We start from the raw sequence: 128,383 nt of genomic DNA on the forward strand, positions 1-128,383 counted from the left end.
TGGTGGCGACCTGCAGGTAGAGGCATTGACAATAGGGAGTCATCTTAAGCAAGCTTAGCTTGCTTTTTCAGCAGTTTCTTGGCCTATACAGTAAAGAATGTGGGTCTTTACGTGGGTCGCTAATAAAGAATAAGACAATTAATAATGATTACATATTAAATATAACCCCAACGTGCACACTTCCAGTTTTAGAGTGTGCATAGATTTAAGCATTTGATATTCAAATAAATACATATAAATACATATAATAAATATATTATAATAAAAATATCATATTGTTATAAGAATTGTGTTGATATTTCTACGCAACTGTTTTATTTTTATGTTAACGCTTTACATTTATACATATTTTTTTTACAATCTGGTCCTACTAAATACTAAATGACAAGAAAGAAATACTGTGTTAATGAACTAAATAAGTGCAAATACTGTGCAAAAGTTCAGTCCCCTGTTATAATTAGTATGAAAAGTTGCTTCTCTGGGCAGTAAGTATTCATTCGCTCAGTAAAAGACTAATATTAGAAATAGAAATACATTAAAAAGTGGAGGTGGTGGTTCTCCATCACTGGGTTCATCATTAGAACATCTCCAAAGTTCTCCTCTCATGGAGTCTAGTATTATTTAGAGTTCTCCTCAGATCAACACCTGGTTTGGTGGTAAATCAGGGCTTAATGATGGTAAATCAGGTGAGCTGCTGCTGCTGCTGCTGATGGAGTTGAACACATCCTCCACGCTGTGCTGGCTGGACTGGGGGCGTCCAGGAGAAACCTGGAGAAACCGAGTGAGCTCTGTTCTTCAGACTAGCTTACCGACAAGATCTCACTACTTTCTTTCTTCAAAATGAGAAGCTCTTGTTTCTCCTTTATGTTCACCTGCTTTATCAGTTCTGATGAGATCTGGAGCTTCTACAGTAAAAACTATGACTTATAATAACGGGATTAGGGGACTGAAACCTCTGTAGGGCTGAAGGTGTGTCTGTACACAGAAGAAAGTCAGTGTGAGGTGTCTCTCACTCCTCGGCTGTCCAGCAGTGAGTATAGAACGTGGTCTTCCCAGTATCTTCTGACTACACCAGAATATCACAGCGTCAGAGGGCATTAAGGTTTGCATTACTAAGGTTAATGAACTGTTCCTGAGCACCGCCGCTCTGTGCTAAAGCAATGTCCCACAAATCTGGAACAGCTTGTTTAGTTTGGGTTGTTCTGATCTGCTCTGCTTCTCCTTAAATTGCACCAAAGGGAGTCTCACACAGTATTACAAACAGGGCCATTTCTGAACACCTACAGGGCCTCAAACGATGTACTACTTAGGGGCACCCGTACATCCCGGCCATATTAATCTGCATGCAAAGCTGAGTTAATTCTTTATTAATTTGATGCATATTTCCAGTGCTAATACTGCAGTCTTTCAGTGAAACGATGCCAAAAAAGTTTTTTTTTTGGAGTGATGCCATATGGGAACCAATTTTTGGTGGGTTCCTTTAAGAACCACTTTTATAAATTAACATATTTGGTTGAAAGAGACTTAATATAAAAAGCTCTTAAAGTTAAGTTAGAATTAAATTATATTTATTGTTATTAAATGTATAAAGTACAACAAAGTTCAAATCAAAAATCTAATTTAATTAAATGTTTGTATTACAGTTAAACAGGATACAGCTAGAAATGCTTTGAGAACATAGTAAATGATAAGACAGAGGGGTAAAAACTAAAATGTAAATTAAGTTTATAAAAAATAATTATATATATTTATATAAAAATATTTTACATTTATTTACATTTTTATATACAAATAATTTCAATTTATATATATATATATATGCTACATATATACATATAGCAGTGGTGCTCAACGATTAGAGCTCCAGGCTATTGATGACAGGGTTGTGGGTTCAATACCCGGGCTCGGCAAGCTCCCACTGTTGGACCCTTGAGCAAAGCCCTTCACCCTATGATCCACCATTACCTTATTGGACTTTGTGGGTCATGATCCACCATTACCTTATTGGACTTTGTGGGTCACAGCAACCACATACTTCAGTGTTCTGGCTCATCAGTGGCAGGTTAGCAGACTTAGGTATTGAACCCACAACCATATGTTCTAACCACTGAGCCACCACCGCCTCATCAGACTCCAGACAGAGCTTGTTTCAGACTCTGCTCTGCAGACCTCAGTGTTTCAACTCATTACACACACCTAATTCCACTCATTAGCTAATTAGTACGGCCTTTGCGAGTTTAATTTGCTAATCTCTGCAGAGCTGAGGACGCAGTTTGACATGTCTTAAATACAGGCTTTTTTTCCTAGAACTGGTCAACCAGTATCACACCAGTACCAGAAAAGTATACTCCAGTGTAAGTCATGATTTAAATACTGGTATAGTGGTCAACCAGTACCAGACCAGTATACTCCAGTGTGTGTCGTGTTTTAAACACTGGTATAGTGGTCAACCAGTACCACACCAGTATACTCCAGTGTGTGTGTCATGTTTTAAACACTGGTATAATGGTCAACCAGTACCAGACCAGCGCTGGACCAGTATACTCCTTTGTTTGTTGTGTTTGAACACTGGTATAATGGTCAAACCCTAGAACTGGACATCCAAGAATTTCTATTCCTAGAAATGAGGAATTCACAAACCTGTATTTATAAGAGTGGACGACACCAGCAAGCAACAGGTCTGTGTGTTCTGTGCAGTGGGCTTGTGTGATGGAGAGGGCGTTTGTGACTGTGGATAGTTGATGGCTCGTCCTACAGACCCTTCACTGTCCCTCTCCCACCATCTGCGTGCGAGCGGGAGAGAATGCCGGAAAAGCTAAGCGTGCTGGGATGAGTCAGTTCGCAGCTACTTCTCTCTGAACAGGACTGGCAACTAGCCTGGAGTCTGCCTCCTCCAAACCACCTCCCCTTACCGAAATCACACACTGTTCTGAGCTGTGATTAGGCCTCGCACCTCCAACAGCAGAGGAGTGGGGGCTTAGCGGGATATTAGCATCAGGACCCAACTGAGTGGGAATGGCAATGGCTCAAGAAACGAAGACACAGAGAGAGGGTGAGAGAGAGAGGGAGAGAGAGAGTGAGAAAAGGACATCTCTTCTAATGACTCACTCTGTCTCTGAGTGCTCTTAAATACATGCTTTTGTTTGCTGCGCTAGCTGAGCATTTGTTCTGTGGAGGTGTGATGTGTCTACGTTGGCCATTAGCACAGTAGGCTACGCATAGCAAAGCCATGAGGTTAATTAGTTGTAAGAGCAGCATGTATTATATGATATGCTTTATTGTGAAGACTTGGTGCAATGGTTTTCCTCCACCTTCATTTTCTCCTGTTGCTGAAATGCAAAGCGTGTCTGGAGAGTAACGAGCCACACAAATGACCTCCATAGACTTTCTAATACAACTACTGTACGCCTGCTGCGGAAACTATGACCAGTGAGTCATTTATTCTGAACACCAGACCAGTATAACCCAACATTTGTTGACCAGTATACTCCAGTGTCTGTTGTATTTGAACACTGGTATAATGGTCAACCAGTACCAGACCAGTATACTCCAGTGTTTGTTGTGTTTTAAACACTGGTATAGTGGTCAACCAGTACCACACCAGTACCAGACCAGTATACTCCAGTGTCTGTTGTATTTGAACACTGGTATAATGGTCAACCAGTACCAGACCAGTATACTCCAGTGTTTGTTGGGTTCTTAACACTGGTATAATGGTCAGCCAGTACCACACCAGTACCAGACCAGTATACTCCAGAGTTTGTTGGGTTCTTAACACTGGTATAATGGTCAAGCAGTACCAGACCAGTATACTCCAGTGTTTGTTGTGTTTTAAACACTGGTATAGTGGTCAGACAGTATCACACCAGTACCAGACCAGTATACTCCAGAGTTTGTTGGGTTCTTAACACTGGTATAATGGTCAGCCAGTACCACACCAGCACCACCCAGTATAATCCAGTGTTTGCTGGGTTTTAAACACTGGTATAATTGTCAACCAGTATCACAGCAATACCAGTCCAGTATACTCCAGTGTTTGTTGTGCTTGAACACTGGTATAATGGTCAGCCAGTATCACACCAATACCAGTCCAGTATACTCCAGAGTTTGTTGGGTTCTTAACACTGGTATAATGGTCAGCCAGTATCACACCAGTACCAGATTAGTATACTCCAGTGTGTGTTGGGTTTTAAACTCTGGTATAGTTGTCAACCAGTAACACACCGGCACCTGACCAGTATAATCCAGTTGGGTTTTAAACACTGGTATAATAGTCAACCAGTACCACACCAGCACCTGACCAGTATAATCCAGTTGGGTTTTAAACACTGGCATAATAGTCAACCAGTGCCAGACCAGCACCTGACCAGTATAATCCAGTTGGGTTTTAAACACTGGTATAATAGTTAACCAGTGCCAGACCAGCACCTGACCAGTATAATCCAGTTGGGTTTTAAACACTGGTATAATAGTCAACCAGTGCCAGACCAGCACCAGACCAGTATAATCCAGTATGAAGCAGAATTTGTTGTGTTTTGAACACAATGTTGGTCAACCAGACCAGTACAAACCAGCATTAAGCAAACGAACAGTGATTCATGTACATTAAATGTACAATAATAATAACAACTAATAATAATAATCATCATCATCATCATCACCATCACCACCACCATCATCATCATCAGCAGCAGCTGTTCTCATTAGCATTTCCCATTAGAAAGAGTGTGTGTTAATCTAAGACCCTGTAGATTTCATCATCTCTGTGCAGGCTGTAGCCACTTCAGCATGGTTAGGTGGGGCTGTAGTGCACTCTAGTGAGGCGGTTCAGTAACAGTAGGGACGGGAAGCATTAGGCCACAATCTGCCTAGATGAGTCTATGGTTTAAATCCAAGGGCATAATGAGATTAATCATCACAGAGAAAGCAGAGAAAAAGAGAATGGCTAATGAATATTAATTCACACCTAATTAGCAACATTCAAATAAACACAATTCCCAAAAATTTCATATGCATTTCTAAAATATCCTTCACGAGCAGTTTCATGTGTTTATTGGACGTAGAATTCTGTCGCTCTCACGCAAAATAACACAAGTTGAATCTGGGAGTTGCTCTTTACATTGTGTCAGAATTCCATCATGAATGGACCAATAGAAACACTCCAAACTGACCTGGAATCCAATCTTTTACACTGACCTCCATTAAAGGTTAAGAAGGATTTTCTGTCTCCTGTAAAGTTCTGGAGATACAAGTTTTGTAAGATAGCAATCATGTATTCTATTGATGAATTATGAGACACTGTCATACTGGTCAAACAGTACCACCCCAGCACCACACCAGTATAAACCAGCATCTGTTGTATTTGAATACTGGTATACTGGTTTTGTAAACACTGGTGCACTGGTCAACAAGCACCACCCCAGTATAAACCAGCATCTGTTGTATTTGAATACTGGTATACTGGTTTTGTAAACACTGGTGCACTGGTCAACAAGCACCACACCAGCACCACACCAGTATAAACCAGCATCTGTTGTATTTGAATACTGGTATACTGGTTTTGTAAACACTGGTGCACTGGTCAACAAACACCACCCAAGCACCACACCAGTATAAACCAGCATCTGTTGTATTTGAATACTGGTATACTGGTTTTGTAAACACTGGTGCACTGGACAACAAGCATCACACCAGTATAAACCAGCATCTGTTGTATTTGAATACTGGTATACTGGTTTTGTAAACACTGGTGCACTGGTCAACAAGCACCACACCAGCACCACACCAGTATAAACCAGCAACTGTTGTATTTGAATACTGGTATACTGGTTTTGTAAACACTGGTGCACTGGTCAACAAGCACCACACCAGGACCACACCAGTATAAACCAGCATCTGTTGTATTTGAATACTGGTATACTGGTTTTGTAAACACTGGTGCACTGGTCAACAAGCACCACACCAGCACCAAACCAGTATAAACCAGCATCTGTTGTATTTGAATACTGGTATACTGGTTTTGTAAACACTGGTGCACTGGTCAACAAACACCACCCAAGCACCACACCAGTATAAACCAGCATCTGTTGTATTTGAATACTGGTATACTGGTTTTGTAAACACTGGTGCACTGGTCAACAAGCACCACACCAGCACCACACCAGTATAAACCAGCAACTGTTGTATTTGAATACTGGTATACTGGTTTTGTAAACACTGGTGCACTGGTCAACAAGCACCACACCAGGACCACACCAGTATAAACCAGCATCTGTTGTATTTGAATACTGGTATACTGGTTTTGTAAACACTGGTGCACTGGTCAACAAGCACCACACCAGCACCAAACCAGTATAAACCAGCATCTGTTGTATTTGAATACTGGTATACTGGTTTTGTAAACACTGGTGCACTGGTCAACAAACACCACCCAAGCACCACACCAGTATAAACCAGCATCTGTTGTATTTGAATACTGGTATACTGGTTTTGTAAACACTGGTGCACTGGTCAACAAGCACCACACCAGTATAAACCAGCATCTGTTGTATTTGAATACTGGTATACTGGTTTTGTAAACACTGGTGCACTGGTCAACAAGCACCACACCAGCACCACCCCAGTATAAACCAGCATCTGTTGTATTTGAATACTGGTATACTGGTTTTGTAAACACTGGTGCACTGGTCAACAAGCACCACACCAGTATATACCAGCATCTGTTGTATTTGAATACTGGTATACTGGTATACTGGTAAACCAGCATCTGTTGTATTTGAATACTGGTATACTGGTTTTGTAAACACTGGTGCACTGGTCAACAAGCACCACACAAGCACCACACCAGTATAAACCAGCATCTGTTGTATTTGAATACTGGTATACTGGGTTTGTAAACACTGGTGCACTGGTCAACAAGCACCACACCAGCACCACACCAGTATAAACCAGCATCTGTTGTATTTGAATACTGGTATACTGGTTTTGTAAACACTGGTGCACTGGTCAACAAGCACCACACCAGCACCACCCCAGTATAAACCAGCATCTGTTGTATTTGAATACTGGTATACTGGTTTTGTAAACACTGGTGCACTGGTCAACAAGCACCACACCAGTATAAACCAGCATCTGTCGTATTTGAATACTGGTATACTGGTTTTGTAAACACTGGTGCACTGGTCAACAAGCACCACACCAGTATAAACCAGCATCTGTTGAATTTGAATACTGGTATACTGGTTTTGTAAACACTGGTGCACTGGTCAACAAGCACCACACCAGCACCACCCCAGTATAAACCAGCAACTGTTGTATTTGAATACTGGTATACTGGTTTTGTAAACACTGGTGCACTGGTCAACAAGCACCACACCAGTATAAACCAGCATCTGTCGTATTTGAATACTGGTATACTGGTTTTGTAAACACTGGTGCACTGGTCAACAAGCATCACACCAGTATAAACCAGCATCTGTTGTATTTGAATACTGGTATACTGGTTTTGTAAACACTGGTGCACTGGTCAACAAGCACCACACCAGTATAAACCAGCATCTGTTGAATTTGAATAGCATTTAACCCATCTGGTAGTGAACACACACTCACACACACACACACACGTGTTAGGGGCAGTGAGTACACACACACACCCAGAGCGGTGGGCAGCCGACTCCAGCGCCCGGGGAGCAGAGAGGGTAAAGGGCCTTGCTCAAGGACCCAACAGTGGCAGCTTGCCGAGCCCGGGAATCGAACCCACAACCCTGTTATCGATATCCCGGCGCTCTAACCGCTGAGCCACCACTGCCCCCGCTGAGCCACCAAGCTGCAGTTCTAAAGGTACGTAGCAACCTGGGGTTCGGACACCCAGGGGAAGTTCGTTCCACCACTTCGGTGCAGGACAGTAAAAAGTCTGGACGCTCGTCTTCCGTGGATCTTAAAGGATGGCGGGTCGAGCCGAGCCGTACTTGAAGCTGGAAGGGCTCTTGGTGCAGATCAGCTTTTGACCATCGCCATCAAGTACGGAGGGGCTGTCTGGTCCAGTCTTGGCTTTGTAGGCCAGAGTCAGGGGTCTGAATCTGATGACCTGGGCAGCAGCTACAGGAAGCCAGTGAGGAGAGAATGCAGCAGAGGAGGAGCTGAACATGGCTGAAGTTAGAAACATTGAAGACGACTCGACCCGTGCTGCTGCATTCTGGATCAGTTGCAGGGGCCTGATGGTGAGCAGAGGAAGACCAACCAGAAGAGAGCTGCAGTGGTCAAGTTTTGAAGTGAGGAGAGACTGAACAAACACCTGGGCGACTCTCTAGAGAGGAAGGGTCGAATTCTCTGGATGTTGTACAGGAGAAATCTGCATGACTGAGCTGAGAACTATAACTGGTCATCCACAACTACACCAAGGCTTCACACTTCTGCAGATGGAGTGTCACTGTTCCTTTAAGCCCACTCCTTCAGAGGGAACTCAGTCGTGATATTTAACATTTCGAAAGAAAACTTTTTTCAAGTGTTCGATGCTGCTTCTTTATTCCCCATTTTTCATTTGCAGTGGGTGAACCAATGAGAAGCTCCAATGCTGACAGATGCTGGATGTGCTCAGAAGTTGCACTGCAGTTGTACGAGTTACTATTCAATTCAATTTAGCTCAAGTTGTTTCACACAGCACTTTCCCACCAGTCGATGGCTTTCCAGAGACTCAGGTCCGAACCTCCTTCGAGCAAGCCAGCGCCGACAAAGGGGCAGGAAACCCAAAAACTCCCTCAGTCCCAAAATAAGCAATCTTGAGAGGAACCAAAACTCAAAAAGGGGAACCTTGTGTTTGAGCTGCTACCTGATGACCTGATGTTTGGAGGAAGGGAACTCCTACTTCTTCCTGAGAGACTATTCATTTCACCATAGCTAAGCACCAGTATCCATGCTCTACCACCCAAACACTTGCTGTTGCTTGACCACAGTAGACCCCTATCAGGCATAACATTAAAACCACTCTGACCGCTGTATACCAGGTTCTGGAGATGTTCTGACCCAGTCATTGTCTAGAACATCACGGTTTGGGTCTTGTCGAACTGTCTCAGATTCTTATAAACAGACTCCATTCTGACTCCCTATTGGTTTATAAGAGATCATCACACCTGCACACGTCTGTCACTCTTCAGCAAGCTCACAGCAGACGTCTGTAGTCTAGTATGAAGACTGTGTCCGTGGCAGAGACTCAAGAGAGCTGCAGTGAAACGTCCCGACTGAGCCCCACATTTACATTCCAATAAAGCTTATTGATCACACGCCTCTGAAGTCTGACTTTCTGCAGCTTTACAGAACTTCTAGACGACGACTCCTCATATTTTCCTCCATGAAGCTCATGTTGATGCTCAGTAGAGCACAGAGACGCTCCTTTAATAGAGCTGATATTACTGAAATGCTTCATTTTCAATGGGCAGATCTGCAGCTGAAACAGGAGCCTAGTGCAGCCCAACATTTTTAACATCAACATTTTAATAGAACATTCTCCTCATTATGGCTTTTAGAGAAATAGGTTTTTGGGGAGGGGGGGTAGTGCACTATAGACCCCTGTGGAGCGGCCTATGCTTTCGGCCTTTGTTTTCCTTCCATTACTTTTACTTTTCTACTTGAAGTCGTTCTGAAACCAGTACTTTTACACTTTTACTGGAGTAAAAAGCTTCAGTTGATACTTCAGCTTCTATAGAAGTCTTTTAACCCCTCGTATCTCCACTCACTTCTACCTGAGTGATGAATGGGAATACTTCACATTCAGGTTCAGGAAAATCCTCAGTATAATTGTATTCACTTCTGTTTACCTGTGAGTGGTTTTAATGTTATGGCTAGTGTTTTTACATCTCTTTAAATTAATATCTTATTTTTAATCTTTTTAGGATCATGTGATACCTGCAAAGGTGGCACACCAGATGGCAGTGTGGCTCAAAGATAGGTTCAGTACAGTGCCCTGTCCAGTTCATTGGATTCTATGGAGATTTGATGGTATTTAGTCATTTTTGTAATATGATTTTATTATTTTTCTCTCTGCTCTTTCCCTTATTTACTGGTTCAGTAGTATATCAGTCAGTTATGCTACACTGCTGCTACACTATAGCTACATCCCACATAACAGGGTGGTAACACTTTTCTCTTTTCAAAAACAAACCAATAATAACAATAAATAAATCTGAGCTCTGGTTCCTACAGGGGGTCCATTTATTTAATTGAGCAGTGTTTACATCCCTCCAGGAAGTTCTGGGAAGGTGAGAGGGGGAAAAAGATCTCGTGTTTGGAGATAAAGGGTTAATCTTCTGATTACATCATCGCAGCCAACCAGAGGAGGAGCAGCCCTCTGCCATTTTCCAAGAGCAACAACTTCAGTTCCAGAGAAGTGAAAAAAAGAAGTGTCCTGCTGGGGGTTTCGGTTTCTCTCAGTCTGTCAGTCAGATGGTTCAGAAGATCAGAACCGGGACGGTCAGCCTGAACGGTAAGGGCGGTCACTTCCCTCGTCTGCTCTCTTGTTCTCTTCTGTAGATGGTAAGTTTTCAGGGCTCGAGATGGAGCTGCTGCTGCTGGAGGTGCTGGAGGTGCATCTGAGAGCGAGGCTGGATCTGTAGCTAATGTAGGAATGGACTCAGCTTGGAGTTTGGCCAGCTGCTCGACTCGCGGGTGGATGGTGTGATGCCCCTGTCAGTGATGGGGTCAGTGTTGGTGTCAGTGTTGGAGGGTCAGGGTAGGGTTATGGACATGGGACTGCTCCAGTCTGGAAGTGCAAGACCATATATATATATGCTCAATTTTTTTTCATATATTTGTTTGTTTTCAGTAGATGATTTATTCACACATTGACCAGAACATCAACTAAATTTTGGGCGTTCAGAATGTTCCATTACACTGCTATATCTTCAAACACTATATAGACAAAAGTATTGGGACACTTGCTAATTCATTGTTTCTTCTGAAATCAAGGCTATTAAAAAGAGCTGATGCTGCTTTTGTTGGAGTAACTGTCTCTACTGTCCAGAGAAGAAAAAGACTTTCTACTAGATTTTGGAGCATTTGCTGTGGATATTTGACTGGATTCAGCGACAAGAGAGTTGAGAGTGAGGTCAGGATGTTGAATGATGATCACCACCTCACCTCACCTCATCATTCCCAAATGTACTGGATGGAGCGCCACCGTCCATCCATCAATCCAGAGAACACAGTTCTTCCACTGCTCCACAGCTCCTCAATGCTGAGGGGCTTCATACCCCTCTACTAGCCCACGCCTGATTTATCTGCTCCAGAGAGTATAAAATAAATAGATAAAATATTGTCATATTGCCCAGCTTTAATATATATATATATATATATATATATATATATATATATATATATATATATATTAATTAGAGCTGGACAATATGATGATATTTTATTAGTTGGTGATTAATAAACACTGATCAGCTGCAGGTTTCATTACTAACAGTGTAATTAGACTGAAGGGTTCATTAGATGAAGAGCAGCAGATGTTGAGTAGAAATCACTGTATTCAGTACAGGAGAGGATCTGAATAGTAGTTTATTAGAATCTGTTGTTACCAATGTTTTAGTCTGTGATAAATATTGTGTAACTCATAAAAAGTCCTTAAATATCGTTATATAGTTATATATTTTAACCGTATCACCCAGCTCTAATATATATAGTATTAATTCAATATAGTTTTATTGTCATTTCAGCTCTGTACGAGTACACAGTGAACTGAAATGATGTGTGCAATACAGTACAGAATGGACTGCAGAAAATGTGACGTGCAAGACAGTACAGTAAATACAATAAATACAATAAACACGACTCATTAGGTATTAAGTATACGATGTATATATATTTAACATGCTGTGACATCATATGCAAACAGCTTATAACGCACATGAAATATGGAACACAGCAGGTACTGAGGTAGTAAAGTATAGAATATCAAAAAATATATAAGTAAATATATACTGTATACATGTTTGGAAGTATCATATATTGGGCACATATGCATAATATATGGAACATATGTTATATTTTTGATGGGTAATTAAATGCAAATGTAAATGTATGTATGTATGTATATATGTAGTAATAATATAAGTAAATATATATGCACATATTGTTCGTATACATTGTATCAGAATTTCATGATGAATGGACCAATAGAAATGCTCCAAAGTGACCTGAGATAAAATCTTAGTTCGGAAGGTTGTTTTGTTTCCTCCTCTTGTAAAGGTTATATTGTTTGATTGTATTCAGTCCACCTTTGCACTATATGTCCAAATGTTTGTGGACACCCCTTCGAAAGAACGTAATGAACGCATTCAGCTACTTTAGGTGGCACCCACTGCTGACACATATGTGCCAATGCATACACACACAGCTTGTCTAGTCCCTGTAGAGAAGTACTGCCAATAGAATAGGATTCTCTGGAGCGTATAAATCCACACATAGGCCAAGCGTGGGCTAGAGGGGTATGAAGCCCCCCAGCATTGAGCTGTAGAGCAGTGGAAGAACTGTGTTCTCTGGATTGATGGATGGACGGTGGCGCTCCATCCAGTACTTTTGGGAATGATGAGGTGAGGTGAGGTGGTGATCATCATTCAACATCCTGACCTCACTCTCAACTCTCTTGTCGATGAATCCAATTAAATATTCACAGCAATCTTCCAAATGCTCCTAAATCTAGTAGAAAGTCTTCTTCTCTGGTCAGTAGAGACAGTTACTCCAACAGAAGCAGCATCAGCTCTTTTTAATAGCCTTGATTTCAGAAGAAACAGTAATTGAGCAGGTGTCCCAATACTTTTGTCCATATAGTGTATGAACATATAGCAGTATAATGGAACATTTTGAACGCCCCTGATCAGATTTAGTTGATGTTCTGAGTGTCAATGTGTGAATAAATCATCTACTGGAAACAAACAAATATATGAAAAAATCTATTTGTGAATTTGAGCAAATTGAAGGAAAGATTTTCTGATTTAGGGAGCCATTACTTTTGCACACAATTTTTTTTGAGATATGTTAAATTCAGTAAATAAGCAGCAGTGAAGCTGAAATCCGTGTACAAGCGAGTGTCTTATTTACGCTGTGTGTGTGTGTGTGTACGGGGAATCTATCAGAGGAAGACAGTGTGTGATTTTCCCACCCAGGTTGTCAAAGCTTGCGTTGCTGTGATCGACTTAATTGAATTTTCATGGTTCATTTGAAAGTCTTTGTGCAGTAATAATCTTGTTAAACACACGCACACATGCACACACACACACACACACACTCCCCTGATGGGAGTTTCTGTTTGAGAGTATAGTGAAGCGCTCACTGCGACCTCTGTGACCTGCCTGGAGAATTACACACACTCTGTAATAGCTGTCAGTGATAATGTCAGTAATCCTGTTGTTCTGGGATTTTTAAGGTAAACTAAAGCTGTCAGGAGATACTGGTCCTATAATACCTGCATTAATGCATTGCACAGCTGTACCAGTGGACCAGTGTTACTACAGGCCATGTTTACCTGTTGTTGTTTTTAACAGTCTTGAGTTTAGTGCAATACGATGACAGTACCAGGCACAGATAGCTGGTGTAGCAGTGAATCCTGTGACAGTAATAGGTTTATTGTAAATACATTATGAATATGCCATTACAGTGAAGGGATGTTCAGTTTTCACAATATAGACTTCCAATGAAAACTGACAGATTTTGTTTAACTGCAACAATTTTCAAAGTCAAAGTATCCTTTATTATCCCAAAAATGGGAAATTAGTTTGGTCAAAGTGCAGCACATTTAAGACACATATAGACATAGACATATAAGTAGGCACCCCCTCCCCCCAATATAAACAATAAGATAGATAAATAAATATATTAAACAATAAAAAAGGAAAAACAATATTGCAAAAATGAACAATACAATTCAATTCATTATCTTGACCTGTGTTTTTCATTATAAAGTCTAATAGCAGAAAGAAGAAATTATAAACGTATACTTTTGGTTTTAATTGACCTTTGCAGCAACCTACTGTTGCCGTAGTTGCTGAATTGAAAGCTGCTGTATAAAGGATGGCTAGGATCCCGATGTGTCTGCTAGGGATGCACCGATCCGGCCTTTTCAGTTCCAATACCCATACAGATACATAAACTTTGCATATCAGTCGATACCCGATACCGATCAAATAGCATTGTTGAATTAATAAACCGTATACCTCACCATGTGGGAGAGACTTAAGGAATCAGGATGGACTTAAACATTACTTTACTCACTTTGTAAAACAGAATATGACAAATGAACTCATAGATATAAATGTACTGAATTGCTATTTTCTTTGTCACTAAATTAAACACTTGTGCAGGACCTTGACACAGCATTCAAAATCAAAATATAAAAGGAGTCAAACTTCTTAAAATACATTAAAATACATAAAATGTATCAGCCAAAACTGAAAATAAGTAGCTTCACTTTGTAAAACACACAAGCAGTAATCAATCTTATTTAAATATTTAGCATAATTCAAAATAAGCAGCTGAACCTGAGAATAAATCAGTAACTTGGTCAAACATTCAAGCAGTAATCAAACACTGTAAACATGTAAACATTTAGTGCAGTCTTACACCAACAAATTAAAGTGGAAGGATTGGTTCCATCGATCGGCCTAATTCTCCAGTACCAGATCCAGCAATTTCCGATCTTAACATCGGATCAGTGCATCTGTAGTATCTGCTCAGCTTTGTTCACAATAAGATCTGACCAAAGCTGAGTGACTGACGTCTGACTGCATCCGATAATTTTGCTGGCTGTGTTTACCAGACGCTGTCATTTATTGTGCTCGTTTGCTCATATTTCTGAATATGCAGACTAAAGAACTGATGGACTGTTTTGTAAAACGATTTATAACAAATAAAATAATAAAATCCACCTGAAAAAAGTTAAGCTCTTATGAAAAAAACATCTGTTGTAATTGTTGTAGTGCATATCTCAAATCTGAGTTGGTTATCAATTTCAGTACTATTTGGTATTTGTAGCAATTAACTCCCTCAATTGATGTGTCATTAATAATGCTAGGGATTAGCGATCAGAGATTAGAGATTAGGGATCTCTTTTGTCATTTTGTCAAATATATGTGTTATACATGAAATATATATTTCCAGAACTGTATATATATATATACAGCTCTGGGAAGAAATTAAGCTTCTCTTCATCTTAACAGAGCTGAGTTAGCTGAATCTGCAGACTATGAACGGCATTAGGTCCCAACAGCAATGTAAAAGACTAGTGGAGAGCTGGCCGAGACATGAGAGCTGTGATTGGTCAGTCGAGGTTATTTCAGCATAGTGATTTCTGAATGCTCTCAGAGTTCAGATATTAGCACTGTGTTTAAATCTGAATAATAACTTCTTTACATTATAATTATTATAATCATTTATTTGCATTATTTGAGCAGCTGATTTTGAGCAGTGTCATTTCTGCAAATAAATAAATGCTCTAAATAATAATATTTTTATTTGGAATTCAGGGAAAATGTTGTCCATGGTTTATGAAATACAACGTTACTATTAATTTTACTTTTATTAAAACACACTGCCTATAAATTATAAAAACAGAGAAACTGATCATGTAGGATAGTATCTTTGTTTTTTTCCTGGAGCTATATATATATATATATATATATATATATATATATATATATATATATATATATATATTGGCTATTGTGCTGCTAACTGAATGAAATATATATTTCCCATATTACATACATTATAGCATATAACATATATGTCACATATGCATAAGAATGTCCCAAACAAGGATTTTTACCCCCCGATCCGATTTGAGTCCCTTAATGCTGAAAATGGGCCAATCCGATGTTTCTCTAAATAATACTACAGCCCCACTTCTTAGGTAAGCTCCATATACAACAGTGAACAGCAGTACAATCACTATTTTAGAGGCAGTTTCTAAAATCAGACTCAATTCTAATCTGAACTTCTTTGTTTGGAGCAGCTTTTTAAACTTGGTTTTAAACTCTATTGTGTTTAATATCTAATATCTTTAAACTAGGGATGCCCCGATCCAATCCGAGGCTCTTAATGCTCTTGGCCGATACTGATACTGATCAGATCTGATCCAATCTTTGTATTTTAACTTAAGTAAGATCTGCTAATCCACACAACAGCAGTAAGATCACTATTTTAGGAGCAGTTCCTAAAATCAGACTCAATTCTAATCTGATCAACGACTGTTTTAAACTCTATAGTGTTTAATATCTTAGTTTCATATTAGTCTAGTCTGATTGACCCACCTGACCATTCAGCTCCCAGCTCCTTTACAAGTCTCCAGTCTGATCACCTAGCATGTGAGCATTAGCATTAGCATTAGCCTCCTCCTTGGTTCTGAATGTGCAGTTCAGAGCTGGTTTCGAACCGAAGAAAGGAGTGTGGTTCTTTCACTGGTAGATCAGAACATCTCCACTCTGGTTTGACCACTATTCTCTAACCAGGTGGAATTTAAGAGTAAAGAGTATCGGTCAGTACACTGGACATCCTACTGCTACCTCCTGCTCAATATTGCACAGCATTGGGTTGCACACGTACACTTTCTACCTCAGCTTCACGTCGTACCTTCATCCTCATCTTCAACACTGCACACTTAGAACCTCTATTTCTATATGGACAAAAGTATTGGGACACCTGCTGTATAAATACTGTCTCTTAAAAAAAAAAATACGAATACGAATACGAAATACGACGAATACGTGACGAATACGTGCACCTCTTCTGAAATCAAGAGCATTAAGAAGAGCTGATCCTGCTTTTGTCAGCTGTCCAGGGAAGAAGGCTGGGCTTTCTACTAGATTTTGGAGGAGCATTGCTGTGAGGATTTGATTGCATTCAGCGACAAGAGTGTTAGTGAGGTCAGGATGTTGGATGATAATGATCACCACCCCACCTCATCATCCCCAACTCCCCAACTCATCCCAAAACTACTGGATGATGGAGCTCCACCACCATCATTCCAGAGAACACAGTTCTTCCACTGCTCCACAGCTCCTCAATGCTGGGGGGCTTTATCCCCCTCTAGCCCATGCCTGGCATTAGGCAGCATGGTGCCAATAGGTTCATGATGAAAAGAATAGAGAGTCCTATTCTATTGGCATAGCTGTGTGCGTGTGTGTGTGCATGCATTTGCACATTAGTGTCAGCAATAGGTGCAACCTAAAGTAGCTGAATGCATTCATTAGAAGAAAGGGTGTCCACAAACTTTACTTTTGTCCGTATTGTGTAGGAGCGTAGGTGTGAAAGCACCTCTAAAAATTGTAGTGGCCACATGTGAAACACTGTAGCCAGGGGCCATAGGAAATGCACATCCCTCTATAGTACCCTGCGATCACTGACCACCTTGGACTACACAGGCCTTTCATTCTTCTCCAGCTACTGCTGCTGCTGCTGCTCGCAAGTTTTACTGCGCTGTTCTGGTGCTCTGTCCGGCCGGCCAGGTTGAGGTGTGGGACTAAATGGAGCGAGTGTTAAGAGTAATGTTCAGGAGGAGCTGTATATCTTCTGTCTGTTTATCTGAGGTGGTTTCAGTTTGTCTGCTTAGCATCGCTTGTCAGTGGGATTTCACCAAATGCATTGCTGCGCCTGTTTGTTTAGCGAAGATACATGGAAGCTTCCACCGCCCGTCCGGCCTCCACGTCTGCGGAGTTCTGGCGCTGATATCCCGGCCTGCGGGTTTTTCCGTGTTTCTGAAGTGTCTCCAAAGTTTAACAGCATTAATAAAAGGCCCTGTCAGGCCCAGAGTTCCCTTCATGTGATCTGTGAGCTTTGTAGTAAATATTAAGGCGTGTCCCGTTTCTCAAACATGCTAAATTACAGGGTGCAAGACCACACTAAATACATCCTTTGCCGCATACCTCATCAAGGTGCTACTAGGCTAAGCGTACATCCCACAGTTCACGTGTTGGTGCCATCCCGGCGCAGCAGACATTCTCGGAAAAAAGTGCCGGGTCCCCATCTCCACCATGCTAGAACATATGTATAGTTCTTTACTACACTAATACACTAATGGACATAAGTATTGGGACACCTGCTTATTCACTCAGTCTCTTCCGATATCAAGGGTATTAAAAAGAGCTGATCCTGCTTTTGTTGGAGTAACTGTCTCTACTGTCCAGAGAAGAAGACTTTATGCTATATTTTGGAGGAGCACTGCTGTGAGGATTTGATTGCATTCAGCGACAAGAGTGTTAGTGAGGTCAGGATGTTGGATGATGATCACCACCCCACCTCATCATCCCCAAGTACCAGACTCGTCCCAAAAGTATTGGATGGAGCTCCACACTCCATCATTCTAGAGAACACAGTACTGTCAATTAGCTCCCACTAGCAATGCTCCTGACACCAGGAGGGTAAGGACTCATGCAAACTGCCGTCAATGTGGCATTGCCAGGCAGCCGGCATGCTCGGAAAGTGCCGGGTCCCCAGCTCCACCACGCTTGCAGATGTGCTAACAGATGCCCTTGCCAGTCAACAAAAGTGATGAAGAGATGGTTCGAGTCCCGGGTCGTGCTGCTTGCCATCAGCAGCCGGAGTCATAGAGAGCACAATTGGCCCTGCTCTCTAAGGGGTGGGTTGATGGCACTTCCTCCCCACATCACCCTTAGTGGGATGTTGGTCAGCAGCACAGGGGTCGGTTAGCTGTGGGAGCCATGCTTTCCTCAGAGCGCTCTGGCTACCTAGCGATGTTCTAAAGGAGCCAGTGGCTGGCTTCATATGTGTTGGAGGAGACATGGTGATGTTATGTTGCTAGTGATGGGGGAGTTCACTTGTACCGGGATTGGGTGATTGGCCTTCCAAATTGAGCATAAAATGGAGTAAAATAGAAATAAAATTAAAAAAAAAAGATTGATGAGGGGAGAGACAACCTCTCTCCTGAACTGCTGTGTAACACTGCAGAACCCATAGAGTCATATTAGTGTAAAATCCTGTAGTATTACTCTGCTGCCTCAGCCCACATGCTTCTCTACCTTCAGATCAAGCTTCTGGAGCTCTCAGCTTGTCCAGAAATGCATGTGTCCAGGCACAGCTGTCCATGAGGGCTGTACAAACCCAACATGACTTGTATTTACTGCAGTGGGGTAAAAGTGAATGAACTCCCCAACTGTAGGGGAAGCCCAGGAGAAACAAGACAGTTTGAGGCAAGTGTGATTAATGGTTCCTGATTGAGGAATGCTGTTTACACTGTGCTAATTGTTTGGGATTAGTTTCAGTTATCTGTTAGCAACATTAGTCCCATTGTTCTAAATGACAGAAGCACTTAAATATGCCTCAGGTGAACAAGTCTTGCTTAAAGTAACACTATAACCTTAATAGCAGCTTCACACTCATGCTGATGCTCCATTGACCTGTATTAGGGATAATAGTACCGCTAGTGCTGCTACTTCGGGCTCATATTTGTGTAAATTCCTGCATCCTTACTTTTCAGGTGCTGCTTCTGTAGCTATCAGCTTGTCCAGAAATGCATGTGTACAGTTGTCCATTAGTGATATACATATCTAAGTATCATTTGGATTTAGTGCAGTGGAGTAAAAGTGAATTAGACTCCGCAACTGAAGGGGGCGCCCAGGAGAAACAAAGCAAAGTCTTGCTTTAAAGGAACACTTAAAAAATCCTAAAGAGCAGCTTCACAATCATGCTGATGCTCCACTGACCTGTATTAGGGATACTAGTGTTGCTATGGTTGTGTAAATTCCTGCATCCTCACCTTTCAGAAGCTGCTTCTGTATCTTTCAGCTTGTCCAGAAAGGCATGTGAAAAGCACGAATTCCACTTCCTGACTATAGGGGGAGCCTAAGAGCAAGAAACGCCACGTTTTGCATGATGCTGCTTTAAGCTGCATGTGTTTTATTTACTATGCTATAAAGAAACAAGCATGTGTGCTGCAGATGCTCAGGAAGAGCCCTCGATGACACACTCCAAATGTAGGCCTACCCCACCACAAGGGTCATCAATCCCAGGTTTCCTCGCCCTAGCCTGGGGCAGAGTACACACACAGTCACATTCAGCTCTCCACAAATCACCGACTGGCCTAGAAGGATGTCTGATTAGGACTGCTCCCTTCCTGTGAATCAGGGCATGATTGAGGGAAATGGCGTTCTGATTTTGTCTCCCATCGGCCGGTTCACAGCCAAGCGTCCCCCGGGTTGGAGTTCTAAGCGAGGGGCATAGGCCACAGCTGTGCTCTGAGAGAGAGAGGGGGGGGGGTTCTGGAGGTCCCGGTATTTATAGCCAGTGTAAAAGCATGTGGAGTCCCTGGTGGTCTGGACTTTGTTTTCTCAGCCTGCTGTGTTGCCTGTTTGACGTGAAGTCAGAGGCTGGGAGGCTGTTATTGTTACCTGTTACTGTGCGGGTAAACGCCGAGCGCTGATCTTCCGTGGTTGGGCTGTAGCGCGTTCAAAACTCTCCTTTCTGGACGAGAACGTGAACAAAACAAGCCGGGTATGTTTTTCTATGATCATTAATGCGATGATGTCACCACATAAACATTCTCCCGCGTTCATTCTCGGAGCTTCAAGTGAAACGTCTGGCTCGAATATCAGACAAGCGACTTGTTCTCGTTCCTCGCACCTCCGACATCAACATTCTTTTGAGATTTTCAGAGCTGGGTCTCACACGCCCTGACTCGGCTGGACCAGAATCATCTTCCCTCTCCAGAAGTCGGTCAGATCAAAGGAAACACAGGGATAAGTAATGAGGGACTGAGGCCAGCCAAGATCTTTCAGCGTGTCTCAGGCAGGGTGGTGCTGTACAACGTAGCTTGTATATAGTCCCTCACCTTGCCTTGAAGGGCCACTTCAGGAGAAGAGTTGGTTCTGGATTGATCTGATTGGCTAAGCCATGTAGGAAGCTGATTGGCTAAGCCATGTAAACATTGGAGATGTCGCAATACATCAATGCATTGTGAACCGTCGGTTCTTGAAGTTCCCCCTTGCTTTAAAGGAACACTATGCAGCATTGTACCTTAAAATCCTAAATAGCAGCTTCACAGTCATGCTGATGCTCCATTGACTTGTATTAGGGATAATAGTGCTGTTATCATTGCTACGCCGGGCTCCTGAGTCATATTTGTGTAAATTCCTGCATCCTCATCTTTCAGAAGCTGCTTCTGTATCTTTCAGCTTGTCCAGAAAGTCATGTGAAAAGCACAAATTCCACTTCCTGACTATAGGGGGAGCCTAGGAGCAAGAAAGCACACCAATTTTTGCATGATGCTGCTTTAAGCTGTATGTGTTTTATTTACTATGCTATAAAGAAACAAGCATGTGTGCCACAGATGGATGATGGCTCAGGAAGAGCCCTCGATGATACACGTGTAAGAAGCTGATTGGCTAAGCCATGTAAACAAATGTATGTCGCAATACTTCAGTGCATTGTGAACAGTCGGTTCCTGAAGTTATTGTGTTGGAAACAGTGAAACTGGACAGGCGCAAGAATCTGAGACACTTCGGCTAGATTCACACAGCAGGTAAAGAGGCCCAAATCTGATTTTCTCACCAAATCCGTGAGTATCCAATTTTGGTAATTTTTCGGGTTTTAAAATAATAAGGCAGGAGGAGATTGTACGGAAGCTACAGGGATTGACATAGTATTCTTATCGTTGTAAAAACATCATGCTGTTCATTGGAATAGTCTTGGACCATCATGTTGCGCGGCAGCCATGGCCTACTGTTAGCAAACTCCACTGAAAGAAGGTGGACGTCAAAAAGTCAAGGCAACTTGATGCATTAGGATTTTAGCTCTTTTCTCAACAGCTGCTTCTGTAGTCATCTTAACCTTTAATTTTGGTGTATTTGCTTAACCAACTTGGATTAGTTGATTCATACAGTGCTGAGCTGCTAAGATGTCAAATCTGGCATTTCTTATATAGTTGGTATTTGACAGACATTCCTATGCTAAGTATCATTTCTCTGACTTAAAAGAAAAATAATAAGTGCTCACCAATCCAGACAACTCCATTCAGACAGAATCCACACTGTACATGTGAGTAATCCCACTGTGTCTGTTCTAATTCACTGTGAAACTGCTTAGAATCCACAGATTTCCCAGAGTGGGCCGCTAAGGAGTAGCACTTCCAGCATGGCTGTTGTAGGCATGCGTCTTATAGCGCCTTATTGCGACACTTTATTGTTGTTGTTGTTGTTGTTGTTGTTGATCTGACCCTTTAAGGAATGAAACCTGTATTTTTTTGGTTGAACAAAAGCTTTACAGCTTATTAGTGGAAGTAAATATAAAATGTGTAATTATTTTATTTTAAATGTGTAATAATTTTTCATCATGGCTTGATCTGCTGATTATTTTCTCTGTTAATCGACTGATTTTTTATTTTATTTTAACCTAATGAAAGTTATACAGTAGTGTGAAAAAGTGTTTGCCCCCTTCCTGATATCTTTTTTTTTTTGCATGTTTGTCGCACTTAAATGTTTCAGATCATCAAATCAACAAATTTAAATATTACACAAGTCATTAAAGCTAACACAAGTAAACACAAAATACAGTTTTTAAATTTTGGCTTTTATTATTAAGAGGAAAAGAAAATCCAAACCTACATGGACCTGTGTGAAAAAGTGATTGCCCCCTAAACCTAATAACTGGTTGGGCCACCCTTAGCAGCAACTACTGCAATCAAGCGCTTTTACAGCGCAGTGGAGGAACTTTGGCCCAATCATCTTTGCAGAATTCTTGTAATTCGGCCACATTGGAGGGTTTTATTTAAGGTCATGCCACAGCATCTCAATCGGATTCAGGTCAGGACTTTGACTAGGCCACTCCAAAGTTTTCATTTTGTGTTTCTTAAGCCATTCAGAGGTGGACTTGCTGGTGTGTTTTGGATCATTGTCCTGCTGCAGAACCCAAGTCCGCTTCAGCTTAAGGTCTCGAAAAGATGGCCGGACATTCTCCTTTAGGATTTTTTGGTAGACACAGAATCAATGGTTCCATTTACCACAACAAGTCTTTCAGGACCTGAAGCAGCAAAACAGCCCCAGACAATCATACTACCACCACCATGTTTTACTTTTGGTATGATGTCCCTTTTCTAAAATGCTGTGTTACTTTTAAGGCAGATGTAACGGGACATGTGCCTTCCAAAAAGTTCAGCTTTTGTCTCGTCAGTATTTCCCCAAAAGTCTTCAAGATCATCAAGATGTTTTCTGGCAAAACTGAGATGAACTTTTTCGGTCTTTTTGCTCAGTATTGGTTTCCGTCTTGGAACCATGCAGGCCATTTTTGCCCAATCTTTTACTTATGGTGGAGGCATGAACGCTGACCTTAACTAAGGCAGGTGAGGCCTGACGTTCTTTGGATGTTGTTGTGGGGTCTTTAGTGACCCCACAGTCGTCGCTGCACTCTAGGGGGAAATTTGGCCGGGCTGCCACTCTTGGGAAGGTTCACCACTATTCCATGTTTTCATCATTTGTGGATAATGGCTCTCACTTAGGCCTGCCGCGATAATTACATTATCGACTTATCGTACGATAAATGGACATGTCCACGATAAGTTTAGCAGACGGCGATAATAGCCAATTGGTTTTCGCGCGAGTTTGTTTACATTAGAAAAAAACACAGCCAGATTTCTGCAGGGTGCGCGGTGCTGCTCTCTCGCCGGCTCCCTGTCTAAGGCGATGACATGTCTGGGCCAGACAGCGCCATCTATCGGTTAGGAAACGCGTGCGTTGCACACAGAGGAGGCAGACGCAGGTGGAGGCGTGTTGGCTGGCGAACATATTCGAGGCTAATAGGATCCAGAAAGAGAAGTTTGGAGAAGTAATTCAAGATGGACTTGGTTTCAAAGCCACATTGCACTGCTCCAGTGTGGGATCACTTTGGCTTTAAGACAAATGAGCGCGGAGAGCCCATCAGCTTTAACGAGGCGGTATGTCATCTTTGTCTAAAAACAGTGGCAACAAAAGGTGGTAATACAACTAACCTAAGAGCCCATTTAAAGCACAACCATCCAGTTCAATTTACCGAGCTGGAAACAAAGAACCTGCTTGGAGAGGGGGCGTCCAAGCAGGTGACCATCACGGATACCTTTGCTCGACAGTGTAAATATAAACGTGATGGCGTGAAACGGCGCACGATTACAAACAGTGTAACTCACTATATAGCCAAAGAGATGCTGCCGTTAAATACGGTGGAAAAAACAGCATTCAAAAACATGCTGAAAACGTAGGCAGTACGAATTGCCAAAGAAAACATACATCTCTCAAACTGCCATTCCAGCTTTATATAATGAAGTGAAAGACGGCATTCTGAAGGAGATAAAAGACATCGCATTTTACTCTGCATGTTACAATATTATCGTTTATCGCGATAATTAGGAGACGATTAATCGTCCAGGAAATTTTGTTATCGTGACAGGCCTACTCTCACTGTTGTTCGCTGGAGTCCCAAAGCTTTAAAAATGACTTTATAATCTTTTCCAGACAGATAGATCTACTTTGTATCTCATTTGTTCCTGAATTTATTTGGATCGCACCATGATTTCTAGCTTTTAAGGAATTTTTGGTCTACTTCACTTTGTTAGGCAGGTCCTGATTTGTTGATTGAGAACAGGTGTGGCAGTAATCAGGCCTGGGTGTGGCTAGAGAAATTATACTCAGCTTTCCAAAGATGTGATAAACCACAGTTCATCTAAGTTTTAACATGGGGGGCAATCACTTTTTCACACAGGGCCATGTAGGTTTGGATTTTACCCCAAACCTAGTTTTTAAATTAAAAACAGCAGTTTGTATTTGCTTGTGTTATGTTTGTGTATTTTTTTAATTTGTTTGTTGATTGTTTGATTGAAACACTACCACTGTAAATTAAGTTCAAAAAGTTCAAATAATAATAAATAGAGTTTGTTAGTCTTTAATATTTACAGGAAAGGCTTTACTAGTTATAAAACCTTATTTAGACAATATTCTAAATTGCTGCACCACCACTGTAGAAAAGTATAAACCAAGATTATAGATTGTTTATAGACCTAAGTATATCATACCTAAACTATACTATACTGACAAAAGTATTGGGACACTTGCTCATTTTTTGTATTTTCTGAAATCAAGGGTATTAAAAAGAGACTACTAGATTTTGGAGGAGCATTGCTGTGAGGATTTGATTGCATTCAGTGAAAAGATCGTTAGTGAGGTCAAGATTCCCCATCCCTGACTCATCCCTAAATTACTGGATGAAGCTCCACCACCATCATTCCAGAAAACACAGTTCTTCCACTGCTCTACAGCTCAATACCCCTCTAGCCCACGCCTGGCATTAGGCAGCATGGTGCCGATAGGGTCAATATGTTAGTCCTATTCTATGGGCAGTGCCTCTCCACAGGGACTAGACATCTATGGGAGCAACCTAAAGTAGCATGAATGCATTTGATAGAAGAGGTGTCCACAAACTTTTTTGGATGCATAGTGTATTTTCTACAAAAGGCATCTGAAGGGTTAGGTGTCATAGTTCTATGTTGAACCGTTGAGCCTTTATCAAAGACCCCTTTAACCCTATAATCAGACGTTAAGATGGTTGTTGAGATGTATAACACATGAGATGTGTGTGTGTTTGCGAGCTGGCTATAAACAGGACTAGATCACTGTTTACAAGACTGTTTGTCTCTGATTTTGCTGGAAACACGTCATCATGAGCCGTGCTGATTGCCTGCAGATTTCTAGTAATAAGGAACTGAAGGAAGTCATCGGGAATGCTGTCTGCACACGTAGTTCCTGCGCATGAAGGGACAAACTGTTGACATTGTGAAAGCGCTGTTGATGCTCCTCTCGGGGCAGAACGTCCGTCTTATGAATCACTACTACATCACTCTGAAGGCTCGGGGAAGGCTCCATCGGACTGCGGTGGGATTCTTTCTCTTCCAAAACTCACATCCAACTGTTCGGACTTCCCGAGGACAGGCGGGAGGCTATTTCAGGCTGTGGCCTGGCCCCCATCGTGAGCAACCCCCCACTGATATCTGCCCACCAGACCAGCCAGGGGGGAAGTGGGCGGGGCAGAGGCCATGTGTGCACCCGGGCCCTGCGACACCCCCTGGGGAGTTAGCTGGCTTTCTGGGAAAGTTGTTTCAAAATGTGAGATCAGTTTTGGGAACGGTTGAAGAATTCCCCCCCACCTCCCCTCTTCTCCCCTCCCCCTCCCTCGCCGTCTCTCAAGCCACTCAAGCGAGTCTCACACTGTTGTCTTTGTGCTGACTCTCAATCTCTCTGCGTTTCCTATACACACACACACACACACACACACACACACACACACACACACACAGAAAGGGATTTTTTTGTATTTTCCAGCTGTTATTCTGGCTCGTCTCTGGGATATATTTAGCCTCCCAGCTGACCCCCCGCTGCTCTACAGAGGGTGAGTCAGTCGAATGTTTGTTGTGGGGTGAGTTTCATAGCCAGTAGTGGTGCTGTAATGCAGCCACTCCATGTTCTGGCCAAACACTCTTCCCATCCGTGCCCTCTGCAGGACTGATGTTTATTAGGGGGGGTTATGTTTTCCAATACTGGATCAATTCTCAAAAAAAAAGATTTTTAGAATAGGTGTGTCACGAGTGTAAATAACCCCAAACAGTATCTGAAAGGAATTTGTATCATTTATTTAGTTTATTTAGTATATTTTGTTTGTTATATTTACAGTTTAATATTTAGGAGACCTCTATTATTAATGTGACGTATGGACTTACAGGTTGTTTTGGTTTTGACCGCAAAAAGGACTTGGATTCTTAGATTCGTCAGAAAGCTTTATACATTTCTTAGCTCCCATTTGAAGAGGCAAAAAGTTGGTAATTAAAGTGTAATAGTATTATGTAGCATGTTTACGCTGTTTTAGCATTTTTTCAGTGTGATGCGAATTTGCGTTAAATTTGCGACGAAGTTAGTTATATACAGTAATGGAAAAAGTAACGTCTATTTCTATTGAATGTAAAGTAAATAGTTTATAAAGGGGTTTAAACATTTGCTTGTATGTAAGAGAACCTATGGGATGTAATTGTAAGGTTATGAAAATGGTCATTGATTTAATTAAGAGCTGTCTGTCAGAGTTGGTAACGGTATCGGCAGATACTTGAATACCCATACCCATACCCATAATTCACCCAAACACACTGACCAGTGTGTCCACTCTGTCCAGTTTAACCATGCTCAACTCCAGCTGAAATTTTAATGTGGTGACCAATATAACAAGGGGTAATCCGAAGGGCTGAACTGTTTCAGCAAGGTTTGGTTAAAACCCTTAAGCAATAGAGCCCTCAGTGCCGGGTAAGATCCCTCAGTGCCGGGTCACACCCTTCAGTGCCGGGTCAGACCCCTCAGGACCGGGTAAGACCTCTCAATGCCGGGTCAGATCCCTCAATGCCGGGTCAGACCCCTCAGTGTTGGGTAAAGGTAAAGGTGCACATATTTGTCACTGTACACTGTACAGCGAAATGTGTCCATTTAACCCATCTGGTAGTGAACACACACTCACACGTGTTAGGGGCAGTGAGTACACACACACCCAGAGCGGTGGGCAGCCAACTCCAGCGCCCGGGGAGCAGAGAGGGTAAAGGGCCTTGCTCAAAGGCCCAACAGTGGCCTCTGACCCCTCTGACCCCTCAGTGTCTGGTCAGATCCCTTAGCGCCCGGGTCAGAGCCTTCAGTGCCGGGTCAGAGCCCCCAGCGCCGGGTCTTGGTCAGTAGTTTAATGCAGACATACGATGCTGTGTCTCTTTACTAGCTGTGGTGTTGCAGGCGCTGGCTAATGTTGTTAATGTTTACATGGACTCAGCTTGTTAAACTAGCTAGCCTTTCTGTCTGTTGTGAGGAGTGTTGTGTGCTGCAAAAATGTTTGCGTATAAAACCTGATTCTGATGCCAGTTCTCGTCATAACCATCATCCTTCATCTGACTCTTCTTGGTCTCCTCAGGGAAGTGGGCACAGTTAACACTGAGCACTTGACCTTCCTGTTCTAGGTGGAGCCCGGATGCATCTTTCACCAGCTTGCCAGAACAAGCTGAGGTGCAGCAGGGCCTCCACTCTCGGTCCAGCCTGAGCTTAGACTGCTGGTGATGAGACTGCAGATAGTTCTGGACTAACAACAATACGATCTTGTTGAAATTTGAGGTCGAGAAATGACGCTTCAGGAAGACCAAGCCCCAGTACACTCTTTCTTCTTTGAGTGATGCCATAGAAGAACCGCTTTTGGTTCCATAAAGAACCATTTTTGTTCTTTAAACGGTTCTTTACACTCTTTTCTATAGAAACAAAGATATATTATTGGTATTAGTATTGGGTATATATATACAGTCATGCCCGAAAGTATTCATACCCCTGTCAAAGTTTGACTTAAATTTACTTTTATTTAACCAGAAATTATATTTTTGCCTGGAAATGACCCAGGCATCTCCCAGGAGATAACACAATGATGTACAAGAGGCATCATTGTGGGAAAAAATATTTCTCAGCTTTTATACACATTTGAACAAAAAGTGGCATGTCCAAAATTATTCATACCCTTCTCAATAATTAATAGAAAAGCCTTTATTGGCTATTACAGCAATCAAACGCTTCCTGTAATTGCTGACCAGCTTTTTGCATGTCTCCACTGGTATTTTTGCCCATTCATCTTTAGTGATGAGCTCCAACTCTTTGAGGTTCGAGGGTCTCCTTGCCATCACCCTGATCTTTAGCTCCCTCCACAGATTCTCAATTGGATTCAAGTCAGGACTCTGGCTGGGCCACTGCAAAACATTAATGTTTTTGTCTGCTAACCATTTCTTTACCACTTTGGCTGTGTGTTTTGGGTCGTTGTCGTGCTGAAATGTCCACCGGTTCCCAAGGCCAAGTTTCTCTGCAGACTGCCTGATGTTGTTGTTGAGAATCTTGATGTATTGCTCTTTTTTCATGGTGCCATTTACTGCGATCAAGTTCCCTGGTCCATTGGCTGAAAAACACCCCCAAAACATTAGGTTCCCACCACCATGTTTGACAGTGGGGATGGTGTTCTTAGGGTTGAAGGCTTCTCCTTTTTTACGCCAAATGGTGCACACATCATTGTGGCCAAACAATTCAATTTTTGTTTCATCTGACCATAAAACAGAACACCAGAAGTCTTCTTCTTTGTCCAGATGAGCATTTGCAAAGGTCAAGCGGGCTTTTGTGTGCCTTTTCTGGAGAAGTGGTGTCCTCCTTGGCCTGCGTCCGTGGAACCCAGCAGTGTGCAGTGTCCGTTGAACTGTCTGCCTTGAGATGTCGCCACCAGCAGAGTCCAGATTCACCAGGATGGCCTTGGTGGTGATCCTTGGATTTTTCTTCACCTCTCTCACTATTCTCCTGGCCAGCACAGGTGTCACTTTTGGCTTCCGACCACATCTTCTGAGATTTTCCACAGTGCGGAACTTCTTGTATTTTTTAATATTACTTTGCACTGTAGCCACTGGAACTTGAAAACATTTTGATATGGCTTTATAGCCCTTTCCTGACTTGTGAGCGGCCACAATGCACAGCCGCAGGTCCTTAGTGAGCTCCTTTGTCTTAGCCATGACTGTCCACAAACCAACTGCAGAGAGCTGCTGTTTTTCTCCTGTTGAGTTGATTAAAACAGCTGTTCCCAATGAATCAGGGTAATTAGGATGCTTTAAAACAGCTTGGACTATTTGGAATGGTATAGAACTTTGGATTTTCCCATATACTGTGACAGTTTTCAAAGGGTATGAATAATTTTGGACATGCCACTTTTTGTTCAAATGTGTATAAAAGCTGAGAAATACTTTTTCCCACAATGATGCCTCTTGTACATCATCGTGTTATCTCCTGGGAGATGCCTGTGTCGTTTCAAGGCAAAAATATAACTTCTGGTTAAATAAAAGTAAATTTAAGTCAAACTTTGCCAGGGGTATGAATACTTTCGGGCATGACTGTATATATATATATATATATATATATATATATATATATATATATTTGGTATTTTTTGGTAAAATTGTGTTCCTGGATCCTATTTTAGCAACTTTCCCCTTTTTTTTCAGTTGACCCATTCAGGAAGTGGATACGCAAATCAACCAGCCAGTTGACTTGCCCAGTTAGGGTAATTCTAGACAATAGAACTAGAGTATAATCAAGTTTACTGTGCTAAATAAAACATGGACAAATATGCTCATCCATTCAATTAGAGCCTCGTTTACATGTTACAGTAAAATGCAATGTTAGCTACCCATCGAGATAGCTGTAGCTAAAGCTATTCAATACATACACTAGCTCATATCTTAATATGTAAGAAGTAATCTAGCAATCTGAAGGTTACACTTGCAACTCAGCCTAGCTAGGAAATTGGTAATATGAAAATTCAGACAATTGGGTGAAAATTTAAGAAGTAGAAGTAAAAAGTTGGCGAAAAAATAATTACTCCATTTCTACTTAAGTAATATAACGAAGTATTTGCACTTCATTACTTCACACCTCTGAGTTTGCTGGTCTGCTGGACTGCTCAGGGGCTACGTAGTCGCATAGAGTGAGTAGCTGATATAAGCTGATGTAGAGGACCTGACAGCATTAGCAGAATAATAGTGTGCAAGTGTCCTTTAATGAATATTTAAGCCTGCCTTTGTGAGAAGGTTGTGTCTAAGTGAGGACCGGAGCATGAAGGATACTCTCTGATAGTGCAGGGGAGGGCTTCCATGAGCTTGTTTTCCATATCTGTAAATGGGCTCTTCAATGGAGAGGCCCTCATCCATAAATATCTGTCCCACTATTGTTTAGCCCAACTTATCAGTACATAACCAGATTACAGTCGCCATGGCAACTGCGTTTGATTAGAGACAAACAACTCTTCTATGTTGCGACCCTGTTTAGATGCTAATTTGTTTAGTGAGCAAAGGGGGAGGGGGCGCTTTCAGAGCGCCACAGTTGAAGGAAGCTGTAGGTGAGGTTCGGAGGTTTGGTCATTGCCGTGGCTGTAAATATAGAAGCTGGACTGTTGTTGACGTGAATGGGTCAATGCGGTTCTTAATTTTAGTGGGTGGGGAAAACTTCCTTCACTGTTTAACTCTGAAGCCTTTTACCCTGAGGCCCTGGTAAACGGTAGACATGGTAATTATACTACACTCCACTCCGCAGTTTGGCGCAGTTGGTAAAATGCGTCCAGAATTGCGCTGAATTCTCTATCATTCAAACTCCTGCCGGTCTGACGGCTGTGAATCAGCTCTTAGGGTTCCTACATTTTGAGCATTTACAGCATTTTCTGAAGCAAATCAAGTTGAGAGTCTTGCCCAAGGACTCTTGTTGATGTAGAGTATTGCATTTACATTTACATTTATGGCATTTAGCAGACGCTCTTACCCAGAGAGACTTACAAAAGTGCTTTGCTATTTACTTAAGAATAACCTCAGCTAGTTAGAATAGGCTGAAAAGATACCTCTAAGCTTAGACCATTGCTTAGACCATTGCCATCAAGTACGGAGGGGCTGGCTGGTCCAGTCTTGGCTTTGTAGGCCAGCATCAGGGTTTTGAATCTGATGACCTGGGCAGCAGCTACAGGAAGCCAGTGAAGAGAACACAGCAGTGGAGTGACATGGCTGAATTTAGAAACGTTGAAGATGACCCATGCCGCTGTGTTCTGGATCAGCTGCAGGGGTCTGATGGTGCCCAGAGGGAGACCAGCCAGAAGAGAGCTGCAGTGGTCAAGTCTTGAAGTAACAAGATTGAACGAGCACCTGGGCGACTCTCTAGAGAGGAAGGGTCGAATTCTCTGGATGTTGTACAGGAGAAATCTGCATGACCGAGTTACATTTGCAACATGACTTGAGAACGATAACTGATCATCCATGACGTACCAAGGCTTCGAGCTTCTGTAGATGGAGTGACCAGTAAGTTCTCAACGGAGATGGCAAGATCTTGCCATCTCCAGCTTGTCCAGTCTGGAAATCAAACCCTGTCTGGTGTCTGTCTACCACAGGGAAGGTGGGATCGTTACCCACCTCACTACACCAGTCGTGACATTACTACATGGCTGGTGTTCCTCCTCGCTCTCACCTCAATTGTGGGTGTTCTAACTCACCTGTTTTCAATCGCACATTCGACGTCTTAGCTTGTTGTTTCCTCTGTCAGCGTTTTTAAAGCGTTATCTCCTGTGTTATGTCCTGGTTGTGGTTTACGGCTTTCTTCCTGTATCACGGCTCAGAGTCTTGGTTTCAGTCTCTGGCTTTGGTTGTTGTTGGACTGAATCTACTGTAAGCTGCAATAAACCTGCATCTGGATCCCAAACCCCCTGGTCTTGTGTGACAGCTGGTAGTTAGTAAAGCTGAGCAAAACATGTATGAAAAGGGTCTGTTGTTTATTATATTGATCTTAAAGTAGAAATATGAAACAGACATTCTTTCTTGATTGGTTTTCATGTAATTAAAAAATATAAATGTAGTTAAAAAATCATAAGTGGTTAAAATGTCTTGTTTTACTGTGGTGTAAAAGCAGTGAGATGTGCAGGCCAATCATCCTTTAATATGATACACAAATAAAATTAGCCAGATGTTTTTTGTGACCTTCATAAATGAAGTCTGACTTCTAAGAAAAGTGTGTAAATTAGGGATGTCCCGATCTGATCCTGAGTATTAGTGATTTGGGCTGATCCAGGGATATTTTAATGGATAGACTATTGGCTATTTTAAGCCTTATCCAGCTCAGGTCCTTTTTTTTACCACTGTGTTCTGGATTGGGACCACTAGATCTCTAGTGTTTGTGTCAATGCTTTAAAACTCAGTGTACTTTGTGGAAATGCATTTGTCACATTGAAAAAGCTTTTTAGTTGCGAGTAAACGGGTTGAAATGACAAATATCAGATCAAAATATTGTCCTGGATGCTAATCGGAGAATCCCTGCTCTTTAGTTGTTACTCCTTATTCAGTAATATAAGACAAAGTGGTGTTATATTGGTGAAATTTAGTTTTTTAGTTTTTGTCTGTACTGTATTGTTTTTGTTCTCGTTATGTTCCATGTTCTGGAAAAAACATAATTTAATTTCACTGTATACAGAGCTGAAATGACAATAAAAGTCACTTGACTTGACTTGTAGTACTGAATAAACAAATAAATAAATTATTCATTCATTAATAACTGAATAATTAAATTATCAAAATAAATAAATGAATAATAAAATAAATCAAATTCAAAAAGTCGCTAAACTTTGATAGACTTATTTAGACATGTTAGACTTATGTTAGACTACTTACATTAAACATGATGGACTTATTTCTCAACAAACTAGGGGTGTAACGGTACGCAAAAGTCAAAAAGGTTTGGTTCATAAACCAGTATGGAACTCACGGTTAGGTACGAGTTTGTTACTACAGGAAGAAAAAACAAAAAAATAAAGACTAACCAGGTTTCTTTTCATGTCATTTAAACAGACAGTCATGCAAGTTACAGTTTGTTCCGTCTAGTGCTGTATAGCGCCCCCCCCCCCAGTTAGTTAATACAGCCTGTAGTGGGTTAATTAAGCAGTACAGTGTAAACATTAGCATGTTCAATGTGTTTCTGCACAAAAACACTGTGATTTCATGAGTAAAAATAAGATGCTAAGGCCGGAATTTGAGTGAAATACTTGTTTATTTGAAAACAGAGAGAGATAACGAATACAGAGAGGTAAAAACAGCACCTGGGTCTGAGAGAGAGAAGGAGGAGGGTTAGGAGGGGCAAACAAGACTACAGCTACCATAGCAAGACTCCTAATCCCCTACAGTTCCCACAGTACCATGCAAAACCAACAATTTACAGCTTTTGGTTTCTGAGTGGCACTTACACGTGTAAAATGACTGTATTTACCCTAATGACGTGTACTGTGTATTCTCAGCGCAAATACGTGTTCCGTGACACCCCTACAACACAGATCATCTTTAATAGTCTTATGTGCATATCAGGGTGGCTGTTTTTAGAGCAACTGTGCACACTGAACTAGAGAAGAGGGCTGTATGCTACAACATGTGCTACTGTGGCTACCATCGTACTCAGCCGTTCCATCAGAACCCTGTAGTTGGTCGTTCTATCTCACAGAACACTGAGAAAAGGCACTAAAATGAGGAAATAGGACATATGAAGAGATGAAATACAGTGAAACTAGACTTTGTAAACTTTATTTAAATCCATTTATACATACGGCATCTTTCCCCCAGTGTGAAGGATACGAGCTGTACAGGGCTAGCATGGTAGCTGTTGGGACTATGGGCCTTATTTTAGGAATCTAAAATACACTGTGCAGCTTGATTTAGAGCATGTTGGTGTATCTTTGCTATTGTAACGCCAGGTTACCATAGCAAAGGTTTGCCTTGCAATGCTCAAAACATGTAAACGTCATGTTGTCAATCATGGGTGTGTTTGTTTTGGGCGTAACATGCAGTAATAAACCAATCAGCGTGTCTCTCGCCGCTCCCTTTTAAGAGCCGGGTGCGTTCAGTCTGACCTTGGCGGGTTGCTATTTCAGTGGTGTAAAGCGTGGGGGCAGAGGGGTGGGGTGGTGTATGAGTGTCGGGCTGCACATGCCTATGTTGACAATTCACTGCCAAGATAGCAACAAACGAACGGTGGAAACTAGCATGTGGCTGCCATTCTCTGTGTACATTTTAGGTCACACGTGTGCAGGCCTCCATTACAAAGAATTTTTTGGACGCGACGCGGTATGGTGCGTCTGGTCTGCAACGGCTTTCCATTGCGATTTTCCGTTGTTTTCACCTATAAAACCTCTCTAACTTAACGCTAGCTAGTTAGCTAGTCATCCACTTTCCTCCCTTCTCTCCTCTCCCTGACTCTATATCTCCCTCCCACGTCCTGTATCCATATTCCCAAATTAAAAGTCCTCTGAAGAATTCTGAAGTTGTAGGCAGTAATTTTTCCGCCACGAATCGTCCCTACAATCCTAAATATATGCTGCTGCTTTTAATTAACATCTCTTATCTTCATCTGTTTCAGACTCACAATGACCCTAGTGAGCTTCCACAGCATCGAACAGCAGGATCTCCCTCTATGCTGCTTCTGAAACAGGTAATATTGCAACCTGTTTTTATGGACTTCACACACTCCAGGTCATGGGGATTAAGAACCCCGTAACCCTGTTCTTAAGTATTTGAGGGTCTGTGCTGTGTTAGAGGACAGGGGCTTGTAAATATCACTCCAGCTATGACAAGCACTGAATTATGGGCTGCATGAGAACTATCCTGATGTTCTTAGTCCAATAGAGGGTTACGACGCCATCTACTGGTCATAATCACAGTCAGAAGGTTTTTCAGAACATCTTTTAGGTCCGTTTTGCTAGTTCGGACCAGGCCTTCGGCTTCTGATGATTTGGGAGAAGGCTGTAGGAGAAGAGACAGAACTCTGAGGACTTTGGGCTGGCTGGAGTTCAGGTGGCTTCTGCATTGTGGTGGAAAGCCAGTCCCCCCTCTGCTAAGTGGAGCCAGGAATGATAGATGACGGGGTTAAAGAGAGGTGACGGGGTGGCGGAGGGTTGCGGAGACTTTGTTGTAGACACGTGAACAAGGTAGGGATGGAATTCGGAGGACGTACGATTTGGGAGGAGGGGCTTCAGGCATAAACGTGGCTGTCCGATGATTATGCTGCTTCTCCACAGCTAGCACAGCAGCATCCAATGCAGAGTCAGATACTCCCACACTGCTACGCTACGGGTGGACCCTCTAGCACTGTGTTAGCCACTCTTAGGCAGCTGTGGGCTGCGTAGCTTCAAAGGGCCATGGCCTACAGGGTTCTGCCTCTGCACCCTCCCCGCTTTCCCACCCTCCGCCCAGCGAAGAATGAGGCCCCAGAGAGACGTTAATGAAGCGGAGGAGGAGGTTGGTGTTATTTGGGATACCCCAGCGTGAAAGGGAGAAATAGCGCAGTGTTATTAAGTAGGCATTCGATGACTTGTTTTTCCTAAAAAAAAAAAACAGGTCTGTAAGAAACTCGGAGAGCTGAGCAGCTGATGAATTCTAAACCTAGGCGGCTGTCGAATTTGCTGTTTTATTTAGAAGACACCATTTCAGTGTTGAATCTCATGACTTGTCGTTTTTCACTTTTCGGCATAATGTGAATCTGGCCGCTGTTCTTTACGTTGGCTCAGAATTTCATGATGAACGGACCAATAGAAATGCTCCAAAATGACACTGAACTAAATCTGTTTACATAGACTTCCATTGAAAGTTAAGAAGGTTTTTCCCTTTTCCTGTAAAGTTGCCATTTCTGAGTTTTTCCCTTATTCCCAATAAGGGGAAATTATTCCCTTATTCCCAATCTCTCACATCAGTCCAGTTTTATGGATTGGGACTGGATGATGGATTGGCTGACGCCACAAAAAGCAACGCATTTGAAGTATTCACTGTTCTACCAAGGCCGACATAGATCTTGGTCAGAGCCGGATAAGCACGGTTCTGCTTGTGCCAGAGCCCAGTAACTTCAGCTGTCTTCAGCTTGGCAGGAATGACCGCTCCAGCCAAACACAGGCTCAGTTCTGACAGGAACAAACTACTCCAACCTAGCTCCAACTCCCACCGGCAAGTCTGTCTCATCCTGTCAGAAGGCCTCTTTGATTTCCACCCTTTTAATCCCTCCAGGTGAGAAGCGGCTTCTGTTTCACAGCAGACGTCAGGCTGCATGTCTTCCTCATCTGAGTTCAGTTACACCATAAGCCGAGGTGGCCAGAGAAGGCCAACTTGAATTGCACCCTCTGAGTAGAAATGCAGTCTGGGAACCTCATCCAGTTTGGGTACTTAGCGAGTGGTTTTGGGGCTGTTGTTGCTGGCAGGCTGAGGAATTCGTCTTGCTGCTTCGGAGAGCTGGGAGATTGACTGTATCAATTAGTTGGTTGAGATCTGAAACCTCATCATTTTGTGCTCTGTGTGAAGCAGGGTTTGAGTGTTACTATAGTAACACATCTGCTGCTTTGATCCATGTAGTTTGTGTGTATATAATGTAAATATACATTGTGTCTTTGTGTGTAGTTTAGAGTTCTGTACTTATGTACTCTTGTGTAGTACATTTACTTCTGTATATGAACATATTTATAAATATTTAGTATATTTAGAACGATACTAAATACTATATATACAGATATATTTTCCTATTTGTATTATATTTAGTTCTGTATATTTAGTAGATTTCTGTATATTTAGTTTCCTTCTGTTTATTTAGTATATTCTGTATATCTATATACTATTTATATATCTATTTATTTATATATTTTATAAATATTCCTCTATATAATTCCTCTATTCAGTATATTTCGTTTTTATATTTAATATATTTTCTTATATTTATTATGAGTTCTGTATATTTTGTAGATTTCTGCAGATTTAGTTTATTTCTGTTTATTTAGTATATAATAATGGATATTTTCCCCTATTTAGTATATTTAGTACTTTATATGTATCATGTTTTCCTATATTCTGTATACTTAGTTATTTATATTTAATATATTTTCCTATATTTTGTATATTTAGTTTTTTATATTTAATATATATATTTCCTATATTTATTATAATTAGTTCTATATATTTAGTAGATTTCTGTTAATTTAGTTTATTTCTGTTTATTTAGTATATTCTGTATATTTAGCATATTTTCCTATGTTCAGTATATTTAGTTCCGTGCCTAAAAAACCCTGATCAACTGCATGTTTAATTAAAAAACAGTGTAATTAGACTGGATTAAATAAAGAAAGTGCAGCTCATTCTGAATATAAATCCCTGTATTAAGTATATGAGAGTTTTTGAATAGAATCTACTGATGCATTTTGTCTGCTATTATATGTATATAAATATTATGTATCGTGAAAACGTCTTTAAATATTGTGATAGAATATGTTTACCAAATTGCCAAGCCCTATTTATTTCTGTATATGTAGTATATAATGTAGTATATAATTATTTATATACTTATATACTATATTTATATATTTATTATATTTCCCTATATTTAGGGCATGTATATTTAGTTCCTTCAGTATACGAAGTATATTTCTATATATTTAGCACATGCTACCATATTTATTATATTTAGTTCTATGTATTTGGTATATTTTTGTATATTTTTGTACATTTCCATTTATTTGGTGTATTTGGGTCTGTATACATAGTATATTTTTATATATTTAATAGATTTCTGTATATTTACTTAGTATATTTCTATGGTACATTTATGTAGTGTATTTCAGTATACTTAGTATTTTTACTTACATTTAGTATATTTTACTCTATATATTTTAGTATTTCATTTCTATAGTACATTTATGTAGTGTATTTCAGTATACTTAGTATTTTTTACTTACATTTAGTTTATTTTACTCTATATATTTTAGTGTTTTATTTCTATAGTACATTTATGTTGTTTATTTCAGTATATTTAGTATTTTACTTACATTTAGTATATTTTACTCTATATATTTTAGTATTTCATTTTTATAGTACATTTATGTTGTGTTTTTCAGTATGCTTAGTATGTTTACTTATATTTAGTATATTTCCCTTTATATATTTCAGTATTTTTACTATGTATGTTGTGTATTGTATAGTAATATATAGAATATACAGTAATTGCTATCCAGCTGTAGAGTTTCTCCACAAGCGTATCAATGCTGAATCTTCAGATATGTCGTGCAAATGACAAATAAACCTTGACTGGACTGGAATGAATCAGGGATTATGAATGTGTCGGTTGAGGCTTTTGGAAAACTGCAGAAGGGTTGTTGTTGATATTTTTCATAAGCTGAGCTCAGTGATCATAAATTCATAAAATAATTCCGCTGAAAGGATGCAGTTGAGTGTTGTGCTGAATGACTAATGTTTAGTTTCTTTTCAAATTGAAATTTCCTGGCACGCCGCGATCCGACCGAGGCTAACGTTAAAGGTTTGATGAGCGAATGTGAATTTGAAACTTCCTTTAAAGCAACTCGAAGCCAGTGGAAAGCACTATTTGTTTCCTTGGTCGAAGCAAAGTTCAATACATCACTGCAACTTTGCAACAACTAATTAACTCCGGTCATTCCAGCCACGCTGGAATGATGAGGAGCTTTTCTTTGTGTTTGAGCACTAAACTGTTACTGTGAGGCATTTCCTATTACAGAATTCATTGGTAGAATTCCCACCGGTGTGTGAAGTGAACTGGGATTTGAATTTATAGCTTTTGCACAGCAGTGCAGCAGTATATTGGTGTGGCACAACAGATAACACCACTACCTGGCACTGAGCTACCACACTGTGTGGGAGACTGGGGTTCAATTTCCGGCCTGGGTGACTTCGCTGCACTACACCAATAAGAGTCCTTGGGCCAGACTCCTAACACTGCATTGGCCCACCTGTGTAATACAAGTAACCCTGTAAGTCGCTCTGGATAAGAGCGTCAGCTAAATGCCGTAAATGTAAATGTATGTAGCATCTGCATTTAACCCATCTGTGCAGGTAATCATAACCCCGGATCAGAGGGGAACCACCTCAGAACAGTGGGGAACCTGGGGAACAGTTGGGGGGTTAGTTACCATGCTCAAGGGCACCTCATCCATGCATATGTAATGAAGTACAAATACTTCATTATCTTACTACAGTAGAAATGTTGGTTATCTAAACTTTACTGGAGTAATTCTTTATTTTTCAGAATTTCACTTTTACTTCTTACATTTTAAAAACAGCCTTGACATTAAATCTTCACTTATTAAAATATTTAGAATTAACTCCACCCACTCTATCAGCACCACCTCCCATACAGGAGCGCTGTGTAGTTCTGTAGCTCCATCTCACCCTATTCTTTAATGCTCAGGACCCCATCAGACAGACCACCACAGATCAGACTGTAGTATTTGGGTGGTGGGTCAGTCATTCTCAGCACTGCAGTGACCCTGACTGACCTGGTGGTGTTGGTGGTGTGAGTATGGTAGTAGTGTGTGTTGGGCTGGTGGTACGAGTAGTGGATCAGACATAGCAGTGCTGCTGGACTGAGAACAGTCCACCAACCAGAAATATACCCAGCCAGCAGCGTCCTGTGGGCAGCCGCGTATCTGACTGCACATCTACAAGCTGGACCAGCTAGGTAGGAGTGTCTGATAGAGAGTGGACAGTGATCAGACAGACACAGTGTTTAAGCACTCCAGCAGCACTGCTGTGTCTGATCCACTACTCGTACCACCAGCAGCAGCGCAACACATACTACTAACACACTCAACACCACCACCATGGTCACTGCAGTGCTGAGAATGACTGACCCACCACCCAAATAATACTACAGTCTGATCTGTGGTGGTCCGTCCTGTGGGGTCCTGAGCATTGAGGCTGATAACAGAGTCTGCAGAGAAACAGATGGAGACAGTCTGGAGTTACAGAACTACACAGTGCTCATGTGTGGAAGGTGGAGCTGATAGAATGACCTGGGCCAATTGTCTGAACTGCCTGTATGCAAATGTTATGATATTCCAATATTCCATATTTTACTATGTCTTCTGCCACTACCTTCAGTACACACAGATAGCGAGTGGGTGGAGTCGTTTGGTCACTGTTTGCAGACTTTCCTTTTTTATTGCCACATGTCCATTACTTCTCTATTCCAGATTAGATAGGCTTGTTAGTAGCACAGTCCAGAAACACCAGCATGGACCAGAACGAATCTCCTCTTGTTTCACATGTCCTGTATATATGGACAAAAGTATTGGGACACCTGCTCATTCCTGCTCGTTACTTCAGAAATCATAGGTTTTAAAAACAAAGGAGTTGATCCTGCTTTTGTTGGAGTAACTGTCTCTATTGTCCAGAGAAGAAGAAGGCTTTCCATTTTATTGTGGAGAAGCATTGCTGTGAGGATTTGATTGGAGTTCAGGACATTGGACGATCAACACCCCGCCTCATCCCCAACTCCCTAACGCATCTCATAGAAAAGTACTGGATGGAGCTCCACCATCCATCATTCCAGAGAACACAGTTCTTCCACTGCTCCACAGCTCCTCAATGCTGGGTCTCTTTATAACCCTCTACTAGCCCACGCCTGGCATTAGGCAGCATGGTGCCAGTAGGTTCATGTTTATTTATCTGATCCAGTTAAGAGGGAGTCCTATTCTATTGGCAGTACTTCTCTACAGGGACTAAACAAGCTGTGTTCTTGTGTTTAGACAAGGTGTATGTTGCTGTGTGTGCATTTGCACATCTGTATCAGCAATGGGTGCAACTTTAAGTACCTGAATGCATTCATTAGGAGGGGTGTCCACAAACATTTGGACATTGTTCCATCCACTTCCCCAGCCCCCCCTTCTTACCAATGCAGGGGATCAAACCGACGACCTTTGGTCAACCTTTTGCAGCTTGATTCTCTTAAGAGCAACATGGGTACATGGTACCTGCATGGATGGGTTACTATGTGCCCAATTGCCCTAGCCACTAGGGGTCCTCGGCCAGCATGCATTTGCCATAGGCTGGACATTTCGAGTATTCTACCAAGTTTTCAAGTCGGTGTGAGACCATTGTGGTGTTGAGGGTGGTCTTGTGGAGGTTTTTTGCCCAAGGGCCTACAACTTCTTCATCCTTCCTCGGTTAGTAAACAGAATTAGCTCCTCCTCCTGTGTTAGTAACAGATTTAAAACATGCTGTGGCTGATTTCCTGCGCCTGAGAGGAAGCACATGTTAGCTTTTACCCTCCCACAGCTGGTGGTGTTGTGTAATAGGGGAAGTCCTAGCTAGTGGCCGGGAATTAACAGTTATAAAACTGCCTTACTGTTCCTAAGTACTCAGATATAATTGTAATGAAATACTTGTAATTTTACTCAGTATAAGAGAACATTTCACTTCTATCTCTTAATACTTCTCAGAGCATCTACGTTTACTTGTAGGTAAATGTAGAATGTAGGTACACGGTATGTCCGAATGTTTGTGGACACCATTTAGCTTTTTGAATGCATTTAGCTTTAACTTTAAGTTCTTAGCATCCTTTGCTGACACACACAGCTTGTCTAGTCCCTGTAGAGAAGTACTGCCAATAGAATAGGACTCTCTGCAGAAGCAGATAAACCAACATCAACCTATTGACACCATGCTGCCTAATGCCAGGCGTGGGCTAGTTGAGGGGTATAAAGCCCCCCAGCATTGAGGAGCTGTGGAGCAGTGGAAAAACTGTGTTCTCTGGCATGATGGATGGTGGTGGAGCTCTATCCAGTACTTTTGGGATGGGTTGGGGAGCTGGGGATGATGAAGAGGTGGGGTGGTGATGATCGTCCAACATTCTGACAGCAGTGCTCCTCCAAAATCTAGTAGAATATCTTCTTCTCTGGACAGTAGAGACAGTTACTTTAAAAAAAGCAGGATCAACTCTTTTTTAATAGCCTTGATTTCAGAAGAAAGAGGGAATGGGCAGGTGTCCCAATACTTTTGTCAATATAGTGTACTTCCTGAGCATAATAACTCCACGGTACTGTAAGTATAGTTTCCCTGTACTCTGGTGCATTCATTCATAGGAAAATCAGGCATGTCTGTAATCCACGTCCAACTAACCCTAATGACTACTAATGATCGAGCCCTAATGACTACTTCCCGCCTCTCCGCCCCAGATTGTTAATGATGGTAATGATTCCAAAACAATGCAGTATTTTCGCTTCTCTTTTCCAGACCACGCTCTGAGGTTCCCACCGTCTGCTGGCTCCTCCCCCTCCTTGTTTCCAAGGAGACCCTTGCTTCTCCCTCTCTGAGGAAACATGGAGCCCCAGGGGAGTCTGGGAGCAGGGGGGGAACAGGGGGTTCTGGTTCCGAGCCCCAGGAGCGAAGCCGTGACCCACGACCTGGAGGAGCTGTCGCTGCAGCCCAGCCTGGGTCTTCCCCCCATCAAGGAGCGAAAGAACGGTGAGCCGAGTGCCCGCAATGACAACACCACTCCACTCTGCGTTCTACTTCGTCATCATCTGTTAAACTCCAGCCTTGTTTTGACACTGAGAAAATAAGCCCCTTCAGACAGCTGAGAAATTTGTTTGTGGAGAGAGAAGTGGGGGAATTACGCTGGAATTGCATGCAGACGCCAGCGTATAATCACGGCTTAAACGGCCCCTTTAACTCCAGTCCAGAGGTTTCTGGGCTGGTTTCAGGGTCCGCGACTGGTAAACTAATATGATATATGTTCCCATCAGCCTCGTTCCCCAGACCCCCCCCCACCAATATTGAGGGCTCTCAGACCTGCTGATCCTTGTCGCTGCTTTGACTTCCCTGGCGAAAAGTTTCGCTGCGTTCTTGAGACCTTTGGTCACGGTGACTTTATGTTCCCTCGGTCACCTCCGTGGCCGCTTTCGCTCAGTTCTCACAATCGTGGCCAAAGCTCCAGGCTGGAAATGTTTTACTGGCATGTGAACGGTAATGAGAGGGCACAGAGGGGCTGGTCCAGGGGCAGGCTGGCACTGAACTGCGGCCCGTTAGCTACTGACATTTTCACATACACTCGGCCCCTGGGATCCACCAGGGCAGTGTGTGTTATCCTCCCGGTGGCCATCACTGTTTGAGAGCAGACCACTTGAGGAGATAATGCCACCCCATTCCAGCTCCAGGCCCAGCCCAGAAGAGCCCAGCCCAGCCCAGCCCAGCCTGACGCAGTCCAACCCAGCTCAGCTCAGTCTAGCTCCCTAGAAATACAAGTGGAAGAGTGACTCACTGAGGCCGTTATCTCAGAAACGAAGGAGGAATGTCTTTGTTTGTTTTTGCTGGTTCATGTCCGACTAATCATTACTGAAAAGGCTCGACCTCTGGCAAATGAAAGGGTTCCAAATAACGAGGGGTATCATAATGTTCACACGGCACACAAGCCTTGAGAACATATTGCTGGAGTTTGTCAGCTTTGACATTATGAGAGAATTTCAACTATTGGTGGTGGTGGTGGGGGGGTGAATATTATTAAACTCAGACTGTCCTAAATGCATAAATATGTAGTCATGTATAAACTCAGGGCACCCTTATTAGAGCTCCGGGCTATTGATGACAGGGTTGTGGGTTCGATACCCAGGCTCGGCAAGCTGCCACTGTTGAGCAAGGCCCTTCATCCTCTCTGCTCCCCGGGTGCTGGAGTTGGCTGCCCACCACTCTGGGTGTGTGTGTGTGTGTGTGTGTTCACTTCCAAAGATGGGTCAAATTCTTGTGCCTTTACCTTAAAACTTTGCTTTTTGAGCATATCTAAACATCTGATCCTAACGTGATTAATAAGGGCTCAATGCTAATTAATCAGAAGAAACTGGTGCAGAACCAGTAAACAGTACAGAACCAGTAATCTGTGCAATCTGTGTAACTGTCAGAGCTGCAGTATACTTTTCACTACATGTAAAGGTAGAGTAGGGTGTGCACGTCCTCAGAAAATGAATGCAACGTGTCTATGAGGTGCAATACCAACACGACCAGCGGGGGCAGTAAGCACTCTTTCAATAATACAGTCCCCACAGCTGTGCTTATTGCCGATATTTTGTTTATTTTTTTGCTTAATTAAAAGAAGAAATGAAGAAATGATGGCTTTAGATCCTCTAGTTAAGACGACAGGCATGCAGAAGAGCTGCTCTGCACAGTATGTACATGGTGGTTAACAGCAGTCTATCACAGCCATTTTACAGGCTGGTTTCACACCTGCTGTCCCTAAATGACTTGAGAGAAGTGGAACGACTTGCTTATCATGTCTCGGTTAACAGGTTATGGCGTTCACACAGCCTGCCACACACACACACACACACGAAATGAAACACAGTGAAAACACAGTGAAAATGAAACAAAGCTTCGGTCTGAAAAAAAAGCGAACGTTCTGCACACATGCTTTCGGTTAGATCTGCAGGCTTGAAGAGTGTCCGACAAAAGCACAAATCTGACGCCATACATATTCTCCTTTATTAATACTTTCCTAAACCTCTTTAAACTCCTCAGAACTACTGGTGGTTCCTGGCTTTTTTCCCAGCTGGAACAGCTCAGCCAGTCTGCATTGCTTATAGGCAAGTGTGTTCACTCTGTGGCTATCTTTGCAGCACCACAGGCTGATATTTCCAGTCATAGACAACAAAATAGGCCAAAAGAAGGTGAGATTTTACTGATTAAATCAGCAAAAAAAACGTAGCTAAAATAAAAGTAGCTCAGTGTAATGCGCTGCCACTATGGCCTGGGGGTCACGGGTTCAAATCCCAAAGCATGCTGCTTTGCCATCAGCAGCCGGAGCCAGAGAGAGCACAATTGGCCGTGTTTTCTCCAGGTGGCTAGATGGCACTGTCTCCTTCTTAAAGGTGCACGTATTTGTCATTGTACAGTGTACACTGTACAGCAAAATGTGTCCTCCGCATTTAACCCATCTGGTAGTGAACACACACTCACACACACACACGTGTTAGGGGCAGTGAGTACACACACACACCCAGAGCGGTGGGCAGCCAACTAAGTGATGTTGGTCGGCACCAGTGTTAGCTGTTAGCTGATGTGGGGAGTTCACATGAACAGGGATAGGGTAATTGGCCTTCCATGTAGAAAAATGTATGAATAGTTTGTAGCGTTTGGCTCAATAATGCACGAAGTCCCTGATTTTTGGCTTGTTCTGGCTACTGCGCTTGCTCAGATCTCCACGTCTTGGGGGCTCGCAGCGTAACTAGCAAGCTGGTTGGCTCATTTTGTTAAAAGGCGGGTCTTAATAAAATTCACAGAGCATAAGGGGTTAAAACAGCAGCTGCAGAACTGTGGAATGCTGCGTAACCTGGGTCATATTAGTGTAAAACCCCTGTAATATGACTCTGCCGCCTCAGTCCACATGCTTCTTTACCCTGCAGTGACAGCTTGTCCAGAAATGCATGTGTACAGCTGTCCATGAGGGGAGCTCTAAGTGTGATTTGTATGGACAGCAGTGGAGTAGAATACAGTTACACTTCACAGCAGTAGGGGGAGCCCGGGAGCAAAAACACCATTTCTGATACTAGGTTAGGAAATACTGAGTTAGGAAAGTAAAATGACGGATTTGACTGTTTATTCTCTTAGAAATAAGAAGTAAGAATATATCTAGAACCTGCTTGTCTCTAGACCGTACAGACCAACATGTGTAAGCAGAAGCAGCAACACTCACACCATGCAGGCACAGTATGTGTGAAACCGACCCAGTTATCTGTCAGCGTGGTTTATCACATTAACTAGTTCATAGTTTTCACAAAGATCATATCAAACATGACTTATATTTCCATCAGATTACAGTATTGAAGCTCCGCCCTGTTCCCCCTTCACACGGACAGAAGACTTTAACAGGATGTGTTTGATTGTGTGTCATAAAGAGACGTTGCCTGATTAAAAAAGCGATGGATAAACGTACAGAGACACTATTTGGACAAAAGTATAGGGATGCCTGTTTCTTTTGAAATCTAGAGTACTAAAAGAGCATTCGTGAGGTCAGGGTGTTGGATGATGACTTCCCCAACTTAACGGTTCTTCTAAGGAATGCATTCGGCTACTTTAAATTGCACCCATTGCTGACACAGATGTGAAGTGAGGTGAAGTGTAGTACTTGTAGAGACTGTGGAGCAGTGGAAGAACTGTGTTCTCTGGAATGATGGAGGGTGGAGCTCCATCCAATACTTTTGGGATGAGTTGGGGAGTTTGGGGATGATGAGGTGGGGTGGCGATCATCATCCAACATCAAAACCTCACTAACTCTCTTGTCGCTGAATGCAATCAAATCCTCACAGCAATGCTTTCATCTTCCCTGGACGGTTAGAGGGACGGTTACTCCAACAAAAGCAGGATTAACTTGTTTTTTTAATAGCCTTGATTTCAGAAGTAACGATGAATGGTGTCCCAATACTTTTGTCCATGTAGCATATATCAGTAGTTGTCAGGGTAAGTTATTTTTTGTATATTTATTATTACTGTTTATCAGTAAATCTGATAAATCTCTAGCATAAAATGCACTCTAACTTTTGTGATCATGTGATTATAGGTTTGGTGATATGAACCATACACACCGTACACTCCTATGCAACACTCCTCATGTAAATGAAGAGGTACAGTTAAGCTGAAATGTGGCCGATATTTGATTTGCATTGATTTGTTTAACTCCAAAGGGCAGAATAGTCGAGAGTCGAGGCTGTAGACATCGCAGCCTAGTCTTCTCAGCACTGACTCATTATCAGTGACCAGTAACTGGCTGGAAATGTCAACCTCTTCACCCTTTATCACTCTGCGTACTCTTTTTTTCTTTTTCAGTGTTCTTGATTGCCCTTTGGTACGGCCTTTTTCCCCATGGAAACCCCAAAAAAATGTGTTGCATAAGAATGATGTGGAAATGATCCCAGTACATGTTGAGTTTCTGCTTTTTTGGAATAACTATCTGTTCTAGCAGCTGATCAAATTAAAATATGATGCTATTTTGTTGCCATTTGTGCTTTTTTTTGTTGAATATTTGACATTTAAGCTAAAAAAAAGTGCATTTCCTGAGAAACGAGCATAAAACTGGCACAGCTGTTTGTGGAAAGTGGCTGCTTAAGTATTTGAAGTTGTTTTCAAGTGGTTGCTAGGACAGTTGCTATTGTAATTTCAGGTGGTGGTTGCTAAGGTGTTGCTAGGTGGTTGCCATGGTATCCCATGTGGTTGCTAGGACAGTTGCAAATGTGTTCTCAGGTGGTTTCTACAGCGGTTGCTATAGTGAAGTATGTCAAGTAGTTTCTGAGGTACTGCAAAGTGGGTGCTGTGCTGTTGCTAAGGTGTTTCTAGGTGGTCCCTATGGTATGCCAGGTTTTTTTGAGGTGGTTGTGATAGCAGTTGCTAAGTGTTTTAAGTTCCTTGTGAAAACAGTGCTTGTGAAAAGCTCTATACAAAGAAATTTGAATTGAGTTGAAGTGGTAACTATGGTATTTTAGGTGGTTTCTAAGGTGTTCCAAGTGGTTGCAATGGCAGCTTTGCTATGATATTTCAGATGGGGATTGCTAAGGTGTTGCTAGATGGTTGCTATGGTATCCCAGGTGGTTGCTGGGGCAGTTGCTAAAGTGTTCAGATGGGGATTGCTAAGGTGTTGCTAGGTGGTTGCTGTGGTATCCCAGGTGGTTGCTGGGGCAGTTTCTAAGGTGTTCCAGGTGGTATCTAGGGTGTTTGCTATGGTGTATGTCAAATAGTTTCTGAGGTACTGCTAAGTGGGTGCTGTGTTGTTGCTAAGGTGTTTTTGTGGGTGGTTCTTGTGCAATGCCAAGAATGCTTAGGTATTTCAGGTGGTTGCCCCAGTGTCCGCTATGGCGTTTCTAAGGTGTTCCAGGTGGTTGTTAAGGTGTTGATAAGTTGGTGTTGTTGTTTTGCCAGGGCTTTTTCTAGGTGGTTGCTAAATCATTTGCTAAAGTATGTCATGTGGCTGCTGGGGTTGTTGCTAAGGTGTTCCAGGTGCTTTCTAGGGTAGTTGCTATGGCTATGTATGTCAACTGCTAGGTACTGCTAAGTGGGTGCTGTTTTGTTGCTAAGGTGGCTTTGTGGGTGGTTCTTATGCAATGCTAAGAATGCTTAGGTATTTCAGGTGGTTGCCCCAGTGTCCACTATGGTGTTTCTAAGGTGTTCCAGGTGGTTGTTAAGGTGTTGATTGGGTGCTGTTGTGTTGCCAATGTGTTTCTAGGTGCTTGCTAAATCATTTGCTAAAGTATGTCATGTGGTTGCTGGGGTTGCTGCTAAGGTGTTACAAGTAGTTGCTCTGATGTCTCAGGTGGTTGGTGTGGTACTGTGTGGTTGGTAGGGTGTTACATTTGCACCCCATTTATTCCTATGAGAGAATAGAGATTGAGCAAAAAATGTGTTGCTATGTGGAAACTTGATGTCCAATCAGAGAGCTGTAAATAAGCCTGTGTTACGCAATTGGACCCAACAATCTGGAGCTGGGGCGATGTTGATATCCTGCAAACTGTGGGAAGAGTTAGACAACAAAGCTCTGACAGAAAAATGAGAGTAAAAAACAAGAAAATAACATTAAAAAAAGCTGGATGTCACTCAGTATGTGTTTCCAGAGATAAACACTGCAGTCCCGTGTGACGGGGGGTGTTTGTTTTTGTCATTTTTGCCCCGTGACATGTTTGGACGGGGCGAGCTTGCACGGTTCTCTCCCGGGATGAGCTGGAACCCGTACAGAAAATACATTAACGTGGAAAAAAGGGAAGTGGAACTTGGCTGATCTAGTCCCCGGCCTTCTTCTTTCACATAGAGTTGCTCTGTATTAAAGTCCAGTCCCATTTTGTGTGTTTATATATATATGTGTGTGTGTGTGTGTGTGTGTGTGTGTGTGTGCGATTCTCTTTGAGGGGAACTGAGTGTTGACAGGGTTAACAGACTGTGCTCTGCTGGCCACTCCCTCAGCTTCAGCTGATTGGCTGAGCCATGGCACTAAGAGCTTGAGAGAAAGAGAGCAAGTGTGAGAGAGAAGGAGAGAGAGAGTGTCAGTCCGTGGGTGAGTTGTATCCCAAGTGGTTGCTAGGACAGTTGCTATTGTAATTTCAGGTGGTGGATGCTAAGGTGTTGCTAGGTGGTTGCCATGGTATCCCATGTGGTTGCTAGGACAGTTGCAAATGTGTTCTCAGGTGGTTTCTACAGCGGTTGCTATGGTCAATTATGTCAAGTACTTTCTGATGTACTGCAAAGAGGGTGCTGTGCTGTTGCTAAGGTGTTTCTAGGTGGTCCCTATGGTATGCCAGTTTTTTTTTGAGGTGGTTGTGATAGCAGTTGCTAAGTGTTTTAAGTTCCTTGTGAAAACAGTGCTTGTGAAAAGCTCTATGCGAATAAATTTAAACTGAATTGAAGTGGTAACTATGGTATTTCAGGTGGTTTCTAAGGTGTTCCAAGTGGTTGCAATGGCAGCTCTGCTATGATATTTCAGATCCAGTCACATTCAGTCCAGTCCCATTTTGTGTGTGTGTGTGTGTGTGTGCATGTGTGCATGTGTGTGTGTGTGTGTGTGTGTGTGTGTGTGTGTGTGTGTGCGATTCTCTTTGAGGGGAACTGAGTGTTGACAGGGTTAACAGACTGTGCTCTGCTGGCCACTCCCTCAGCTTCAGCTGATTGGCTGAGCCATGGCACTAAGAGCTTGAGAGAAAGAGAGCAAGTGTGAGAGAGAAGGAGAGAGAGAGTGTCAGTCCGTGGGTGAGTGAGTAAGAGAGTAAGAGAGTGAGGGAGGGAGGGAAGGAAGGAGTGAGGGTGAGGGAACGAGTTGAGCTGGTTTTTCGTACTAACTCCACTGAGTTGCTGCTCCTGCTAAACCCCAGCACTCGGTAACGGTCCTCTCGCGCTCCATGGGACTCCAGACCCGGCCTCTGTCGGCCCCCTCTCCTGGCTCCATGGCCTGCCTCGAGGTTGAAGCCCCAACCGTCTGCAGGGGTAACGGCTCTTGCTCTGCTTTTGTTCTTGGCTGCAGTTTTGTTGAGCTGACGTGAACTAACTAACTTCAGGGGTGTGTTTGTGTTAAGCTGCTTAAATGAAGTGTGTGTGTGTAGTAGTGGTGTGTGTGTGTGTGTGTGTGTGTGTAGTAGTAGTAGCACTCCTAATCCATTCTAAAAGCCTTCTTTTGAAGCGTTTCTCACGTTAGTTCCTGAAGCTCCTGTCATTTTAGATGATGGTGATAATGATGTTGATGATGGACCTTCCTGTAATGGTTGCCTGAGGAGTTGTGGTGTGTGTTTTTCCATTACTGTGCAGCCTATCTGATCTTGCTTAACCAACTAAACATGAACCCCTATGTCATCTAAAGGTTTGATGGATGGCTTGGCTGCTGTGTTTTCTTCGTAATGTGTGGCATTCATCTTCTTCAAAGCTTCTTGGTTAGTTTTTCCACCACTGCCATTGTACATTCAAGCACATGGAGGATATTTCTAGGGGCCCACTCTTCTGTTGATGTACGGCGTGGCACGAAGTGCGTAGCTCTAACGTGAGCTATTGGCTGTTGGGACGCTGCCCACCATCACTAATACCATCCATCAACCTCAACATCAAGACCATTTATCAGCTTTTTCCCAACCTTACATCCATAAATCATCTTCCAGGCTCTAGATATTGTTTAAACCGGCCCACCATATATCCAGTCAAACTCAGCAGTCCTTGTGAAGGCCCAGTGTGGACAGTAGGGATGGGTGATATGAGTAAACATTGTGTTTGCAGTGTTTTTTTTTTGTTAATTTAGAATTGATACTTATTGTGTTGTTGCTGGTATTTTAAAAAATACTCAATCTATAGTATAAAGACTTCTAAGAGCACTTCTGTTGGTCAAATCATCATGAAGTTCTGCCACAATGTAAAAAAAAAACACTGTCCACTCTTCTGTTGATGTATGGCCAGTTCGAGTTGAGCTATTGGGACGCTGCCCACCATCACTAATACCATCCATCAACCTCAACTTCAAGACCATTTATCATTTTCTTCCCAACCTTACATCCATAAATCATCTTCCAGGCTTTAGATATTGTTTAAACCGGCCCACCATCCAGCCCCTGTTCTTCTGTAAATCTCTTGTGCAGATACAGTAATCTCGAGAGCAGGGGGTATTTATTTTGTGGAGGTAATGTCAACACAGTCCAGCGCAGCGTCAGTCTGTTAAACATGCTGAATTCTGTCAGAGAGCCAGAAGGGCTCGGTAGCCATAACAAAGCCAGTCGCTTTTATTTATATGCAGAACGTCCAGTGCTGCAGCCTCTCCACTTACGAATGGACAAACGGACGGACGGTCGGTCGGACGGACAGGAGATCAGGCTGTTAGGTCTTGACTAGAGGCAAGATGGACTGGAAACCTTTTGTTTACTGTACAGTCGGAGAGCAAGCAGCCAAGCCAGCTTGCATCACCAATGGGTCAGCCAGGGTTCATGCGAAAGCCCATCACCAACCACTGACATCAGCTTTTAGAATGTGAGGTGGACCCAAGACCACTGATGCTCAGATAAGGCTCCAGATATTGCTCCACAGTTCTGGAGGGCATGTGGTCAGAGGCTTCTCTTTCCATGTGGCGTAACGTTGGATTCTTAATGGCCTTCTGCTTTGATATTGCATCCGAACAAACAGACCCCATGCAATTTTACTTTCTGGACCCACGTAGCCCCTGGCATTGGCCGTAATGGAAAACATGGACAAGCACAGAGTGTTCTGATCTGAATCCAGTTCCCTCGTTACTACCGCCCTGTCTCGCAGGTCTGCAGGGAGCACGAGTCCATGTTGATCCCAGCCTCCCTGTACCGCCCTCACCCTCGCCTTCACATTCAGACTCGGCCTGTTCCCAGGCCTCGTTCTCACAGCATTTGGGTTTATTTTCGCCAGGATGAGTCAGAGCCCCACTCAGACATAGTGGAAGCTCTCCTGGGAACACACAAGACCAGAGGCCAGTCAAACTCACCATGATCCTCGTGAAGGCCCAGCTAAGAGTGCAGGTGTGCGTGGACAGTAGGGATGGGTGATATGAGTAAACATTGTGTTTGCAGTATTGTTTGCTGGTATTTTAAAAACGGCCAATCTACAGTATCTTCTAAGCACTTCTGTTGGTCAAATCATCATGAAATTCTGCCACAATCTAAAAAAAAACTACTTTCAGATTTAAGTTATTATATAAAACTTAAAAAAAATAAAATTGACAATGTGCATTTCATCATAATACATTAATGTATATAATATAATACATTATTTTTTACGTTACTCTCGTGGGAAATACATATGTACAAAATATGCCCTATGAATAACGTCCCAGTAAGTGGGTGGTATATACGTAACCCTGTTCAATGTAAACTAGAAGGTCCTATACTTCGGTACCGCTTGTGTAAGCAGCACCTTCTTCAATCACAATGCTGATGTGTTTTGTTCCTTTTGTAACAAAATGAAACGTTCCCCATTGCTTCACTCCATTCCAGTCAGAAAAACATAGCGAGAGGCTTCTCAGAACTAAAAGTTGGACCTGCCTGGCTGTCTGCTTGTCTGTTGTCCGTCCACTCGTTCATTCATTTTGATAATATGTAGCGCCTGTTTCGCTCATTTCTCCCCACTTGTGCTGTTTAGTTCTGTTGCATAGTTTTTTTTTATACAGATTTTGCTGGACGTTTAATATAACATTTGATCTAAATAGCATTTTAAACTCATTTGTACTTTAAGAGGCGTATTGTGTAATATATAAAATGATCAAGACAGAAAATGAAACATGTGCAAACGTAAATATGTATATTTATATAAGCACAGCTATCTGACTCAACTACTTTTATATATATAAAATATATTACTATATTAAACTCGACCATTTTCAAATATGGGACATATTCAGCCATATATCAACACAAACGCAAAAACCCTATATGTCCAAAATGGCAACTTTACAGAAGAAGGATAAAACCTTACTAACTTTCAATGGAAGTCAATGTAAAGAAATTGTAATCCAAGCCATTTTGTTCCAGAGCATTTCTATTGGTCCAATTATCATGAAATTCGAGAGATGAGTTACAGGGTTTTTGCAGGACAGTAAGGATGTATATTATACATTTATTAAATACTTCTATAATTGTACTATAATATTTCCATAGATGTTTACTACATATGTATACAACATATTTGTATTTACCTACCAATAATATATAGATTTATATATATGGCAATATATATGTACATATGTTTGAAATATATGCCACGGTTTGACTTCTTCACCTTCCCTCTCTAGCAAGACACATATCACCAGCTACCGAATGACCAGTTGTTCAAGCTTGAGTTCAGACCTGCTGATTCTGTAGTGAGGAACCCGGTCTGTGTGGCCATTTTCACTCAGCTCTACTGGACAGCATTTCTCATGCCATCACGCCATCACTCGGCACAGCCCACCATTACCTTTCTCCTCAGATATGTTTGTAGAGGAGCTGCGGTTATTGTGCCGAGTAACACGTTCTTCCTCCTGTGTTTATAAATGTTTAAACTGAGCGCCTCTGCTCCGAGTTTTGATGACGGAAAAATAACAGCGAGCTCAGTCCAGGGATTTATGAGCTCTGCGTCATACTCCACGTTTCGCTCTTGTGCCCAGAGCTGCGCTCCTTTCTGATGTTCCAAAAGCTTAATGGATCAGTGTGTACCCATCCAGAGCAAGACTAAGCATTTCACTTTTTACGGCCCAGCACTCGCGAGGGAGACACTGTCCAGCCAGCGCTCGGCTGACGTCATGAGAAGCAGCTGATCTGACCATCGGGATGTTTATTAGTCTTTCCTTCATCACTAACACGCTCGAGAAGCCCGTCTCTCATGTCAGCCTCTCTCTGTGGCTCGCAACATATGTTTGCCATACATACGAACTTAGAGGTCAGTGCCTCCGATCCCTTTTCCCGCCTGCTTCTTTCATTACTTTGGAATCAGCGTAATCTTCTGAAAACAGGGGGGGAGAGCAGTGAATCGTCTTGGCTGTGGGTTTGCAAGCTATGGATTAAATATATTAAAATGATGAATGCTCTGTTTTTCTGTTAGCTTTGGCCTCGGCGGGTTAATAAGTGACCTTGACGTGTCTGGCTCGTGTTCCTGCTTTAGAGAGTTACACTACCTCGGGCCGTACGCAACCGAGGGGCCACTCACCGCACGGGGTGAAAACAGAGAGAGTGTGTAGGGTTTAGTTTAGTGCATGGCTGAAAGACGCTGACCGCACTGTCTTTGCTCTCTTCCAGTGCTGCAGCTCAGACTCCAGCAGAGACGTACTCGGGAGCAGCTTGTGGAACAGGGCATCATGCCACGTGAGTACCCGGCCTGTCCGGAAACGAGACAGTGAAGTGCCACCCAGTTATGCTCCTGCAGGGAGGCTGGCGAAGAGAAATCGCTGTAGTTTGCTAAAAGTCCAACGTGGCCTTGGGTGAAGATTATCAGTTAATCCACTGTTGGGGATGCAGGCAGTATCACAGTCTGTTCTTGGCTATGGAAGACTCTCTTAAAGGGATCATTTGGAGAAGAATCAGATTCACGCAGTAATCCCTTTACTCCAACTGCAATAAATCAGCCAGGACATGTTTGCTCTTTAAAAGGTTGCTTCTGGAGTTTTGCACTGGAGTTATCTCACACTGCATGATGGGCTGTTGTTTACAGCAGTGCTTACAATGCTACACTGTTAGAAGTAGAAGATCCTTGAGAAACGTTTAGAGCTTCTTTAGCTCTGAGGAACCTTTTTCTTCTAAAAACCTTCTCTTAAAGGTTCCTCAAAACCTCTTGAGACCCTGCAGACATGTCTGCTTCTCCCCACCATGAAACCTTGACCCTTTGGCCTCATATGAGGACATTTGCAAGATGTTAGGTCCTACTAATCCCAAATCGGAGAAATTAAAAATGCTCACCAAGCAAAAGTCCAGGTCTCAGGAGATTTTAGAGGTTCCTCCACAGTTTCAAACTGAAGAACCTCCAGAAGTCCCTCAAGGATCTTCTACTTTTAACAGTTCATAGACAAACATCAGCTTATGCAACATACCTATGTCCAGTTTAAAGATAACAGTGTCAATCAAATAGTGTAGGGATGGGCAATAGGGTATAAAATCGGAACTCTCCCAAGAAATCATACATTCATAATACATGAAAAGCATCACAGTATCTATTAAGTTAAATAAATAGACATAAAAGAACCAGTAATGGCACTATTTTAAATAAAATACTATCAAAAAACAATGAATATGGGGCTCCTGAGTGGCACAAGCCTCTACACCACAGGGGGTCAAGGATAGGGCCTACTGACCTATAGGCACATACTGGAGGACTGGGTCAGACTCTACCAAACAGAACCAATCAGAATCTCAATTATGGGGAAGGACAGGACTTTAATTGTACAGTAAAGACATTAATAAATGTCTTTACTGTCAATCATAAACTAATATTAATACACTTTAAGTTTAATAAATGTCCATCAGTACAGTATTTTTTTATTTTTTACTACTACCTCACTAAGATAGGACCAACGAAACGGGTCTGAAAAAGGGTCACAACACTTAATACTGACGCCGGTAATGAACAGGGTCTATATGTAGTGTTAAAAGTAGTGTTAGTCAGTCGGTCAGTGGCCAGGCTGTCTTTGACAAGGCACAGAAAGTTGTGGTTGGTCAGTCAGTCCCTGTTCCGCTAACACATGCTAATGACATGTAATTCGCTATTGGTAATCTAAGAACTTCTGAGAGCTTCTTTTCTGAAGAGTTGCACATAGTCTCAGGATTTCTAATAAAATCCCAGGCCCTGTTGATGCCAAAGCCATCTGTAGCTAGGAATTCAAGAGGGTATAATAGGCCTCCATCACAGTCTGGGGTAAATAAGTGTGTTCAGAACCCTATATGTACATTTCTCTCCTGTACGTCACTGGATCCTCTGAATTACGAGGTCGGTAAAGAGTCAGGAGAATTGGAAATATCGCTACATGTAAGCTAATGCTAATGCGCACTGGACTGACGTCGCTAGACTGCAGAATTTTTAAACAACCACACAGACCAGCAGTGTGGTAGTCGAGTGGTATTAGCAAAGTCAATTTGAGGAACAGCTGATTACCAAACTGGTCAACCTCATTGTTCGCACTGGTAGACCAGCGAAACCATCAAACTCAAAGAAATCATATGCTGTGCTGGTCGAGAGCTAAACTGCTCAGCCAGCTTGCTCAAAAGCAGGGCATGTTTTCTCCTAGATGAGCAGCTTGACCATCAATGACCAGCTCAGACCAGTTACCAGCAGATGTTGGTGTTGAGCTAGATTTACATTACATTTACATTTATGGCATTTAGCTGACACTCTTATCCAGAGAGACTTACAAGGTTACTCGTATTACAGAGGTGGACCAATGTAGTGTTAGGAGTCTTGCCCAAGGACTCGTATTGGCCACCCAGACCGGGAATTGAACCCCAGTCTCCCACATGGTGTGGTAGCTCAGTGGCAGGTAGTGGTGTTATCTGTTGCACCACACCCACCAAGATTTGTCATGTTTGATGGTCAAGTTTTTTTATAAACACTTTGACCATCATTGACCAGCTCAGATCAACTGAACCAGCAGAAAATAACAACATGACATCAGTGGTCTATTGGCCTCGCTCCCTCTGGGTGGCTAGGATGGCCCTCCCTCTCCCCCCTTTACTCAATACGATGCTAACCAGTGCAGGTTAAACCTGAATAGCTGTCAGTCAACATGTCACACACTATAATTATAGTACTGATGGACTGATTTGTGCTCAGTGTGATACATGAAAAACACTGACGATGTCCATCAGTCCTAGCATGTGGTGACTTACTGTGATGCGATGTATCATAATAAACATCTAGAGGTGAGCAATATGACAATATTTGACCATATTATGATCAATTTACTTATTATGATAAGAACACTATACCTTTTTTCCTTTCCTATGCTACACTATATGGCCAAATGTTTGTGGACACCCCTTCTAATGAATGCATTCAGCAACTTTAAGTTGGACCCATTGCTGAAAATGCACACATATACACAGCTTGTCTAGTCCCTGTAGAGAAGGACTGCCAATAGAATAGGACTCTCTGGATCAGATTAACATTGTGAACCTATTGGCACCATGCTGCCTAATAATGCCAGGCCTGGGCGAGTAGAGGGGTATAAAGCACCCCCCCCCCTCAGCATTGAGCTGTGGAGCAGTGGAAGAACTGTGTTCTCTGTAATGATGGGTGGTGGAGTTGAGGATGATGAGGTGGGGTGGTGATGATCGTCCAACATCCTGACATCACTAACCTTGCTCTTGTTGCTGAATGCAGTCCTTTTGAATTCTCCTAAAATCTAAATCTAAAATCTGGACAGTAGAGACAGTTCCTCCAACAAAAGCAGGATCAGCTGTTTTAATAGCCTTGATTTCAGAAGAAACATTGAACGAGCAGGTGTCCCAAAACTTTTGTCCATATAGTGTAAGTATTTTGAGAGCAGATTAAAAAAGAAATCTGTCACTGATGTTGTGCAAATGTATTAAAATATGGTAAGGAATATAATATGTATAATGTAATGTAATATATAATTATCATATTTGTACCATATCGCCCAGCCCTATAAACATTCACACCACCCAGTTCTAATATAGTCAGAAGCCACGTAAGATATTCTGGCACAGTTTGAGGCTAAATTTACGCCCGCATTCATCACTACACCAGCTGGTGGTTTAAAAACCTCCACTGACCTCATAGCTCTAGAGCAAAACTAAGGAACTGACCCGTCCACGCCGAGCACGCCATGGCTGACTCACTGTGTTTGTTGCGAAGGGAAAAACAAAACTGCATAAATGAGATTTGGCACCAAACTACTCCTTTAAGGCGCTTGCTTCGTGCAAAGTGGAGCACATTACCCAGAGTACAGTCCCAGTTCTCTCCCAAACATGTCCCATGGCGGGTGGAGCGTGTCATGAGTGGTGTTAAGAGGAGCAGTTCTAATAAAAGAACGTGTCTGTGGAGGATACAGGCTGATAAGAAAGCACAGAGCGAACAATGGTGTGAGTGATGTCTGTCTGGCTCTGCAGGAGCTCACCCAGCACTACACCTGCAGAGCTTCAAGCTCCAGACGAGCTCAGGCCCAGCACCCAGACCTCCTGCTCGTAGCCCAGCCACTCGTAAGGAACAATGCCCGTCCACTGTTCAGCGGTGCCAGGAACGCTGCGAGGGCTTCTTTAGCGGCTGACTGCTCCTAGTCAGAGCTTCAGAAATGCTCTGTTTGAAAGGTGATGTTGGTTTAGTGGAATGACTCATTACCAGACCACCAAAAGGAGGTCGAGTAACTGCTTCTTACCAAGCCGGTTGCTCAGGCCTCCAGTCATGAATGGATGGAACAGTCACTTCCTGTGAGTCGTAGAGGCGAACTCGGCTAACCAACCAGAGGAAGGAAACCTTTCATCTTGACAAAGTGTTTGTGTTCTCAGAAGAACATCTCCTTACTCTGGCAGATTGCTAAGTGTCTGGTTTCACTTCTGCAGATACAAATCAATCCGAGATTTCCCCCTCGGGTCCTGCCGTGTGCAGGGTTTGGACAGATTTGCCCTTACAATCAGCACAGAGGCAGCCAGGTCGTGATGTTTAGCTCAGAGGGATTAGCTGGAAGACCTTCTGTAAGCAGACTGTACCTTCTGAGTGATGACTTCTGATTTATTTGTCTCTCCAGCACTGAAGACTCCTGCTACCTTTCACGAGCAGATTCGAAGCCTGGAGAGAGCCAGGGTGAGAGTCTCGCAGACAAATCCTAAAGCATCAATCAGGATTTAGAACTGAAACCTAAACTGGACTTCATCTACTTATACCGAGCTAACAGTCAGAGAATGGGGTCTCACCTTACTTGGATGGTCCAGTGTAGACGGCTGTAGATGGTAGCTGACCTGACGTTCATCCAACATTCGGCTGAATCTGTATTAAATGCAGCTGAACTCTAAACTCAGTGTTAATGACTGTGTATTGGATGTAACCCTAAAAACTTAAACTTAACCTTAGATCTGACCCAAACCTTAACCTTAACCTTACCCCTAAATCTGACCCTAACCTTAGCCTTACCCCTAAATCTGACCCTAACCTTAACCTTAGCCATACCCCTAAATCTGACTCTACACCTAACCCAGACCCTAACCTTAACCTTACCCTTTTAGGGTTAGGTTTAGGGTTAGATTTGAGGGTAAGGTTAAGGTTAGGGTTAGGATTAAGGTTTAGCATTGATTTGTGGTTAATGTTAGGGTTAAGATTAGGATTTAGGGTTAGATTTAAGGTTTAGGGTAGGGTTAAGGTTAGGGTTTAGTCTTGATTTAAGGGTAAAGTTAAGGTTAGGGTTTAGTCTTGATTTAAGGGTAAAGTTAGGGTTAGGATTTAGTCTTGATTTAAGGGTAAAGTTAAGGTTAGGGTTAGGTTTTAGTCTTGATTCCAGGGTAAAGTTAAGGTTAGGGCTTAGTCTTGATTTAAGGGTAAAGTTAAGGTTAGGGTTTAGTCTTGATTTAAGGGTAAAGTTAAGGTTAGGGTTAGGTTTTAGTCTTGATTCCAGGGTAAAGTTAAGGTTAGGGTTAGGTTTTAGTCTTGATTCCAGGGTAAAGTTAAGGTTAGGGTTTAGTCTTGATTCCAGGGTAAAGTTAAGGTTAGGGTTTAGTCTTGATTCAAGGGTAAAGTTAAGGTTAGGGTTAGGTTTTAGTCTTGATTCCAGGGTAAAGTTAAGGTTAGGGTTTAGTCTTGATTCAAGGGTAAAGTTAAGGTTAGGGTTAGGTTTAAGTCTTGATTCAAGGATAAGGTTAGGGTTAGGGTTTAATCTTGATGTAAGGGTAAGATTGGGGTTAGGATTTAGTCTTGATTCAAGGGTAAGGTTAAGGTTAGGGTTAGGATTTAGTCTTGATTCAAGGGTAAAGTTAAGGTTAGGTTTAAGTCTTGATTCAAGGGTAAAGTTAAGGTTAGGGTTAGGTTTAAGTCTTGATTCAAGGATAAGGTTAGGGTTAGGGTTTAATCTTGATGTAAGGGTAAGGTTAGGGTTAGGATTTAGTCTTGATTCAAGGGTAAAGTTAAAGTTAGGTTTAAGTCTTGATTTAAGGGTACGATTGGGTTAGGATTTAGTCTTAATTCAAGGAAAAGGTTAAGGTTATGGTTTAGTCTTGATTCCAGGGTAAGGTTAGGGTTAGTATTTATTCTTGATTTAAGGGTAAAGTTAACGTTAGTGTTAGGGTTTAGTCTTAATTCAAGGGTAGATCTAAGGATTAGGGTTAGGATATGATGGTAGGTTAGGATTTGATTGCATTGTTGTTGCATCCCAAAAGTGGATGGTGCACCAGGTCTAGATGACTGGGTCAGAACATCTCCAAAACGTCAGGCATGTCTTGTGGGGTCAGAACCTACCAAAAGGACAACCGGTGATCTAGCGATTATTGATTATTGATCCTCGTGGAGGCCCCATCTCACAACTAACAGCTTTTTGCCAGGTGGTTTTAATGTTATGGCTGTTAAATGGTGTAGAAATCTTACATTGCCAAGGCCTTCATGTCTGTTTTTCTCCCATTTTGCTCCTCCACTTTGGCCAGACTGAGAACTTTCTGAAGCACAAGATTCGCAGCAGGCCTGAGCGTGCAGAGCTGGTCCGCATGCACATCCTGCAGGGTAACCACACCACCAAGCTTTATCTGTGATAAAAAGCTGTCATGAATATTCTGAGAAGTTGAGCTTGAAGATAGAGTGATGTGTTCCTGATAAATGCAAAGTTTTCTTAAATGCTTTTGCTTATTTATCAGAGTCCATAAAGACCGGCACTGTGTCTGAACTAAGTGAGCCACTGTGTTCCAGAGACCCAGGCAGAGCCCTCTTTGCAGGCCACCCAAATGAAGCTGAAGAGGGCTCGACTGGCCGACGACCTCAACGAGAAGATCGCCCAGCGGCCTGGCCCGATGGAGCTGGTAGAGAAGAACATCCTACCTGTGGACTCCAGTGTTAAGGAGGTCATCACAGGTAAGAAACCCTACAGCAGATCCGATCAGTCATCCTGAAGCCTGAAGCTGTAGGTTCATGGCTTTGTGCCTTGTTTTGTGCTGCTGGTTACGATAGATGAGGAGGGCTATCAGAACACCATGGACGTGTACAACTTTGATGAGGACAGCAGTGAAGCTCTGTCCCCAGACGACCCAGGCAGCCAGGAGTCTCAGTGCTCAGTCCCATCCCCAAGAGAAGCTAAGCTCCCGGAGATCTCATCCGCTTCCCAAAGCCCTGGTTCCAGTCTACAGGTGAGGCCTGCGCTCACTCTCTCTGTGTGTTAGTGCTGCAGGCGGGAGTGTTCAGCTGATGATGAGGTTTCATGCATTTATTGCTATGGTGGAAAGTCCACTAGTGAAAAAACAATAACAGGTCTAGTTCACTGAGCTTTTTTAAGATTAAATGTTTTCTTAAAACCCATGTACGCCATTTTTTACTGAAGGTTCTGAAGTTCACCAGTGTTCTTTTCTTTGGGATTTGTCCAGTTTAGGAGGACAGTGGGGTCCGTCATTATAATCAGAATCAGAATCAGAATCAGAAACACTTTATTGACCCCAGGAGGGAAATTGCAGTTGTTACAGTTGCAACCGTTCATGTAAGAATAAACACTATGAAATAAACACTCTATACAATAAACACTATAAACACTATAAACAAACACTATAAAATAAACACTATAAATACTATAAACAAACACTATAAAATAAACACTATAAAATAAACACTATAAATCCTATAAATAAACACTATAAAAGAAACACTATAAATACTATAAACAAACACTATAAAATAAACACTATAAACACTATAAATAAACACTCTATACAACAAACACTATAAACAAACACTATAAAATAAACACTATAAACACTATATACGATAAACACTAAAATAAACACAATAAATAAACACTATAAAATAAACACTAAATAAACACTAAAATAAACACTCTATAAATAAACACAATAAACACTATATGATAATAACTATCAAAAAAACACTATAAATAAACACTATCAAATAAACACTCTATAAATAAAGACTCTTTAAAATAAATCTTTAAGGAACTAAGACTTCAGATCAGACTTAGAGTTAGAGTCTAACTTTTAGTCCTAGTAAAATACTGTCTAATACCATTCATCATCATTTGTAGCCCCTAGAAAACCATACCAGTGTTAAATGTTCAGACCTCAGTTTGCAGTGCTGCTGTTTTACACCTGGCTAAACATCACTAACTTATACGATCTGTTATAAAAACCCTGCTGTCTTTCCTGAGCAGCAGAGTTCTGATCTAGGAGCATCTTCGGACCATGCTGTTCTCTTCCTTGAGACAAATTTGAAGCTACTTCAGCTCTACAGAGCAGCTGTGCAATGCATTTATCATCTCCTCCCAGCTCCCATCCAGCCGATGTTCTCAGGGCTGTGTGGTGTTAGCTAGATTTATTGCACTTTCTCCTCCTTTGTGTTTGAAGTGGCCTGGCCATGTGGTTTGTGTCTGCCTTTATCTCAGCTCTGTCCACCTACGACCCAGAGCTCAGAGTTCCCCGGCCGTACATCAGCAGAAGATCAAGCAAGCGCTCAACCCATAGCTGCTCCTCAGCCGGCCACCACCGCTGCCCCCGCTAAGCCTGGCCCCACCCTTCTGAAGGTGAGCCATATGCTTTGGTGAGGTCATTTCCTGCCAGTGTTTGTCTGTCCTCAGCCGGTGGTCAGTGACTCAACATTGATGCGTGTTATTGTCCTGCTGTAGGTCTCCTTGTCAGCCGAATGTGAGTGGGTAGACATGGCGTGGTCATTATCTACAAGGCTAGCTAGCTAACCGTCGACCACAAGAAACCCAAACTGTGTGTCCAAATGTTTGTGGACACCTCTTCTAATCAATGCATTCAGCTATGTTAAGTTGCACCCGTTGCTAACACAGCTGTGTCTCCCTGTAGAGAAGTGCTGCCAATAGAATAGGACCCCCTGGAGCAGATCATAAACATGAACCTATGGGGACCATGCTGCCTAATGCCAGGCGTGGACTAGATTGAGGAGCATTGAGGAGCTGTGGAGCAGTGGAAGAACTGTGTTCTCTAGAATGATGATGGTGATGGAGCTCCATCCAATACTTCATTAGTCTGACCCCACTAATTAGTGCTCTTGTCGCTGAATGCAATCAAATCCTCACAGCAGTCCTCCTTCTACAATCTAGTAGAAAGCCTTCTTCTCCTTCCCTGGACAGTAGAGACTAGTTACTCCAACAAAAGCAGGATCAGCTCTTTTTAATCCCCTTTGATTCAGAAGAAACAATGTAACATGAGCAGGTGTCCCAATACTTTTGTCCATTTATGTATGGACCTACCAGCGTTAGACCGAGCCTCAAATTCATGATGAATTTTCCTGTTTAGCAGAGATTTGAATCTGAAACCTGAGAGAAGAAACCCCAGATAATCCGAACCATGAGTCTCACCTTTCATGATGTGCCTCCTCCTTTGATCAGGTCTGCTCGACAAACAGTGGTAAGACGTCCCAGGAGGGGCTCTGAAGCAGGGGACGCTGATACTTAACAGCCTGTCGTCTTGAGAGCAGCTCCAGGGGGAGATCGTGTCCCTGTCGGGGTACTTTAGGCCAAAGCAGAGGCTGAAAAGACTCAGCAAATCAGGGGACAGCAGCAGCTGCCTTGTGTCTATTGGAGGTCAAGTGAAATGCTCACTCTCATTATACAGTGGAGGACTGATGAAAGTGCAGGCCCGCAAACCAAGAGCGAGGCAATAACTTGTGCATTTATCATAATCCGTACCCTCAAAGCATATCCCGCATATTTGTTCTGAGAAGCCAGCCTCCCTCCCTTCCTCCCTGCCTGGGGAGCTGAGTGAATCCGAGCATCCCGGTTCACCTAAGCCAGCCTGAAACGACGTTATTACAGCTCGGTGGCTTTCGCAGCCCTCCCTCAGATGCCAGAGCCATTTTCATGTGCATCCTGTAGCCGAGCGCTCCCAAAACAATGAGGGTCACGTCCCCCCACTTCCATACATCCTGTTTCCCCATCCTGCCGTTTTTGATGGGTGTCGACTCGCGGCCCACCTATTCACCAGCCAGCACTGTAACGGTGCAGCTTCGCCCACAGATCTCTCTCACAGTCGAGGGCTGCGGGTCAGCTGGCTCCCGATCAGCAGCATGTTAACTGTGTGGTTTCAGGTGTGCTTCGGGTAGCGTCCATCCTTACTGACCCTCCCCTCCCCTGCCCTCCCTCTCCTCTTCCCCTCTTTCAGCAAAGCCAGCCCAGGCTGCCCGGCGAGAGGAGCCGCAGCAAAAAGAGCAAGGAGCCCAAGCCGAGGGTGAGGAAGCTCAAATACCACCAGTACATCCCACCGGACCAAAAGCAGGAGCCCAACGAAGCCCCCATGGACTCGGCCTATGCCCGTCTGCTCCAGCAGCAACAGCAGTTCCTGCACCTGCAGATCCTCAGCCAGCAGCAGCAGCACTACAACTACCAGACCATCCTACCTGCGCCTCTCAGGTGTGTGGACAGTCCCTACGGTCCCCACTTCATGGTTATATGAGCCTTCTGAAAGTGGAAGGACAGAGTAAACACAAGCGCTGACTTTAACATGCTTCATATTAAAAAATATAACTATATAACTTTTGATTTGCTAGGCTTTAGGTTGTAAATCTCTCCATCTGCAATGAGGCCCAGCTTTTCAACAGCCTATTAACTACTAGGGATGCACCGATCCAGCTTTTTCAGTTCCGATACCGATACCAATACGTAAACTTTGCATATCGGTCGATACCCGATACCAGTCTGGTACCATTGCTGAATTAATAAACTGTATACCTCACCATGTGGGAGAGACTTAAGGCATCAGGATTGACTTCAACATTACTTTATATAATAAAACAAATTAACACAGATATATAGATCTAAATGTACTAAATTGTCATTTGTCATTTATTTATTTGCACATTTAGTTCAGTCTCACACCAACAAACTAAAGTAAAAGGATCGGTTCCATGGATCGGCCTAATTTTCCGATACCCGATCCAGCTAATTTTGTTAATATCGGGCCGATACCCGATCCTAATATCGGATCGGTGCATCCCTATTAACTACTGACTGCTGGTACTACATTATTTTACTGTGCCAGCTTGCTAGTTAGCAAGCTAAAGGCTACAACCGTTTTTTTGTGGTACTTTAGGTTCAGACTTTGTGTTTAACATTGCAAGGTTTGCATGGCCAGCTGATTAGCACTCCGGCTAACCAAGCTAAGAGTGAGTGTGTTCCCTTGCACTGTGAGTAGCCAGCTGTCTACCCTAGACATGACACACACTCGAGGGGTGAGTTAGTTAGTGAGGGGATGTTGGAAACAGTATTGAAATGGGGCTCTAATTTAGCTTAAAGGAAGACCTTACTGTAAATGCTAAGTGGCTAACAATAGATGAAAGTGAAGATCAAAGTCTCATTTGTGAATATATAAAAGTTATTGTCTGATCCAATCCGAGTATCTAAATGCTGAATATCGTCCGATACCAATCTGCTTGCTAATTAATACTGAAGTCAAATCTCTTGTTTTAGTAACAGTTCATATACACTGCATGTCCAAATATTTTTGGACACCCCTTCTAATGAATGCATTCAGCTACTTGAAGTTGCACGCATAGCTGGCACAGAAGTACTGCCAATAGAATAGGACTCTCTGGAGCAGATCAGCAACATGAACCTATTTGCACCATGCTGCCTAATGCCAGGCGTGGGCTAGTAGAAGGGTATAAAGCCCCCCAGCATTGAGCTGTGGAGCAGTGGAAGAGCTGTGTTCTCTGGAATGATGGTGGTGGAGCTTTGTCCAGTACTTTTGGGATGAGTTGGGGAGTTGGGGCATGATGAGGTGACCTCACTTACACTTTTGTCACTGAATGCAATTAAATTCTCACAGCAATGCTGTTCCAAAATCTAAAAAGCCTTCTTCTCTGGACAGTAGAGACAGTTACTCCAACAAAAGCAGGATCTCTTTTTTTTAATAGCATTGATTTCAGAAGAAACAATAAGTGTCCCAATACTTTTGTCCGAAGAGTGTAAGAAGCCGTTCTGGGGCCTAGAAGACACCAGACGGCGCGCTGCTTAAACACAGTGGTAAAAACAAAGAATCGGAACCGAATCAGGCTTGCGGCTTGATAGCCGATACCCTCTTCGTTAAGATAACCGGATCAGCACTGGATTGGATCAGGACATCCCTGTTCCATGTTCATTTGACTGTATCTTGGTTCAGCTCCTTCTACTGCTCACTATCCTGGCATGTCAGACTCGACGCTCGGATTAAAGACCTTGGAATGAGATTATTCTGATCTTATGATTATTTCAGCAACAATCATTACGTAACACAGAGCGGAAAGCAAACACCCCGAGTGCTGATTAATGCGTCTCTGAATGCCACAGTCTCACCTATCAATCCTGAGCACGGCAGTTCCTCACATTCCTGCACTCTCTAACCCCTGTTTGTGCCAGAGGAAATTCTGTTGCTATTGTCTGAGACGTGGCTTGTTGATTGTAAATGATGAGGATACAGGAAGTTCCCCCTCTCACTGGAAGCCTCCCCCTCTGCTACCCTGCTAGCCTGTTTTCTCCTGTTTGTACCGCAGGCCTGTGACCGAGGCTCAGAGCAACTGCCCTAACATGGTTCTGGGCAGCAGCCAGACTCTGCCTGCTCCTATCGTAGTGTCTCTACCCAGTGCTGCCCCTGCACGCCCTAACCACGCCATCAACAACCGCAAACCTGGCCCTCTGCCTGCCAACCTGGACGAAATGAAGGTGCGTTGCCCAGTATTGTAGCTTTCCTAGGGTCTCTTGAAGCCATCTAATGACAGAAGGAGGTATCTGTATGTAATCTCACACAGCTATTCACTCTCGTAATTATTATTAATCAGTTTAATAGGCCCTAAAATAGAACCCTGTGGGACTCCACATGGTACTCAAAACCAATCGGTTGCCAAATAATTCACAGTAGTTTCTGCATTAGGATTAATAAACCTAGAGTTCAAAGAATGAACACATTGACTGTTCAGGTATTAGTCCTAATGTAGAAATTATTATTAATTACTTGTTAATTTTATGGTTTAGAACATTTTGTGGAGTCCCACAGGGTTCTTTGTTAGGGTTTGTGAAATTCACGCTTATTCTGGCAGTAATGTAGTTCTGAGAGTAAAGAATGGTTGTTTGGGTATACATACATTTTTTTTTTTACAGATTTTCTTTACATGTTTTAGTAACATATATAAAAATATATATATTTACATTTATGGCATTTAGCTGAAGCGACTTCCAGGGTTACTCATATTACGGAGGTAAGGCAATGTAGTGTTGGGAGTCTTGCCCAAGGACTCTACTCATTGGTGTAGCGCAGCACCCAGTCACCCAGACCAGGAATCGAACCCCAGTTTTCCACATGGTGTGGTAGCTCACTGGCAGGTAGTGGTGTTATCTGTTGCGCCACACCAACCACTATTTATATACAATGTATATGTAATATATATAATTTAGTAACTTTATAAGTTGTATTATCACTTTATTATAATGTAGCTATAATCAAGCCTTCAGGGGTACCTGAATGTGACCTGAATATGATTAAGCTGCAGTAAAATCTGCAAGATAAGCTTCAAGATAATCATTAAAAACTAAGAGTAAGAGTTTAGTCCCCTGTGTAACTCTTTAACTTAAATGAACAGAACCTGCCAATGGATCCAGGCTTCCAGTCCTTACTGCTAGGACTTCCATGTTTTCCTTACAATCAGGACTGAAAACCTCCCTGTAGAAGGCAGCTCCAACCCCATTCAGCTCTTTTATTAGCTTCAACCCTTTATTAGCTGAAGGTGTGTTAGATTTGAGATGGCCGAACCTGCCTGAAATCCAGATATTCAGGATCAGGGTTGAGCTAGAACTTCATTCAGTTGTGCTGGATTCCTGCAGGTGGCTGAGCTGAAGATGGAGCTGAAGCTGCGCGGCCTTCCCGTCTCTGGCACCAAGACGGACCTCATCGAGAGGCTGAAGCCCTACCAGGAGAGCTCTGCTGCCACCAGCATCCAGCCGGCTGCACTCACAGACACCGTCTCTCCACCAGCCAGCCAGCAGCTTGAAAGCATGAGCACAACTCCCCCAGTGTCTCCTGTGCAGTCGGAGGTGTCCACTGCCCCCATGGAGGAAGCTGTAGGAGACGGCAGTGCTAAAGCAGCAGGTACCCCGTCTCCGTCCTGGCCGGCGGCAGGCGCATCACCCCTGAAGATGGAGGACATGGAGACCAAAGTGTCTGATAAGGACCAGCGGCTCCACGAGAAGGAGCGGCAGATCGAGGAGCTGATGCGCAAGCTGGAGCAGGAGCAGCGTCTGGTGGAGGAGCTGAAGATGCAGCTGGAGGTGGAGAAGAGGAGTCAGCAAGGAGTGGCGGCACAGCAGAGTGAGCCCAGCCCTCCAGCCCGGGTCAAAGAGGAGCGCGACGCCTCTCCCAGCTGTGGCTCGGCAGCGCACGGCCCCATGGCAGCGTCCCCGGCTGGGATGAAGCAGGAGGAACCCCAGGTCCAGGTTCATGCAGCACCGCTGCAGCAGTTCTACATCAGCCCTCCACAACAGCTCAATGCACAGTCAGGCCCCCATATCCTGCTGCCCACCACCATCCACTTGACCAACAAGTCCACCACACCACAGGTGAATTTGCACCATCAGGGCTTACTGACTCAGATAACAGTTCATAATAATAATAATACATACAATCGAGCTCTGTATGGATACAGTAAGATTTGGTATGAAGTTATTTGAGAGATAATACATGCAGCTTTTACTGTGCTAGCGCCCCCTGCTGGTTAAAACAGGTTAGGTTCAGTCTGTGTTATTCATATCATGCACTACATAAAGCAAGCTGCTCACTCGCTGATCGAATGTGAGGTGTCCATTAAGAAGTTCTGCAAACCTTTAAACCATGTTTAAAAAAAACATACTGATTTGGTCTATAATAATCAGAATTACAACAGCTTACAACCTGGTTAATGAATTTATTAATGTGATGTTATTGTTACTATAATTGGCCATATAGCATACACTTAGTGCTATATTGGAAAAACCCTTATTAACTGTTCATTTTCCAAATATCCAATTAGATGCTTAATCAAACAAACTTGGGTTACCGCTCTACTTTCTATCAACAAGACATTTAATCAAATAACCATGTGTTATCGCTCTACCCTCCACCAATTAAACACACAATCACGCAACATTGGGTTGCAGGCCCTACCATCACCCAATTAGACATTTAATCAAGTAACAGCTCTTACAGCTCTACCATCCACCAATTAGACAGCCAATCAAGTAACCCTGGGATACAGCTCTACCATCCACCAATTAGATATCCAGGTAACCTAGGGTTACAGCTCTACTATCCACCAATTACACAGCCAAACAGGTAACTTAGGTCACCGCCCTACCATCCACTAATTAGACAGCCAATCCAGTAACCCCGGGGTACAGCTCTTCTATCCATCAATTAGACATTTAATCCGATAACAGCTCTTACAGCTCTACCATCCCCCAATTAGACACCAATCAGCTATCCTTGGATTACTGCCCTACCATCCACCAAGACACACAATCGAATAACCTTGGTTTGCATCCAATCAGACCATCCAATTAGACCATCCACCAGTTAGATGTTTAATCCGATAACAGCTCTTACAGCTCTACCATCCACCAATTAAACATACAATCAGGTAACATTGGGTTGCGGGTCCTACCGGCCACTAATTAGACACTCAATTGGGTAACAGCTCTTTACAGCTCTAGTGTCCACCAATTAGACGCTTGATGGCCTATCAAATAACCCTGTGCTACAGCTCTGTCACCAACCAGTTAGATGGCCAGTCAACCAACCTTGAGTTAAGACCCCACCATCCACTGGCTAGTAACCCATTCAAGTATCAGCTCTACCTTCCATTTACTAGATTATGAATTATTATTAAGTATTGTTGATTTGTTTGTTTGTTTGTTTATTAATAAACAACTAAATAAATAAATAAATGAGTATATTTTCCTCAGTTGGAACAGTCTGCTGTTAAAAACACTACATAAATAAACCTGAAACTTGAACTTGATTGTATCTGGGGAGGAAGGAAGTGCTGGGGAATTGTTTTGCGAACTGAAATGCTTCAGAACCGTTTCAAATGGGTTCATTTTACCTCAGTTTCGTTCCTGTTTTTGATCACAGTGTTCGTTCCCTGCACTGCTTTTCTAATCCTTGGTTGTTGCATTACTTTTATCTCCATCCTAATCCTTTCTTTTCTGTCCAGACACAGCCGGTTCTCCAAACCTCAGTGTCTGACTCAGCCCAAATAAAAACTCCACTACTGCAGCCCCTGAAAACCGAGAGCTCGGCCTTTCAGCAGCACGCAAATCAGACTCACGCTACACCACAGGTGAGCATCAGCAAACCACGGGGTGAAATGACTGTTATTTGATTTATTTTTTTGGCACATGCGGCTCTGACATTTAGTTTCCTGGAATCGGGAGTACACACAGCCCTCATCAAATCAGCGCTGCAGCATGACGCTCTATTGTAGTTTGATTTTCCCCGACCGTTCCTCCTGCTCTGCATTTCCACCACACTTCATAAATCCAGTTCAGCGTGCTCTCCCAGTGACAGAGCTCCGTCCCATTTCTCAGTGACTTGGCCTGAGCGCAGAAATGGAAAGCTTCTCTGCTGCTGTCGGCCTGCGTTCCCCACTCATCTCCTCCACTGCCAAAGCAATGGCAGCTGAAGTCATCTGACGGATTCCTCTCCTAATAGCATCACAATCACTGGCGCTGGTCAGGCACGGGAGCCGGGCAGGTGCAGGGAAATGAATAGATGGCACACTCTGGTCTCTCAGCATGCATCTTGCTCACTAGCCTTGCTTATGCACACACACACACACACACACACACACACACACACTGACCGTTGTGTGCTTGTTCCCAGGTGATGCCCCTATGCAGCAGCTCAGGCTTTCAGCAGGGGCAGCCCATGACTGAGGTTCCCCAGTGTTTCTTCAACAGCTCCCAGGAGTCCAGCTCTCCCAGAGTTTCTCCTAGACATTCGGCCCCAAACGGCCTCTCCCCCAAAGTAAGAACCCTAAAATTCACTGGTTCAGTTGTTCCCAGGGTGCAGTTCTGGAATTGTACTCCTAGTTTATACAGCAGACTTGTATGGTATAAAAACACAGACCTATAAAAACTACATACAGTGAGGCAGGTGTGGAGTGTAATTCGCGTTTACTCCACTGCTGTAAATACAAATTACAGCTTCAAATAGACGTTTAAGTGTTATTAAGCTTATATCTTTGCATTATGGTAACTATGGTACCCAGCCACCATGCTAGGTGGGTTCTAGGTGGGCTCTGAATGGGTCTGTAAGTGCGTTTTTACTGGGACCCAGCTGGGCTTTGCAAATGGTCCCTGTTGTTATAGCCCACCTTAGTCTCACATGGGTCCCAATCTAGGCCCTGTATACAGTGTACAACCTAGATGGAGCCCATGTTTAACTCCTCTACATCCCATCACTGACCCTGGTGGGCATCCACCATATGTGAGGCCATCATGCAACCTGAGGACAAAACGTTCTGGTTCCCAGTTGGGCTACGCATACAGGCCCCACACTGACCTGTTAGCTGGCTAGGTACTGTGTAATGCTGTGCACACAGTGTTCTTACTGCTTCTCCTCTCCTCCACAGCAGCCTCCATCTCCATGCCAGCCCGCCTACATCCTCCCACCAGCTACATTCACCAACCACCACAGCCCCAAGAGCAAAGACCCACCTCGCTACGAGGAGGCTGTGAAACAGACCAGAGCACTGCAGGCTACTGTTCAGGTAGTATGGAGATACTTCAGCACACAGAGCTGCTGTTCACCTGGCGACTTTCTGTATATCTGGGATCTCACGCTGTAAACCCTTGTTCCTCTAAGGTTCCCACTGCGACCAGCCAGCACATGGACGACCTGTTTGATGTGCTGATTGAAAGTGGAGGTGAGAACAGTTATTATATTTGGTTTGTAAGGTTTGTTGGCCGTGAAACAGTGAGTGTGTTTACGTGCACTTCTTGATCTGTTAACTGCATCAGAACATCAGATTTGGTCAGTGATCCAATCATGCTCTTGAGTAATCAGACAATGAGGAGAAAATTAGGTCTACCAGGGGTTTCTGCTATTGGTTATCCAGCCAATAAACTTCATGCCATGGCTTTATTATTTTAAAACATTGAAGACAATTGAACAATATAAGCACACATAATCTGGAAGATGAGGAATAATGAAATCCCTTGAGTGGTCCAGCGGACTAGAACACTGCCACTATGATCCAAGGATTACTGGCTCAAATCCTGGGTTGTGCTGCTTGCCATCAGCAGCCAGAGTCAGAAAGAGCACAACTGGCTCTATTGTGTCACCCTCCTAGTGATTGGGGCATTGCTAGAGAAAGGGGAGATCATTGGCCTTCCAAATTGGGTAGAAAACGGGGTAAAATTACTAAAAATTATAACAATTCTCAAACGTTTCTTACTTATTTCCGGTATCCGGCATGCACAGACTGGGAAATCAGAGTGAAATCCAGGTAAAGAGTATACCTGCACTAATGATCTGATTACTGGGCTAAAATCCAGCTCTTCTAGCCCTCATTCAGATCTAATAACGAGTGTTTACATGATCATTTAAATAATTAGATAACTGCAGAAATCCAGTTATGATTACAAAGTGCATGTAAACCCCTGGACACGCCCTCTTTTTGGGCATTTCTCATTGATTTGATGTCAGCGTTTGCTTCTACATTCTCCACTCATTCACATTCACATCTGCTGTTCCTATCCAGAAATCTCCCCCCTGATCCGGCAGGATCCCCTCTCCCTGGAGAAGCTCCTGCCCGTGACGGCCAGCGTCACCACGCTTCCTGTTAACACTGCGCTGTCCCGGCCTCCCCCGCAAGTACAGGTAGCCCGCCCACCTGAGCCTCTGCCCAGCCTTGTGGCGCTGGCTACGGACCACCAGTTGGAGGCGCTGCTCGAGGGCACGCTGTCAGCTGACGCCGAACCTCGCGCCCTCCGCCTGATGGAGGAACTGCACAGCCAGCTGCTGGAACGGCCTCATTCCCCTATGGACACGGGCGAGCTGGCCTTCCCCGACTCACCGCCCCCTTCCCTTCACCTGCACGACACCAATCTGAACAACATGGAGTGGCTGGACCTGACCGCGCCAGGACCTACAGGGATTTCCGCCCCTGCTGGGGTCTTCTCCTCGGATTTCTTGGACTCTCATGACTTGCACTGGGACTGAAAAAAATAAGAGCAGCAAAGGAGGCTTCTGGAGAGGACGCTGAGACGCAAAGGCCGAACTTTGGAGGTCTCAGAGACTGTGAAGGGAAAGCTTGTGGGAGAGAAGATGAAAGCAAAGGAGGGGAGAGGGGAACATTGGCCTGGGCTCATATGGCTCCAGCACTGGGGTGGTAATCTACCCTTGGTCTACCAGTGTTTAGTGTTCATGGATCTCTGTAAGACAGTAAGTCACAGATGTGGATGATGATGATGAAAGGTGCCGTGACTGGTCTCTATGTGAGGCCTGATAACCAGCAGTTAGGGGTTACGAACTTGTGCACCGCTGACTATCTTTCAAGACAAGGAAAGAATGTGGGACTTTTTGTACATTATTTTCCAATTTTCCCAAGACAGTTCTGTCTGTCTGACTGTCTGTCTGTCTGTCTTTCACGTGGCTTCGGCAGCTTTCTTATAATGTTTGCAGACTTTTAGACTTTTAGAATGTGTTTAAATTACGCCTTGGCATCTTTCCTTTAAAATATCAGGCACTATTCTATCACTGTTTTATAAGAAGGAGGAGGAAGTGAGATTAGAAGTAAACGCCACAAGATTTACTGTGCCTTTCTTAGAAACCGTGGCAAATACCCTGCCGGTTAGGCTTGACCACTGGCGTGGTCGGCACAGTAACCCTGAGGACACTGGCATTCATACCTTCGAGTAGTTGTAGTCCTGCATTTAGCTTTAAAGACTAGAGCCACCCTCACAGTGGCAGCTGCCCCCACCCCACCTCCCACCCCTTGGGACGCTTAAAAAAAAAAAGTGCACGTTACGGGGTTGACAGTGAGAACGTGGAGGCGGGGCTTCATGAGGAGCAGGCAGGGTAGAAAGCAGCCAATCAGAAGCTTTTCTGCTTCAACTGAAAAATCCCCTCTGTTTTATCCCCGATTGAGGCGGAGTTACAGAGGTAGTTGGACTACATTAAGACCACTAGGGGGCGCACTAGCCAGGTTTGGAGCAGTAACTGAGTTATCTATCAGCACAAACCGGCTTTTTTTGGACATAACACTCTATTTAACAAGTGCTAGGAGTATGTACACTATATGTCCAAATGTTTGTGGACAGCCCTTTTAAGGAATGCATTCAGCTTTACTTTAAGTTGCACCTACTGCTGACACAGATGTGTGAAAGCACACACTCGCACAGCTTGTTTGGTCCCTGAGGAGAAGTGTTGCCAGTAGAATAGGTCTCTCTAGAGCAGATAAACAAACATGAACCTATTGGCACCATGCTGTTTAATGCCAGGCGTGGGCTAGAGGGGTATAAAGCCCCCTAGCATTGAGGAGCTGTGGAGCAGCGGCACTGTTGATAGGTTGGGGATGAGGTGGATGGTGATCATCATCCAACATACTGGCCTCTTTCCTGAAAGCCTTCATCCCTGGACAGTAGAGACAGTTACTCCAATAATTAATAGCCTTGATTTCAGAAGAAACAATGAATGAGAAGGTGTCCCAATACTTTTGTCTGTATAGCATATTTAAGGGAACCCTGACAGTGAGACTTGCCAAAGCTTTCTTTTGCTGTGAAGGCCATCAGCTTGTGGTTGGTAGCAGTTTAGAGAGATGGCAGCGAAAGAGGCAGAAATCTGTGCCAACGTGACCCTCGGTTCGTCAGACAGTCAAACAAGAGCGTCCTTCTGGAAGCCGGCGTGTGGACAGGGGAAGGGGTCATAGTGAGTTTGTTTATCAAAGCCAGCATGGGGCCACTCTACAGAGAAGCACATAGCCTAGTGCTCTGTGGCTCCAGGGACCTGCCAGGTCATTATCATCCCAAACAAAAGGGAAACAGAACGGTGTCGCTCCAACCTCTACCTTTTTTCGGGTGCTGTGGGCACTCGGCTCCAGCACACAGACCAGCTGAAAGCAGTATTCATGGCACTGTGGCATGACCAACGCCCATATTTACCAGCATTAGTGCGGCTGCTGATGCACTGGTGCACTGGTTCCCATCCCTGGACCTAGAGAGAACCTCCTGTCCTGCACATTTTAGTGGTTTCCTGCTCTAAAACACCACCTTCAGCTCAAAAAGGGCTTGTGATGGAGCTGACCCAGGACGCTTAAAAAAAAAAGGCAGTAGGACTACATTTATGACCACTAGGGGGCGCACTAGCCATGTTTAGAGCAGTAACAGAGTTATCTATCAGCACAAACCTGTTTATTTAGGACATAACACTCTATTTAACAAGTGCTAGGAGTATGTACACTATATGTCCAAATGTTTGTGGACAGCCCTTTTAAGGACCACCTTCAGGTCCTTCAGTACCAAGTTTGGGAACCACTTCTCTAGTAGCCCATTGGCACCAGTTTTCTGGATTTGGCATGCTATGGTATGTTAAATGTTGTGTATGATGTATGATGTTGTTAAAAAATGAAGACACGGTGACACCTAGTGGCAGTGCTGAGAACTGGCAGCTGTGTGTGCTGGAGTAGACCACGCTTTTTAGATACGGTGTGTAATTTAGGATTTAGCCTTAATTTGGCTTGGCAGCTGTCCAGGCAGCTTTGCAGCACGCTGGCCATCTGGAAAGGCCACTTTATCCCTCTCGCTGAAAGGGTTGCTTTACAAGTGGTGCCAAGAATGTAGCACTTTCTGACAATCAGGGGTGAGTTTCCTCGGAATGATCAGTCCTAGTGAATAACGAACAAACAAATCAGTGAATTCTGCAAGTGATTCCCAGAGAGCTTCTTAAACCAAAACTCAACTGAGGAGCTTCGAGAAAGCCTTCAAGAACGTATTTGTTGCCTTCCTCCCACTCATACCTCAAATATCGATGTAACTCAGTCAGATACACAAAGTCTTTTATTTTTACTCATTAAAATTAATATTTTTATTTTTATTATTATTGGCTGAGGGATGTTGGAAAATTCTTTAAAAACACAGATACGACCACAGTCAACTAAATCAGTAATGCTACAGAATATATATTTTTCTAAATATTTAGTTATTTATTTATCCTTGATTTTCTCCCCAAATTGAATCGCCAATTACTCAACCCGTACCTCCTCTCCCCTCATTGCATGCAATGCCTCCGACACTAGTGAGGCTGAAGACCAACACTCGCCCCAGCCAGTGCCTCTTTTTCAAACTGCCGCCGATGCGACATCACCGGACACCCCCAACGCCCAACGCCTGGAGGGAAGCGCCGCATACCTGACTCCAATGCATCAGATGGCAGAAGCCAGTGATGTCCAGCACCACACTGAAGCGATGTGGGGGGAGAGCGCCATCTACCCACCCTGTGCTCTCTCGGGCCCTGACTGCCGATGACTTGCAGCATGACCGGGATTCGAACCAGCAATCCCCTGATCACAGTGACCGCGCCGTAGTCCGCTGGACCGCTCAGGGCCCGGCCACTCTAATTGTATTCTAATTTTTTCTTTATAAATAAGCTTTGGGCTTTTAGGCGCTGAACTGCAGGAAAAACTCATTTGTTAATTTCTCGAGTTCACTTAGGACTTTAATTACAGAAGGCTTTGGGAAACACTTGTTAATTAATGAACATTAATAGGAAGGAAACCCTGAGATCTTTCAGCTGGAGATATTTGGGCTTGAGCTTTTTATACTAATATAATATATATAATTATATATAATATAATAGTAATAATAATTTTGTTCATTTTATTTATTGGTGCCTTTTTATGACACTTAAGGTTGCCTTACAACCCAAAGTCAATAATACAGTAATCACCTAATTAAAAGCAATAAGCCCATTTAAAGAGAAGCCAATTCATGGAAAATAATGGCACATGGACTTTTACTTTAGCTTTTATACCTTTTCTACTCAAGAGTAGATCCAGCCTCAGTATCAGTGGGTTTCTCGTCCTCTCAGCACCTTTGAAAAATCACTCATTAAATTAATGAACATTTATAAGCAGTAATTAATGAGGTACTTCTGGGAAACTCACCCCAGTTCACCATGTATTACCACACCTTCAGACAAAAGTGAATGTAATGTACTGAATGAAGTGTCCTATAGACATCTGAGATATTTCAACTTTTGCCAAAGACAGATGTCCTCAGTGAGGCAGGAGGAGCTTTTATTCGAATGTACCTTCATGGAAAATGTAAAGCCTTTCAATTGGAATTCCTTTGGTGGGAAATCTGCTAATGCATCCCAGTAAGTCATCCACAGGTTTGACACCTTCAGACTATCAGCATACACTTTGAAAAGTGGCCCATCCATTCAAGCCAGTGGCTGTAGAAAACATGGACAGCACGACGTCTCTCAAAAGTGAGGCAAACACAGGTCTAGCTAGATATGTAGCTCCACCCATCCCCATATGTTTCAATGACAAAACTCCCCATCTAATTTCCCTCCTCTAAACCATCTCCAGTGTCTCCAAATTCCAGCAGTTATTTGGACCTTTTTTATTTTCCCTCCAGAAATCAGTTTTTAACCTTTACTCTGCTCTATCGTAAGAAGGCGGGGCTACACTTAGGAATGAAGTGATTGACAGGCTTGGCTGGAGGAGGCCAGTCGTCCTTTCTGCTACTGCAAATGAAGCTCAGTGAAGACGGTCTGAGATACTAAGGCTTGGTCTGTGAGAAGGGGTCAGGGCCATCAAACGAAGGCAGCCATGTTTTCTACAGTCGTCGGTTCAACCTAAAGAAATAACTTCATGCAGAAGCAACAGGCGGTTAACAAGCACAGTAATAAGCTGTACCTCATTTATTAATATTGGTATATTTGACAGTGGACTCGAGCCCAAACGGCTCAATGAGTTTTCTACAGCAAAAGAGAAACTGAGGCTTTTCCATGGTGTAATATTCAACAGTGGAGTACAATTGATAGGAACCGAAACAGAAGATGATTCATGTTTAAGACCTGAAGATCAGAACAGGCTTGTGTATCATTGCTGTCAGACAAACACCTTGTATCTCCAAACCTTCAACTTCTCAAGAGAAGGAAAAAACCTTCTTAACTTTTAATGGAAGTCAATGTAAAAAGATTTAATTTCAAGTCATTTTGGAGCATTTTTATTGGTCCACTCATCATTACAAATTCTGATGCAATGTAAAGAACAACTGCCAGATTTACATTATGTCAAAAAGTGAAAAACAACAGAAATGGAGAGACCAGGTTTTTGCAGGACAGCGGCGATGACAATGCACTATAAACCCATGAGTCATATTTAATACAGTTATCCAGGATTGTAGCAGCCTTTGAGGTCATCTAGTACCTTCTGCAATAAATCTGAGTGCATAATAAAACTGCCATGCTGTTGAGCGAACCAACACATCCAAAGGGGTCGGAAACGCTGCCCCCCTTCTGTAAAGACTAGTACATGCTGGAAAATAGGGAATTCCTTGTAGATTGTAACAGCACATCTTTCTGCACAGTGTAAATATTTATTCCTTTTATACAAACGCAGCACGCATGTGCAGCTGTAAATAATGATGTTTGGAGTTTCCTTTGTACAGATCATTACTGTATATACAGCCTTTTTTGTGCCATTAAAATTGTTTGTGTACTTAAGCCTTCAGTAGACTTTCTGTTTCTGTGAGAGTTCTGACCATCGCTGTGGTCATTTTGTTTTGAAGAATTTAATTTTTACCCAATTTTCCTCCCAGATTTTAGATGGGGAATTACCCAAGCCACTAATTAGTAGACCCTCCTCCCCACCCCCATCAAATGTAATGCCCCCTGACACTGGGTGGGTCAACCAGCTCAACCAGCCACCGCCTCCTTTCTAACTGCCGCTTGAAGGACAGCGCAGGGTACTGAAGTGATGTGGGAAGAGCGTCACTTCCCATCTATCCACCAGGGGAGGGCAAGGTCAACTGTGCCCTCTCTGGCTCCAGCTCCTGATGGCAGGGAGCCTGACCTGGGATTTGAACCAGTGGTCCTCAGGTCATAGTGGCAGTGCCTTAGACCGCTGGCCCTCTACAAATCTGTTTGGACTATGGACTGTTGGAGCAAGTTTGGACTATGCCACCAGCAGAACTTTTTCGTTTTCAATCATGAATATCAGGATCAAGGTCCGAACCGGCTGCATGATACACCTACACACCTCTCTATACTTGACAGTGATCGGTTTGTAGAGGGGAGCGAGTCTGGTGTTGTCAGTTCGACAGGTTGCCTTTCCCAGGAGAAAATGAATAAGCAGATTGCTTTGGTTCCACTAAACTGCTGATATTACAGCACTACAACCAGCAGCACCAACTTCAAGCTCACACTTTGAGAATACTTTCAATTCTCCAAATGAACGAGCTCGTCTTGCAGCAGTTACATCATCAGCAACAGATATATAATCATTCCTGTCTGCTTGGTCTAAAAGTCAGAACCAGAGCCGGCCTAAGGCATATTATGCAATTACGCGGCCCCCACGAGGGGGCCCACAAGAGCACCAAAATATCATGATAAAAAATATATATTTTAAAATTAGCATTGAATAATAAAATGACATGGTATTACACAGGTAAAAGTGATGTTTATATGAATTTTTTTTTCATAGTTGGCACACCAATACTAGATTAATCAATTTCTGCTGTTGGCTGCTGCCAATGTTGGGCAAATGGGCGGTCAATAAAGGCCCGGGCGACTCAGCGTATTGCATAATATCTCTCTACCAATGAAATGATGAAGCATCTAATGCTGAGGTGGTGGTATGGGGGCCCCAAATGAAAATCTGCTTAGAGTCCCATAAAGGTTTGGGCCAGCCCTGGTCCAAATCATCCAAAAAGAACAAAAGAAAAACCCTGGTTCACTTTGATCCAGACAAAGACCACCTCTGTTGCTCGGAGCAAATTTTGGTGCTTTGGTCTGAGGCACCTTTCACACTTGTCTAGTCTGGGGGTGGGGGGTGGGGGGCAGCATTATGTGAGAATAGGTATGTTTTTGCTCCTGGCTGCCCCTACAGCTGTGAAGCGTAATTCACCTTTACTTCACCATCATAAAAACATGAACACCCTCATTGACAGCTGTACACAAGCCGGGACCTCCAGAAGTAGCATCTGAAGGTGAAGAAGCATGTGGACTGAGGCGGTAGAGTAATAGTACAGGAGTTACAGAGATGCCATTCTCCCCGTTACAAGCAGTGGAGCATCTACATGATTCCGAAGCTGCTGATTTAAGGTAGAACTGCTACATAATGTTGCTTTAAACCACAGGGAGTTCTCATTAAGGCACCAAAATTCAGCTTCAAAAAGGATGGACAAAGGTTAAATATTCAGGGCTCAGGTAAAAGAAGGTCTCAGATCTCAGACATGATCAAACTCACTTGTCTGAGTTGTGAGTTTCAGAACTCCTGTAAATCCAGGACGAGTAGCAGGTAGATCTAAAAGCCTGAACTCTGAAAACCCTAAAGTCTGCATTCACTTACTGAGGCTTCATCTTTCATAGCAGGACCTGGAGCTTCTATCCACTACAGATCAGTGTCTGCCTTATGCTTTAGTCCATCTGATGCTTGCAGATCCTTGTGGGCAGCAATAAAGTGCACTCAGAAGGCTGGAAAACAAGATCTCGCCAGTGTTCTCTCCTCCAGGAGGACCAGCTCTTCCAACTCTCACAGCTTTTTGCAGGTGTGTATTCGACTGCGACACTTGGGGCACTTGTGCACGATGTCTTTGAAGGAGTTAGTGCAGAAGGGGATGAGGCAGCAGCCAGCTATACAGCTAAACAAGGAGCAGGAAAGAGGTAAGGTACAGGTACAGGTATAGCTTAGCAAGAATCACAACATTCAGATACATCAGATAATGCCTTAAAGTGATAAGTCTCTGTAAAGTACCACCCACTTCATCCCCTAACTAACTAACTCCCCAATTCATCCCAAAAGTACTGGATGGAGCTCCACCATCCATAATTCCAGAGAATACAGTTCTTCCACTGCTCCACAGCTCAATGCTGTTGGGGGGCTTTATACCCCTCTACTAGCCCATGCCTGGCATTAGGCAGCATGGTGCCAATAGGATTATGTTGGTTTATCTGCTCCAGGGAGTCCTATTCTATTGCTAGTACTTCTCTACAGGCACTAGACAAGCTGTGTGTGTGAGCATTTGCACATCTGTGTCAGCGATGGGTGCAACTTAAAGAATGCATTCATTAGAAGGGGTGTCCACAAACTTATGGACATGTAGTGTATGCAAGGTAATATACTGTAATAATTGAACTCACCAAACAAAAGTGCACACCATACACACCAGCCAGGCCGTGCCTCCAACGACTGCGCTGACCTCTGTAGTTACGTACTGTGCACAGTGGGGGCATTGTGTTGGAGTGGGGCGTGGGGGCAGTTTTTGTAAATCCAGAATCACCTGAGGAGCTGAAACACACACATACACACACACACATATATATATACACACCCTGAGCACAGCATAATGTTTGTGGTCTGAGAGACGTGGATTTAGTGGGCTGCAGAAGACTGGAGGGTGGACAAATTCATACAAGCAGCAGAACCCAGGGATCACATCTACCAGCTATACAGAGTTAAGCAGAAGGCCACTGGCACGGTGTTCACGACTTCACCAGACTCCTCATCACTGAACACCCTTGAGGAAGACTGAACACTCTTTAGTTCTGCTCCAATCGTGCTTAGAGAGGATTCCCGCTAGACCACCAAAGCAGGCCCCATCAGATAACCAGCACCTACAGCCGGATCATCTGCTGGTGTTCTCTGAGCAATGGACTGACCAGCCCAGAGTCCAGATCTCAACATCATTGAATGTGAATGGGCCTACTGGAAGGGTTAAAGGCAGAACATGCTCCAACGTCTGAGACTGAACTGCAGAAACAGTCTAACTGGGTTCACCGGTTGTTCTTACTCAAAGCACCTTTGGTAGGTACTGACCACCACTGCAATACTGACCTACCGGGACCACCCCACAAGATCTGCCTGGGACCACCCCACAAGATCCGTCTGATGTTTTGGAGACGTTCTGATAAAGTACCTCACAAAAGTGCTCCCTGAAAGGACAATCGGTGAACTAGCGACAGGATAATGGGTGCCCAAGGCTCACTGATGCACTTGGTGGTCCCACCCTGGGAGTCTTGGTGGTTCCAGATATCAAGGTCCATGCCTTGATGGATCAAAGCAGTTTTGATGGCACAAGGAAGACTTACATAATGTTATGGCCGTTTAGTGTACAAGTACACTGACCATATGTCCAAATGTTTGTGGACACTCCTTCTTATGAATGTATTCAGCTACTTTAAGCTGCACCCACTGCTGACACAGATGTGCAAATGCACACATACATACACAAATGCACACAGCTTGTCTAGTCCCTGTAGAGAAGAAGTACTGCCAATAGAATAGGACTCTAGGAGCAGATCAACATCATGACCCTATCTGCACCATGCTGCCTAATGCCAGACGTGGGCTAGAGGGGTATGAAGCCCCCCAGCATTGAGGAGCTGTGGAGCAGTGGAAGAACTGTGTTCTCTGGAATGATGGTGGTGGAGCTCCATCCAAGACTTAAGGAATGAGTTGGGGAATTGGGGATGATGAGGTGGGGTGGTGATCATCACTATCCAACATCCTGATCTCACTAGCAGTCTTGTCACACAATGCAACCAAATCCTCACAATGCAGCAATGCTCCTCCAAAATCTAGTAGAAAGTCTTCTTCCCTGGACAGTAGAGATAGTTACAAACTATCTCCAACAAAAGCAGGAGCAGCTCCTTTTTAATACCCAGCAGGTGTCCCAATACTTTTGTCAATGTAGTGTAGCTTCTTCCCTGTTCCAAATGGATGCATGCTACAAACCCAATGTTTAGGAAGATGTGCCCTTTACCCTCTAGTCTTTTGCTTGTATAATTTTGTCCACCGCAGATCCCCATAACTATTACCATAAATATTTAGACAGCCTAATCCAGTGTGCTGTGCAGAACAGTGGTGAGCTGCTTCACTGAGACACTGCTGAATATATTTGCATAATAAGATGTCAGGTGTTCTAACCTGGGTAAGATGGGGGTTTATCCACAAAATATATTTGATTAGCAAATGAGGGAGGTTTGTCCAGTCCATCTATGGGTAGTGAGGCAAAATCAGCACCTATAAAACCAAGCCAGCAGATGTTATCACACACAGCAACACACGAACTCACTGGTAAAGCTGAGAACATGAGCCCAAGTCAGAAAACCTTGCATCTCCATTTTTGACGTTTTCTACTTTTCTCCATAATGTGAATCTGGCAGTTGTTCTTCACACTGGGTTCAAGTCTTAAGATGAATGGACCAATAGAAAAGCTGGAATCAAACCTTTTTATTTTGACTTCTATTGAAAGTTCAGTTGGTTTTTCACTCCTTCTGTAAAGTTGTTGTTTTGGAGATACAAGGTTTTTGTCCCACAGCAACAGTAAGAATGTGTGTTACCTGCAAATCGGACCCTGTTGCCTTCCAGTAAGTCTTTCTGTGCCTGTAGTTCCCTCTTCCTTTCCGAAAGTTTCTTGAGGTCCTCCTTGATCTTTTCCCACTCGCCCGTGTTACTGGAGTTCACTATCGGCAACAGGTTTGCAGACTTAAATTAGACCATCCACTACATCCACATCTACACCTATACATCTACATCTACACCTACATCTACATCTACACATCTACACCTACATCTACACATCTACACCTATATCTACATCCACACACCTACATCTATACCTATGTCTACACATCTACATCCACACACCTACATCTACATCTACACCTATACATCTACACTTACACATCTACACCTACACTTATGTCTACATCTACACCTACATTTATATCTACATCTAAACCTGTCCACATCTACACATACATCTACACCTACGTCTACATCTAGACCCATGTCTACACGTTTACACATACGCATCTACACCTACGTCTACACCTGCATCTACACCTACGTCTACACACCTACATCTAGACCTATGTCTAAACATTTACACCTACACATCTATACCTACGTCTACACATCTACGTCTACACCTACATCTACACTTACACATCTACACCTACACTTATGTCTACATCTATACCTACATTTATATCTACACATACATCTACACATACATCTACACCTACATCTATACCTACGTCTACACATCTACACCTACATCTACACACCTACATCTAGACCTGTCTACACATTTACACCTACACATCTATACCTACGTCTACATGTCTACACCTACACCTACACTTATGTCTACATCTACACCTACATTTATATCTACACCTACGAATTTACATCTACAACTATGTCTAAACCTACATCTACACCTACGTCTATAAATCTACATCTACACATCTACACTTACGTCTACGTCTACACCTACATTTATATCTACACCTATGTCTAAACCTGTCTACATCTACACCTACGTCTACATCTACACCTATGTCTACATTTATATCTACACCTACGTCTAAACCTGTCTACATCTACACCTATGTCTACATCTACGTCTACACATACATCTAAACCTACGTCTACACATCTACACCTACGAATTTACATCTACACCCATGTCTAAACCTACATCTACACCTACGTCTATAAATCTACATCTACACAACTTATGTCTACATCTACACCTACATTTATATCTACACCTACGTCTAAACCTGTCTACATTACACCTACGTCTACATCTACACCTGTCTACATTTATATCTACACCTACGTCTAAACCTGTCTACATCTACACCTATGTCTACATCTACGTCTACACATACATCTACATCTACATCTACATCTAAATCTACACCCACATCCACTGATGGATGCCCACCAGGGTCTGTGATAGGACCGGGAGGGGTTGAACATGGGCCCCAGCTGTGATGTACACTGAACATGGAGCCTAGATGGGACCCACTGCTGAGGTGAGGTGGGACCTTTTTGGTGACATCACCACGCAGCCTGGTTACACTGTTCCATTAGAGTGACCAACAGGCTACTAAGAAGGAGTTTTCATAGGACGGTCCTACCGAGGATACACCCTACCTCGGCTGCAGCCTAGGCTTTGGAACACAGCTGCTTAATTATTTCCGCAAAGCTTTTTTTATCTCTGCATCTGAACTGCACCCCTCTGCTTTACAAAGGGCTCAGCTGCAGGAACTGCTCCTAGATATGCCCAAAAGTGCAGAACTTTTGCAAATGGTTTGCAATATGTAATATATATAGAGAGATTCATAGAAAGGCTTTTCCAGTACACACAGAAATCTGCCTTCTGGAAATTACAGCAATGTCAGTCCTAGACAATAAATATGCTTAAGAGCCAAAAGGGTGTTGCACTAAAATGGATGTATGACCAGCTGTATAATTCCAACCCTGTCCCTTAGAAAAAAAACAACTGACCTGTAAAACTGAAAGCTGAAGCATTTTATAAACACCTGGCAACCATTTATTGATTATTCACCCTTTTAATTAAATTTAAATGAATTCCAATATTTATTATTAAATAATAATATATAATATTATTGATATTTAATTTAATATTACATATTTAATTTATTAAAGTAAAATTTATTTTCATTACATTTATTTACATTTAAACCAGTTATTGACTACATTTATTGACTACATTAACAAAAATAAATCTTGCACTAAAATTATATATATATATATATATATATATATATATATATATATATATATATATATATATATATATATAACCAGCTGTATACCCCCAACCCTAACCCTTACAAAACTGACCAGCTAAACAATCAAACTGCATTTTTACAAAAAGCATTTTATAAAAACCTGGCAACCTTTTATTGACTACATTAACCCATTTATTTCAATTGAGATGTACTTTAATATTTCATATTAAATAATATTAAATAAAAATTAAATAATATTAAATAACCTTAAAATTTAATGTAATAATAAATGTTTAATTTATAACATTTACATTTATTATCATTAAATCTATTTACATTTAAACCATTTATTAACTACATTCATTGACTACATTAACAAAAATAAATATGCTAAAGAGCTCTGCACTAAAACGGATGTATAACCAGCTGTATAACCCCAACCCTAACCCTTAGAAAACTGACCAGCTAAACAATAAAACTGAAGCATTTTATAAAGACCTGGCAATCATTTATTGACCATTAAGGAAAGGTCACTGGACCAGGCCAGATGTATGTAAATGGATACAAATACATAAGTTGTGCTTACTGAGTTATTTTAATATACTAGATTTAGATAGATTTTTTTATATTAAAATTATAATTTGAATTAAATAATCACTTCGAGAAGATCATGGAGTCTCAACACTGTGGTGTAATTTAAGATGTATCTGGAAAAACAGCAGCACAAAGGATCTGATCATTTCGCTCCTCATTAAAAGCCCCTCGACTTGAATATAAACAACGAATATTGAAACAACGGTTCAATACAAAGAATACAAAAATAAAGCCAGATACTCGACCATATGAGCTTCACACTTTAAAATATTAAAAAATATTAATAATTACATTTTAATGAATTAAAATTAATTGTAAATAAATAAGAGGCAGCTCATCCTCACCTTCTTCTGTGAAGCCAGCATTTTGCCGGAACTCCTTCAGCGTAGCCAACAGATTCAGCCGGTCCGTGAGCTGCTGTCTGCGCATCGACAGCTCCTGCAGCTCAGTGCAGACCGCTTCCAGTTTCTGCGCGGCTGACGGCATGCTGAACGCCGTTGGAAACAAGAGCGCCGGTCCAATCTATCCAACTATCCCAGCCTATTCTCTCACTGTTCCAGCCCCTGAAGATCGCCCTGTTCATCAATAGCCTTGCTGCATCTCTGCGGTTTCTACGGCTTAACAGATGTACCTGGACTCCAGATTCTCACCACATGCAGGAGGATTATTACATTATCACATCAAGATCTGTGTCTAACATGGAGGCTCACAACAGTGGCATTGGCAGATCACAGTACTTACACAGGACCCTAACCCAAGTCTGATAATTTCGCTCCGCAATAAAAGCCTCTCGACTTGACGTGAAAATAAGCATCAGGTTTTAATCCAAATAATTCAAAAATACAAATAAAACCAGATACTTGATCCGAGGAGCTTCAAACGAGCCATCAGTTCAGTCCATACTCCAAAAAGGAAGCAATATGTATCTACAATTATTATAATAGCACTAATATGAACAATTATAATCACATAATCAATGAGAAATATAATCCACAGGGTCCCGATGCTGGCCGTAGTCCATGGAACAGAAGTGTATTATCAAGAGCAAGGAAATGAATTTTATTAGACACCACCAGGAACCAGAGGGAATATGTAAAGCCTGTGGCCTGTATGGCTGAATAGCAGTCTGCTTATTCCTAGATCCAGCCTCCTGGACCTAGACAGATTCCCACCACAAGCCGGAGGATCTGAAAACAAAAGCCCAGACAGCAGTAAGACTATATTAATATATAAGTAAGACAGTTTTAATATATATATAAAAACTGGACAGATACCAGATTCTCAGATTCTCAGTTGCCTGCTATATGTCCAAATGTTTGTGGACACCCCTCCTAATGTGGCTGACGTGGTGCAATGGATAACACCACTACCTGCCAGTGAGCTACCACACCATGTGGGAGACTGGGGTTTGATTCCCGGGTGGGTGACTATCCTGCGCTACACTTTGGGCAAGACCCCTAACACTACACTGGCCCACCTCTGGAATATGAGCAACCTCATAAGAGCATTCATGCATTCAGCTACTAAGAGTTGCACACATTGACACAGCTTGTCTAGTCCCTGTAAAGAAGCACTACCAATAGAATAGGACTCTCTGGAGCAGATCAACATCATGAACCTATTGGCTCCATGCTGCCTAATGCCAGGCTAGAGGGTTATAAAGCCCCCCAGCATTGAGCTGTGGAGCAGTGGAAGAACTGTGTTCTCCATCCAATACTTGAGGTGATCATCATCCTAACACCACCAACACCTTTTGTTGCTGAGTGCAATCTAATCCTTACAGCAATGCTCTGCCAAAATCTAATAGAAAACCTTCTTCCCAGGACAGTTGAGATAGTTACTCTTTTTTTTAATAGTCTCGATTTCAGAAGAAACAGTGAATAAGTAGGTGTCCCAATACTTTTGTCCATCTAGTGTATTCTGTATAGTGCATAATTGCTGAACAATTTGTATTCGATGTAAGACTGTAGAGCAGATCAAACAGCAGACAGTGTCCACCTTCCTACCTCATTTCTTCACCAGCTTCTTCATGAAAGTCACATCGTCTCTGTTCCTGATCCCATAGCTGAGGACAGAAATGTAGGAAAGTATAAACACTTAAACATCAGGGTGCTTCAAAGGGTTCTTTGAGCGATGCATGAGCGATTTATTTTATCATGCGGTTCTACAAATGGGGTCTTGGGGTCACTGGTTCTATGTAATATATGATGTTTTATTAAAGCGTCTGAATGGTTAAATGGGTTGGGACGGACTTTAAGAAGCAAAAATACACTTCTCTCAAGCCTTAACCAATGAGATCACACACACACACACATTCCCAACTGATCCAGGATGTTCAGTAAATGTCATTTGGGAACTTCATGAGTTAAAATAAATAAAGATAAAGTGCTGTAAGGAGCTTCAAATGTAATTCATTCAGGAACTCACTGAAACCCATTCCCACTTCCCAAATTCCTGATTCCGAACCGATCAATTGAAGCACTGTAAGCTATTCTGCAGTTCCCTTCCGGCTGCCCTCATGACGGGCATTTGTGTGTACTTACTCCTTCAGCTTCCTCTTGTCGTCTTCTAGTCGCTCTCCATTAAAGACCAAGTGAAACGTCCTCCACACATATTTCCTTAAAAGAGAGACAGTGGACACTCAGCTAACTGTGCCAATACTGGAAAATACTGGAGCTGAATATGGGCTTACCAGCTGATGTGTTTGATCCCTCCCTCGCGCTGCTGCTTCAGCTCCATGTACCGCTGGATGGCCTTCTTGAGATCTAGCACTGTAGCAGACTGCACCACCACGATGGCTAGCGAGAAATTGCACAGTATACGTTACGTTCAAGCCTTCATTCTATTCATGATTAAAATGTACATATATTCTTAAATATATTCTTTGTACTCGACACAAAAATAAGCTGCAAAGTCCCAGTCACTGAAAGAAATGCCAAGATATACCGTATAATCGTCAGGATTTTCAAAAATGACCACTTCTGGCCATGCCGCTCGGCCATACTGCCAGTTCAGCTGCAGTATTTCTGTAATAATCTAAAAATGTAAAAATGTAAAAATCTGTTTTCTTTCTTTTTTAGCATTAAATTTCCTTTTCTTACATTTTCTTACAATTCCCAAAAGATTCTCAGTAAATTACCGGTAACTTTCCATGGCTTTCAGCTTTCAACTTTCCTCTGGAACTTTGGGAATATTCCCAAATGTAAACTTTCCGTGAAACTTTTGGGAATTTATGGGAATTTATGGGCTTTTTATTGATGAAGAGCCAGAATGAAAACAAAGGGAAATGAAATAGGAGGAACGAGGCTGTTTTTAAAATTTTAAAAATAGAAGTAAAAAGTCTGAAAAATAAAGAATAACTCAGTAAAGATTAGAGAACCAGCATTTCTACTGAAGTCAGATAACGAAGTACAGAGAGGAGAGCTGTGTTCACCCACACCGAACATCAACAGAGCAATTCTAACAACTCTCTCTCTCCCTCTCGCACTCTCTCTCTCTGGGGTTGAGCTGCACTTACACACTGTTTTCTATTCTTTCTAAAGTTTAAATTTCATAAACCTTCAAAAGCAGTGTTTTACAGACTACATTCAGATGTTAAAAAGGTGTATTTGTGGTAAATAAGCCACTGGTAACCCTCAGAGTTAGGACTGCAGACAGATCCCTTCACAAATGGTGTCATTTTGTGGTGCCAAGCAAATCAGGCGGGTGTGAAAACAGCCCTGCAGTCATTGTTCGCTAGAAAAGCATGTCAGTGCTAGGCCTTCGGGCTGTGATGTTCAAACTAGTACATTAAGGACATTTAGCTGACGTTCTTCTCCAGAGCGACTTACAGAAGAGCTTCCCTGTTCACTTAGCTAGTTTGTATTGTCTAGAGTCCAGACGATCCTCTAATCTTAGACTCTACTCAGTCTGGAGACACAGTCCTCCACACACTCTACACTCTGCACACTAAGTACTCTCAGAAGAGGAGGGTCTTCAGTCTGGGTTTGAGGACAGCGAGCGTTGGACTCTGCTGTTCGGACACCCAGGGGAAGCTTGTTCCACCACTTCGGTGCAGGACAGTAAAAAGTCTGGACGCTCGTCTTCTGTGGATCTTAAAGAATGGCGGGTCGAGCCGAGCCATACTTGAAGCTGGAAGGGCTCTTGGTACCTAAAGCCTTCATTCTATTCATGATAAAATTAAGATTATTTTTTATATTCTTTGTACTCGCCACAAAAATAAGCTGCAAAGCGTTAGAAAGTCCCAGTCACTGAAAGAAATGCCAAGATATACCGTATAAACGCCAGGATTTTCAAAAATGACCACTTCTGGCCATGCCACTCGGCCCTACTGCAGTATTTCTGTAAGCCTTACATTTCCTTTTCTTACATTTTCTTCACTCTGGTCTTTCATAATCGTGCTGCTCTCCAGGAAAAAGCTCTCACACCCTCAGATTTAAGTTTGCAGGGAGTAGGGCTGTAATTTACCGGTTACTTTCCATGGCTCTCAACTTTCAACTCTAGTTCAGGAACTTTGGGAATATTCCAAAATGTAAACTTTCCGTGGAACTTTTGGGAATGTTGAGGAATTTATTGGAATTAAAAGGGAATATTAAGTCAAGTCAAGAGGTTTATTGTCATTTCAACTATATTCAGAGTACACCGTGAGACTAAACAGCGTTCCTCCAGGACCATGGTGCAACACAACACAACACAGTGCAGACAGACAGTACAGCACGATGCAGACAGTGCAGACAATCAGATAGACTGAGCTTCGATTGAGATTGCAGTGCAATTAGAAATGTGCACATTATGTTATTATGGAGAATCAGCCAGGAAACAGTAGAGTGCAGCACAGGTTAGTGAGGTTCTCTAGCAGCTACTTTTAATAAATAAGAAATTGTGCAAAATGCAATGTGCAGAGACTATGTGCAAAAGAGTCCAATGATGCAGTGAGGCAGTATTTAGTGCAAAAATGCTTTCACACTGTCTGGGATTCACATACTGGGTGAATGAGTGTGTGAGGGAGTGTGTGAGGGAGTGTGTGAGGGAGTGTGTCCATTCAGTCTCTGGATGATTTAAAGAAACCACATCAAACACTTTCATCAGTGTACTGTTTTGTTTTTGTTTTGTTTTTTTGGCAACAGCAGACATGAAGGTATAATACAAATAATAACTACGACATAGTTATATAGTTATATAGCAAGCAGAAATGCTTAATTATTTAATTTAACAACCAAAAGTTCAAAAAAAACAAATCAAAATAGCATTCTAATTGTCTTCAAAATGTTAAATAAATAATAAGTATTGATTCTTGGTTACAGAAACCCATTGAGGCAAAAAAATATGGGTATCTACCCTACGCTAGACTTGGTAAGCTAGTCTGAAATGAAATTGCTCATTAAGCTTTTCTAAAAAAACAGATTCCAGCTTGATTGAACAGCTGCTTAAGTGCTTCAGCGCTGTTACTGTCAATAAAGATATCAACCTCCTCAAAACTTGACTTCACGCAGTCCTTTGGTCCAAATGTGTGCTTTCAGTAGTGGTGAGGGTCCGGTTTTTAGAAATCATCTGGACATGTGCTGTACCTGTGATGGAGGAGTGAACAGTGGGTGCAGGGGGTGTGGTCTTCTCAATAGCCCAGCAGTGTGGAATGTGTCTGGGATTGAGGAGCAGCTTTGCTATTCAATTGTTTTGTTTTCAAATCTAATTATTTAAGCCAAAATTATCATCAGTAGATAGTAAGTTTTTACCTTTAGCTTCAAATATTTTATTCCCATAATTCCCGTTAATTCCCAGACTTTCTAAATTCCAGGAATTTTGCAACCATGAACCATGAGCCCTCCACAGGTCTAAGCAAAAGCGTCTCGAGTTCCAGAGAACCATGAGAACGATGTTAAGCATGTTTAAGCAGTCCAGTCTGCATGAAATACATTGTATGGACAAAAGTATTGGGACACCTGCTCATGCATTGTTTCTTCTGAAATCAAGGCTATTAAAAAAGAGCTGATCCTGCTTTTGTTGGAGTAACTGTCTCTACTGTCCAGGAAGGAAGGCTTTCTACTAGATTTTGGAGGAGCATTTGATTTGTGAGGTCAGGATGTTGGATGATCACCCCCAAAAGTACTGGGATCCACTGCTCCACAGCTCAGTGCTCGGGGTCTTTCTACCCCTCTACTAGCCCACGCCTGGCATTAGGCAGCATGGTGCCAATAGGTTCATGTTGATTTATCTGCTCCAGAGAGTCCTACTGTATTGGCAGTACTTCTCTACAGGGTCTAGACCAGCTGTGTGTGTTTGTTTAGTGTGCATTTGCACATCTGCATCAGCAATGGGTGCAGCTTGAAGTAGCTGAATGCATTCATTAGAAGGGGGTGTTTTAGATCCATAAAGAACCAAACAGGGTTCTTTATGATACCAAAAGTGGTTCTTCTACGTCATCACCTAAAGAACCCTGTGTAGCACCTTTATTTGGAAGAGTGCCTCTACTGCAACATAACACAGAACAGCTGATTACATCTGCTTTCACTGTCACTGCAGGCCCAGTAACCAAATGACACTGACAGAATTTTTATGCAAAAGTTTAGCCACCCCCGGCTCAATGACACACGTTGTTTAAATATAAACATAGTAAACAAATACTTTACATACTGTATTTATTAATCAATATATCAGATCGGAAGCAAAAAAAACTAAAAGTGATGTGTTGTCACTTTTGCACACACCACATTTATTTATTTTTATTTTTTAGATGTTAAATGTAGTAAATAATCAGTAAATCTGTTTTAGAATGTGTGTCTGCAGATGATGTGACCTTCACTACCACGTCCAAATATTTGTGGACACCCCGTTTAACAAGCGCATTCAGCTACTTTAAGTTGCACTCATTGCTGACACACATGCGCAAATGCACACACAGCTTGTCTAGTCCCTGTAGAGAAGTACTGCCATTAGAATAGGACTCTCTGGAGTCCTAGAGGGGTATTAAGCCCCCCAGCACTGAGGAGCTGTGGAGCAGTGGAAGAGCTGTGTTCTCTGGAATGATGGTGGTGGAGCTCCATCCAGTACTTTTGGGATGTGTTGGGGAGTTGGGGATGATGAGGTGGGGTGGTGATCATCATCCTGCAACATCCTAACTATACTAACGCTCTTGTAACGAAACACAATCAAATCTTTACAGCAATGCTCCTCCTCCAAAATCTAGTAGAAAGCCTTTTAAGACAATTACTCCAACAAAAGCAGGATCAACACTTTAATAGCCTTGATATCCCAAGAAACAGTGCATGAGCAAGTGTCCCAATACTTTTGTCCACATATTGTTTTTAGACTTAGAAAATGTAACAACGCCTGTAATTTGACCACGGGTGCCCTGCAGACAGTATCAGTTAAAGCTGGGTAATAAATGACTGTGCTGGCAGAAGGCTTGTAAATGATTAAGCTCTGATTAAACAGGTTCTGTTAAAAAAACATCAACTCACGCATGATCTCTCCGTCAGCCTTACACACACGGACAGTCATGGCCTGGCCGTACTCCAGAGCCACTTGAGAGTTGACCTCCTCCAGAGTGACCTACATGAGAGAGGATGAAAATAACAACAAATAAAATCAATGAAATTTAACAGATTGATCAGGATTCCTAGATTATAGTAAATTATTAATGTTAATAAAATTAATAGAGCGTATTACACACCTCACCTCGTTTTTTACACACATGGGGACTTGATACCATATTTAACATTAATATATGTAATTTATTTATTTATACATACATACATATTTTTTCCAGTAAAATTCAAAAATGAGAGTCTCAGTGGTTTCAGAGCTGCTCCTGGAGGTGGCCAGTCTCCTGTTTTTCGGCTAGTATAAGACAACGGCTTTTTAGGAAGGCTGTCAAGTTGCAAATTAGCCATGAAAGCAGGCTGGGACCCCACTAGCTCCCTATTTACACTGCAGGGCACTACTGGGAACGTCAGCCATTTTTCTGCGAGTGTCTGAATCACAAAGTGGAATTGGAGTGTGATTTTGAGGGCGCTACAATCTCCCACAATGCACTTGAAATTTCTAAAAACAGGGTAGCAAAGTCTCTTTGTTACTGAGCAACAGACTTAGAATAGAGCCGAGGACGGCAGTGGTGCTCAGCAGTTAGAGCTCCGGGCTATCAATGACAGGGTTGTGGGTTCGATACCCGGGGCTCGGCAAGCTGCCACTGTTGGGATCCCTTTTGGGATGAGTTGGGGATGATGATGATGATGATAATGAGGTGGGGTGGTGATCATCCTCCAACATCCTGACCTCACTAACGCAGCTATTTTGCTGAATGCAATCAAATCCTCACAGCAATGCTCCTCCTCCAGAATCTAGTAGAAAGTCTTCTCCTCTGGACAGTAGAATTACAGTTTTAAATGACTTTAAAATATATACTTAAATTATCCTAAAGTGAGTGAGGTGCTCAGACTGTAGCCCAGCACTGAGAAAGGATAACGCTTAAAGGATATGCTCATACTAAGATGGGCAAAAGTATTGGGACACCTGTTCATTCATTGTTTCTTCTGAAGTCGACTGTCTCTACTGTCCAGAGAAGAAGACTTTCCATTAGATTCTGGACGAGGATTGAATTGCATTCAGCAAAATATCTGTGTTAGTGAGGTCAGGATGTTGGAGGATGATCACCACCCCACCTCATCATCATCATCATCATCCCCAACTCATCCCAAATGGATGTACATTTACATTTACAGCATTTAGCAGACGCTCTTATCCAGAGCGACTTACAAGGTTACTCGTATTACAGAGGCGGGTCAGTGTAGTGTTAGGAGTCTGGCCCAAGGACTCTTACTGGTGTAGCACAGCACCCACAGTCACCCAGACCGGGAATCGAACCCCAGTCTCCCACATGGTGTGGTAGCTCAGTGGCAGGTAGTGGTGTTATCTGTTGGGATCTGTTGGGATTCCAAGGGCCCAACCAATGGTCGGGATCCCAAGGGCCCAACAGCGACAGCTTGCCGAGCCCGGGTATCGAACCCACAACCCTGTCGTTGATAGCCCGGAGCTCTAACTGCTGAGCACCACTGCCGTCCTCGGCTCCATTCATTTTTCTATGTGTGAAAAATGAACCACAGACCTGGATCGGCAGGTCACAAAGCAGAGGGTCCTGCACCATCATAGCCAGTCCCTCCTCAAAGATGTCCAAAAACTCAGAATGGGGTAACGCCTCCTCGTCTTCCTCTTCTTGCTCTTCCTCTTTCAAGGTTTCTTCAGCTACACTTGCTTTTATTTCCGTCTCATTGATCTTTTCTGTCTGCGGCTCTACCTTTACCTCCTCTTCCATTCTGGACCGTCTCTCCGGGGCCGGCTGGTCCGGCTGGTCCTGCTCTGGTCACCTGAGGACAGATTGACAGCAAACACAGCAGATCATGTTAGAGAGGGAAGATGATGCTTATTGATCATAATGCATGATGATGTTATTACAGATTACACATTTTAACACATGCTGGGATCTACTTCTGCAATTTTACACATGAATAAATGGGTTTAACTGTTAAAATAGAGACACTTTCTTAATAAATGGATGTAAATATTTACTTTTACTGAGTAAACATGTGTTTATGACCAACCTGTCAGAAAACTAAGGGCACAGTACATTAAATACCCACGTTAGTCAGCTGGTAGAGCTGCTGTTATTATTATTTACAGCTTTAAACAGCAGAAAGTTGAATATTTTGACCTGTTAGCTTCCTCCTGCTAACTGCAGCTAACGAGCTACACGCAGCCACCCTGGTAATGAGTCCGGCTGGAAACAAACAGAAACTGCAACGATTACGCGACACTGTCGAATAACCGTCAAATTTAATCGGTAAAGTTAAATTAAGTTGTGTGAGTATTTAAAACGTCTTCAGATGTTTTGTTTAATCGTTTATTGTACAAAAAACGAATTGTGTGTTTTATGTGCCAGAGTCTATTATTTTTGTTTTTCTGCTTTTAAATGACTTAAAAAAATATATACTTAAATTATTGACACCAATCAAACCCTTACATCTTAAATATATCCTTTAAAAACGAGTTAAAAGCAGAAAAGAGCCACACCGTAAACACAGCACTCACCGTGTCCCCCGTTATAGCGTCGGGGGAACCAAAAATACTCGCTAGATCCCTAAAGCAAAGACTCTGACACATAAAACACACAATTACAGCACAATTTACACAAAACCTGAACCTGAAGATGTTTTAAATGCTCACACAACTTAATTTAACTTGACCGATTAACTTAAATTTGACGGTAATTCGACAGTGTCGCGTAATCGTTGCAGTTTCTGTTTGTTTCCAGCCGGACTCATTACCAGGGTGGCGCGTGTAGCTCGTTAGCTGCAGTTAGCAGGAGGAAGCTAACAGGTCAAAATATTCAACTTTCTGCTGAAAACTGAGGATTTAAATCGTCTGCAGAAGGAGATTAAAGCTGTAAACACACAGACAGGAGATGCTGCTGTTCTGTCCGACCTGTGGAAACGTGTTAATAGTGGAGGAGGGGCAGCGCTGCTACCGGTTCGCCTGTAACACATGTCCGTATGTTCACAACATCACGAGGAAGGTAAGATTTAATTAATATTAATAATTAGATAATAATCAGTAACATTATTAGATCTTACTCACTTACTAAATAACATTATGCATTTTATTTATTTGATTTCATTTGTAAACAATGGATTTTTTTATTAAACAATGTCATTTTTATTAATATCACATTAATATTAATCTAAAATAATATTTAATATTAAAATGAGCATAATCGCACCTCTTGTTAAGATGAATGGCAAAGACAGTAATAAAGAGACTGTTACAGTAGTATGGTTGTTGGTAAAGCTGCACAGTAATCAGACACATGTTTAGATTTCACCAACATTTAAAGCCCTTAAAAGCCTGAACCTTTAAATACTTGCTGGGGAAAATGTATCCCTTTAAACCTGAGTGTTTATTTAACATTCTGAGCTATAATTTAGAAAAATAAATGAAATAATACTGTTTAATGAGTGTTGTTTTGTCCTCAAGCTTCTGAAACCAAACTAAAACATATAGAACAGAATAGTTTAACCCCTTCTTCTCCTCTGAGTTCTCTTAATTATACTAATTAATATTAATTAAGTCATGTTAAACATAGACTTTCAGCCGTATCAGTATGTTGTTGTTGTTGTTGTTGTTGTTTTCTGGTGTTCACAGATAATCAACCAGAAAACAAATCAATTCTTTTTTTATCTGGATGTTTTATGATTATTTTATTATTTTTTTTTAATTAATTAATTCATTTCATCATTCATTATTAATTCATTCATGTAGCATTATATATATTTGTTTATTATTATTATTTATCTTTTATATATATATATATATATATATATATATATATATATATATATATATATATATATGAAATATTTAATTATCAGACTGGAGTCTGGAGGTCTGGGGGCAGTGGTGGCTCAGCGGTTGGGCAGTGGTGGCTCAGCGGTTAGAGCGCCGGGATATCGATAACAGGGTTGTGAGTTCGATTCCCGGGCTCGGCAAGCTGCCACTGTTGGGCCCTTGAGCAAGGCCCTTTACCCTCTCTGCTCCCCGGGCGCTGGAGTTGGCTGCCCACCACTCTGGGTGTGTGTGTGTGTGTGTGTGTGTGTGTGTGTGTGTGTACACTCACTGCCCCTAGTTCACTAGTGTGTGTGTGTGTGTGTTCACTACCACAGATGGGTTAAATGCGGAGGACACATTTCGCTGTACAGTTACACATATGTGCAACTTTACCTTTATCTTAAAAACATATTTAATGATAAATATATTGAATTCCTGAAGAGCATAGCAATAACATTTTATTCATTTCACTACATTTGTAAATCTCTATGAACACTGGATCATATTTCAGTCACTAATCTTGATGTTTTTAATTTATCTGGTCTTCTCAGGTCAACAACAGAAAGTACCCCAAACTGAAGGAGGTGGATGATGTTCTTGGTGGAGCTGCTGCTTGGGAGAATGTGGATTCCACACCAGGTAAAAAAATAAATATACGTTTAAATTAAGAGGTTAACAAATTCAGCACTGATCAAACATGGGAACATATGAAACACTATTCTGGCTCTCTCTCATTTGGACGCTGCTGTCGGTGAGCAAACTGTTTGGGTGCAGGCTGTAACAGTAAAGCTCCGCAGCTCCGTGTGAATTTTTATATTTTATATATAAGAGACAGCTGAATGCTTTTGTATTGTTACCCTTACAGACATCTAATATATGGCCATATATATACACACACACAACATATAATATTGGGCATAAGAGATATATCAAATATATCATAAGGATTGCACGCAATCAAATCCTCACAGCAAGGCGTCCATATACTTTTGTCTATTAAGTGTAAATATGAAAATGCCCTTTTTCAACTACATTGGCTTTTATGTCGGATATGTTTCACTTTATTTGGATATAAGGGAATTCCATAAATTCTACTATGGGCTAGTCTGACATCTCTATATGGCCGTTTATCAGATTTCTGTATTGAGAGCAGTTATTAGACAGACATTCAGATCTGACTAATATTTTCAACTGGTGATTCATTTCTAAATATAAATTCCAGATGAGTAGAACAGGGGCAGTGGTGCTCAGCGGTTAGAGCTCCAGGCTGTTGATAACAGGGTTGTGGGTTCGATACCCGGGCTCAGCAAGCTGCCACTGTTGGGCCCTTGAGCAAGGCCCTTCACCCTCTCTGCTCCCCGGGCGCTGGAGTTGGCTGCCCACCGCTCTGGGTGTGTGTGTGCTCACTGCCCCTAGTTCAATAGTGTGTGTGTGTTTGTATTCACTACCCAGATGGGTCAAATGGACATATTTCAGTGACAAAAAAAAAAAAAAGTGCCCGCATCACCCTTCCTGTCTGTTTACCCTCAGAAACCTGTCCGAAGTGTGAGCACCCAAGAGCTTACTTCATGCAGATACAGACCAGGTCTGCAGACGAACCCATGACCACTTTCTACAAGTGCTGCAGTCCACAGTGTGGCCATCGCTGGAGAGACTGAGTGGGGGCGGTACCTCTGAATGGACTGGTTATTTATGGACGCTGTGAAGAACAGCTCACAGCTTCTCTGACTCTGAGAACCTGAGAAATGGAGGGTTTAGAGGTAACCTATCGGGGTTGAGTAGATGGATTCTTCAGCACACTTTAAAATAAAGGTCCTGTGGGGTTTTGGGGGTTTTGTTTTTGGAGATGCCACGAAACAGAGGTCTTCAAATCCTTGAGTCCAGTGTCCAGTCTTGGGCTTTGTAATCCTTGGCAGGTGTGACACTGCATGGCCAGTCATTGTCATGAACTCGTCCCTTAACGTCCAGAGGGATCGAAATCCAGGACTGGAGGCTGGATTCGAGGCCCTGATTTGAAGACCGGGGATCTAGAAGAGTGTAAAGATCTTTTAAAAGTGTAAAGACTATTATTATTATTATTATTTTATATATATATAGGCATGGTTCATTATGGAACCAAAGGAGGTTCTTCAGTTGCATCACTACAAGAACCCTTACATTTTCAAGAGTGAATTGCTTTGGTGGATTAACAAACTCTTATGTTGAATAAATGAATAAAAAGACAACTCAGAAGATTGTTTTCATTATTTTTATTATTATTATTATTTTTAAAATAATAATTGTACACAGTCAGTTTGTTTTGCTTTACATACGTATGACAATTCCGGTTTAGAATGGCAACATATATTCTGCCACAGACTACCTGCAGTCGTTGATCTAAAGTTGATGCATTCCTGCAACACAAAGCTTTACATCTACTCTGTCTTCCACAGCGTCAAGCCACTTTACAAAGCACTGCAGGCCTACGGGGTTCAGAAGCATGTTTGATTAAAGGGAGTCAGCTCAGATTGTGCAAGTAGTCAGAAATCCAGAGGAGCATGCATACTTAGTGTTTTCGCGTCGGATTGTTTTTTCTTCGCTGAGAGGCATCCACGTGTTTCCTTATGTACAGTAGGTTCATGCTGGCTTCTAAAGATGTGGAGGTGTTTTTGCGTCTTTAGAGAATCAAATGAGGTTCGGTGCTAAAAATCCAGCAAATAACGGAGTAAAGATGGTCTTTATTACAAAGTTCAATCCGTTCCCTTTTCTGAGCTTCGCTTTTAAGGTATTTTTTGGTGCATATTAGAAGAACATGCATCGTTTGTAGGAGTAAAGCTTCTAAACCAGGTGTATCTCTTTTTGTTGTTTTTGCATAAAAGAAAACCAGGATGTTTGAGTGTTAAAGACTGCAGACAGAACTGGCCTCGCTTCCATCAGGGGTCAATCATTTCATTCTGGCCCTGGATTGCAGATGTTCGGCACAGCTGCTCAAATCAACTGGGAACTGACTGAGAATCCGGGCTGCTGATCCCAGACTTAAAGGACCAGTTTGCTGCCGAATCGAACGAATGTGGTTGATCTCTAAGCCCAGACGCAGCCAATCCGCCAAGACATGTTTGGCATCCGACACGTGCTTCTTCAGTTTACAACAGGAGATGCTAGGCTAATGTTACTAATAGTCACTGGACTTGGACTGTCACCAATGTCATCTCTTCCAGAGCTTCGTTTGTTTGCCGCAGACAACTTGATGAGGTTGGGCTGAACACCAGAGTACTAAATATCATAATATACTCAGTGTCCAAATATTTACGGACACGCCTTCCTTCTAGATGTGCACACACAGCTTGTCTAGTCCTTGTAAGGAAGAAGTACTGTAGAATAGGACTCTCTGGAGCAGATAAACTAACATGAGCCTACTGGCTCCATGCTGCCTAATAATGCCAGGCGTGGGCTAGAGGGGTATAAAGCCCCCCAGCATTGAGGAGCTGTGGAGCAGTGGAACAACTTTGTTCTCTGGAATGATGGTGGTGGAGCTCCATCCAGTACTTTTAGGATGAGTTGGGTATGATATGAGGTGGGATGGTGATCTCATTAACACTCTTGTCGCTGAATGCAATCAAATCCTCACAGCAAAATCTAGTAGAAAGTCTTCTTCTCTGGACAGTAGAGACAGTTTCTCCAACAAAAGCAGGATCCGCTCTTTTAATACCCCTGATTTTAGAAGAGATTGTGAATAAGCAGGTTCTTGAGTTTCTGCTGAACTGGTTTCTGCTGGTTTTGATGGTCAAGGTCAGGAGGTGGGCAACAGAGGCTGGAGTCCAGCTAAATTAGCTGAGTTCCCTGCTCTAACAGTCCCACTAAACCTGGGGAATAACAGAGGATGTATCCGGCCCTCCAGGAACCAGAACTGCCCCCGAAGCACATGACGGATCTCTAGCCTGTCTCGGCTGATTGGCTGAATCCGGGGGTCCGTGATCGACCGCGTTCCTTTGATTGACTGAAGCGGTGCATATAACTGACCATCAACACAAACGGAAAAACAGACGATGACTACTATTTGCTGGCTTTAGAGAATCAACGTGATGTTCGGGTTAGGCTGGCAATAAGAAAGCACTCGGACAAGCTGGAGTACGAGCTCTGGAGATCCAGAAGATCAGCAGGTGGGCTTGTTTTTCCAGACCCCTACCCTTCAACCCCTGTGAGCAGACGCTCTACGATGCAGTACGACTGGTTAATCTGCTTTGGGTTCAGAGGCCCGGTCCAGCGAGCTCCCAGCACAGATGGGACATTTGGCTGTGGAGAGAGAGAGAGTCCTGTGCGGGATTAGCGCGAGGTCACGCTGCGTGTTGATCGCGTCCTCTGACAAAGCAGCTTTGCTTTGGCGCCTGTGCTGATGGACAGGGCCCATCCAAACCCAATACAGCGGTTCTTCCCCAACGTCCTAGTCCTTATCAGAGTGCATTATTTAAAAGGTGCATAAAAAGTAAGGTCTATGTTCTTCCCTTGCTTAGCTTACTCATTTCTAGGTCCCTATTTTGACATTCATGAAATGGCTAGGCCTAATAGAACCCAAACGGCTTGCAGCAAGAGCCTGACGGAGCTCACGGACGATGCAGAAGAACGAAGAACACTGAGAATAGCTGAGGAGCATCAAAGCTATTTGTTTGATTCACAGTTCAATAGGACAGCAAATGCAGCGACGGACGGACAGACGGACGGACCACGAGAGCTACAAACGGGATTGGGAATGACGGACAGCCATGAAAAATAAGATGCAGGACCCGTCTACTATTTCTTTGTTATTACAAAGGAGCGGATAAATATGGACACTTTGCATCAACACTTGCTGTCAGCTTAAGAAATGTTCATGTAAAATTGCACAAATCTACACAAGAGAGAAAGAGAGTGTGTGTATGTATGTGTTTATGTGTGCGTGTGTGTTTGTTTTTATAGTCATGTGAATAATTAGGACACTCCATTGAACCTTGGTATTTTGTTTACCATATTCAAACAGGAGGTCTGATCTTCATGTGATCAGCACTGAGAGATGGAGGTAATCTAACTAAGCTCACCTAACACACCTGAAGAAACGTCTTTAGTCATCATTTCTAAAATGGAATTGAAAGAAATGTCATTTTCTTATGAGGGGAAAAAAGTTTAAACCCTACTTCTAATGTGTCGATTAGAGTCAGGAATCAAGAATCAGGTGCAGCAGATAAGGAGAAGATTCTGAGAGGATTCTGGTGGAGCCCGTCTTATTTAAGCTGGCGATACGAGCCAAGCAGACCTATCAGAGGTCCGATTAGGCCTCAAGTTCAGTCAGGTCCAGCTGCTTTCCAACAGGTGACACTTGCGCTTCCTCACTTGGGACGCTGGAAATGACGAGAGTACATCTACATGTTGGCCTAAGCTTCCTCAACTCCTTGGAGGCTTTGATACTGAATAAATAAAATGTAGCTTGGTTTGCTCTTGATGGTGGTTGAAGTGAGGGGTGAAGATCATCACCATCATGGCCAGATCCAGAGAGCTCTCTGAGGCCTTCAGAAAGAAGGCTGTAGATGCAGGGGAGTCTGGGAAGGGGGGTAAAAAAAGATCTATTAGAAGTCAGACGTTCCACCGTCTGCTAAATCATTTACGAGTGAAGAGCCGGGACAACTAATGGAGGTTATTCCAGCCAAAGAGGGAAATACCATATTTAGCTATTGAGGCATTTCCTCTCACAGGAAAATTAACTTTCTATTAATTCCGTTTTATTAATGATGATTAAAGATGTTTCGTTCTTCAGGTGTGTGAGTTTAGTTAGATGACCTCCATCTCTCAGTGCTAATAGCATGAACATCAGACCTCCAGATGTTTAAATACGTTCATGGGGTGTCCTATTTTTTTCTCTCCACATGACTGTGTGTGTGGGCGGGTTACAGCCATCAATGAGCATATAGAGTCTCAAAAACAATCCGAACCACCCCAGAAGACTATACAGAATGAATATACAGGCGCAAAAGTGTTCACATGTTAAAGGAACAGCATGAGTCTGAGAAACTGCTGTGACGGTTTTCCAAAACCAGACACAGCCGTCACAGGCCTCCGTACTAACAGGTTAAAACGATACACACAAAATAATAACGTTAAATAATCACAATTAAAAATAACACTGACCCTGAAATGGACTTTATCCTTCAGTAATGCTACTCAGCAAAGTTCACATAAGGGACTTATAAAGTGACCTTTTTCACAGACTCGCCTTCCGCTAACCTACGCAGCTTCATCAATACAAAATACTCCTAATAGTACTTCCACTAGTCGCTATTTATAAACGCCTGCACTGTGCACATCCGGCGTACCGCCTCGTCATCCCTTCTTCTGTGAGGTTCGCTACTTTCCTCTTTTCATTTCTCTCCTTCGTTCGTTTGCGGCGTCAACGTCTAACCTTGCGTCCTGTACATAGTTAAATAGAGAGTCAGTAGTTATATACAGTGAGCAATGGACAGACACCTAGTGAAAAACAGAAAACCTGGGAAACCAGCCGGGGCTAAACGAAGCACGGCACACGGAGCGGAAAAATGAAAACGGGATCAGAACCCACGCCAGTGAGCTACTGGGACAAGGTGCAACCGCCGGGGGTGGTGCCACAGGGGTGGGTGGACGCTGTTAGCATATACGCTTGTATGTGTAGATGTAGCCCTTGCAGTTGGGGCAGGTGTGAGTCACATCCTTGAGGTCGTCGATCAGACACGGGATCAAGCAGCAGCCCAGGTCACAGCTGTGAGACAAGGAGGAGAAAGAAGCAGAGTCACTTAGAGGCCATGAAGTGATGGCAACAACTAGGATAAGTGGCTTTGTAGAGGAACAGGTAGCTGGAAACTAGGGATGCACCGATACGATACTAGGATCAGAAATCGGCCCAGATACTAACAAAATTAGCCGGAGCAGGTATCGAATGATTAGGCCGATCCAGTCAATGAACCAGATTCCTGCACTGCCAGATTTCTAGGCTTCATAACTCAGGATCTGAGTAACACACAGCAAGACTTGGTCTACCGAACCCATGCCAGTGCCCCCGACCCGCCATCAACTATCAGTGACTTATCTAGCTCGGAAAAACACACACACACACACACACACACACCACACACCACACACCACACACCACACACATACATACACACATAGTTTAATCAAGAGCAACACAGCTGCTCGCTCTTCTTTGGTCTCACAATTTCACAATAAAAGTCCCGAGCCCAGACTACACTATGCCAAGGTACAGCACCATTATTAATTTTAGTGAGAAATAAACAGTCATTCCTGTCAATCCTGATGGCTTAAGTCTCTCCCACATGGGGAGGTACATGGTTTAGTAATTCAACAATGGTATCAGATCAGGGATCGGCCGATTCACCAAGTTTATGTATCGTATCGGAACAGAAAAGGTTGGAGCGTTTCTATTTCTACTAGAAACCTTGACTTTAAGAGGCAAAGACAGAAAACACCAGTACTGGCCAGTGAGCTACTACACCATGTGAGAGGCTGAGGTTTGATTCCAGGTCTGGGTGACTGTGGGTGCTTTGCTACACCAATAAGAGTCCTTGGGCAAGACTCCGAACACTACACTGGCCCACCTCTGTAATACGAGTAACCTTGTAAGTCGCTCTGGATAAGAGCATCTGCTAAATACCATAAATGTAAATGTACATGATTAAGTATGTAAATCTACATACTGTATAGGCCACTGCAGAACTTCATATGTTACCAAGCAGTTTTACTATATTAGTCACGTTAGAGTTGCATTACAAATCTTCACAATTTTACCTTATATAGGGAGAAAAAATAAATCATGACTTGGTCTATTGGACCACTGTAATAGGTAGCATTAGATTATGTCAAAAAGACCAAATTGAGATGCTAGGTTTTGTTCCTATAGTATTATATACTGTGAATCTTCATTTCTGTCGTTTTTCACTTCGACAGTTCGAATCCGGCAGTTGTTTTTTTAAAATACATAAAGACCCATGATGAATGGACCAATAGAATTGCTCCAAAAAGCCTTCTGCTCTGGACAGTAGAGAAAGTTACTCCAACAAAAGCAGGATCAACTTTTTTAATACCCTTGTTTCAGAGGAACCTATGCATTAGCAGGTGTCCCAATACTTTTGTCCATATAGTGTGTGTTATTTTTATCCTTTCTCTATTTCTTTGTTCATCGTGTTCTATACACACACTCACACACACTCACACAAATACCAAATACCTACCCCACAAAGAAACAGAAGAGACAGAAGAGGGTGTTCATGAGGCCCACGTCATGGCTGATGCGGGTGATGATGGCCTGCTGGCAATGCGGACACACCGTCTGCACTGGCGCCGACTGGAACATCTCACCCTGCAGCACGGTCACTGTGGTGGCAGCCCCTGGTGGGGCAATCACTGTCGCTGTGTGACCTGGAGCTGGGCCATAGTGACTGGGCCCTGGACCAAACTGCCCTGGCATGTGGTGGGGGAAGTGACCAGGAGGGGGGTAGTAGCCACCTGAAAAAGCACGATCAGGCATGGCAAATGTAACACGGCAGCATTAGGCATTGAGGGATAATCGTCAGTGATGAGCTTACCATGTGGGTGAGGCATGGGCATGGGCATAGGGCCCTCGCCTGGGACGTGCGGGGGGACGAAACCCGGTTGCATTGTGGCTTCGTAAGGTGGAGGGCCGTACTCCGGTGGCATAGGCTGTCCCACTGGGGGTCCGGTCGTTACTGGAGCTGGGCCTGCTGGAGGAGGAGTAGGATGGGACTGAGGTAAGGTAGCTATTGAGGCTAGTGAGCCTGTTGTAATGATACAGTACTTGCATTTATTTACAGGACTACAGCATGCTACAGCTTTGTGAATCGTCTCTAAACCCGAGGACACAGTGCTGCCTAACGCAATAGAAGAGGGCTAACTAGTCAAAACATGCCACTCTTCCTTTATCTTTGAGACTTAAAGGCTTGGGACATCAACAATACTCATTAACAAGCATGGCTGCCTTTCCCTTCAGGTCTCCTTGGTTTCCTCCTGGCTTTCGCCAAGCCTGTAATTCAGCACCGGATGACTGCTAATGACCGTTTCTATGAGGTTAAACAGAGAGGCTGTTTCTTGACTAGCAGCTATTCTGCATGAAATGCAATGGTGACGCCTCAAATATGAGGCTATAAAAAAGGTAAACATATAGATGTACCAGAGACTGGAGGTTGCCCATTCTTCTCCTCAATGAGCGGGGCACTGGGGCCCCCTGGGTAAGGAGGAGGAGGGTCGCTGGACATGCTGCTTCTTTGGAAGGAGGCCTCGGACGGGAGCTCCGCTCACAGCCCTCCTACAGACTCTCTCGGGGTCCCTGGGTAAGCACAAACAGTTCTGTTTCAACCCACACTTCGCTCTGAGGTGTTGCGTTCAACCAAATTATCACAAACATACATAACAGATCCACACAGTTGGGGTCACCTCTGCAAGACTAAGGAGAAATTATGCTACTTGGATGAGATTTGGCCCCCCCATTACTGACTGACTTACCCCACAGCCTAAGGGATAGATAGATAGATAGATAGATAGATATATAGATTTCCTATGTATGTCTAAAGCTGGGCAGTATGACAATATTTAATCATATTGTGATCAATTTTCTTCCTTATCTATATTTTAAGCATATGGAGGATATGGTTTCAATACAGTTTAACTGGATAACGTGCAGCACATTTCAATACAAATCACTGTACTAAATATGGGAGTGTTTGGATGGTAATTTTTTTAAAAACATAATGCATTTTGTCTGCAATCACGTCTGTCTTGATGAATATTGTGTATCGTGAAAATTAGGGACGCACCGATACCACCATTTCTTACTGATACCGATACCAACTGATATAAATACTGGATAGACGGCTCTAAATCCTGATACTCCTTAAAAAGAAGCAAGCTGCTTAAACTCTTAAACTTTTAGTTTTCGAACCAAATAAACACCACATGAAAAGAAAAAGAGCTAAACGTTCATTAAATGTCTGTTTAATGGTGAAAACTATTTATGCCTGGCTTTTACTGGTTGTTTAAACATTTGGTTTTATAAAGTTGCAAACCACCAAATTTTCTATTATAAAAAAAAAAAAAAAAAAAAAAAAAAAAAACTGTTACTACTATTGCCAATAGTGATACTGTGTGTAAGTGCTGGTACAGTATCAGTATTGGTGCAACACTAGTGTAAACGTCTTTAAATATTGTGATACAATATTTTTCCCCATATCGCCCAGCCCCATGTATGTTGGTATGCATGTATAAATGTTTAAATTTAATATGAATATTTTGTAATACAGATGATGAGGTCTCAGGGTTTTAGGGGGGCAGGCATGGGGTTTGTATTGTGGAGTGTTTTTATAATGCATGTAACGTAGTGGTATGTAAAGAGCGCTGTATTGTATTTAATTTACATACATTAAATATATATATAATTGTTTGTTTATAAAATCAATAAAAGTATTTATATAAAAAGCAGCTTTTCACCAAAAAAAAAAAAAAAACTCCCTTTGAAAGTCAATGTTAAATATTTTATTTCAAGTCATTTTGGTACATTTCTATTGATCCGTTTATCATTAAATTTGGACACAATGTAAAGAACGACTGCCAGATTTAAGTTATATCAAAAACTAAAAAAGGGTTTTGCATGACTATTAGGGTATAAAAGAGTAAATGACACTTATAATGGACTAATGGACTTCAACACCCCTCCGACCCTCTTATCAGTGACCTGTCTAACAAACATCCAAAAGTTGAACGACCAGAAAGATGAGGAGCTCTTTTCTCGGGATGATGGAAAGTACAGTACCTGGAAGATGAACTGCGTTTTCCCCCAACGAACCTTTGAAGTTTTGTCTTTTACCAAATAGCAGGGGAACCTGAAAGAGCAGAAAGTGATAAAAATCATAAGCCATGCTTCACTACAGTTGTGGAAAGGACACATAACAGTAACTTTTGCAATGCAAAGCAACAGTTGTTGTGCAAGAGGAAAAAAGAACCCATGGTTCTGGGGAAAGCACCAGATGCCAAAAATAAATAAATAAATAAATAAAAACCTCAAATACAAACTCATGGAATCATCAAGTGCATCAGACACATAAGCCTTTGAGGGCCACAAAACTGCACATCTAAGAGCTGTCTGCACTCTGTTCTGATACGCATTCAAACCAAAAGCTCACTTTAATGATGAAGATGTAAGCAAAGTCATTCCGGGTGGGTTGGTGCAAAATTCTCAGAACTGTTTACAGTGTTGATGAACGGAGCTAAAAGATTCAAGTCCTAGACGACCGGGTCAGAACATCTCCACCAAAACATCTGGCATCAGGTCTTGTGGGGTGTTCCTAGTATGCAGTGGTCAGTACCTACCAAAAGTGCTTCAAGGAAGGGCAACAACCACTGAACCAGCACCCAAGGCTCACTGATGCTCATGGAGGCCTCGCCCACCTCACAAGGATCTGCTGCTAATGTTAGTCTTGGTGCTAGATACCACAGCAGGACGCCTTCAGAGGTCTTGTGGAGTTCCTGCCTCAACAGGTCAGATCTGTTTGGAACCTGAAGACTGAAATATTGGGTGGGTGATCAGCCATAACATTAAAACCACCCAACTAATATTGTGTAGGCTCCCTATTGAGCTTGGTGGTGTTGGATTAGGGCTGGGCGATATGGTAAAAGTTCTATTTCACGATATTTAAAGAGTTTTTTCGCAATTCACGATATTTATCATTACACATATAATCACAGACTAAAAACATCAGTAGCAACAGATTCTTATAAACTACTATTCAGATCCTCTCCTGTACTGAATACAGTGATTTCTACTCAGCATCTGCTGCTCTTCATCTAATGAACCCTTCAGTCTAATTACACTGTTAGTAATGTTAGAAACCTGCAGCTGATCAGTGTTTATTACACTAACAGCCTCCTCCATATGATTAGAGAAGCTTATTGTTATCATCATAACAAAATTTATCCAAATGTCTGAGGTTTAAATCTCCTGTCTATTCATTTTCATTATCTACTGCGTTAAGACGAATTTCCTCTGCACTGGCAGAGAGGAAACAATGCTGGTCTTTTCTGTGAAGAGATTTTTCTAACCATGTTTTCATGAATAAACAGATGTCCAAATACTTTCGTCCACTTAGAGTGTACAATTCCATAGATAGGAAGGTGAGAGGAACCAAACACGTTGTGGCTCGTTGGTCTACGGGTATAATTCCTGGGTTCAAATCCCGGACGAGCCCCATCCTCAAAGTTACCAGGGGCAGTGGTGCTCAGCAGTTGGAGCTCTGGGCTATTGATGACAGGGTTCTGGGTTCGATAGCCGGGCTCAGCAAACTGCCCCTGTTGGGCCCTAGAGCAAAGCCCTTCACCCTCTCTGCTCCCCGGGTGCTGGAGTTGGATGCTGTGTGCTCACTGCCCCTAGTTCACTAGTGTGTGTGTGTTCACTACCACAGATGGATCAAATACGTAGTACAGTGACAAATACATGCACCTTATTTGTGTATATATATATATATATATAAGCTCAGCTCTGTTTTGGAACCTCAGGTTCCTGGTAAGTTGCTCCATCACGCACCATTTCACATCGGAAGGACTTTGTTTACATCACAGTTAACCCCCTCACCAGAGCTCTTCTTTCTGAAGGCCTCAGAGACCATCAAGAAAAATCAAGAGCAAACCAAATATCTAAATGTCTGAGGTTTAAATCTCCTGTCTATTCATTTTCATTATCTACTGCGTTAAGACGAATTTACTCTGCACTGGCAGAGAGGAAACAATGCTGGTCTTTTCTGTGAAGAGATTTTTCTAACCATGTTTCCATAGCTTCCACCTAGACCATATTTCCATCCCAATATTTAAAGATATTCTTGGTGATATGTGATATTTATCATAATATTTTATCATGTAGGCAAAATGCACCAACAGAACTACAACAAAAACTACAATTAAAGTACTCTCACGTACTGAGCTTTTTACCCAAAATATGCTTCACTGCGTTAAATTAAATAAGACTGAATACACTCTCTGTAATAAAACATGCAGTTAATCAGTGCTCTTTAAGCGATGATGATGATATCCACGATACACTCATAAAAGTATACTGTGCACAAAATTATTCACAATACAATAAAATACTGTCATATTGCCCAGCATCTACTTCCACCTGTTAGATTCAAGTTGGGGAGGACTAAAACCAATAGACATGGGCTTTAAATATGACTCCTCCAGAATCCTCTCCAACAATGTTCTGATCATCTGCAGCTGATTCTAATTCTACACATTTAAAGGAGTAATACATGGGAGGGGGGGGTCAAACAGCTAAGGTGCATTCCCATCATCCCAACAGTTCCCTGTGAGGTGAACTACCCAAATCCAAGCCGATTAATATTAGCTGTATCAGCGAATATCAGCTGATTACGACTCAGGACGTCAACAGGAAGGTTCACCCAGCAGTCGCCCAAAGCCTTGGGGGTTAAAACTGCTGGTATTCTAAATAAAGGGATTCAACCAACTAAAGTTCCCCTAGTCAAGATAGAATAGCATAAAGCCCCCCAGCATTGAGCTGTGGTGAAGTGGAAGAGCTGTGTTCTATGGAATGATGAATGGTGGAGCTCCATCCAGTACTTCTGGAAAGGATTGGGGGGGAAGTTGGGGATGATGAGGTAGGGTGGAGAAGAAACAGTGAATGAGCAGGTGTCCCAATACTTTTTTTCTGTATTGTGTAACTAAATATTCTGGATTCTGTAGAAGTCTGTCTTATTTAAACCTCTTATTTCTCTGGAATGAAGGATGGTGGAGCTCCATCCAATACTTCTGGATGGGATGAGGTGGGGAGGTGATCATCATCATCCAACATCCTGCCCTCACGAATGCTCTCGTACTTCTAGTAAAATCTAGTAGAAAGTCTTTTTCCCTGGACAGTAGAGACAGTTGCTCCAATTTAAGCAGGATCAACTCTGTTCAATACCCTTGATTTCAGAAGAAAGAATGAATAAACAGATGTCCCAATACTTTCGTCCACTTAGAGTGTACAATTCCATAGATAGGAAGGTCATAAACAGAGTTTTTAATGACATCAAATTGGTGGAGGTTTCCCATAAAATCAGGGGTGAAACAGGACAGCAGGACAGTCTGGTAAGTGCAGGACCCACAGCCCATGCTATGCAACGCCATTCCTCACTCTGGAGCTTCAGCGCTGGGAGGAAAGGTCTGCTACCATGACCAGACAAACATTTACACAATTCAAATTGCTGGGATATTATCAGCAGCCCTGTTTTTCCTGCTTACATAAGAGTTACAGTATCTCGTAATCAGGTTGAGTGTGTAGGGCTGGACGTTGTCTCCGTGTCTAATGTTTGTCAATGACTCAAATGACAAAAAGTGTGAAGGTCAGTCGACTGTCGGGTTGAGTCTCGGGGCATCGGCTTGCGGTCGTGACAAACAGGCAATAAGCCTGGAGCTCAGGTTCTGGAAAGTGGTGAATAAGTATACTACAATAAAACAACCTGGATGTTCCTACAGATCAACTGATTGATCGATTAATTCAATAAAACAGATGATCTGGTTCCAGTGGCTCCCGTCAAGGGTTGGTTCTACATATTAGGCAGCAGGTGGACAGTCAGTTCCTGAAGGTGATGAAGGTGCTGAAGGTGCTGAAGCAGGACAAATGGACAAGCCTCAGAATCTGAGACACTCTGAGAAGAACCATCAGAACATCTCCAGAACGTCAGAAAGCAGGTCTTGTGGGGTGTTCCCAGTATGCAGTGGTCCCGGTAACCAGTGAACCAGTGACCGGGTCATGGGCGTCCCTGCTAACATTAGTCCTGGTGCCAAATACCACAGTAGGAAGGATGCTTTCAGAGGTCTTCACAAGGGGGACCTACTCAATATTAGACAGGTGGTGTTGGTAATGTTGTGGCTGGTCGGCGTACACTAGTGAGGAGGTTCAATAAGCAGCTGTCAAATGAAACCACTGAAAATCATTACATTTTAAAGATCAGTGAAGAAATACATTTGCCCACAAAGCACATCCGACCTCGCTAATGATTCGGCCGAGGCCGTCTGCTGGTTCACGCCAGGACAGCTTCCCCGTTTCCCTGGAGCACTGATCTACTCTCAATCTGAACTGTTCACATAATAAAAGTGAATTATTAGGCACTGTCTGGCAAGGTTGAGCTCTCAATGACAGAAGAGACAGCCACACACATCCGGGCAGGACTCCGGGATGAGTCCTGAGGGATTTTAGGACTTTCTAACCCCCTCCTCCCAGACTCACCTGCATCTACAGCCTTCTTTCTGAAGGCCTCAGAGAGCTCTCTGGATCTGGCCATGATGGTGATGATCTTCACCCCTCACTTCAACCACCATCAAGAGCAGACCAGACTAAACATCTGAGGTTTAAATAAGACAGAGAGACTCTCCATCCATGTACAAATCCATATTATTTAGTTACACTACACGGACAAAAGTATTGGGACACCTGCTTATGCATGGTGTCTTCCGAAATCAAGAGTAAGAACAATACAAAAGCATCCATCGACATAAGTGTTAGTGAGGTCAGGGTGTTGGATGATCATCCCCACCTTCCCCACTCATCCCTCTCAGAAGTACCGGATGATGGAGCTCCACCATCCACCCATCCACCCATCCATCCATCCGTCCGTCCATCATTCCAGAGATCCACAGGTTCCTCCACAGCTCCTCAACGCTGGAGGGGGGGGGCTTTCTATCCCTCTCTCTATCTAGCCCACCCATCCATGTGGCATTAGGCAGCATGGTGCCAACAGGCTCATGTGCTCAGCTGTGTCAGCAACGGGCGCCCCGTAAAATGAGCTGCCAGCTGATTAGAAAGGGTGTCCAGAAGTATTTGGACATGTTTTCAATGGACGTCTGCTCTTCCAGATCTCTGCCAGTCGCCCTTTTAACGTTTATTCAAAGCCTGGGAGACCTAATGAAGCCCTGTAGAATTACAGATCCTGCCTGGAAGCGATTTAGTCGCAGAAGTCGATGTGAAAGCCCCAAAACTCAGCTAGCAAGCTAGCAAGCTAACGGTAGCTATGCTAGATATCTAGCTAGCTACTGATTTAACAGTCGCTTCACTGAAGTGACATAACACTGAACACACACTCACACACACACACACACGGCTCAGCTGGTCTGTAGGACAGTATTTGTGGCCGTTATCTTCATTAGCAGTGCTAAAGTTAGCCAGATTAGCACCTAGCATAGCTAGCTAGCTCACCCAACTTACCGGAGGAGGCGTGTAAACAAAAGACGCCCCGTTACCGCGGAAAGGTGGCGAGACTGGCACCGTTTCTGCTCCTTCTGGTAGTTAACAGTCTTAACACGATTATAACGACGATATTAACACATACGGGCGTCTTATATGGAGGCTACAGACCGGAGAGTTGGCTTCTTCTGAGCGGCGAGAGGCAGAGGGCTAACCCGGCTACCCTAGCCGACCCTAGCCGACCTCAGAGGCCACAGAGCCGAGCCGAGCAGCCTGTCAGCAAACCCGGGCTAAATGTGCAGTTATCTCCCAAAGCCAAATATAAACGACGAGGGCGGTCGGTTACCTGTTAAATGGGGATCGTCCAGGCCGAATGAGAGCTGGAGAAACTCCGGGAACTTCTCAGGACCAGCGGCCAGCGCTGCTGCAGCCTCCCACCTCTCCAATAACATCCGCTGACGGGAAGGATTTGACGTAATGATGGCGAGGGGCCTACTTTAGTGAGTGTGTGTGTGTGTGTGTGTGTGTGTGAGTGTGTGTGATCTTACTGTAGCTATAAGTACTATAAAATATAACGTAATGAAGCTGAAAAAATAATAAATATAAATATGCATACATTTATATAGTATTTACCCATAGATAAAAAAAAGTCATTAACCCTTCAAAGCCAAAACAATCAATTAATCGCCAATAAATCACAAAACAAATGTTTAGTTGACCCTCTGAGCAATTATTAAAAACAATAAATAAAATTAAGTAACGCTTTGCATATGACTTTTATTTTGTAGCATCTTAAAAAATTGTTAAAAATTGCAACAACAAAAAAAAGCCAGCATTGATGAAGAAAATAATCGTCCTGTAATCAGATGTTTGATACATCAAGAACAGGTTTTAAATATGAACATATTAAACCTAAACTAATTAACCCCCTGTACGCTGAGCTGCCTTTAAAACCCGACTCAAGTCATTTGAGGTTTAGGAATCTGTATGTATTTTTCTGGTGTCTGCAGTGCACAGGTAATCCACACATTTCTTTATTATGCGCGTTTTGTTTATTTATTTATTTATGATGTATTATTGTTGTTAGTTATAGATTATTTAATGATTATATAAGATGATGAATTGTTTGATATTCACACTGATGTTGCAGGGGCGTCAAATAGGAGAAGAGGGGAAGCAGCGGCTTGTTTTTTAAGCACAAAAGAAATGGACGACCTAACATCTGAGATTACCTGTAAAATGATTTCTCTGATTTGACATTTTATCTGCTTACTAATATTATTTCTCTTTCATGTTGTCTTTATCGTTTTCTGAATTATTTTTACTTTAACACTAAAACTGTTTGTAGTTTTTCTTTTCGTTTATTTTCAGAAAATCATTTTAAAGTTCCACATTACTTGTCATGATTTCTCTGAATTTATTTCCATTTCTTGCTAATATTAATTGCCAATATTTCTTGCTAATAATATAACTTTTTCAAGTAGCTTTTATTTAGTGTATAATATTTTGTATTTTTTATTTTTGTTCATGTTTATTTTTTATTTTACATTCTTAATTTGACAGCTTCTCTAAAATTATGTTTATATTGGCAGTTTTTTATATGTAAAATTTGATTTGTAGTTACACTGTCTACACATTTCCTTATATAAAATATGAATAAGATATAAAATCAAATTTAATATCAAATATGACATGTGATGTGTTTAAAGGGTTCAGAGGAGTGTTCCAGAGTAAACTGGAGGCTTTCTCTCTCTCCTGCTCTTCCAGTACAGTAGGTAAGAAATGATCTCTGAAATCCGCTTATCTCCTCCAGAAACGTTTATAATCCATTTAAAGTCTATCTGTTAGCGTGTTAGCTTCCCCACCACGAGTAGGTCATGCTTTATTCATGAGGGCACACCCTGTATCATCACTGAGAGATGTGTGTGTGTGTGTGTGTGTGTGTGTGTGTGTGTGTGTATATACATGAGGCAATGTGTAACAGCAAACTGAAAGGACTGTAATAACTGTAATAAGTTTAACTGTAATAACTGTATTTTTTTTAATAATATGTGATAACTGTAATAACTGTAATACAGTTATCACATATTATTAAAAAAAATACAGTTATTACAGTTGTAATAACTAATAATACATGATAACTGTAATAACTGTAATAACTGTAATAATATGTGATAATTGTAATAACTAATAATATATGATAACTGTATTAACTGTAATAATATGTGATAACTGTAATAACTGTAATTTATCATACAGATAAATATGTATACATATACATATATATATATATATATATATATATATATATATATATATATACGCAGTATTCCATCTGTATATTTTCTTGCTTCTTTTATTTCTATATTTCTATATTTTCATATTTTTATATCTTAATCTTAATGTATAACTTAAATGTAACTTTTATTTTATTTATTTATTTATTTTTTATTCTTTATTTCATTAAGTTAAGGTTTAGTTTTAGTTTAAATTTAGATCTTTATTGAATAGCTTTGATGTGGGCAGACTGTCAAAAAAGCATTTCACTGCAAGTTATACTGTGTATTACTGTGTATGTGACAAATAAAATTTGATTTGATTTTGATTTTGATTTTTGATAATATGTGATAACTGTAATACTAGGTGATAACTGTAATAACTGTAATATGTGATAACTGTAATAACTGTAATACTAGGTGATAACTGTAATAACTGTAATATGTGATAACTGTAATAACTGTAATACTAGGTGATAACTGTAATAATACTCCCTCTGTCGGTTGTGAAAGGGTACTGAGAACACAAGCACACATGTTAATAATGTAAATTCTATGTATGCAGTCATGTGATATTACTGTTACATAAAAAATAAAATAAAAAATAAAATAAAAGCGGTTATAACATGGTTATAGGCTAGTTAAATGTGTGTATGTGTATACTGACTGAAAAATATATAATTAGTATCATTTAGTTGAATTATGTCAGTACAGTGTTTACATGTTTTAACCCTTTACACAGCCTGTGGGCCGCAGACGGGCCGAAATTGTCTGTTACTAAAGAATAGCCCCACAATAATTCATATTTATGTACAGCAAGTCGCAACAAGCAGAAACCCAAGTCCTTTTAGAGGGTTCGTTTACTTTTTCACACTTTACTCTTCCCGGCATTCTCTAGAACAGGGCTGCTCAATCCTGGTCCTGGAGACCTACCACCCTGAAGGCCTTCATTACCTGGATCAGGTGTGTTAGATTCGGGTGGTAGGGTGGTAGATCTCCAGGACCAGGACTGAGCAGCCCTGCTATTGAAGCTACACTGACTCACTAGTTTAGGAAATGTAGTTTGCATTTAATTTGAATTGCTTTCATTTCAGAACAGTTAAAAATATACTGATGGTGAAACTGAAACCTGTCATTACCGTCACCAGGTGTCATCACCAGCATCACCAGCACGTCTGCATTCATGGTGGTAATGTTTATGCAAGAAAAAGGACGTGGGCATAGGTCAACAGCTAGCATAAGATATATAACGTGTTATTATTATTATTATTATTATTATGATAGTAATAATAAATACACATAAATAATGTCAATATTCATATTTGTGCTTGTTTAGGTGACATAAGGTATAAACAGTAATGGTGCAGAATAAATCTGCTCCATGATCTGAAGAAATACATAACAGCTAACGTGCTCCCTGTCAGCCTTTGTTTCCATGGTTACGACATAAAAACAACCTTTATCTTCCCTTACAGAGATCAGAGGCTGTTGCAGTAATGACTGCAATATATAAATATATATATATATATATATATATATATATATATATATATATATATATATATTGTTCATAAATATGACAAACTTGGACAGATATGAACAGAATGACTACATCCTGTGTCTTTGTACATTATTATAAAAACACACATAATAATAAATTGATCACAAAGAAGCAGAGAATGAGCATAGAAGACAAACCACAATAGCAAAGTACTGATGTATAAAACATATACATATGTTACACAAACACCTATATATATATATATATGTGTGTATGTGTGTGTGTGTGTGTGTGTGTGTGTGTGTGTGTGTGTGTGTGTTAGAACCATTTTTGTGTTTTAATTGAAAATGTATGTTGTAAATTGGGATGAAATTCTTCATTAATATTTGTAACTTTTGCATTCGGGTATGTAAGAATGCAGGAATTGGCTTTAATGTGATGTAATTTGATTGGCTGCTGAGTTTAGTAAAAGGAGGACAGCAGAAGCCTCGAGCCTCGGAGCATCACAGTCTTTTGACCGTCAGGTTGCTCAATTTAAGAGTCAGGAATTCATCTTTTTTTGTTTGGTATGATTTTAAGGTCATAGTAAAGAAACAAACCCCAGAGAAAAGTTTGGAGTCAAGATCTTTTATTTTCTGATACGTGTTCAAGGCTGGTGAGTCAGCGCGCTGCATCTCATATTATATATAAATATAAATAAATAAAACAGGAAATCATAATGATTTTAGTGCTCAATTTTTTGAAGGTGCAGTGAATAATATATGTAATGCTTCAGTTGCTAAAGGTCTTTTTACCGTTGTGTGTCGGCATTGAAGTGTTGCAGGCCTGGGTCCTATCTCTTCTCTACAGCTACTATACATGTAAATATTCTCACTTGTGAAATATTTGCGTAATATATATTTTTAAGGTTATTATAAATTTCTATTATAAATTTTATTGGAGCTGAAAACTATAGAGACATACATGTGTATATATATATATATAATTATACACACATGTATATATGTGTGTAATATAACAGGAAATCAATCATTTTTTTGGTGCGTTATTTTTACTGGTGCAATAAATATATGAATTCATTCAAGGGTCATTACCGTCACAGCCAGTTTTGATGTGTGGCAGTAATGACCATTCTCACTTTCGCCAGGAAAAGGTCTCTGGGTCATGGATTTCCCAAAACTACTCTACAGCCACTGCTCTACTACACATTAATAATGTTCAATTATGAATATTTGCATAACGATATAAACGGTAATGATGCTGCAGAAATCTTCTCCATGTTCAGGAGGACAGCATGATTAAATTCCTCACTTTTGCGGATATTAAAATGCCACTTTTCTCTGATGGCTGACATGGGCGCCCCTGTCAGTCTTCGTTTCCATGACATAAACACGACCTGTTCCCTTTAAAACGCCCTTACAGGAATCACAGGCTGTTGCGGTGCTGATGGGACTGTTCGAGATATTATTAAAACATGTGTAAAGTTTGGACAAATATGAACATAAGTAATGCAGCCGGTGTCTTTTTAGGTTATTATGAGGCTATAGGCATACAGTAGCTGTAAGCACGGTGGCTGAATGCATTCAGTAGATTGACCTTCTGGGTTTTGCATAGACAAAGCACAACGCTTCCAAGTCATGATCCAAAACAGCTCCTGACGTAGAACCAAATCCTCACATTGGCGGAAAGAACAAGCCCCCGTGTTTATTATATTTATCAGAAGAGTCAGAGAGAGAGCAGAGTCCTGATGCTGGAGCTGATGCTCACCCGTTTACTTCAGGAGGATATTAAATATGAGCCCTACACCTAGATCAGCATCCATCATCTCAGAAGGCCCGGCATTCAGGACAGTGGGGGTGAGCAACATGCCACTGGTCTCAGTCACGGTTAAATTACTTGGTCCACTGTTTTCTTCTCATTATTAATTTTCTGCCGGATTTATCAACACTCCAGGTCATTCTGTCCGACTGTGTGATCGGATTTTTGATTGGACACATGGTTTCCGCGTAGCAACGGATTCTGCAGATCTCTTTTTCCCCATAGGAATGAATGGGCTGCAAAATGTAACCATGGTACAAATCCACTCATAACACCGAACCCTCAACAAAGGGTACCACAGCAACCACTTCTGCACCACCTGAGACATCATAGCAACTGCCTAGCCACCACCTAGCAACACCGGAGCAATCACTAAGCAACATAATGGCAACTGCCTGATATACCACAGCAGTCACATTGCCACGCAGTAGCACCCATCTTACCAACACCATAGCACCATAGCCTGGGATACCATAAGAACCACCTAGCAACAACTCAGCAACAACCTGGCAACCACTTAGCAACATCAAAGCAACCACCTTTCAACACCATAGCAATCACTTAGCAGCAGCATAGTAACCAACTAAAATACTGCAGCAACCACTTAGCAACCACCTTTTAACACCATAGCAATCACTTAGCAGCAGCATAGTAACCAACTAAAATACTGCAGCAACCACTTAGCAACCACCTTTTAACACCATAGCAATCACTTAGCAGCAGCATAGTAACCAACTAAAATACTGCAGCAACCACTTAGTAACCACCTATCAACATCATAGCAACCACTTAACAATATCTTAGCAACCACCTTTCAACACCATAGCAATCACTTAGCAGCAGCATAGTAACCAACTAGAATACTGCAGCAACCACTTAGTAACCACCTATCAACATCATAGCAACCACTTAGCAATATCTTAGCAACCACCTTTCAACACCATAGCAATCACTTAGAAGCAGCATAGTAACCAACTGGGATACTGCAGCAACCACCTATAAATATTATAGTAACCACCTGGGGTATGATAGCAACCCCCTAGAAACACCACATTAACCTTCTAGCAACCACTTAGCAGCAGCATAGCAACCAACTGGGATACTATATCAACCACTTAGTAAACACCTATCAACATCACCACAACCACCTCGCATACCATAGCAACCAACTTAGCAACACCAAAGCAACCACCTGGGATACCATTACAACAACCCCATACCAACCAACTTGGAACAACCAAGCAGCCACTTAGCAGCAGCACAGCAACCAACTGGGATACTATAGCAACCTCTATAGTAACCATCTATCAACATCATAGCAGCCACTTAGCAATATCATAGCAACTACCTTTCAACACCATAGCAATCACTTAGCAGCATAGTAACCAACTGAGATACTGCAGCAATATCCTAGTAACCACGTATCAACATCATAGCAACCACTTAGCAATATCTTAGCAACCACCTTTCAACACCATAGCAATCGCTTAGCAGCAGCATAGTAACCAACTGGGATACTGCAGCAACCACCTATAAATATCATAGCACCACCTGGGGTACGATAGCCACCCCCTAGAAACACCATATTAACCTTCTAGCAACCACTTAGCAGCAGCATAGCAACCAACTGGGATACTATATCAATCACTTAGTAAACACCTATCAACATCACCACAACCACCTCGCATACCATAGCAACCACTTAGTACCCAAATTAGCAACACCATAGCAACCACTTAGCAACACCCTAGCAACCACCTAGCAACACAAAAGCAACCTTTTTATATTAATCTCCTGCTTTGTGAGCATCAGTTATGTTGATGTTCAGAGCGTTCGGCAGCTGCTTAGAGTTTTTATTAAGCGTCAACTGATCATTGTCTAACGATGACTGTGAACAAGCCGAAGCCGAGTTCAGATCTATTGGGACGCTCAAACTTTTGCTTGTGCTTCTTTAATTTTTCACTCTTAAATTGCACTAAATAAATAAATAGACAAATAAACAAATACATAAATAAATACATACATACATACATACATACATACATGCATAAATAAATACATACATAAATAAGAAAAATAACAATCTTGGAAGTTTATAATCTTTGAAAGAATGCTTCCTCTTTAACTTCATAAAATTTGGAGACCAGTTCATCTTCTACTCACTTAACTGTTCACCATCACAAACATTTTGGCCAGGGTGTCCAAACATTTGAATGCCGCAGTACTTCGCAGTTCTTTAAGGATGAGATCACTGATTTAACTGCCTATTCATCTTTAAGGCAGTTCTTCAGTTTGCCACCGGGAGGCGTCAAACATGCACTACAAGGCCTACAGCACATGGAGACACACTGTATGTCCAAATGTTTGTGGACACCTTTTCTTTAACTACTTTAAGTAGCACATATTGCTGACACAGATGCACACATGTACACACAGCAAGTACTGCCAAATAAAGCCCCCCTACCCCTCCCAGCACTGATCCAATACCTCTGTCAGAGGGGTGTTTACTGCCCAGCTCTTTACAAACCACACTGTAAATAATGACCCCTGTCTGCCTCGGACTGGACAGCCTCAATCAGACTTGCCCAGTTCTTACCACAAGCCTGCACCAAAGGCCTAGACGTTGGCTAGAGCCCTGACGTAATCTGCAGTTCTTCATGACCGAACTCGAGGCTGTTTGGAGCACGTACTGTATATTTGGAGGCATGTCGTCATGCACAGGCCACAGGCCAGACTTACCCACACATCTGACCGCTAGGATCAGAGTTAATCCAGTGTTTGGTATCTTGGCACACAGTTTTCCGAAAAACACTCCAGGTCTGTCTCTCTGGGGAAAGCTGATTGGACGTTGGCCTGCTTTTGTTTTGTTTTGTTTTTGTTTTTTTCTGTTTTGGCCAAAAGCAGCAGTGGTTACATAAATCTGCTGATGCTTTGCTCCACCTCCCCCTTCCCAGCGGCCATATGTGTACCAGTTCAGTGTAGTGGAGTTTGGGTGAGGCGTATGGATGGACGGGGGCCGGAGGGGGGCACTGTAACAATGGTAAATCTCACGCCTCTGCTACGGCATGTCTGCACAGTTACATCAGAACGTTGTGTACTGGCCCTGAGGAGGGGGTCAGTACTGGGGGGGATTGCAGCTTCTGTTACGTAACAAAAGCCAGAGGGAGTCCCTCTCAATTTAATTCCAGCCTGGCGTACAAACAGTGTTATATCTGTACTGGCTAGGCTCAGATAAGTTTGGGAATATTAAAAATCTATACTTTTAGAGGCTGAAAGAAAGAAATAATTGTGAAAAAAATTATGGAAAATTAATATAGCTGCATGACAAGGCAAAAATATCATAAGGACTCTGATAAGCACAGGAAAACAACAGAAGCAGGCCCAAGGCAGAACAACCAGTAACCAGTATCTTTATTTTAATACATTTTTCTACTTAAGCTGCATATTTTATTATATTTATATGCATACTTTCTATATATTCTTTATATTCATATATATTAGAAATGATTAATACATTTTTCTCACTGTATTGAACATTTTACCTGGCACGGCCAGTTGTGCTGTTTTGGACTCCGGCTGCTGATGGCAAGGAGGCATGGCATGGGATTCCAGCTCATGACCCCTGGGCCATATTGGCAGCGCATTAGACTCCTGAGCCTGTCCGGCCACCATTTTTGTTGTTGTTGTTGTTTGTTTATTTGTTTGTTTGTTTGTTTGTTTTATCTTTTTGATCTTGCTTTCTTTATTCTTGTTCTTCCCTTTTGTGTTTATCTGCTGCTCGCTAGGCTGCATTTGTAAACAAATAATAACTTGCTTGGTTGAATAAAAAAGATAATAAATAAAATAAATAAATAAATAAATAAATAAATAAATAAATATCTCCCTAAATTTGCACCTTATTGAAGAATTACTCTTTTCATTTTAGCAGAATTTGCCGAAACATCTGCATCACCTCCGGCTACTCTTCAGGTTTGGTACTCTTCAAGCGCTGGATAAATTAGGCAGCAAGAGAAACAAAACTTTGACAAGAACCAAACTGTGATGTTCTAGACGTCTGGGTCACATCAGAACATCTCCAAAGCATCAGGTGGGTCTTGTGGGGGTGTTCCTGGAGTGCAGAGGTGAGTACCCCTATCACAAGGGCTATAAGGAAGGACAACCAGTGAACTGGCTTTGGGGGTCACTGATGCTCATGGAGGTCCCACTTCACAGCTTACTTAAAGGACGTCAGGCCACAGGAAGCCTTCAGAGGTCTTGTGGAGGTCAGGCCTTCACATGTCAGAGCATATATTAGGTACTAATGTTATGGCTGGTCAGTAAATGCCTGAATCATGAAGACAATGAAGCAGTCGGTCAGTTCTGTGCATTTTATAAGTCAATCTCCAAGCTCTCTACAAAACCACCTGGAAGCCGCCTGGTGCTCATATCACACCCAGCAGAACGCAGAACCCATCCCACGCTGAGCCCAGGAGAGTGGGACAGACAGCAGAGCATATAAACAACAGGCAGCTGGGGAAACAAGGTCAGGTCCTGGGTGAGGCAGTTCAATTTATGGAGGCCTTTAACACACAGCCGCACATGCAATGTTTGGATCGTGCTGTGTGACCTCAGTGACTTCTGACTCATAGCAGCCGCGGGCTGGCCGGTCTGGCCTAGTTCTGGCCTAGTTCTGGCCTCAGTCACATGGAACCTGTGCTGGCTTCGAGAACACACTTCCAACGTGTGCCATCAAATCTGCAGATCTATGAAGCCACCAGACTAGTCACACTGCCAGAGCGACATATCCGTACTGCAATTCTGACTAGTCACAAAAACTCCAATTAACAATACACTGTATGGACAAAAGTATTGGGACACCTGCTGATTCACTGTTTCTTCTGAAATCAAGGCTATTAAAAAAGAGTTGATCCTGCTTCTGTTGGAGTAACTGTCTCTACTGACCACGGAAGAAGATGTTCTACTAGATTTTGGAGGAGGAGCATTGCTGTGAGGATTTGATTGCATACAGCAACCAAGAACGTTAGCGAGGTCAAAATGTTTACCTGGACGATCGCCACCCCACCACTCCCCAACTCATCCTAGAAGTACTGGATGGAGCTCCACCACCATCATTCCAGAGAACACAGCTCTTCCACTGCTCCACAGCTCCTCAATGCTGGGGGGCTTTATACCCGTCCTCTAGCCCACGCCTGGTGTTAGGCAGCATGGTGCCCATAGGTTCTTGTTGGTTTATCTGCTCCAGAGAGTCCTATTCTATTGGGAGCTGAATAAAGTAGCTAAATGTATTCATTAGAAGGGGTATATATTAGTAAAATGTTTTTCTGACGATTAAAAATTGTAGATATCTAAAACGACATTATATAGATATTTACTGCATAATTCGAGATCTGGAATTAGCATTTGTTCTAGTGAGAATTACAGTGTAGATGTCTGAAATTACAATTTTTAACTATTAATAAAAATTTAAAGAATAGTTTTATTTCATTCAAGACTTTTGACTTTTATTTTTACGTAAACATTGAGTTACGGCATGCGTCGCTGGTGCCATTTTAGGCTAATGCGGCTTTCCATAGACTAGAGCTTCGAACATAGGTGCAGTGATGCTGTTCAAACTACATGAAACACACACACACACACACACACACACACACATATATATATATATATATATATATATATATATATATATATATATATATATATGTTATTATTATTATTAAGATTTCATTATAATTATTCAGTTTTTCTCTTTTTATATGAATATTTATAAAATTGTTGGTAAATGGAGGAACAGGGGGGTCAAATGAGGTGAGATGAGCTCAAACAAAAGACCCGGAGGAAGATCACTAGTACAGAAAAACAGGCAGCAGTGAGGAAAACAAAGCATGCGAGAAGGAAGTGACTGGGCCATGTTTTGACTTGGCTCTCAGACTCTGGGGTTTTGGCACAAACAGACTCCAGATCTTAGTCAGAAATTTCCTGGTGATTGTGAATTGCATCATATCCTGCAGCTGACCTCAGTGACCTCCTGGATTTACTGTGCGTGTCCTGGGTGTCCAGCTCAAAGATTTGTCCGACTAGTAAAGCTAGCAGTAAACCAGGCCTGAGGCCTGTCACCAACGGTAAGAAAGAGCAGTCAGCTGAAGCTAGTTATTAGTACTGTCTGAAAAGACCTGAAAACGAAAGTCACTTAAGCTCTGCAGTGTTTTCAGTTTCAGCTGCCTCTACAGCGCAGACTGTTAGATAGAAACCACAGAAACTGAGAAGGTCAAGATGAGACCTGGACCCAAGCCATGCTGATTTGCCATCAGCAGCTGGAGCCTGAGAGGGCACAACTGGCCCTCTGGGTGGGTGAAAGCCTCCTAGTGTCGGGGGAGCATTGCAAGTGATAGAGGGAGTCAGATCTGTGGGCCTTATCACAGTCTCTTAATGCTGAGTATCCATTATTATATTCAGAACCGAGTGGAGGCTAACGCTAATGCTAACACACATACGCGAGCTATAGAAACCCCAATCACACACACAGCACATTCACCCACTATTTATACATACACAGAGATCAGAACGTCTTGGATACTCAGCATTAAGAGACTCAGATAAGGCCCACGATGTGGGCCTTATCTGAGTCTCTTAATGCTGAGTATCCAAGCCGGTCTGATGTGGGCCTTATCTGAGTCTCTTAATGCTGAGTATCCAAGCCGGTCTGATGTGGGCCTTATCTGAGTCTCTTAATGCTGAGTATCCAAGCCGGTCTGATGTGGGCCTTATCTGAGTCTCTTAATGCTGAGTATCCAAGCCGGTCTGATGTGGGCCTTATCTGAGTCTCTTAATGCTGAGTATCCAAGCCGGTCTGATGTGGGCCTTATCTGAGTCTCTTAATGCTGAGTATCCAAGCCGGTCTGATGTGGGCCTTATCTGAGTCTCTTAATGCTGAGTATCCAAGCCGGTCTGATGTGGGCCTTATCTGAGTCTCTTAATGCTGAGTATCCAAGCCGGTCTGATGTGGGCCTTATCTGAGTCTCTTAATGCTGAGTATCCAAGCCGGTCTGATGTGGGCCTTATCTGAGTCTCTTAATGCTGAGTATCCAAGCCGGTCTGATGTGGGCCTTATCTGAGTCTCTTAATGCTGAGTATCCAAGCCGGTCTGATGTGGGCCTTATCTGAGTCTCTTAATGCTGAGTATCCAAGCTGGTCTGATCTCGGTGAGTGTATAAATAATAATCCAGCCCACAGTTTAGATCAGACGAGCTGCTGATTAACGGGTTCAGTAAATCTCTTTATTTTAGTATCAGTTTCTATAATCAGACTTTCTGGACTGACTGATTTAGTTTAGTCGAGACTAAAATCTTAAAATGACGTTTTATAGTGTTTAATATCTGATAATCCAGTCTGACTCTCCTCCCTGACCAATCAGCTCCCAGCTCCTTTACAACACTGCAGTCTGATCACTTCCTGTGTGTGTGTGTGTGTGTGTGTGTGTGTAGTGGTACACACTCTGCACTGGTATCTGTGGTTGTTGGTCTACTGGTGTAGTAACTGGTTTATAGTGGGTGAATGTGCTGTGTGTGTGATTAGGGTTTCTATAGTTAGTGTATGTGTGTTAGCATTAGCATTAGCCTCCACTTGGTTCTGAATGGGTTCTTCATTGCTGGTTTATAAACAGAGAAAGGCGAGTGCCGGTTCTCCGGTTCTCCCGCTGGTAAAACAGAGTGTTTCAGTGAGGGTTTTATAAAGGGTCAGATATTATGGTCTGTTTTCAGGTTCCACTGTAAAATAGCTCCATACTGCAGAACCTCAACTCCTCTATTTACCTTCTGAGAACGTCCACACTGCTGCTGCTGCAGCCGGCTGGGCTATAGTGTCTGTTAATGGCTCCTCGAGGACACCAGATGGCGCTCTGAACACCACCCAAGTACTTTTAGAAGTGGAGGGTCTTCAGTCTGGGTTTGAGGACAGAGAGTGTTGGACTCTGCTGCTCGGACACCCAGGGGAAGCTCGTTCCACCACTTCGGTACAGGACAGTAAAAAGTCTGGACGCTCGTCTTCCGTGGATCTTAAAGGATGGTGGGTCGAGCCGAGCCGTACTTGAAGCTGGAAGGGCTCTTGGTGCAGATCGGCTATTGACCATCGCCATCAAGTACGGAGGGGCTGGCTGGTCCAGTCTTGGCTTTGTAGGCCAGAATCAGGGGTCTGAATCTGATGACCTGGGCAGCAGCTACAGGAGGCCAGTAAAGAGAGAACGCAGCAGATGAGGAGCTGAACATGGCTGAACTTAGAGACGCTGAAGAC

General features: G+C 42.5%; 5 protein-coding genes across 12 annotated transcripts; 2 read left to right on the forward strand and 3 right to left on the reverse strand.

Annotated features, from left to right (window-relative positions):
- Nucleotides 1-10,372: 10,372 nt before the first annotated feature.
- On the forward strand, nucleotides 10,373-79,242 carry mrtfbb (myocardin related transcription factor Bb). Of its 5 annotated transcripts, none has more exons than XM_072676435.1 (17): nucleotides 10,373-10,477; nucleotides 34,986-35,057; nucleotides 42,644-42,874; nucleotides 54,640-54,705; nucleotides 59,094-59,149; nucleotides 60,973-61,048; nucleotides 61,232-61,393; nucleotides 61,490-61,665; nucleotides 62,925-63,062; nucleotides 64,669-64,916; nucleotides 67,034-67,202; nucleotides 68,358-69,089; nucleotides 70,721-70,846; nucleotides 71,389-71,532; nucleotides 72,140-72,277; nucleotides 72,373-72,433; nucleotides 73,271-79,242. In XM_072676435.1, the coding sequence occupies exons 3-17, from the start codon at nucleotides 42,730-42,732 to the stop codon at nucleotides 73,729-73,731; spliced, it is 2,898 nt and encodes a 965-aa protein (XP_072532536.1). In that variant the 5' UTR covers nucleotides 10,373-10,477; nucleotides 34,986-35,057; nucleotides 42,644-42,729; the 3' UTR covers nucleotides 73,732-79,242. The 5 variants fall into 5 exon arrangements, with proteins under 5 accessions (XP_072532536.1, XP_072532538.1, XP_072532537.1 ...); XM_072676437.1 differs by having other exon boundaries at nucleotides 72,143-72,277; XM_072676436.1 differs by lacking the exon at nucleotides 10,373-10,477 and adding an exon at nucleotides 23,883-23,929.
- LOC140552280 (uncharacterized) lies at nucleotides 78,400-87,407 on the reverse strand. Its single transcript, XM_072676442.1, has 5 exons — nucleotides 87,231-87,407; nucleotides 84,082-84,204; nucleotides 83,666-83,761; nucleotides 81,880-82,027; nucleotides 78,400-81,380 (listed from the first exon to the last, which is right to left on the reverse strand). The coding sequence occupies exons 1-5, from the start codon at nucleotides 87,370-87,372 to the stop codon at nucleotides 81,272-81,274; spliced, it is 618 nt and encodes a 205-aa protein (XP_072532543.1). The 5' UTR covers nucleotides 87,373-87,407; the 3' UTR covers nucleotides 78,400-81,271.
- A 9-nt stretch (nucleotides 87,408-87,416) lies between these two features.
- snrnp25 (small nuclear ribonucleoprotein 25) lies at nucleotides 87,417-96,856 on the reverse strand. 3 transcript variants are annotated; one of them, XM_072676446.1, is made up of 7 exons: nucleotides 96,590-96,856; nucleotides 95,987-96,245; nucleotides 94,344-94,434; nucleotides 89,579-89,684; nucleotides 89,430-89,504; nucleotides 88,893-88,951; nucleotides 87,417-88,073 (listed from the first exon to the last, which is right to left on the reverse strand). In XM_072676446.1, exons 2-6 carry the CDS (start codon nucleotides 96,191-96,193, stop codon nucleotides 88,894-88,896), a joined length of 537 nt encoding a protein of 178 aa, XP_072532547.1. In that variant the 5' UTR covers nucleotides 96,194-96,245; nucleotides 96,590-96,856; the 3' UTR covers nucleotides 87,417-88,073; nucleotide 88,893. The 3 variants fall into 3 exon arrangements, with proteins under 3 accessions (XP_072532547.1, XP_072532544.1, XP_072532545.1); XM_072676443.1 differs by having other exon boundaries at nucleotides 96,519-96,856; XM_072676444.1 differs by having other exon boundaries at nucleotides 96,480-96,856.
- A 359-nt stretch (nucleotides 96,857-97,215) lies between these two features.
- On the forward strand, nucleotides 97,216-100,477 carry polr3k (polymerase (RNA) III (DNA directed) polypeptide K). Its single transcript, XM_072676448.1, has 3 exons — nucleotides 97,216-97,450; nucleotides 98,811-98,898; nucleotides 99,790-100,477. Exons 1-3 carry the CDS (start codon nucleotides 97,340-97,342, stop codon nucleotides 99,915-99,917), a joined length of 327 nt encoding a protein of 108 aa, XP_072532549.1. The 5' UTR covers nucleotides 97,216-97,339; the 3' UTR covers nucleotides 99,918-100,477.
- Nucleotides 100,478-100,493: 16 nt separating this feature from the next.
- On the reverse strand, nucleotides 100,494-114,961 carry cdip1 (cell death-inducing p53 target 1). Of its 2 annotated transcripts, none has more exons than XM_072676441.1 (6): nucleotides 114,846-114,961; nucleotides 109,079-109,148; nucleotides 107,444-107,599; nucleotides 106,842-106,994; nucleotides 106,488-106,761; nucleotides 100,494-104,998 (listed from the first exon to the last, which is right to left on the reverse strand). In XM_072676441.1, exons 3-6 carry the CDS (start codon nucleotides 107,526-107,528, stop codon nucleotides 104,887-104,889), a joined length of 624 nt encoding a protein of 207 aa, XP_072532542.1. In that variant the 5' UTR covers nucleotides 107,529-107,599; nucleotides 109,079-109,148; nucleotides 114,846-114,961; the 3' UTR covers nucleotides 100,494-104,886. The 2 variants fall into 2 exon arrangements, with proteins under 2 accessions (XP_072532542.1, XP_072532541.1); XM_072676440.1 differs by having other exon boundaries at nucleotides 106,842-106,997.
- Nucleotides 114,962-128,383: the final 13,422 nt, after the last annotated feature.

This window comes from Salminus brasiliensis, chromosome 3, assembly GCF_030463535.1.
Source record: "Salminus brasiliensis chromosome 3, fSalBra1.hap2, whole genome shotgun sequence".
In the NCBI taxonomy this organism is placed as follows: Eukaryota; Metazoa; Chordata; class Actinopteri; order Characiformes; family Bryconidae; genus Salminus; species Salminus brasiliensis.

What these genes read in the sequence shown, in the direction of transcription:
- mrtfbb (XM_072676435.1), top strand. Translation starts at nt 42,730, where the DNA reads ATGGAGCCCCAGGGGAGTCTGGGAGCAGGGGGGGAACAGGGGGTTCTG. An exon ending in CATCAAGGAGCGAAAGAACG is followed by an intron (nt 42,875 to 54,639) that starts GTGAGCCGAGTG and finishes GCTCTCTTCCAG; the next exon opens with TGCTGCAGCTCAGACTCCAG. An exon ending in CAAACGGCCTCTCCCCCAAA is followed by an intron (nt 71,533 to 72,139) that starts GTAAGAACCCTA and finishes TCTCCTCCACAG; the next exon opens with CAGCCTCCATCTCCATGCCA.
- polr3k (XM_072676448.1), top strand. Translation starts at nt 97,340, where the DNA reads ATGCTGCTGTTCTGTCCGACCTGTGGAAACGTGTTAATAGTGGAGGAG. An exon ending in TTCACAACATCACGAGGAAG is followed by an intron (nt 97,451 to 98,810) that starts GTAAGATTTAAT and finishes TGGTCTTCTCAG; the next exon opens with GTCAACAACAGAAAGTACCC. An exon ending in GAATGTGGATTCCACACCAG is followed by an intron (nt 98,899 to 99,789) that starts GTAAAAAAATAA and finishes GTTTACCCTCAG; the next exon opens with AAACCTGTCCGAAGTGTGAG.
- snrnp25 (XM_072676446.1), bottom strand. Translation starts at nt 96,193, where the DNA reads ATGGAAGAGGAGGTAAAGGTAGAGCCGCAGACAGAAAAGATCAATGAG. An exon ending in GGCTGACGGAGAGATCATGC is followed by an intron (nt 89,685 to 94,343) that starts GTGAGTTGATGT and finishes ATTTCTCGCTAG; the next exon opens with CCATCGTGGTGGTGCAGTCT. An exon ending in GGGATCAAACACATCAGCTG is followed by an intron (nt 89,505 to 89,578) that starts GTAAGCCCATAT and finishes CTCTCTTTTAAG; the next exon opens with GAAATATGTGTGGAGGACGT.
- cdip1 (XM_072676440.1), bottom strand. Translation starts at nt 107,528, where the DNA reads ATGTCCAGCGACCCTCCTCCTCCTTACCCAGGGGGCCCCAGTGCCCCG. An exon ending in TGGGCAACCTCCAGTCTCTG is followed by an intron (nt 106,998 to 107,443) that starts GTACATCTATAT and finishes CTCCTCCTCCAG; the next exon opens with CAGGCCCAGCTCCAGTAACG. An exon ending in CTCTTCTGTTTCTTTGTGGG is followed by an intron (nt 104,999 to 106,487) that starts GTAGGTATTTGG and finishes CTTGTCTCACAG; the next exon opens with CTGTGACCTGGGCTGCTGCT.
- LOC140552280 (XM_072676442.1), bottom strand. Translation starts at nt 87,372, where the DNA reads ATGCCGTCAGCCGCGCAGAAACTGGAAGCGGTCTGCACTGAGCTGCAG. An exon ending in CAACAGGGTCCGATTTGCAG is followed by an intron (nt 83,762 to 84,081) that starts GTAACACACATT and finishes TTGGTTTTATAG; the next exon opens with GTGCTGATTTTGCCTCACTA. An exon ending in TAAACCCCCATCTTACCCAG is followed by an intron (nt 82,028 to 83,665) that starts GTTAGAACACCT and finishes TGTGTGTTTCAG; the next exon opens with CTCCTCAGGTGATTCTGGAT.